Source organism: Colletotrichum godetiae (assembly GCF_030913485.1).
Source record: "Colletotrichum godetiae strain CBS 193.32 chromosome Unknown BDP55scaffold_90, whole genome shotgun sequence".
NCBI classification, from domain to species: Eukaryota; Fungi; Ascomycota; class Sordariomycetes; order Glomerellales; family Glomerellaceae; genus Colletotrichum; species Colletotrichum godetiae.
In genome coordinates this window covers 1-116915 of record NW_026851338.1, presented here as the reverse complement: position 1 = coordinate 116915, position 116915 = coordinate 1, and the positions used below count along the sequence as shown (strand labels likewise).

Here is a 116915-nt window from a genome sequence, read left to right as displayed (position 1 = left end):
GCCTTCTTGGCCAGGTTGAGTTTTCGACGGCGCAGCCTCTCCATTTGTCGTGCTCTTGTTGCACGAGCCGACGCCCGAGTCGTTCGCAGGATTACTTTGCACGGCTTTGCGCCACTGCTTTCATCATCGCAATCAGAAACAGTTGGGGCTAGGATGTGGGCAGAGTCTTGGGTAGGCAAGATCTCTTGCTCGGGCGTAGGTTCGCGACAGAGCTGTTCGGTGTCCATATTAACTCAGACTTGCTTCTCAACTTAAGTCTCTTAATCCTGCCTATGTGCTTTGTTGTAATACTTTCTCATGTCTAAAGGCACCGCGCCCTCTATATTTATCGTCCAGGTTTGCATGACGCCAATAGTGACGGAGCAGAAATTCAGAAAATGGATGGTCATCTACCGTAGCCGGCCGTTGTTCTCAAAATAGAACATTGTTGCTTTTATTAGATGACTCTAAGCGCTGGCCGCTAAGGGGGAACGTTTAGCAAAGACCAAGTTCTTGTTATATCTTAATCAACAACTGCAATCTGGCAAAAGAATCATGTTGCCAGATCAAAGCAAGGATGCAGACCAACCTCCGCTATCGTCAGAACTGCGCTCAGCAGACTTCTTACTACGTTTGTAGCAAGAATGGGTTTCGTGGTTGCTGTACAGTTGATCCATGTGATCTGTCCAGCTGTCCGGACTCCTACGCCCTTACGTCGTCTCTTTCGGCCTCATCAGTCACGTCGACTATTAGGGCCTCCTCTTCGATGATGCAGCCAACCTCTACTACCCCGAGCAGTTCAACCACTTCTGCAGTGACTTCCACGCTACCTGGCGCGACGCTGACGACCTCGGACGCCCATAGACCCGTTATAGAGGGTGTACCACTCTTCATAATCGTTTTGGCCATTGGAGTAGCCGTTCCTTTACTGGCTTTCGCATGCTTTCTTTGGCTGAGTTCGAGGGATCAGAAGGCTAATGACGAAGACGGCTCTGAGGACCAGTCTCGAGAAAATGCGGGTTCGCAATCATGTAGGAATCACTTCATTCTTCTCACGGCGATTCTAACCTTGTGTAGACGACCCTCCCCAGGCCCATATCTATCGTATGAGTGATATTGGCCTCACAGCTACAACACCCTTCACAACAGCGGTTGAAGCAGCAGTAGCTGAGTTGCCTGATAAAGAATGGTCTTCTGGGCCAAGCAAGGAAACTCCGTCTAGCGAGCCGGGATCGCTTTGTGCCAGACCAAATCTAGATGCAACGGCGGCCGAGGTGACGCAGCGCAAGTATGTAACGAGTTGGTCTTACTTCACTTAGCTGAGTTCTCTCGCAAGCGGGTTAAAGCAGGCTTGCCCCGCAAGGGTTTGGCTGTAAGATAGCGTAGGCTGCAGGAGTTTGTCGCGAATATAAAACTCCAACTTCCGCTCGTCCCGCTATACCCATTGTCTTTTCCTCTCTCGGCGACTCCGACTTGATAACATGAACGCTTCTGACACAATCATTGAGCCGGACCTTTCTTACTTTTGCGCATGGTGCTATAAGCCTCTGACAGACCTTGTTCTTCTCTCTGAGTGTGCTTGCGTGAGCGTCCCTTTATCCGCCAATCGCGTACACCGCTGCATAACTACTAATGGCAATCAAGGTAATCTGTTCGACATGCTGCAGGAATTATCAGGAGTATGGCTCGTCTGGCAGCGTGGTTTGTTCCAAATACAGCCATAACGTCAAAGGCTCTCAGGAGACTCGCGTGCTCTACAGCCTGGAATGCTTGATCTGTCACGACAATTGTGAGAGGCACCTCATTGCAATTCATTGTGGTAACCTCCACTGGTCTAGTTCAAAGAATGACACCTAATAGTTCTCAGGTCATATCTTCCACAGCGAATGTCTTCGTGATGCAGGACCTCAATTCGTCAACAAATGCCCATACTGCCAGGCATCGGTTTCAGGCAAGCAACGCCGTGTGAATCCAACTTATACAGCTGCACGTAAGATTGTCACGGCAGACGGGGAATTGCAGACCACCAGTGAGGATATATGGCAACTTAGGCGCGAAGAGAAACGCCGTCTTCTACGATTACAGCTAGAGGGAGTTCTTGAGCAGGAGAGAGAGTTGCGGAGGGACTACCATATATGGTGGACTCAAAGTCCTCAAACCAGGTCCTTGTGAATCGAAATCTGTTTCATTATCTCAAGGCCTTTAAGTTATGTTACAAATGTGTCATTTGTCATTCCAAGTGGAAGTGAAATGGTTAAGCAAGCTGATGAGGTGGGGTCTGAGATCACTTCCATCTGCCCCTCATTGCCCGGACCGTCAATGATCCGAACCGTGAGCCACCCCCGCGCCACCGATGCCCCGCCAGCGGGTCGGCAGAAACTGTGAACTTGACATTATGGTACATATCTCTCCATGCTTGCCGGGATCGCATCATCCTGTTGATACAGCAGAGGGTCAATCGGTAACTCAGGCGGCGATGCCGAGTACCTGGCAGGCATTTCTGGAACGGCTGATTCTGTGGGTTCGAGCGAAGACAGCTGCTCCCGGGCTACTGACCATGAAGCATCAGCGACATTTTCCATGCGCGGTCTTTTACTCTCCACTGGGCGCTCCATCAGTGCATCGGCCCGGTCCACATCCGATGCCTGCCGTTTATTCGTCTGTACCCGGAAAGGTGAGATGATTTCACCGAGTCCTTCATGAGGCTCCGCAGCATGCTGAACCCAACCACCATAGCCCACGATTTCTACGTCACGTCCTTGGCACTTGCAGCTAGGACAATGGAATGACGAAGCAAAAATTTTCTGCTTCCGAACATGGACTTGCATGAAGTGGTCCAAGAAACGACTGCTGGTGAAGCTCTCGCCGCATATGAGACAAACTCTTCGCTGATTGCTTGACGGAGGCTCTTCTTGTTCCCGCGTCCCGTGGGTCCACTTCATGTGCTGGCTCCAGTCTGCACGGTCTATTATCAGGACCTGCTGGCCGGAACGATGACACTCCGGGCAGCGGAACGGCTTATCGAACAAGCCGCCGGCCTTCTGGTGAACTTCCCGTGTGTGTTTCGTGAGGTTGTGTGTGCCAGATAGCCACGAGCGACAGATGAGGCATCGGACCATTTTCTGTTCATTTGGACTTCGAGATATCAGGTGCGGCGCGTTCTCCTCGCCATGACACCTTGTGACGTGACTGCTCCAGTCTGCCTCGTCTCGTACCTGATACTTTTGCCCAATCTGGTGACAAGATGGGCATGAAAACGGTTTGCTGAATTGGCGAGAATGTACAACCTTGTAGTGTCTCGTAAGGTTTGACCGTCGCGAGTAGTGTCGACTGCAGAGCAAGCATTTGCCTGTCTTTTCTATCTCGGTGTGGCCAGGTCTACCCTTTTTTGGCTGGCTCGTCGTCTTGAGAACTTGGGCAACTTGCGAGGAACCGGGGAGATCTCGATCAGCCAGGAATGCCAGCAGGTGATTGACAAATGTAGTAGAGTTGAACTTGATATCCGCGTCTTCGTCTCGTAGGTATGAGCCTATCTTCGCAGCGATGCCGCTGGTGAATCTCGACTGTTCGCTCTTCCTATGGGGATCTTCTGCGGGCGTCACCCGTAAGTCGGTAGTCGACAGGCCCTGTACTCTTCGTCGATCCGCTTCCTTGAAGTACTTGGCCCGCCGAACCTTCACAGTGAGGGCAGATAGCGCTTCGATGAGGTCCCAGACCCTGGCGCCCATCCTCTTTGCCTGAACACTGCCGGCGCCATGCAACGTGACCGCGGCTCGGTACTCTTTTCGGCGTTTTTGCACATCGTTCCGCTTTTCAAATACATCAAGGTCTCGTTCTGTTGGGTACAAGGGCGCCTTTTCGTCTCGTGTGAACGTAGCGTTGCGCAGTATCGTGTGAAGAGCGTCGCTCTGGCCTGCCAAGTCGCCGTACGCTACGCGGGCAAGATTCTCTCGGATGTGTCTAGGCTGGTAGCTTTTCTCGTAGACTCGTGACGTGTTTGACAAAATGTAGTTTCTCAAGGCTGGGGTAAGAGGTCCTATCATCCGTCAGCGACTTGATCATGGACATCGTGTGAGTGGAATGTAAAAGGTCTCACCGTCAAGTCGACCGCCAGCACCGACGCGCATTGCATACGGCCGGAGGCCTTCTCGGCAGCCCATAACGAAGAGCACACGCTGCCAGATTTTCCAGAAACATCCGTACTGTATCGGAATGATTGGTTCATCAAGAATCTCTTCCCTCCAGTGCAACCTGGCGTAATCTGCGTCTTCCAGATTAGGTCGTGCAAGCAAGCTCTCGAACGAGTCGAATGCAGGATCGAAGGCATCGTCGAAAAGCGCACGAGCGACGAGAGCGCGCAAGATGCAGACCTTCTCACAAGGTACAGAGAGGACGGTGAAAGAGATACTGTATTTGAGTGTCAGTCATTGCCCTGGGAAACATGATGAGGCACTCACATGTCGTCCTGGGAAGTCTGTGCTTTGTTGGCCTGCCGCTTGTTCTGTTCCACGTTGATTGTGGCCGTGAGAGCTGTTCGCTCATGGTCTTCGGGATCCCTGACAACGGCCATCTCGATGTCGCGATACTTGAAGTTCATCAGAGTTCCCAGCCTCCAGCCTCCGAGGCTATCCAAAAGGACAGTCGTGTGGACGGCTAGACGAGTAGCAGCGCTACAAGGGATATCACTCGCACGAGTCCATAGTGTATCGATGAACGTCAAGATGTCGTCGATCGTCGCTTCTTTTTTGACAAACGTCTGGCGCCGTTCAAGATTATACTTGTCCGCAAGGCCGCCCTCGATCCACTGTCACTTCATCCATTAGCACAGTACACAAAAGGGAGACAACGAGGAGGGGGTTACTCGCCTTTCGGATCTTACTCGCTGGCTTACTTGCAAACTCGTCCTTCTTGTGATACATGAGCTTCCATGCAGGATTAGCGGGGTCTTTCCATCGTTTCTCCTGCAGTACTCCTCGCTCAGCTGCACCGACGAGGTTGTCCCAGAGGTCAAGAACACTATTCGCTGACTTCACCAGCCGGACGTTGACGACTTCTTGTTTGCCTAGGGTCAAGCAAGGCCGTGCAGATCTCCTGACGTAGCTTTCGATGAATGCCTGGCAGACGCTATCGGCGAGCTTCGAGTCGAGACAGAAATCGATCATGACTTGTTCCGGGTCTTGCCCAGCATCCTCCGTCACGAACCTGTCACACGTGGACCGTCAGTGATTTCTTGCATTCTCGCGGAACTCGGCTTGAGCCCGCCTGTTTGAAGGTCACTCACTCAACCCAGGCCCGCCATGCCTTGTCCTGCGCAGACTGGGCTTTCTTGCTCAGCTTTCTGCGATCCGGAAGCGGGCTCTGCAGGTAGGCCGCTTGCATCTCCCGAAAGGCATTTCGCCTGGATTCCAGATCCTCTGGGAAAAGTTCGACTTCCTCGTGCGGCGCAGAGAACTCCTCGCAGAACATTTCGTACAATTCATCTTGGTCGCTGCCGGGTTCCGGGCCGGCGATGAGGGTCTCGCCGAAATCTGACGAAAGATCCGCCATGGCGCGCGAACGATAGAATATGGAGAAGGCTGTATATGCGATTGTGAACGAGTGGCTTCTGGAAAGCGAAAGTGAAAGACGGCCGGGCCTATTCGAAGAAAAGAAAGGGAGAGAGAGAGAGAGAGAGAAACAGAAACCACGGAGGGCGGACGAGCATGGTCGGGAAGGGGACAGAGAAGGCAAGCAGAGGACCAGCGGCCCAACGCGCAGCCGCCTTCCCCCCTCTCCCGAGCTTGGCCCATACCTCGTAGGATATGGAACATGACGAAGGGGCGACAACGCAAGAATTGGCAGCGAGGCGACGCCCAGAGGGCCGGGGGAGGAAGATGGCGGGGGCGTGAGAGACAGCCGATTTCGTCGGGGCGGGTGGGCGGATTGAAGTAGTTTACGGACGGAGGACGGTACGGGGACGCCAGGGGCGAGGCGCAGCCGGGCACCGTTTTTGTGGGCTGAGTCATCCGGGATCCCGCTCTTCTAGATGAGCCGGCCCTCATTGGCTTGTCTATGGGAGAGCGGACGGGATCCCGAATTTTCCAATGGGTATGGTCGTATGTGCTAGAATGGTCAAGGTGATGCATTTATATAGCAAGGCAAATGGGATGAGGTTAGATGCTTCACTGTAGACTCTGAACGGCTTTTGTGGCCAATACAGTGTAGAGCTTCAAAGTCGCTCATATGATTCGGCATCCATTGCTAGGTTACCTTGCTTAGACCGAAAATGTATTGAGAAACAGTGAAGAAGGTGATTGGGCTTTGGGGCTAGCGGTCCTGGCGGTGCCTTTATTTGGGCAATCAGTTCTTTTTCGTTTGGGATCAGCGTCTTACCGTTACGACTTACACACAATGGTGTGAAGTTGCCTGTGACCTACGGCTGATGATCTGTGTTATCTACGGTAAGTACCGTATGGGTGTGGCGAGCGTTTCCTGTCTCCAAATGATGATTGGCTCCACACGAATAAGAGTGTTCTGAATCATCTCGTTATTGGACTTCTCTTCAAGGTTTAAGTCCGTCTTTGGCGCTCTGGCTAGAGATCGTTTCTTCGCAGTCCTCTATTGATCTTCTCAACATGGCCGATAGGCTACATAGATGCCAATCTCTTTGGATTCAACAAATACCGATGGAAGAGTATCATTTGGTCGAGATGCTGTACCTTGCCCCTTTTCTTCGTGAGCATAGTAGAAGGATGCTAAGCGGCGTAAGCCAGTGTAATATATAGGTAGTTCAAACAAATGCAGTTACCATTTCTATTACCTAGGTCCTTCACACCAGGTCTTAAACGTCAAGGAGCGGATGATTTCGGTCTGATAGCCCCAGTCTACTTGCGAGTTTGTCCTCAGAGATGCCCTAGCCTCCGAAGCCTTCAGTCACCCCTTATGAGAGGCGTTGACTTAACCAAACACTAGACTTAGCTAGATATGCTTTGCATAAGGACTGGTAGAGCAGGTGGGGCAATGATCATTAAATGGTAGAAATAAAGGTTCATCTAGAGACAACAAGCACAACCTGCTCAATGCATTTACAAGTTATAACTATGTGAGAAAGTTTCGGTTACGAGGCGAATCTTTGGAAGGCCTGCCTGAGCCTACTAACTTGGGACAAGTTTTGGCGAATAAGACCTAAAGCTACGCCCTACTAAAGTCGAGCCAGGGGTATGGTGTGGTCAAGTCGTCAACTCGATAGGAATTCAGGGCCTGAGTGGTTCCACTCGCAGACTCGGCGCAAGCCTGGACAAACTCTAAAAGCCAGCAGATCCTCGGTTCAGCCCCGAATACTTGAGTCAAACAACGTTCAGAGTTCAAGAATGCAATTTATATCGAACTTCATCATGCCAAAGCAGCTTCCACCCCTAAGAACTTAGAGTTTGTGCCGACTCTGCCGGTTCGGCCGGGACACCTATAAATGCGCGTCGATTTCTCGACTTAGTGATCAATAGGTTCCATGTACGTACCAAGGTATTCATTCCTACTAATTCACATCCCAAATTTCCTCAATAAGTAATACTTGACATTATTATTCCCTCCCGAAAACTTAGCTCAAGATGCAATTCTCTACCCTCATCTCGGTCATTCTCCCTATGGCTCTAGTTGGCAAGGCGGCTGCCCAAAAGTCCTACTGTAGAGCCTTTGACAACACCAATGTAAGTTCAAGGTCTCCCCGGACACTTGCCTTCATGTCTAACGTTTCCAACAGCTGTCTAATGGTGCGTGCAGAGGCATCGAAGGAGTTTGTACGACGGCTTGCCCGCGTGAAGTAGGTTACCTGAGTGGAATCCCGAGCAAAATCGTTATTGAATAAGTGCTGACAAAAGCGGCTAGTGCGGAGCTGGTTTCGCGCTTCAAAGTGTAAACGAGGCCGAGGGCAAGTGCGGCTGCTTTTGCAAAAAGTAGAGAAGCATGCTTGATTACGACATAACATGAATATTGTTCTCGTCAATTAGCATGATATAGACATGCAGTACAGGCATAGCACAAGTGCACCATTGAATTTCCTCCTTCATCAAAGCTTCAACCGCGTCATAGCAAATCATCTCGTGCTTCCCCTAAGAGCTTCAAACCACAACGCCGTGCCGTCATGCTTCATAGTGAAGCACCAACATCGACCAAGACCTTGACTTGGTTATCCTTATCCGTAATCAAGGCTTTGATGCCATGCTCTACAAGATCGTCCAATGGGATCTTCCTTGTAATCATGGAAGCAGGCTTCAGAGCTCCTGCACGTCACACGGGTCAGTAGCAGTCAGCGTAAAGTGAGCGATGAGACTTCTTACCTGTTCTCAAGTTCTCGATCACGGCTTGGTAATCTGCCTTTTGATAGCCAAGAACAGATTTATACGAGCTCTCTCTCCACGTTACCCAGTTCGGGTTGAAGGGGATTTCCTTCTCCCAAATCGCAACATTGATGACTGTGCCCCGTGTCTTCACAGCCATGCACGCTGCTTTCACACTGTTGTAGATATGAGCAAGTGGTACGCTTGGAGGAAATTTGACGGATGACATACCTAGCCGGTACACCTGCGCAGTCAAGTGTGATATCAGCGCCAATACCGCCAGTAATCCTCATCACCTCCTCCATGACATCCTGACTTTTGGGGTCAATGATATGCGCTGCTCCAAACTCCTTTGCAAATCTCTGCCGGGCCGTGGCAATTTCGGCGACCATGATATTCGTAACCCCCTTCGCCTTCAAGCAAAGCACAGCAGCCAGCCCGATCGGACCGCCTCCCATCACCAAGACATTAGACTCGGACGTCACGGGAGCGGCAGAGACGGCATGCCAAGCAACCGAAAGCGGCTCCACCAAGGCGCCCAGCTCCAGAGGAATGCCCTCGGGCAAAGGGAAGACCTGATCCGCAGGTACAGACACTGCCTCGCTCAGGCCGCCACCCCCGCCGCTGAGTCCGATGAAGCCGCCGGTGTGGCACGCATTCTCGGCACCGGCTTTACAGGCAGCACACTTGCCGCAGTAAATCGTGGGCTGGACTGCGCAGGGGGCGCCGATTTTGAGGTGCTCCTGTTTGACATCTGCGCCGATTTCTTTGATGATGCCGGAAAATTCGTGGCCGAGCGTGACGGGAATCTGGTCGCCCGTGACGGGATGTCTAGAGGAGGGGCAGAAGTTAGGGCCGCCGAGGTATTCGTGAAGATCAGTCCCGCAGATACCGACGAATGCCGGGGCAATCTGGGGAAAGGCGAAATGCGTGTCAGTGTCAAGTCTGAGCTCCAAAAGCAATGTTACCGACCCTACATCTTCCCCGCGCGGGGTAGATGCCGGGCGGGCCATGTGCTGAGGAGGAAACACTGGGGAAATCTCACCTTGATCTGATTAGGGCCACATGGTGGCTCTGGGACCTGTTCGATCCTGATATCTTCCTTGCCGTAATATCTTGCAGCCCTCATGATTGTGCGTATACTAAGTAGATATCGTTGTCGAGCGTTGGAAAACGATTGCGCTTCCTGGTAATAAAAGGGGTGGGCGGGTTTTCAAGCCTGAAGATGGGGAGTCGTACTTATGTAGTTGAAGGCTGGACGAACGGAAGCCCGGTAAATGACGACGTACTGTACTTTCTCCTCTCGTGGCGTTACTTTGTCGTCCCAAAGTTCCCGGTCCCGAAAGTGTGTCGGTCTCACTGCGGAAATAATGTCAGTCGGGTCATCGTATGATCAACAACTGCATTGAGCGCTTTCTACTGCCCCGCACCGTCAGGCCACGTGCTTAGCGGCTACCATCAGGGATTCTTTCTTGTTTGAAGTCTTGTTGGGAGACTAGGCGCGCCGTGAGGAATACGATATCCGACTGATAAGTATGGATATGCTTCGATGCATCATGGCTGGCACAATGTTCCGTAGTTGACTCTATCTAACCATTCAATGTGGAGCAAGATCCTTGCCAATCGTGCCGACCTTAAAACAACCCTTGAAGGTGCAGCACCTTGGGTGGCATTGAACCCAGTCACTGAATGGGACACTAACTCATCTCAACACTCCACTTCATCTCTAAAAGCTCCGTGAAGGAACTGAAAATATACATTGTGTATCTCATACTGGGGATTGCTGAGTCTGAAGTCGACGCTGCAGTGGGTTCCCGGGAGAATCCCGTTCGAGCCACATCAGCTACTGACGAAGATCCAAAGTCACGATCAGGCCCATGTGTCACGGTGAAGTCTTGTCTAAATGTAAATTATGAAGCATGCTGTCCTTTCATTGAAGTCCATAGAGGTCTTAGGTCTACTTTGCTCGTTGTGACTTCGCCGCTGTGCTTCAAATCATGGGTATATTGACGCCTGCTCTTGGCCTACACCATCCCTTAGCCCGCCCCGCTGCGTAGGTACAGTAAGCTCAGGTGCGCAGTCTGCCCTATGGGACTAACCTCCAGCTCAGCTACCTAGCACTTAGCGCCCAAGTGTTTCCAAACTTATTTCTGTTTAGAGCAAGCTTGGAAATCTCCTTGACTGCAAATAATTAGCCTTTTTTTCGTGATAAAAATCCAAGCAACAGACAGTGCTTGGTGTCAGAACACTTACAGTCCTTCCAGGTCATGGGATCTTTCGTTTCATCAGCGGACTGCCTCCAGAGCCTCGCCATCCAGCTTGTCACCAACAGGTCCAGCTCCTTGTGATCCATTGGTAGTACAACATCCAACTGGGGCATACCCATCAGGTTCTTCTCCTTGTCCCGCTTGGCGACTGACTCAATAGCGACGACCTCTCCCTTCATGTTCTTCCAATGGATCTCATCTTGGTGCTTCATCCGGTGCACCGCGCTATCGCCGGCTCTGAAGTGATCCTTGACCTTCCACCCAGAAACGCCAGGCATCAGGTACACTTCCTTGTACGTTCTCTTGGAGCTCATCTGACCCGTAATGACTATGACATCGTGCAACTGCATTTTGCAGCTTTCGAGTCCCTTGAGCGGGTCCTGCGTGAAGTCGTAGATATGATCTAATCTTGTTCTCACTTTGTCGCTGCCGGATTCTGACGAGATTCGATAGACCACCCTCTGAACTCCGTACACCGACGATTTTGCGTCGGTCACGGCATTGCTTAATTCATAGAGCGCACGAGGTGGTGAGGTGTGGGCGAAAATTGTTGTTTTATCCAGGAACAACGTCGGTGTCTCTCCACAGCTGAGCTGCGTCCGTGTATCATTGACGGCATTATCATACGTCGGCGGGTCTACGTCAACATCGAGCATGGAAGCTTTTGCCGTCATTTTGGGTGACAAATATGACTTGCGATTGCTGGTTGGGTTGCTCGTTTCTCGCTAGGTACGGTACTGTGAGAGACTGAGAGACGAAGTGGGAGGTGAATGCTGTGTTGTTGTTGTTGTTGTTGTTGTTGTATTTAACGCCGTGGCGGCCGGGCTAGAGCCCTTACCGCAGACCTCCCGAAGGGTATATGGCGTGGAGGGCCGTGAGCCAAGGCTACCTACTCTACAGTACGTCGTCTCTTTACATCGTCCTCCAAATCATGCCTTGTGGCCACTACGCGTTCTGTCTGTCCCCGGTTCCCGCTGGTGCCCCAGTTTCATTCTTTCCCAAATCGTCCCTTGGAATCGGGAGGTTCTTTGTAGTCCGCACTCACATCTACGTAGGTGTGGATGCTGCTACCGCAGACAGATCTTCTGGAAGAAGTCCGTCACGCGGAGAAAGGCCTCGAAGCCTCGTGGGTCGGTGATTAATCTCTTGAAGTAGGCCTCGAGAGATCCCATAGGGCCTATGGGCTCGGGCATACTGCGAGAGTGGAGGGTCGGCCACCGTTGCCTCCTCGCCAGCGTTAGTCGACAGTAGACCAGGTGGTCCACGTCTTTCGCCTCTCCACAAGAGCACATCATTAGAGCGTCGTCGTGGTTGAAACGTCGGTGATATTGCTCGAAGTCCCCGTGACCCGATCGTGCCGCCAGCAGGTGATGTAACGTAGCCCGCGGCAAGGCCAGTTCAGGAGGGCTGGACAGAGCTGCCTCAAGCCCCAAGTCCGCGTACCGCGGCCTTCGCTCTTTATACCACCATCTCCTGTGCTGGCTTTGTAATTTTTCCCTTGCAAGCCGCTTGATGCCCGCTAGTGTTGCCATTTGACCCATCCGCGCCGGCAGTGTCGTTCCTTCTTTGGCCAGCCGGTCCGCGGCCTCGTTTCCTTCGATGCCCTGGTGTCCCGGGGACCAGTGCGTCCGTATATCAAATATCCTGGCCGCTTCTTGGATTTCGAGGAACGCGTCTTGTGACGAGTCCGGCGCCTTGCCGCGGATGCCTTGTATAACGCTGGTGTTGTCGATACATATGTGGATTGGATGACCGCGATTGGTGAGCAGAGCCCTTCTGAGGCCGGTTCGCGCCCCTTCGACCTCGGCGTCGAACACTTCTGCTAGTCCGAGTCGGCCGCACCCTTGTGCTATGCGTTTGGAGTCTCGGTAGATGACGAAGCCGTACCCCACGGCTCCGTTCGTCGCCCTGGAGCCGTCCGAGAAGACGATCATATGGCTTTCCGGTACTGTCTTTAGCCAGCGCTCGAAAGCTTTCGCAGCCTCTTCTTTGCATTGAACTACTATCTGATCCTGTGAGCTTGGCAGGTACTGTGATTGAAGGAACGCTGGTCTTCCGCATCTTGGCAGAAGTTCAGCCGTCCGTTGTAGTCTCGTCTGTTGCTGTCCCTGCTGGGAGAGCCGCGCGACTAGCGGGTGTCGGCGATCAATCCTCTGTAGTCGGACTGCGGCCCGTAAGCGGACGCCCTCTAAGGCGACTTTGGCTGACGGTAAGCCGGCGTCTCGGAGGAGGCTACTGGTTGGCGTTGTCCTCCAGACAGGCAGAACGGCCCTTGCTGCCGCTGTAATGACGCTGTCGATCTTCTGCACGAGCCCCTTTTGGCCTGTGTTGACGGGTCTTCCTTGGAGAGGCGGATTCGTGTCTGTCTCCGCTTGGCGTCTCGAAGCCGGCTTCGTGATACCTGCGTACCATGTTTCGGCGCCGAAGAGCGCGATCGGCAGTACGCAGGAGACGACGGCTTTTCGCACGGCGGCCGCTGGGAGTCCCCTCTTTGTGTTCGTAAGCTGTCTCAGATGTTGAGCTGCCCTCTTTGCTGCAGCTACTTTTGCGTCGACATGGTGCCGGAAGGACAGTCTCTTGTCGAACCAGACACCCAGCCAGCGTACAGGTTTCGTCGAGGCCTTGACCACCAAATCCCCCGCCCGGACCTCTGGCAGCTCCGCTGGCTGGCCGTGCTTCCTAGTAAAGTGGATGACCTCGCACTTGCTCGGGTCAAAGGAGACCTTGTTCTCCAAGCCCCATCTGAGAATGCCGGCTGCGCTTCGGTTGAGTATTGCGACGTTGCTCTCCAGGGAGGGGCTGATGGCCAGAGTGGCGATGTCGTCCGCGTACCCGAATCGCGCGTTCGGGTCGTCTTCAAGTATCTCTGCGATGTAGAGCAGAAAGGCAATGGGAGATAGTGGTGACCCCTGAGGCAGCCCGCATGACAGCGGGAAGTACTCCGTTGTGCTTTCTTCCAGTCGGACTCTAGCGGTGCGGTTGCAGCAGAAGCTAAAGATCAGTCTGGTCAGGCCATGTGGCCATCCCTGCTGACGCAGTCTAATGACGAGCCGGTTCCGAAGGACGGAGTCGAACGCCCCTTTTACGTCCATAGTCAGAAGTGTCGCCGTGAGTCCTTTTAGGAGGGCCATCTCGATGTCGTGGGTGAGGCAGGTCGTCAGATCGACGGCTGACCTGCCTTGTAGAGCCCCGATCTGTTGCGGACTGATGATGCGCTCGACAATCGCCAGGGACGCCATCCTTCTGGCTATCAGTCGCTCTAGTCCCTTGCCCAGGCACGAGAGGAGCGCGATCGGCCGCCAGGACCCGGGCTTGGAGGCATCCCTGCCGGCCTTCTGGATCATGACCACCTCAGCTCTGCGGAAGGGCAGAGGAAAGTGGCCGGCCCGCATACAGGACTGGAATAGCTGCCTGACCGGTTCCGAGATGACATCCCAGCATGCCTGGAGGAGGCGTGTTGTGATGCCGTCCACACCAGGGGTCGTTGTCTTTGTTAAGGTGGCCGTCTTCACTTCTTCTCCGCTAACATTGTCCTGCCAAGTAATCGCTCGCCTCGGGACGACGGGTACGTCAAACGGGTCACCCGGTGCGTCATCTTCCGCACTAAACCTGTCGAGAAGGGCTCCCCGAAGCGCTTGAGCCTTTTCGTTAGTATCCTCGATCGTCTGGTTGTCCACAACCAATGGGGGTGCTCTGGTCAGTAGGCTCGCCTTCCGCCAACCCATGATCTGGTACAGGTCCCGGTCTGAAGCGACTCCATCGATCTTTCCGGCCCAGTATGCTCGCTTAGCCTTCCTCACCGTGCTCAGGAACGCCTTTCGTTTCTCCATTAGATAAAGGTGCGCATCTTGCTCCGTCTCCCAGGCTTGTTGGTTGCGGGCAGCACGGTATGCTCTGTGGGCCTCTGCGCATTCCTCCGTCCACCAAGCCGCGCCTTTACCATGTTTTCCTCTCTTCTTGCCGACCGCCTCAATGGCTCGGGAGAAGAGCTCGACGATGTGACTTGCCTGCCCGTCCAGGTCTTCCGGAGTAGGTTGATCCCCCAGATTGGGCATCGCAGCTAGCCCCCCTTCGATCAGGTCTCTCAGCCGAGGCAGCGCCGAGTCGGGCACTGACAGTGGCCGTGGCTGCGGGTGGCCCTCTCCCTGTGACACTGGGCGTTTGAGTAGTGGTATGACGGCCACGATGGCCTCGTGGTCAGCTCCCGGGTGTAGCTGTGGGCTGACCTGCGCGTGCGCAAAAGGGATATTAGAGAAAGCCAGGTCCAGGACATGTCCGCAATCCTGGGTTGCCACCCCAACTTCGCTGATAAGAGAGAGATTGTGGCCGTCTGCCCAGCCTGCGATGTCATCTCCCCGGTTCCCGTTCCTCGTCCCGGGCTCCCAAGAGTAGTGATGCGCGTTGAAGTCACCCGCGATCAAAGCTCGCTCCGGGGGTTTGAGTTCTAGCAGTATCCCTGTTGTGCGGCTGTGGGGGTCGCGGGGTTGTCTGTACACGTTGACGATAGTCGTCGTTTTGTCGACCACCAGCCACAGTACGTCTCTCGTGTGGACAGGCCTCTGCTGCTCCACCGTCATCCCTATCCCTTTGCGTGTGTAGGTCAATACTCTTGGTCTGGTTCCTTCGCTGTCCCAGAAGTCGACCGGGACGAAAGAGTCGAAACCCGGGTGCGTGTTCAGTTGCACGTTTCCGTCCTTCCAGCCCGTCCAGGGTTCCTGGACGAGGACCACATCTATCTGAGCCTCCCAGCAGAGCTGCAGGAAAGCCGTGTGCGCCGGGGAGATCTTTCCGACGTTGCCCTGCGCAACGCGTAGCATCCGTGGGGTCGCCGCTCTCGGCTTACGTCTCCGAGTCGAGTTCGAGGTGGGTGTAGGCATTCGCGACGTTGTAGTTTGGCTTCTGTGCTGCCCGTTGGCTCCTGCTTGGCATGGGTAGCACGGGACGGTCGATGGAGGTGTTGTCGGGGGAGTCTTCGCCTTCGCCTTCGTCCGCCTCGTCTTCATCCATGCTGCTGCTGTCAGTGCTTCCGTCACCGAGGCAAACGATCGAGCTTGCGGAGGGCGTTCTCGTGCGCGCGCGCTTGGCGCCGGGTTGCTGGTTCTGGCTGGTGGAGGTAGGGACGCCTGCCGCCTCCTGGCTACTGTCGGATCGAGTAGCCTTGTACAGAGTGTCCGATGCTTTCTGGCCGGCCTTCCGGATCCGAGCCCGCTCCTTTCGACCGGGAAGGGAGACGACGCCGTTTACGGCCGAGGGCCTCGCTGGGCAGTCTGTGTGGCTGGCTTGGAAGGGGCCGCAGCAGTTGGCACATTGGGGCCTGGCCATGCAGGGTCCCGTTTCGTGTGAATCGGAAGGTCTTCCGCAGTTGCTGCAGATCGGTCGTCGTCCGCAGAACCGGTTGGAGTGGTAGCCCTGGCAGCCGGGGTCGTGTCGGATGAGCGTCCTTCGTTTCTTGACGGGCAGAGATCTGCCGCTTTGGTTGAAGAGCCTGAAGGGCGTGACCTCTGATGTGAATGATATGAGCCAAGATATTTCGTTCGTGACTGGGTTGGGCCCAAGGCGGGACGGTCGAGCAAGGACAGGCTTCTGTCCTGTCTGTGCGAAGACCTCATCTTCAACGAGTGTGGCTGGGTCCAGGACGTCCCCGCCAATGCTGTGTAGTTTTGTTGGGCATCGCGGCACAACGTAAGTGTACCACTTGATAGGCGTCTCGACCTGGTGGGCGCCGAGGCATTCCGCCAGCTTTGCCTTACTTGCAAGTAGTCTTTCCTGTATTTGCTTGTTTCGCGGCTTCAGAGAGTAACCTGTGCTGATATGGTAGACGTGGGGAAGGTCCGCTAGCCCCAGGCCAACGGCCTTACAGACGATCTGTCGTACGGCGAACGGTGCGATCTTCCGAGCGGCCGCTAAGCTTTCTTCCGGGACGCGGGCAAAGATGCGGAGGTCCTCCTTCGGCTGCGCCTGCGGCTGATCCTCGGCGGGGAGTGTGGCCTTCGGGCGGGCAGAGCTCTGGCAGCTCTGGCCGCTCCGGGTCGCCGCAGTGGTGTTGCCCGCCATCGGTGCGACGACAGCCGCCCAACTCCGGGCCGCTATTGGGCTTGTCTCGTGATTGATCAGTCTCTTGAGGGTTTGAATGACATAGGCAGTGGCTTCTTTCGCGATCTGCTTTCTAGAACCGTCAAAGCTGGCGACAACGCTGTCGACGGACCGTGCAATGGTCAGAAAGACGTCTTTCCGTGCCTCGTACTGTCTAGCTTCTTCTGCAAGGGCTGTCAAGACGGACCCTGTGGCAGATCCGCTCGGAGCAGATGCGGTAGAGGCTGCGGGCCCCTCGGCCGAGGTAGGGGCGTCGGTGGTGGCATCAAGCTGGCTTCCCGTTAGGCTGGGCCGGGTCGGCTGTGCCTCGACGTCGCGGCGTCGCTTAGCTCTTGAGGTGGGGTTCGGCTCCGGAGGTGTCCCGGAGCCTGGTTCGGGGTCGGCTTGGTCGGCCGACATCAGTCCGGTGCCCGACGGCGGCTGTGAGGCCATCGCGGATGCGGGCTCCGGCAAGGGGAGGTGAAGAGTTTTCGGCTGTTAGTAATTTGGTGGTAGGCTCACTCATTCACTAACAGCAGATGCCAAGAAAAATTAGGCGAGAGGGAAGTTGTGAATGCTGTGCAGTCGAAGGCTTCGTGTTGGGCACGCACCGGCGCGGGAACATCATCCTCAAATAAGGCTCCTTTTCACGCCTCGATTCTTACAATCGCCGTTGACCAACAGGTGGCTGAGCCGAGCACAGAATGAGGCCACGCCCTGCTCAGGTGTTCTCGCTTACTGCAGCCAAGGAAAATGGTGCGCCCTGTAATAAGGGATCTTTGTTCTGGAAGCTGACTAGGCACCTGAATTATGGGCTTCCAACTAGGACCAGATTTACAGGCCTTATAGGCCATTGGCTGTGTCTTTGCGAAGGATGTGCAACCTTGTCTCGGAGAACTTTCGACTGAGTCTTGGTTAGTAAGGCAGAGCAGCACAGCCACCTCTGAAGCGGTGCCGTGTGCTCCGATCAAAAGCTTGGGATAAGCCATCTTCGGCTCCAAGCGGAGTTATGTTACGTCACACGTCCTTCGCAGTGTTGTAGTTTAATCTCTTCTGGTCAGATGGCAACAGTCCTCCCTATTGAGAGACCTGGAGTTTTGCGCTGCGGGCCTATGCACTTTCCATCTACAAAGTCGTTGACAAGGGTTTGTGATCTTCATTAGCGCAAGTACGGAGAACTTCTTAGACAGCCAGGGGGCTTCCACACAACTACAGCTCATGGGTTTCGCCAATACTGTGGGAATATCCTGAGTAAATGGCTTATCTCTTCTTTTCTAGTGAGGATCTCGTTTATCCGGGCGCTCGTAGCTATGTAGAAGTGTTCAGTTCATGGTGCTGAGGATGAACAAAGTAGAAAGGTCTGGAGGGTGAGTTTAGCCTCTGACTTCCTCCATATTGACACTTTTGGGTGGCTGCTGGTTGGATGGTGGAACCAACCTGGGGACATAGCAGGACCTCCAAATATACGTCGCTCGAAGCACTTCTCATCAGAAGAAAAGGAAAAAGACAGGGTGCGGAAAAGAAATTGACTGTACTGTACCAAATGAAATATGAGAGATGCTCTTTCTTTTTAGCCCAGTTATCACAGTCGGCGAGAGAGTCGAGCCTCTAAGGAAGAAGCATAGACCACCTAGGTATGAGGTAACTGTGACGAAAGGCGACACACACTCACCTATCCAATCCATCCGTTCATCACCTCATAAACCCTGAACACATCGACTGTACTTCATCACATGGTCCAGCCAAGAAGAAATACCCGATGTTACCAATACTCATAAGGTCGCCGTCGCGATGCCTTCCTCAGACAGCAAAACGCGTCTCAACCGCGTCAAATAGTCTGAGCGCGTTGAAGTTCTCAGCGCGGCTGAGCATCGCCACACGGCTCGCTACAACTTCCGAGCCCACTACAACTACCAGCCAAGATACAGTACAAGCGACATCACCAGCTGATGTCGAGTCGCAACCGAAAAAGATGAAGAAGACAATAGCGGAGCTGGATGAGGAGCTACGATTGAAGCTGGAGGGCATTTCGGGTGACGGAGGCGCCTCTGGCGTTGAATACGAAGGCGGAAAGGCCGAGGGATTAAAAAGGGGTGTCAAAGCAAACATGTTCCGGGTCATTTGATCTCACTTTAAGCCTCCATGGCGACGATCAAGGATTTTCTGGAAGCACTGGACCTCGCGTCTTCCGCGTCGGGCGAGGAGTAGGGACTTGAACTGATGGTACTCCTACATGGCAGCAGTCCAGGTCGCTTGCAGGAAGATGAAAGATCAAGAATCTTCAAGTTTGATTCAGAAGCAATGCAAAGTCTGTCTGATTGTCACGTACCACAGATAGTTTATTGTCTTGACAGTAGGAGTAGATTGCGAAGCAATTACCGCCGTCATGGAGACTGCTCTGCAAAGAAACCCGAATTTCTTGTAGCAGGGGCCCAAATGGTATAATCCTACTTCTATGTGCCTGCTCAGCATTTACATATTACGCTGGATCCAGATTTGGCGTAGAAGCATTGCACAGGACCGGGACCTACATACGTAGCAAGTCTTCTCAAACAGCCCAACTCATCGCCCCTCAGTATCAGTTGACCCATCTTTAGCGTATCATGCTTTTTTCATAGACAAGAGCCAAGAAGATTGTGTTTCCTAGATATCGCTGGGAACAAATAGCTGCCCCTGGAAAATATACTTTGCAGTGCGTACGTATAAAGCCTAAGACCCTGAAAGTCGGCAGCTTTCCCCCTTGTCCCCCAGCTCTGGTCTCGATCGACATTGGGAGATGGCCCACAGGATGTTGGGTTTGGAGAGTGCTACGAGCCAATGCAGAAGGTTTCAACAGACAATTAAGGACTGGGCCTTCAATTCGGCTGACAGCAGTCGTACAGACACCTCCTGTCCCAGCCATACTTGGGTGGCAATGATTATCAAGGAATAAGCGCGCTTGGACATCCCCCTCTTCTGAGGTTGCTTTCGACACCAAGGCAACCATTGGTAGCATCGGGGACTGGTCACCAACCTGTTTCCAGTCGTTGCACCTCCCAAGCTTCTCATAGGTCCGTCCTCTGACTTCTCGAATGCGAGTGTTGAGCTGAGAATTACTGTCGATGGCGCTCACTGCCTCGTTGCCTTGGATGCCGAGATCATGCGCGGCGACGAAGGCGATGGCATTACCAGCTTCACGGTACGTGATATCTACTGCGCCAAATTTGCACTTGAGAGAATCTAAAGGATTGCTAGTAGGCAATATTCTCTTGGGCGTTGGTCTACATCTTCATGTCAGTATCACAGCCAAAAGTAGAACTGCTGTCAGGACTCAGAATTACCTGTGAGGAGTCCATCAAAATGAAAGCGCCCGTGTCAGGGCATCCAGATATGGAATAATCGCCCTTCTCCAGTGCTCGCCCAGTTGAGTAGTCGATTGGAACATGTACAACCAGAACCGCGTTTGTTCCGGTGTTGTAGATCCTTATCACTCTCCTGCGATCTCACCAATTGTCCGTTTCCAACAGACCTTTATTGATTGCGAAAGGACCAACACCCATCCGAATGTTCCCACAGATGGCGTCGTAAGATACTTTTGCTTCATCTAGACTGACCTGGGCAAATGTGTAATCAGCGTCTGCATCCGGTCTTTGCGAAGGCTGAACGATGGCGACTCCGGATGTCACGATGCGCCCGCCACCCATGCCGTCTATTTGGCCTGGATCGGTAGATCACATGACACGTATGAGAAGCTTGTCTCTGGTTGTCCCTACATGTGGAAGGCCTTTTGCGTGGAAGGAGAGAGCCTCGCTGGTGTCGCCCCGGATGAATGTGGCGAGGACACTGGGATTCTTCAGGAGTTCAACAACAGCCATCGCGTTCGCTTCAGATTAAGCTAATAATGATACAGTTTCAGTCAGTGAAATGTCAAAAGAGCTTTCTGATACATCTGAGGTATAAAGAGAGAAGCATGATGCCGTCAGATTGCTTGGGCTCATGTGCCTCTAACAATGGTCCGCCTGCGGCTGTCTAACCCAGACCGGAAGTGCTCTGGTGCTGCCGAGTCGCTACCGAAGTAATCACTGGAAAGCTAGGTATTTGCGCGCTTGATTGACGAGACAGTAGCCTCGGAAGGTGTCGTAATCTCGACCAGCCGCTGATGACAGAGGTTCTAGGTATCAATAGCAACAAATAGCGGCAACTATTGACAACCCTGTACCTCAGTTATGACACTCATTATGCAGTATGATCATCCTCGGGTCCTAGAAGTCATAATTACACCGATAAGTTAATTTTCGAAAGTCAAAGGTTTATTCCAAATCCATAAGATCAGGAAGTACATGTAACTTGTAGGTCCTGAAGTCCAAGGGAGTAAAGTTGCTCGATCATCCTATAGCAAATCCGTGTACATAACAAGTACCTAACTGATATTAAACAAACATTGAGGAAAGTGGAAATGCACTATAATGCTAAGATTTTCATCGGATTTCACTGCTGGATTTCGTATAAAAACACCGGCCCTCTAGCCCTCTCAGTAGAGCTTTCAGTAAGTTGGGTCTGAATCTACCTCAATAATCTCCACCTTGAAAAATTATAGCCCTTGATAAATGAGCAATGTTACTAGCCCCTCCTCCTACTAGCATTGATTCCCGAAAGCAATTAATGATTGGGAAGGTGTTCCTTTGTAAAGCTGCAACAGTCCGAAAGAGACTATCCGATAGGTTGATCGTACAGTTACAGGGTTTCAGCGACACGTGAACCGAGCCGAGGTCAAAGGGCACTTAAGATGGAAGTCAAACCTGGGGGGTCTCCGCACAAACCTCGACGGTCCTAGCTGTCAATGATGAGCACAAAGCTATAAACATCGCACACCCGCGTCTCTTTCGTTTCTTTCTTCGACACCAAAGCCCCGACGAGAATGCAAGTGTAGCATTATGGAGTCTGGATCTGGGTCGCTGCGTCAGAGGTCTGCGGCGCGGATCGCCGCACTCAGAGGTCAACTCGTGACGGGAACGCTACCGAGTCGGAATGGCACCCAAACATCCAACCCAACGACATCGAACCAAAGTCAGAATCCAGACAAAGATGGTTACCCAGCAAAGGTGCCAATTACATACTATCCACTCGAAACACAGAAGGCTTTCGCCTACAACGAGAACCGGATGAAGAGCAAGCTGTACGCCAAATATTGCAATAAAGATCTCTACCTCTACGCCGACATCCCGCAGTACATCCGCGAGCCAATGCCATTAGAGGGCATTCTCCCAATCACAGAGTCGCGCCGCCTGCTGGAACCCGGCTACCACGCCCACGAAAATGGATGGCGTTCCCTTCCTGACGGAACTGCGTACGTCACGTCACGGACTCGTTTCCCTGGATCGACAGGAGATATGATCCGCTGGTGGTTCTGGTGGCACAGCGTCGAGCCCGAGCGCTATGCCCTGTGGTTTCCGTACGACCACCTAGGTGCGCGGTCGACTTACGCGGACCGTTTGCATCGCACTGACCTCTCTCACACGCAAAAGTGGCTCGGCTCCACGCACCGTGTAACGGAGTTCATCGGTGCAACCAAGATGACCGTGAATATCCACTTTGTCGACCCGGCTCAGTACGGCCTGCCGTGGGAAGAGCTCAAAGCGGCGGGATACGAGGCCGCTGCTTGCGCGGAATTGCGCGATGGTTTGGTTTCGAACCTCAAAATCGGGGATTTTCTGCACCTCTGGCGCAAGACTGAAGATGGCCTCGAACTGAGAAGTCGGTACTGGCTGGGTGGGGGCATTCACTACAAGGTTTTGGGCATGAAGGTTGGGATCGACTATCTTGCTGGCGCGCTGGGTTTTAAGCATCGCATGGCTGGAGACAACATTGCCTATGAGCATTTCATCCATGATCAAACTGAGTTCACCAATTTGGCTTCTTTCTTGCCGGATCTATATGCGGATTATATGGACGGGAAGCTTTGACCAGAAGATAATACCTACTCGATAGCAACGATATCTACAAATTGACTTATACGCAAAGTTTTGCCAAGGTTGCATTGCATATTGTGTATTTCGAAATGCGAAGCTTAAATCACTGATCCCTTCCCGGCCGTCTGGTCTGAAATAAATTTGTCGTTCCAGACTTCAGACCAATATCTGACAAAGAAGTGCAACTCTTGGGCTATCGCTTCGTGCCACGCTTGTTAATCCTTTTCTACTGTCTTTAACACCGCTTGCAGGAAGGAGCTAAGCGAGTGGCAGGATACATGTTTATTCACTGCTACCTTGGATTTCGAGGTTCGGATAGCATACCTGTGTCAATACCGCCCTTCTATCTCTACTGGAGATATCTACATCGATTGGTTCGCGCTTTAGCAATTATGGTTGCACTTTTCCTTTTGCAAGATGCAGGTAGCCAAGCGCATCCAGAACTCGGAATTACAATCTTACCTGAAACTCAAGTGTATCTAATACTTGACAGACTTAACCGTATGAACCAAGCTTTGCAGGCAGATGCCAATATTTTCTCCCTTCTAAGTCCCTCTAAAATACCTTAGGTGTATTCATCATGTCTTATAAAGTCCAGCCAAATTCGTCTTCCCATGGGCAGCTCCAAAAAGAGAAACGCAACTCACGGCCTAAGCAGTGACAAGGTGGCATGAATGACGATCCGGATGATACCTCCGCATAGGGTGAGCCGTGACACAAGCTTGGAAAGATTGAGTAAATGTTAAGTCAACTTAGCTGCGCCAGCACCTGGGAGAGATGTGACTCAATTGACGATGTATGGGTAGGTACTGTTCTGTTGTCTTCTTATTACAGAGTCTTATCTGTCCTTTACATGGAAGCATTTGCCTTGCCCTACGACTCCTATGCTGTGGCCTTTCGGGCATTTGATGTCGACACGAGACCCCTTGAGCCAATTTCTGTATTTAAGATGTAATCCCGCACTGCAGCCGATCTCTGACCATCCAGGAAACTACGGATCAAATACATATATAATAAAGAGGATGCTGTTTATTCCTCTTGAAACATCGCTAAAAAAGAACGGTGCGTAAGGTGAAAGTGAAGTCGTCGTATGTTTTCGTGTGTTAGGACCGCAACGTCGTCTACCCCTGTTGACGATGTCGATCGTGGACCTTCGCATTTTGATTTAGGGGGTATGAGCTATATAAACTGCTCTGGAGGTTACATTCGACCCTTCAATTTCAACGAAAATAACTACAACATGCGGACCTGCGCAATTTTGTTATTGCAAGTCACTCAGTCAGTTGTGCATAACGGCCATCCTTGCCCCGTCCCCCCACATTCCGGGCCGTCGCGAACATCACAAAATTCCCGCTGTCGTCTGCATCCGTTGGGGTCTCTACCGGTGACCTGGCCAATCGGGTCGCTGTGAAATCAAGCATCGTCACCAGGAGCTAGGATTCGGGACCCCAGAAGATCGTCAGGGACTCCCCACCAGCCATGAAATAAACGCGTACGCACATTGGAAACAGACTAGAGTCATGATACTGTCACTCTATTTGACCTTTTCGGTGAAGGGATCATTTTGCCAAGCTTTTGTATAAGACTGCGATGTAGCCCAGCGTAAGTAGGTGTCGACAGCAGCACGAGCTATCATTCTTTCATCTTCAACATTCTCTACGTTTGCCATGTTTCCCAGCTTCCTTCAGTCAGTGCTCTTAGCATCGGGGTTTGTGTCGGCTACGCATGCCCTGAACCATCAGCTGATTGTGGGAACGTTCGGTACACCATACCTGTACACCTTGGAGTTTGAAGATGCTGCCCGCACTCTCACTTTGGCTGCAAACACGTCCGTCAACGTGAGCAGCTCATGGATCTCTTTAAGCGTAAGTACCCCAACCTCTTTTGACCAGCCAATGTCTCACGCATAGAATTAGCATGACAAGAAAGTCATCTATGGCAACGCATTCGAGGATACGGGCAGTAGCGTATATGTTAGCTACCCCCTCACCGATGATCTTCAAATTTCTCCGGGCAATACGGTGACGTCCCAAGGAGCGTGCAAGCAACTTTCGATCTTCGTCAGACCATCGCCCGTCTCTCCATACGCAGTTTATGGACAACCTTTTGGTGCTTGTGGAACCGTCATGTCAGTAGACTCAGATGGCCTTCTTGTCGAGGCGATCCAGGAATACAACTACTCTTCTTCATCTGGAGTTCATGGCACTGCTTTTGACCCAACAGGAGCTTTCATGTACTCGCTCGATGATACGGGCAACGTCATCTGGGTACACTCTGTCAACAACTCGACAGGAGAACTGACGTATGTCGCCAATGTCACCGCGCCGGTAGAAGGTGCAGACCCTAGACACGGCACTGTTCACCCCACGGGCAACTATCTATACGTCGTACACGAGGGAACGAACGAAGTGGGCGTTTACAAGATTGATGCCAGCACGGGCATTCCAACCTATGCTGATATCTCGTATCCTTTGAAACCTGATGGCGAGTCTCGCCTTTACATTCCCATATCTTTCAGAGCTTTACTGACCCTCCATACTCAGGCGCCAATGACACCAATTACTGGTCGGACGAGGTTGCTCTTTCATACAGCGCAAAGTATCTTTGGGCTACCTCGCGGGCACGTAATACCAACATCACCGGGTACATCTCGATCCTGGCTCTCAATGACGACGGATCCGTAAACAAGCAGAACTTCCTGACACCCACGACCTCTAGTGGAGGTAGCGCAAATGCTGTCACGCCGAGCGACTTTGGCGACCAATTCGTTGCTATTACTGATAGCTCTGCCGGTTTCGTGGAGATTTGGGAAATGGGCGATGATGGCGCTTCTGCTGATGTTGTGGCTCACTTGGACCTCAATGACGGAGGCTGCTGTGCGAATGCCGTTTGGCTTCCCTGAGTATTTTATGAACGGCACTAGTCTAGAGGACAACCTCTAAAGTTTCAACTTTCGGTTTAATCATCTCCGCATAGTCCGGATCGATATACCTGCTTGCTCTAACTGTTGTCCATGAGAAAAGAATAGACCGTTAATTTACCAGGGCAAATGAGTTCCATCATAATTCTGGAATGTCCCGCTGATATCTCTTGACGCAGTATCAATCCTGCCGACAATCCTGGAAACGCTCTCTTCCACTGTGATCGCTCCAAGGTCCTCAAGCTTCAAATCTGTCCCCTCAATCACGGAGTGGACCATGTCGGTAGCCACAGTGCCGGGATGAACGACGAAGCTCGTGAGCCACGTCTCTTCAAAATGCAATCTCCGAATGAACCAGTTTAACGCAGCTTTACTAGACCCGTAAGGGCTCAAAGCCGGTGGCAGATCTTCAAGGGACTCCATGCCGGAGATGGTCCCAATCATCGAGGTAACGGCAACAAAGACCGGACGACCACTATTGCTAGCTTTGAGTAGGGGTGCGGTTGCCTGGAACAACAGGAGAGGTCCAATTGTGTTGACAGCAAAGTGATCCTTGATTGCAGCAGTGGAGGTCTTTATGACGGGGCCACTCGAGTGAGCAATCCCGGCATTCGCGATAACAACGTCCAAAGCGTTGATATCGTGATCCCGCCTCAGAGCAGAGACAGCTTCCGCGGGGTCGGTTTCGATGGAAGAGTCGATTTTGACGATGATGAGCTTGGAGCCTTCGCCCTTGGGTAGGTCTTGAAGAGCTCTAGCCGATGAATTTGAAGGGTCTCGGACTGCGGCTATCACAGTTGACGATGGTCTAAGCAAGAGAGTGGCGATGAACCCAGACCCAATGCCACGACCGGCGCCGGTGACCAAGACTGTGGTAGGACTCATGTTGGATGATTACTGTCGAGACATGTGCTTGGATGGTGCTGGCGTTATTGAATGCTCAGAAGATTGTAGAGCCGCATGCTCCTCGTCACTGATGGTTTAAATAGTTGACTTTACGGGGATATTTTCAATGCCTTCCAGTCTCCGACTCGGACACACAATCTCTCCGGCCAAACAGAAGAATTCTGTCTACTTGTGGTGACCGTTGACATGGGATACAAAGATCGCAGTTGTCTAAACACAGATTTGAAATCAGAACAAATGACACTCGGTGATCGGCTGAACGTTGCGGTCGAATTGCAATTACTCATCACTACGCCCTAGTCGAGTTGACTGGAGCTTTGTCGCTAGGTCATGTCACAAGTTTGAATACTTCTCACCAGCCGTCGGGCAGATTATTTCCCCGATCGCTCTTCCTTCGGTTTCTTTCTTCGAAATATGGATGATCCCGTTCTAAACTTGAGATCTTTACTCCCTCTCAATTATTCTTTGCATTCATGTTTGTGCATGTCATTGAGGTCAATCACCGCCAACATCGGGACTATGGAAGACACAGCAGTGGCCGGTATTGCAAGCTAGTCCATTTCTTTTCCCACTTATGTTCTTGATCGCTAGCTGTGAGGACAGGTGCTCGACCGTTCTCGGCTGAAAACCTTCCGGCAAGTGCTTGCCACGTCAGTGGTATTGGCTCGCAACTTTTCAATTTGCATGAATTTGACACTCCTGCTGTGATATAACGACTTATACTCCCATGTAGATCTGACTCACCTAAGTTAAGTACCTCAAGCATAGATTTGTAGTGGTCCCCATTTCGTCTACCCGGTACGGTACTCATGTGAGATGAACTAGTCGAATTGATCATTCGGTGAGCTTCAGCAGATGAGCTGAATGCAGTTGGATATCGACCCTCCATCATGCAGGCAGATGTAAAGGGCAACTTTCAATACATGTCTGAATCGTAGGGGAACATTTCCAAATGCCGTTGGACGTGTAGTTGTTGAAGGCTCATGATGACTGAACTCATTGCCACCACGCTTAGCAGCCATCATCTCAAGTCTCAAGCACAAGACCTGAAAGACATAAGACTCTCATGACTGTGGGACATTGCTGTGAAAAATTGGATCGCTCATACCATTCACTCCATCTCGAAATTGTGTCTACCAACAATCTACTCTCCCTTAACCCAACCCTCCTTCTCATTCTGCTCCTTGCTACGTCGACTCCATTCTGGAGCTACATCGATGCCATCTTCTTCCTCCTTATTGCCCTGTTCCTTGGTCTTGTGAACCGTTGTTGGCTTGTGCTCAGCTGGTGAGTAAACGGTGTACAGAATCAACGGTGTCGGTCCCTTGTTCAAAAACTGGTGCTTAGTTCCTGCTGGAACAATTACCATATCGCCAGCCTTGACTTCTTGCTCCTTTCCGGCAACCTGCGCAAGGCCCTTGCCAGACGTAAAGGTAAGGATTTGATCCACGGTGTGAACCTGGTGCTTAGTAAGTTTCAAAAACATAACAAGATTAAAACGGGGGTGGCGTACCTCTTCACCAATGTCGCCGCCGACAGGAACAGTCATGAGAACCAGCTGGGAGTATAGACCCGTCCAGAGGACGCGACGGAATTCGCCAGAGGCGGATGGCAAGGCCGTGGTCATGTCGGGGAAATACTGCATTTCCTTCTTGGGAGGATCGCTCGATGGGGTGGGGAAATCAGCCATTTTGGTTGTCGAGAAGGCGTTCTTCACCTGAGATTTTCTTGATGTCAAAGGTCGGATTGGTGAACTGCTGCAGAGAGGCCGTACGATGCAGAAGAGTTTGGAAGAAAACATGTCTGATACATGTATCTGGCACGCTGAGAGACAGGAAGTCCTATTTTCCAATAAAAACCCCTGGATTGAAATGCTTCACGCTCTCAGGGATTAATACGATGATGATACTATGATTATTCGGGGATTGATACGTCATCGATCAATCAGACCCCGTAGCCACGCAAATCCCGCTGGTTCCCCGAATCGATGAGTAACTCGCAAGGGTCCACAAGCAACGTGGATTGAACCTTACTCGCTCACAATATTCTGGTTGCACACTCTGAAGTTATTCTAGATCATGATGCCTACGGTACCTTCGATCGGTTACTATTGACACCAGTAGGAAGTATACCGGATTTTGGCCCACTTCTCCGGGAAAGCGCCGGGGAACCCGGAGGTCGCCAGAGGTCGCCGGAGCTGGGTCCTTGCCTGCAGCACCGTGATTATTGCCTGATATGTAATACATCCCATTGATTTTCTCAACTCTTCTCAGTAGTACAGATGTTGGAGGTAAGTGAGGTGCATTTGAAGGCAACTTGGCGTACCTCGATCAAGATAAGGGTTCTGCGCGCTTCTAGTGCTGCCTCAAATTGTCGCATCGCATATCAAAGCGAATGAGTTTCGGATGATGCATTGACTTACTAATGCTACATATACTATCATTCTTCCCATCATCTTAGCCACCGCGGTCAAATCGTCCTGTTGGCTATGGATGGACATCACACTCGGCTGCATCAGGCCTTCATGTTGTAATTGATGTAACAGTTCCTGCTCCAGTCATCATGCCAGCCTTAGCTCTACGAAGGGTGCTGCGGGGGTGGTTGATCGACACTGTTCTAGGATCTAGTCTGTGGCTTTTAGCATAATATAAGAGCACTCGCGTATGCGCCATAGCCGCCGTCAAATCTCTAAACTAGGGTACGTGTACATCCTCGAGGTATGTCCCATGAAAGATCAAGTTCGTCGAATGAATGAAATATTGATAAATGCTGCTGCTCCTCCAGCGCCCCTTATCTCGATTGCGTCTAGAATTCGAGTATTCACACTGAGTCACTATTGTCGTGTGCCTCGGTGATGCATACATGTCATCCTGCAAGTGCGGAGCTGGCGATGAATCGGGCTTAGTAGCACATGGACAGCTGTGCCGATAGCCGCCCACGTGAGCAAGAAGCCTTCTCTTGCTGCCTGCTGACGGTGAAATTAGACCTTTAGATTTTGTTTTATGAAGGCCTAACTTAACCCCTTCATTGTACGGGGCGGCCTCAGCGCATTCAAAAAAAGCCTAACATCACGCTGCTCAGCGACTCATGGTGCCTTGCTGGGATTGCCATGGAAACCACGTTGAAAACCTTCCGGGGTAACTGCCACTGTGGCGCGAATCGATATCAGATCCAACTAGCAGACTATCCGTCCTTAGTGATATGCGACTGTTCGCTGTGCACAAAAAAGGGACACGTCTGGATTTACGATGCCGAGGACAGCTTAAAAGTCACAAAGGGATGTTCTCGCGAAACGTTAACAACTTACACCGGATCGGATTCCGAGGCCTTGAAGCATGAGGTACGTTCATCTCAATAGAAATAGCCACTTATGGTTCTCTTGGTGCTAGCTGATAAGGAGACGCCAGTTCTGCAATGTCTGCGGCACCGCCCTATTCGGAACACACACTTCTGGCGTTCAAGTTGGGAAGAAAGGCATAAACTTTCGGGTGATTGTCTCTGATTTGCAGGATGTATTCATCAAGGGAAGAAGCGTCGTGACTATTGGAGCCCCAGATGAGTACTTGCCGTATCCAGGCTCTCTGAGGTGAGTGTCGCCAACATAGAGGTCGCGCTGAACGAGGCTTAAAACCCAAGCTAGCTTCATTGAAAAGGCATCTACAACAGCACCGATTGAGTTCCGCGGTTCGCTGCCCGACGTTCCTGGAGATGACCTCACACTCTACACCGGAGGCTGCGACTGCGGTGCCATTCAGGTCGCGCTCATGAGCAAGTCGCCTTCTGAAGTTGAGACCAAAGAAGACAACTGCAGCATCTGCGTCCGTGTAAGTCTTGAGTCCATGCCTTGACCTATCGCCTCAGGTTTCGAGCTGTACCAACCTGCATTTTGGAATAGAATGGCTTTATTGGCGTGTATCCTCATCAGTCTCACGTGGGTATTGTCGGCAAAGACCACACGCAAGACTACCAATTTGGTCGCAAATTCAATGGGTCGCCCTTTTGTCGCACCTGTGGCGTACACTGCTTTGGCAACCTGTATGGGCCGCCAAAAGAGCTGGTGGCTAAACTCCCTGCGGCAAGACAGGAGTTTGTGCAAAAGCAACTCGAGGTTCAGCCGTTGAATGTTCGAGTTCTTGGAGGTATCGAGTGGCACAATGTCAATGTGACATGGAGCAATGACGGGACGGAAGGCTATGGCCTGTCTGATTGAGGGAATCACTTTTCTTGCGCCTTCATCATTGTTGTCTGTTTTTGATAGTTACCCCGTGGGGTTCATCCTTCATTTTGTATTAGATAATTTTAACTCATGGCCAACATCTTCAATCATAGCCGTGGATGTACGTGCAGTTCTAGGTAATGGGGATGAACCTGACTAAAGACGAGCGCTACCAGGCTTCAAATTCGTCTCACATCCTACATAGACTACACGTGCTTCCCACAACTCCTGCCACTTTAGCAAGCATTGTCGGGGCAGGCCAGACCTCCAGTGCCATATCGGTCACTGGAGACGTTGCCAAGTTGAAGGGCAGCGCCAATGACACCTCCCATACCCTCGCCAGCGATCATACCGGCGGCAATAGCGTAGCAGGCCTAGCCAATGGTTAGTTTCTGGTTCCAAGTAACAACTCAACATGGGTTAGCACTTACAATCTCGAAGGAAGCAGGCTTCCACCGGCGCCAGACAAAGGCAATGATGGCACCGACAAAGGCGGCGTTGACGAAGACAGGGCCGGGAATAACGAAAGACAGAGCGATGGCACCCCAGTTAGGAAGCCACTGCTGGTACTTCTCGCGGGGTCCAACCAGGTAGTAGTGGCGGAAGATGACCTGGAGAATGGAGAAGATACCAAGGCAAATGGCGAAGATGCCGGAAGAGCGAGGGATGGGAACGTTGGGGCTGGTGACAACCTCAGCAACGGCAGCCCAAGCACTGACGGAAGGAACCAGGAAGGGGCAGTGCTCGGCCTCCGCATCCGTGATGCAGGGGTAGGCTGTGGTGAACAGAACAAACAGACCGGGCGCAAGCCAGACGGAGACGAAGGTTCCAATAGCCTGGGCGATGAACTGCTTGTTGGGAGGAGTGCCGAGCAAGAAACCGGTACGGAAATCGGAAGTCAGAGCGGTAGCCACATCAGCAGCGCCGGCAGCAAGACCAGCAGAGATGAGGTTGATCTTTTGAGCGTGCTGAACGGTGTATCCGGCGCCGGTGGTGGTACCACCGATGACCAGCTGAGCAGCCTTCGCAGCAGCAGTAAGCGGCGTCTGATCAGTAACACCACCGATCTGAATGGCGAGGAAAGAGAAGAGGAAGGCGAGGACCAGGGCGAGGATGGTAACACCAACGTTGACCTGCCATTGCAGGCCCATGACGATGCAGGCCAAGATGATGGACGCGAAGAGACCGAGAACCCAGATCCAGGTCTTGACTTGCTGCTCGGGCGTGGCGGGGTCCTCGACAGCATCGGCCTCGCGCTTCTCTTCTGCCTCGGCATATTTTGCGAAGAATTCGATGCGCTTGCCCTTCTTCATCGCGGTCTCGTGGATTGAGAGGCAGATGGACTTCCAGCCGGCGGCAAAGCCGAAGTAGATGATCTTCCAGTGGACAAGAAGCTCACCCATGGAAGAGCACACCATGACCATGACACCGGGCCACTATGTATGATAAGATCAGCATTGATTTCAGATGTTGAATCTTGGGTATTAACTCACCAGCAGCCAGTATCGGGGGGATGGAGGGCCTTCACCAATATTCCTCAGGGAGGTGAAAGAGGTAAGACCGGACCAGTTGGGGTCCTCGGAGGCTTGGATGCCGATGCATTCTCCGTCTGTCGATGATTGTTAGTATTTGGAGTGGGTTGAGGGCGTCATGGTAACGGGGGTCTCACAATGAACCAGGACAGGGCCGATGACTCCCCAGGCAAGAACTGCTCCTCCCATCATTGAGCAGGCAGAGTTCATCCCAATAAGCATTCCAGAGCCAATGAAAGCCGTCGTCCACTCGAAGTACCTGATATCCATGGTCAGCCTTACATCACCACCATAATGACCACTAGCCTCAATTTTCACTCACCATCCCCACGATTCGATATTCATAGCAGAGCTGCTATAGTTTGACCAAATGTGAATCCATGACATGACTATCATTCTGTTAGATCAAGGTTGGTCTCGGAGATGAGAAGAGCGTAAACTCACTGTGCCAGTCGTAGAGGATTCCAATGGCGTAGTACGATGCTACGCGATGCACGATGCAAACTCCAAAGGCAATTCCCAAGGCTTTAAGCTTAATAGCGGCCTCGCGGGCGCCATTGACACCAGCGTGCATAGAACGAATAGTAAGCGCTGTTGCGGTCGATGTCGGGAACATGAGCTTGAGCTCGCGGGCAGTGCGGATGATGAAGAACTTGCGCAGCGGCGTGACGAAGAAGAGGCCGAAGAAGGAGCAGCAGAGCGTCAGGGTGAAGATCTTGCCAATGTCGCCGGCTGGGGTGCTAGGCATGAGATCGAGTCTGTACATGGCAGGGATACCTGCAACGAAGATGCCAGCAATACCTCCAGCACCGGTGGCAGCAGCCTAAGAATGTTAGTCTTTTCGGTTCACGTAGTCCCTGTGGATTGAGAGTATACTAACTTGAACAATAGAGTTCTCTTGAGGGCCAAAGGTTCCACCCAGGATTGGAACATTTGTTTGCGAAAGCATCTTCAAGATTCCGTAACCGAAAATTGCTATATCATCATCAGCTCCATCCTCACCGTATCGGCGAATGCTTTCGGTCATAACTTACCACCAAACATTGAGGCAACGAAAGTAAAGCCGGTTTTCTTCAAAGCAATTTGACGTCAGAATGATCTACATTGGCAGAGATACTCAAATTTCCACAAGTCACGATGGTGATGTTTCAACTCGCACTGGGCCGCGAAAAGCACCGGTTCATGTTCAGAGAAAGGGACGAACTTACCAAGCCAAGATACAAGTTGGATGCGTTCACCAAGGAACCCAAGATACAGCCCACAACAATGGCTCGAACGGTCAAGATGTTCTCCTCGTGGGGAATATTGGGGTCCATCGCTAACGGGCGGTAAAGATCCTCCTCCTTGTGCTCCTCGGTCTCGGGGACCTTCGTATCGACGATGGGTTCGGTCCATTCGCCGCCCATGGCGCCCTTCTCATCGGGGTGGACGGTGACGCTGCCGGTGTAGGAGGGACGGGGCTCGGCGCTGTCGACGCGGGCGGCCGGGGACACGGCCGAGGCCGGTGCCACTTTTTCTTCGGTCATGGCGGGCTTGTCTGATGCTCTTTCCACAGCTGGGCCTTTTGCTCAAGGAAGGGCAAAGCGAAGAGATGCAAAACACAAAACGCGGGCTGGAGGGGGGGAAACGATGGAAAGAGTTTGCGAGGGTTTGCCATCATTATATGTCTCGACACCTCGACAAACCTGCCGTCGCATTCGCTCTGTCTGACTATCCCTGCCCACATGAATCTACCTGGAGCGATATGCAAAACCTCTCCGACTGGTTGGACCGTTGGGGAGGTTCTCGCGTCGAGCACACAGTGGCACGAGCTTACTCCGTACAGCAAAAGAACCACCCCGGACGAGACAGCTTGGCTATCCCTGCTCTCCCGATGCACAAGGAGCAGGCCAGATAAGAAAGCGGTACGTTTGTTCAGCGGGGGTCTGCATGTCGCTCCGGCCAGGTCGAAATTCGTCTAGTCCGAGGGAGCAGGCAGGCGACATGCAGACCCGCGGCGCATGGTATTTGGCCACACCAGAAACGGGAGTCTGGGACGACGGTCAAGTCCAGTTGCAGTCGATCCGCGCTAGAGCTGCTGGACTACCAGTCTGCCCGCGGGACTCATTTCGCCCGCCTGGCACTTTTGATGTAAGCCGCAACTGTCCATCGATCCTGGAATAGGAAGGTCCTTGACATTGTTACTTATGATGCCCCAAACTTTAGGCAACCCGTCAACGATCCCGAGGACCAACAGTTCGGCTGACGGCCCACGCGAGGACCGTGACACCATTGGCTAACGAGGTTTATCAACTTTCTAGTGGCGTTCTAGAATAAAATGTCATCGCATTGTTGTCAACAGCTTCAATCTGACTGGGCAGTCGATCACCGAGGCTGGAGATAGATAGGCTTCCCCAAAGAAGGCCAGTGGTCCGTGGGCCCCTCATGTTTGGCCAGATGTTCCTGTGGGATATGAGGTAAGTTGATAACTCTAGTACACAAAGTGACACAGACTAGTCGTCGACGATGGCCACTAGACGCCACTAACGGCGTCTGAAAACGAAGGGACCCTCAAAAGTGCCAAGTCGTTAATAAGCTTGATTGAAGGGTTCCTCGTAAACTCAGCTACAAGGCGGGCGGGTTACATACCGCCCCCATCTCCTCTCCTACCTAGGTCCTTAGCCTTTGCGGATATGAAAACTTGGAATCGCAACCCAGATTGAACTTTTGAAGGAAGAGTTGCAAACATGATCTCGAGGCTCCCAATGACTGCGTCGTCAGTTACAACAATTAAGACAGCCTCGAGGTAGACACGAACTAATCTGTCTTCGAGTCGTCGATTTTCGCAGTGGACACCAAACCAACAACTACGGCACCATGCCCGTGGTCTTGGCGACATGAAGCCTGCTGCAGCTTCCCCAACAGGTGATTTAAAGTCTCTCTACCAAACTGATCGTTGGCGGTCCAGATTGTCGTGCCATTCGTCGGAGGACAACGAGACACGCTACAAAAGGACCTCCCCGATATTGGACCGCAGGGGTCCCGATTGGTAGACTCCCAATGGGGCTGCAGGCCCTGAGCGGGATGTGTGCCAGTTGAATTGGAGGAACCGTAATACGGATGCTTTGCCTTAGCCCCCTATTCAAATTCAACCTCGCCTAGCCTCAACCTTGGTGTGTGCGACCACAACTCTATCACAACCGCGGAAAGCCGCATGAAGCCGTTGAAATATCCCATCACTATCGTAGGAAAATGCCTAGAGTCTGTAAATCCTGACAGTGAAGAAAGTGGTGAGCTGTGAATCAAGTCGCAACCGACATCGGACAAAAGAACACAATGACACATGAGTAACCGCGTTTCTGTGTGCCAGGTCAAATAAGCCCATGTTCAGCACCATGCTAGAGCTGCTAGGCTGCTTCTACTCCCCGCAAAATGCTCTCCACAGGGGTCTGCCGTCTCCCGACTTAGCATTCCCAAGGACCACTGACAAGGGTGACAACATAATCTTCCATTCAACATCTTCCATGAGCTCCATGATCACGGTTCAAACTATCGCATTTAGCATACTCAGTGAACATCTGTCAAGTATTATCCAGGAAATCGTCCGAAGCTTCGTTTTGATAATGCATGCTACCATTGCTCTTGTGTGTCTATTTCTCCAAGCAACGTTTTTGCATTATGGGAACGGACATATTGACGACGTCAAAAGGGAAGGAGGATATGTTAGCGGGCAATCGTTGCTACCCACTTGACTCGGCTGGGCTCAACAACCGCTTAGGAATTAAGCGCTTTGGGAAGCCGATGCCATTTCCCATCGATTAACTACGGAGCAATTTAGCACTGCGGAGCCGCCAAGGCTGCAATTCATGAATTTGATAACGAAAACTCTTCACCGGATCACTTTCGAACGGAGGCATTGTGGCCATAGGACAGTCTCTGTTTTACAGACCAATGAGATGTTTGTGTCAATTCTCTCGGTCATCTACACCACAAATACCGACAAAACACCAACCCACGATGAGACTGCTCGAGATAAGCCTTGCGAGACAGAGGTTGCCGCGCCGCCCTCGAGAAAGGTAGCCAAGTTCCAGGCGTCTACCGTCCTGCCAAGCCAGGCACGTGCAGTGACATACGGTCTGTGTAAATAAAAAAAAAATTAGTTACTAAAAGAAGAAATGTAGACCGGTTTGCCTACGGATTGGCGAGTACTTCACCGTCTGTCAACAGCTCACGCGGCGTGCGGCGTATCTCACACCACTGACCTCCAACGTCGTTCAAAGTGCCATCCGGGATGGCTTGACGAGCTAGGATGAGGGTGTGAATGCCCAGAAGCTAGCGGGCCATGGCGCACAAACAGCTGCAGGATTCCGCCGCCCGCCGCTGGCCACCCAACCCACCAGGAACCCAGCTCTGAGCATCGTTGCGCTCTGCTGATGGTGGCCAGGCGCTGTGATGCAGTGAAGTCCTAAGCCGGTGTGCTATTGACACCCGCCGCACAAGGCGATGGCCAAGCCATCACGGTGACTTTGCCAATGCTTCCAAGCCGGGCTCAAAAGCTTTGGCATGCTGGCGTGGTCTTCGCAAAGCTTGACTGACCTCTTCCCCCTGATCGGTAGTGTCCGACAGGTCGAAGACATGTAGACCGCGCCCTTGACACATGGCTGAGATGTTAAAAGGACTTATGTTCTCAGTCCAACACCAAATAAGAAGCTGCAGAGAGCAGCCAAGATCCTTTTGCACGCCAGTTTACACACGAGAATTACAATCTGACTTGACAGCTCGCCGAATCCATTTCGAGTCTAGTCTCACCTGATCGACAATCACCTGGCAAAGTCCTAAGCCTGTCATTCTACACTCTATCGCCGCTCAAAGATGCGCGATTGAGCCGCCGGGGCGGGATCCGCGCGTTGCCTCCCGCGTCGAATCCTTTCTCGCGGTGCCCGACTTACTCAGACCACAAAATGAGAACTGGCACTGCCGTATCTAAAGTTCTGACACCCGCCCGACCAATTCGAGACAGAGTCACAGAGGTCAGCCAGGAAATCGCCCCAAATCCAGCCCCCGGACATTGACTCCCAAAAGGGTTTCGTGCCGTCCCTTTGAGCAGCCAACTCGTGGCCTCCGCAAACCACCCCTGGTTCCCCCCGCCACCCGTCCACTATCCAACCGCGCCCTCGAACGCGCCTGGAACCTTTGAAATCGGCTGGGGCCAGGGGATCTTTGCAGAGTGCCAAGGCTCTAAAACGGCGCACACGCGCCCGATCCGAGGCCTTTTCACGAAGCCTGTTTGGGCGAGCTCTTCTGTCCTGCTCATCAGATCTCGGCAATCCTTAACCCTTTGGAGCAATGAGGTTCTATAACTCCCTTGCGTGTGACTCGTTCGATGGCCTTACAGGTGTGTAGGTCCGGCGCCCGGCGCCACATGGCGACCTTCGGCCTGGCTATCAACCCAATTGCAGTCATAACTGCAAGCAAGCAAGAAAGCAAATAGCTTATCATAATTCCACTTAACCAATTGTCGCGCGATAAGACATCGCGATCGCCGTTGAGCGACTTAGAATCCGCTCCTTGGTTCGTCATTTTCGCGGGGTTGTGAAGACTTCTGCCAAACATGTTCAAAAATGATGTGGCAACAATCAGCTCAACAAGATCTCACACCACCCAGTGATAACGAGGTGGCTTCAGACAGTTGTCTAACCTCATAGCCTAGGCTATCCGATAGATGAGAGACATAATGCATCCACAGTTTTGGCCATCTTTTTTTATGTAGTTCCTAGTACCGACGATGCTCAAAGGCTTGAAGCACAGTTTTAGAAGCTTTTGCAACTGATCATCGACTTCATGGGTAAGGCCTTTTGGGCAAACCATGCAGTGCTTCTAATCAAGTTCAACACGGCTGACGGCCTGACTTCACACCACTTGAACGTCTTCAACAATTGCGTCACTCGACATCGACCAATTCCCATCCATCAAACCGTGTACATAAGCATCCCCGACCAGCGAGAACCTCTTGCCATCCTCTCTCGGCCTCATAACGTATGGGACTTTACCACCAGCAAGGACCCAAACTTCATCACCTACGCGAGACGATAGCTTTCCTAACCCTATATACCCTTCATCAGTAATAAACAGTCGTCTGTTCATGATAATAGGCGTCATCAAGGTATGGTATGCCCTGCCGAGTGGCCCTTGGAGCTGCGATGGATGTCCCACGTATGGATGTGCCAATACATAGTGAACGATCTGATGGACCTCGTCCAGGGATGGAATGAGCTCGCTATGGGCTTTTTGAAACTTGGATGAAAGGATAGAACCAAACTCGCGGCTCTCGTGTCGTTCCAAGCCATGTCCGTCCCTGTTGAGACACGTGGTCAAGTCAATCGTTAACCACTGCTTGAAGCCTTGTGCGTGTCTCGGGTCGGCTTCTGCTTCGGCGGCCGCCCCTGTAGGTGTCGTGGGAGTTTCGCCAAAGTCATATATCAAAGTCCGCCACAGAGCTTCAGCAGTATTCGTGGTACCTGCCGGGTACTTTTCTGGCAGATGAGGAATGCAAAGAGCAACTTACAATGAAAAGGGGCTAAACTTGCCATCATTGCGCGGGATGAATGCAATTTTGCCGGCCCTCTTCCCTCTGAAAGTAATGCAATGACCGCAGTGTCGCGGCGGAGGATCTGTAGGAATACCAGCAGAGGCTCTGAACTTTACTACGGAAGAAAGTAAGTGGCCTTGATCTCCTTTGATGGCAAAGTCTGGCACCCAAGAAGGCATTCCAGCTGTTTTGATAAACGTCCGATCTGTGACGAGCGAGAGCAGACTCAAACCACCGCTATTGCAAATCAAGAAGCGGGCAACTTGTGTAAAGACCTCGGCGGCAGACCGTGAGAAGTCAACGACTGGGAATCCGCTGACTTCTGCCGGGCATATCATCTTGGCCATGCCAAAGGTCGAGTACAGCCTGTCTACTGTCACAGTGCAGTCCTTTGCCGTGGCAAAAAAGAGCAATAATGACCATGTTTGAACCCACTCATCCCGGTTGTCAGCTCGTAGGCAGCTCGAGAAGACACTTCGAAGGGGAAATATCTCGGTCCAACCTCGAATGAGACGGGTTCCTCTCAATTCTGGAGCAAGCTTTTCGTTGTACATCGTCAGCTCTGATAGACCATTGCTCCAAGCCTGGACTATTCTTCTCAAATCCCAGGTATCAGCCCAGCTCAAGACATGGAAGTCGTTTCCAATAACGAAGACGGGGTTGCTGGCAACGACGGCCTCCTGCAAGGTCCAAGCTCGGAAGAACCATGACCTTGTTGTGAAGAACATGATATACGTGATCCAACAATCCTTCAGCGAGGCTTTCTCGGGTTTGAGCCCAAGGTCTTCCAGCAATCGTTCATCGCCCGGGCCGTAAGTCTGAAGCCATTGAAAGAATGCCTGTAACGAGGAGGACTTTTTCTGACGCTCTTTAATTGCCGGCAACAAGGTTCTATACATCCAGAACAGACCTTCAAGGTCTCGGTCGTGTTTCCCTAACCAGATGTACACCGCCGAGGACTTTGCATAGATCTCACCCATGAGTGGGATCTGGACAGCCTTTTCTTGAGGGTTCGTCTGGTCTATACAGATGGCGTCAATCCAGATAAGAGGTATATGTGCGTCGCGTTCTTCAGAGCGACTCGTCAAGCTCATGAGAAAATCGGATAGGTTCTCAGTCATCTTGTACTCGAAAAGCTGCGATCGGTCGACCCAGCTGCAGTCGCTGATAGCATTGTCGTCGCTGATCATGCGACGATAATCTCCGGGATTGACCAAGATGAGTTTCGCTTTAGCGACAATCTTCTCAGGTTTAGCACTATAGGGTCCCCATTGCTCTGTGGAAGTGACTGGATAGCCCCATGTGTAGGACAGAGCGACATAATTCGTGGTATCCTTATCAGTGTCGCAGAGTCTTACTTGGTGCAGCGTAGCAAAGATCTCGAGATTGTCCCTGTTGAACTTGAGAATCTGGACAACTCTGATGGAGCGCGACGTTCTCAGTGGTTCATGCGTAAGCGGCTTTAAGTTCATGAAGTGGCGGGTCGATCTTGGTGGTGACTGTGATCGATTCCGCCCACTAGACGCAGCCTTGGTGCTTGAAGCTGGCTTCCTTGACCTGAAGTATCGTCGGTCCATCGTCCTCCAACAAGGAACTCGTCAGCCGCTTCGTGCTGATCTGAGTCTTCTCGGTCGCCTTTGGTCCCATCTACTTATCGCACAGCTAAGATTCGTGCTGGTGTAAGGGAAGGTGATAGCTTTAGGCAGCAGGCTTCGGTTGTCGGCAGCAGCCATCCGGCTCCAGAAGTTTTGTCCAATCGTGGAGCTGACGAAGACGTAACCCCAGTACAGTCCCCATCACAACAAGCTGGCTCCATTGTCCCATCTCTTTTGGCAGATGAGTTTCCAGAAACAACTTTATGGGATAAAACACATTTCTTCTTGATATTGCTCCAAGGCTTCCGCCTAGAAATCAAATATCCTCCGTATGTGACAAACGTTGAGAAATCTCCGGCCATTGGTTTCGAGGAATTGTGCCTTAAACCATTCCATCACACCTAGCGTCGTGGATGAGTTCCTAGCTGGAGCACTCATCTTCATTTCCCATTAGACAATGCCGCTACTCACATTCTTGAATCGGCATCTGATGAGTGTAGCGATGATTTCAAGCACGTCACTTCCTTCAAGGTACTAGCAGTTCCGCCCCGCTTGAACACTACCAGTATTTAGCTCAGCCCTCCAGGGTATGATGGCTTCCTGTGTGGAAACCGAGCCCAAGTTTGACAACTTTATATGGAACATTATGTTCTAGACGCATTGTCTCACATCGTTCCTATTTCCGCTATCGAGAATAAGTTTTCCCCAACTCCAGTCTACGTCTCACGCGACTTGTCTTCGCCTCCCCTTCTCTTTTCCGAATACCTTCGGCCCCGAAAGACTAAAATGTTCTAGAGTGTCTGTCAAAGTATTGACAGAGCCCAATGTTGTAGTTGACTCATCTGATCCGCGGGAAGAGAACGAACCTTCCCTACCAGGCCGTCTTCTATGGTGCACAGGATGTCCACACCTGCGCCGACTTCTCAGCTTATCTATCTTTTCAGAAGATTGAGACATGGTATCCGCAAGCGATTCATCAAAGCTGACACTTCGGCCGAGCGTCCCGGTGCTTGGGGTGGATGATACCTCGGGTTCCTGATCTGCCGAAGCGCCGGGTTTTCCATGCCTCCTTCTTCTGTGAAACTTCTCTGCCGCTGCTTCAGCTGCTGTGAGATGTCTTGGTGGATGCCGGTCTAGCTTCCTTCGGGAGGATGATCTCTTTGCCTTAGATTCATCCGAAGGATCAGCTGGCTCAGAACCTCCTTCTTTCTTCGAGCCAGCGGCTTCAAGGTGCTCTGAAGACGCCAGAGCATTATTTCGAGTTACGTCCTTAGGCGGCGTCGCAGGCGGAGTATCAAATTCGATGCCTTCTAACTCTGGTCGCAGTGTAGTTGCTCGGCTCAGTGGCGTTTGAAAACTAAAGTTATCAGAGGAAAAGTTGATGAGATCCCCTACTTCTGCTTCCTCCTCCATAACTGGTTCGAGGTCTGGTGTCATACTTGGCGATTCGTCCGTCCTTTGCTCCACTGAAGAGTTGCTGCGTGCGCTAACAGAGGCATATCTTTGTAGAGCTCGTCGATATGTCTTGGTGTTGATCAGGTCGTAATCAAAGTCAAACTCCGTGGTGCTAATCACAGAGTCCCTGTTCCTCGGAACACCGACCACACTGCCTTCATCCAAGGAGTCGGGACTCGCTGGCCGGAAGTGAGGGACCTCTGGATAGTAAGCCGCAGGTTCTCGGACGTCCTGTTTTGCGGCATTCAAAGTTGACTGATTTTGAATCAACAACGTCTTGATGTCCTGGGTGGATCGACTGTGGTAACGTTAGCAGGCATAGACTATGCTGTAATGTCTGGATAGCGACTCACAGATTCAAAGTCTGTGTCAAGAGCGTCAACGTAGCCTTCTTGCGGTCTAATCGCCCAAGCAGCCGAGTCATTTCTCCATCTTTCCATAGAACTTTGATCTTTGTCTTCCAGTCAGTTCGGAGGAAGAGATCTTCATACTCTTTACTGATGGAAAGAAGCGTTGCATGGCACCCGTTGACGGCCACGGTAAAGACATCCTCCAATCCCAGCCGGTCAATGGCTTCAGGGTCCTGGAGCACGACACTTTCAACCTGTCGGAGCGCTATCTGTACCGCATGCACCTCCTCAGCAATGTCTGCGACGTTCTGCGGTGCGTCGTCGTATGCGTCAATGGTCTCCTTCACTTTCCAGGAGGCTTTCAGGACGGCACCTGCCAAAGAAGCTGCAGCAGTAACGATGGTTACAGGATCCATGATGATGAGTGGAAGAGTAAGGGCCCTGATCTACGGCTGATCTTCGAAAAGCAGGGTGCTGCTTTGGTTTTGTTCCCGTCCAGTGTCCGAACTTTGTTTCATCGGGCCGTGCATGTTGCGATGGAGATGCATTTTTGAAACGCCAGACGAAGTGGGAAAGCCGAGGTTGTTTAACATAAGCTTCATCGCACATGCATCATGCTGTGCTCCACGGCATTTTACTTGCATGTAAACAATGACCACAGAGATGAGTTGCTCATTAGTCGCGAATCGTGAATGTTTAATCAAGCCTCCTGTCGTGGACTCGTGATTGCATGTTAGCATCTGTAGCACTTCCACGTCGCATAAGCCGAGTGTCTAAAGCTCCTGGATAACTTGGCGAACCACAGAGGGCTTGATAATTTATTCTATAAGGAATTGAATCCAAGAGTACAGTTCAGGTATGGATGCTGAGTATCTGTGATTGAGCCAAAGGTCTTGATTAATCCTCACTGCTGAGCCTTGGCTGATGGCAACTTGAGAACTTCGGAGCGTATCCTCAGACGCACCGTCTAGACAATTGCGATACATGTACTTTGCTTTCATTAGAGTGTTGCATAGACTCTTGAAGTGAAAGGGAGTAAACGGTTTACACAGTCTCATCAGCGTCGAATTCTCGTCGCCAAGCCCAGGTGGCATTTCTCACGAAGTACGGATCTGCCGTTATGTTTTATCGCTGCTGTCAATCATTTGGGCAGTGGATGAAACGCGGCTGTGTTGCTGCCCTTCATTTCAAGTAATGCGCTGAAATGAGTGCCGAGACCTTCATTCTTCATTTGATGAGATGAGCCCCGGACGAACGAAAGCTACTGCTTCATGATGTCTCTCCGCACCCGCGCTGGTGTACCGTGTATTATTCGGTGAATGTCGCAAACATCCGTTGCAGCAAGGGGAAACACGTCACGCTAAACCAGATCAAGGCCTTACGAGGGACTTTCAGCTCGGTTTACGGAACCGAGCTAGCCAATCCATGATCCCGGCCGTTGCAGAGCTGAGTGAGCTGTGGTTACCATAGCCCCGCGGTGGCCCCCAATGGCCCCAGGACCCTTCAACACGTCCAGACACTGTGGCTGGCTATTCGACGCCGACTCATAGTTAATGTTGACCTCAATCTACGCCTCCGCCAACCCAAATGTTACGTATCCACGCATCGCGAAACGTAAGGGGCCGGTGAGATTTGGGGCCACCCGAATAAGAAGTGACGGCGAAGGAGCTTGGTGTGTCACCGTTGCGCGTGCTGGCGGAGCTCCCAAGAGACCCCAAGACCCCCTGGCCCGAGAGTCCGGTGGATGATCTCACAGGTTTGCGGATCAAGCCCAGGGTCGCCAGACTCCGGAGTCCAATAGAATATAGATGTTTTGCCCAGGCCGCCCAATAACCCCCCTGGGCGCATTCCCGTCGTTTACTTTCGTATTTGTCTTGGCGACTCACAATCCTCCAGGCAAAGGGACGACTCGAGATTGGATGGCAGGATGGGTAGGCCCTTGCACCGCCCCAATGCCCAGGCGAGCTGTGTCTCTTGGTGCCTCTTGGTAAGTTGGTAGCCTCTTGGTGTGTTGGTCTTCTGGCTTTTACACCGCGTCATTGTCCTTCTTGGAAGCATACCTCTCTGGCCTGGGCTGGCCCGGTACCAAGGTTTAGTCTTCTCCTTGTGTGCACCCTGACGGATGAAAACCCGGTGCCCTCTTGTTCTCTCGTTGGAACTTGGTCCCATGTCGCCAAGGCTGTCCATCAGGGCCATGAATCAGCGGGAATCCTAAGAACATGCTCGTAAGGAGTCCACATCTGCGCCAAGATGCACGAAAGGAGAACAGCAGTAGCATGGAAGCTGCTGTCATACTCTTCCCCAGATTTTCTCCCAGAATAACTTACTCTAGCTGCTTTCCGCATCTTCCGGTCCTACCTCTGAGCTATCGTACCTCTGAGCTTCTCCCTAGAGAATTCCGACTTTGTTGATCCCCTTCTTGTTGATTCTCGAGGTTGTTCTCGTCCACGCGCATCAGCTTACTGCCGCCCACTCTCAAAGCAGACTAAGTTGAACATTCATCACGCCCGACCCTCGAACCCCGGTGGCGGTAAAAGATCAGCTGGCCCCCGTTGAGCGAGTCCTCCAGGTATTGCGCCTTTTTCAACCCCAACCAAGCCGGCGGTTGCAATATAAACACTTTTCTGTGCATCTGTTCGATCTTGCGCCCCGGCCGTTGGTCCGCAAGTGTCAAAATCTGTGCCTCATCGTCCTCAGCGTCACTTGTACCGCCACGAACAACTGACCGCACATCTATCGCTCAAGTAGTCGCTCGTTTTACTATTTATATTATACCATCAAAGTCCAGAGAAGGGATTACACCAGCTTAATCACTCGCTCAAAATGCTGTCATCTCATTATCCTAGCGCAGTGCCACTGGCGCTATTGGCATTCTCCAGGGCTGCCGATGCGGCCTATTCAATAGATACTCGAGGTACGGACGAGGACACTTAAAACGCACCACAACATATGTCAATCTAGAGATTCTAACCAAGCCCTACTGCATAGATGATATTCTCACGACGGCCAGCACACTCGCATACGATCTCATGAAATTTTACGAAGGAAACAAGACAGGGGAAATTCCCGGGATCTTGCCAGGACCACCAGATGCAAACGAAGGCGATTACTATTGGTGGCAGGGCGGCGCCATGATGGGAACATTTGTCGACTACTGGTACTACACTGGCGACGAGAGTTACAACCACGTCGTCACCGAGGGAATGCTCCACCAAGTCGGAGAAGGCCGCGATTATATGCCACGGAACCACACCGCCTCTCTCGGCAACGATGACCAAGGATTTTGGGGCATGTCGGCGATGCTCGCGGCCGAGAACAAGTTTCCCGATCCACCAGAGGATAAACCGCAGTGGCTGGCGCTCGCACAAGCCGTGTGGACGACCCAAGCAAACCCGGAAAGACATGACGAGACGTGCGGCGGCGGTATGCGGTGGCAGGTTCCAAGAACTAACACGGGATACGACTACAAAAACACAATCTCGAACGGGTGCTTCTTTAATATCGGTGCTCGACTCGCTCGCTACACCGGAAACGATACGTATGTCCGTTACGCTGAAGAGACTTGGGACTGGCTGTGGGCGGTGAACTACATCGACCACGAGAACTGGCGAGTCTACGACGGTGCCCATGTGCCGAAAAACTGCACCGACGTCTTCAAGGCAACTTTTTCGTACAATATCGCCGTTTTGATGCAAGGCTGTGCCTTCCTAGCGAATCATGTAAGTCGCCTCCGTGACCCCCTATCACTCAAGATGCTGACCCTCGCAGACGGGAGAGCAAAAGTGGTTCGACCGCACCGAAGCCCTCGCAAACCGCGCCATCGAAGACTTCTTCGCCGACGGTGCCGCTTACGAGATCCCCTGCGAATTCGAGACAGGCCGCTGCTCCCAAGACATGCTGAGTTTCAAAGGCTATGTCCACCGCTGGATGACGGTCGTAACTCAACTCGTCCCCTCGACCCGTGATCTCATTCTCCCGGTCCTGCGCAACTCCACACTATCAGCCATCAAGCAGTGCACGGGCGGTGCTTCGGGTCGCGTCTGCGGATTCTACTGGAACAAAGGCGAATTTGTCGATCCGGCCGTTGATCAGACAACTGGTGCTGGCGAGGCGATGAACGTGCTGGCCGCGGTCCAGAGTCTGCTGGAAGTGGCTCCTCCTGCTACGAACACAACGGGCGGCACGTCAAAGGGCGATCCCAACGCTGGAATGAACTCAAATCCGTTCAAGGAGTTTGATCCTCTTACTACAGGTGACCGTGCTGGAGCTGGCATCTTGACTTTTGTGGTTCTCTCGAGCGCTATTGGTATTTGGGTGTGGATGTCGCTTGGGTACCAGGAATGGACTGAAGGAGAGAAGGGTAAAGAGAAAGTTCGTCCGATGAGTGAAAAGGTCGATGCTTCGCTAGAAAGTGTAGCACCAGCGAAAGTGGTCACCCAACAAGGCTAGGATTTCCTCAAGAACAAATTCCTGTGAGGAGCTGGGTAGAATCACAGCGAATAGTCTGTATGCCCTGAAGCTTGAGGCACGATGAATCTTTATCAGCAGCATAGGATGGCGTTAATTGTAGTCCATTGAGAAGAGCACTTCATATAATCATGTGCCTTTGACTTTTTATCTTGTCTATTCATTTTGCAAGCAAAGTCGTAATGGCGTTTTGTCAAAGTTTGGTCTCATTGGAAGTATTACAGCTTAGAACTGCCTCTATATTTACTAGTTTATCAACATCTCAGGCTTTTCAACCATCGTGGACAGGCCTTGAAGCTTATTAAGGCTGTCAACAGCGTAGCTATATAGGTTCATCGGGAAGTTCCACAAATGCAGTGTGAAATGTAAAATTAATCGTCATTAAGGTCATGGGTATCGCACTCTTAGATACGAAACAAACATTATCGTAGCATGTGCAGCATATTTCCTACTGCCATTTCAACGTCCTCTCGGCTTACATCCTTTCTGCCACTCATTTCGTGTGCGTAACATGGTCGGCAGTGTAAGCAGGCGCCATAGGAGCTACGCCACCATTGTTCGGCGCCACATACCCAGCCTGGCCCGGCTGAGCCATGTGCGCGTATCCGTAGCCCTGGTTCTGTCCTTGACCGTAACCTTGAGCATAACCATATCCAGTGTTGGTGTTGTTGTTTCCGTAGCCGGGGATGGGCGCAGGGGCGTCAGTGCCGATGCTGGAGCGTCCGTCGCCGCCGTAGTACTTGCCCATCTCTTGTTGGCGCCTCTTACTCTGGCTCTTGTGGCGGCGGAAGAGACAGATGCCGATAATTATTACGGCAATGAAGATGACTACACCGACGACAATGGCTGCGATGATGCCGCCTCCGATTACCCTAACGCCGCTTCTGGTTCTGCCGATGCGGGTTGAGGTTGTCACACGGGTGACGAGGTTTGCAGCATCACGAGCGACGTTTGTAGCTTCGACTTGGATGGCGGGCATATTGATGGATTTTCTCTTTGGATGTGAGTGAAGATATGTGAATTGAGGGTTCGATGACTTCTGATTCTGGCAGTGGCAGTTTCGGTTGATATAGCTGTCAGATTATTGTGATATTCTCATAGACAGGATGTTGATCAGAGTGGAGGAACACACTCAGCCTTTATCATTCGAACTTAAGGCACTAGACTTCTAGAACGTCATTCCATCCAAGTGCTGAAAGCCACAGGTAAGAGACAACATACCTAGACGATCACCGCCCTAGTGATCCTACATCACCGCCTCAGATCGTGCCAAACCAGCGCGATGCCAAATGACATCGGCTGTGGCACAGCATCGACTGTCCCATCCCAATTAGGCAATACGAGTGGCTGTCCGTCGCTGTCACGACTGGACAAAAGTAAATAGTGCCCGGCTGCCTGATTCCAAGTGGTTGTATGTGGTGGTAAAGTGGTAGCGGTCGCAGTAGCGCAACACCAGAGAGGCGGGATCGGCCGTTGATGTCATCGGTCTTACTGCCAAGGCGACGTAGTGAGATCAGCCACGGCGACGCTAGACTCTCGCCAGCAGACCATAGACCTGTATTTTCGCTCGGTCAATCGGTCTTCCGCGGGGGAGCAAGCATGAAGGGCGCACGCCGTTTCAAGGCGGTTCGAGAAGGTTGACGGGAGACCAAAGGTCATAGAAAAAAGGAAAATGGGGCCATTGTGCTGCGACCGCGATTGGAACCGGATGCGGTCGTGGTGATGCTTGAGGTCCGTCCGCACCAGCGCCGGTGAGGACCGGCTAACCTGTCCCCCGCTCGAGTGGCCAGCGCCCAGCGGGGACCCTGAGCATCGGTAACTTTTCGCAGGAACGGAGTAGATCTGGCGATTGGGCTGCCTCAAGAGATTGCATTTGTCTCTGGATTGTCCTTGCTTGATGTGCCACCTACAGTATGAACATGAAGATCAAGGTGCACGTGAAGTCGCATATTTCGTTCGAATGGAGTGATCAAATGAGTTAAATGAGCTCATGCATCATCTTCACTGAGAGCGGCCTAGGTAAAGGCCTCAGAGGTCAAATCACAGTAAGATACAGTCTTATAGCTTGGTTTCACGACTGTTACTTCTCATCGTACGGATAAACAGCAGCTCAAACTCACGTAGCTCACTGCCGATGATGAAATAATGAGAGCCCACTCAAGACTCTCTCGAGATTTTAAATGATGCTTTTGTCGTGCTTGAAATAAATGACTCGCTGGATTGACGGTGGATTTGTACGTAAGAATTTCCAGGGTATTGACGACGGTGACCCCCAACGGCGGACAGTCGCCGGCGACCATATTCGATTCTTGGCCTCCATTCCACCATAAAGAGTCTGATAATGATCAGAATTTTCTTCATGAAGCATGGACGCGGAATCGTCGAATGTTCCCGTCGGCCATTCTAAGTGAGCAAGCTTTGAGGATGGCTTGTGACTAGACGTACATATGCCGAGGCCGTGATGGATCGATCTTCCAAGTTCTAGTGGACCTCTTCTGAAAACTCGCACACAAACACCAGACGAACCACACTCGATCAAGGTTGATCGCAAGCTCCGATGTACCGCCGCAAGTGGCCCTTCTCACCATCATCACCCCTCACTAATATCGGGAAATCCCTGCAGCTCGCGGGGGTTGGGCTGGCTGGTCCAGATGGAGATGATCTGATAAGATAAAAAGTTATTGCTCACCACACTCATGTACGCAGCATTCTGCCGCCAATCCATTCGTGTTACAACTACACCCTTGTCTTCTCTTTCGAGCAGCCAGCAGCCTACTAGGGCCCCCCAAATCTCGCGAAAAAATTGCTGCAGAACTGCAGAAAATCGCTCGCTCGCTTGAAGGAGGGGCGGGCGGAAACGTGATAACGAACATTGTATCCCGCCAGCCACAACTCTATCCCGAATCCAAGCGAAGCTGGACGCCCGTCAACGGAAGTAAGGCACGATCCAGGACCCTCTCTATCTCACAGTCTCACCTCAGTCATCGCTCCTCTATCCGTATCTTTCTCACACGGTCTTGCTTTTTGCTGCTGCTGCCGACACCCCGGTTGCTCTCTGCAGACCGGAGTTGAGTTAGCCTACGACGATCCGATCCAGTCCAGATGCCGCCCTTGGTCCCCCCTACGCGACGCTCGCGCAACGGCTGCATCGACTGCCGCAAGGCAAAGGTCAAGTGCGATGAGATTCGCCCCTCGTGCGGAACTTGCGCGCGGCGTAGGCTCGCGTGCCAGGGATACAAGACGCAGCCTGGCTCTGCCCAACATGCCCGGCACTCACCCTCGTCTCTGCTCGCTGCCGGTGCTGGTGCCAGTAATACCGCCGCTGCGGGAGCAAAAAATCCAGTGCCAGGATCTGCATCAAATTCTCCGGACCAGTTCTCCGTAGCCGTCTCTGCCGGGTCTACAACCAGCAGTCCAACGACGCCGGCGTCGCAGAGCTCATTAGCAACTTCAAATCGGCAGACGCTGGCTCTAGACACGCGCACTTTTTCTCTGCTTCCTCCGGGGTCGGTGCCTGTCGCGGACCAGCCGTATCTTGAAGTGTACTTCAACAGACACCCCTTTGAGCTGCTGATAGGTCACGAGTTCGTGTGCGAGATGAACGCCAACATCGTGATGATGCTGCAGCAGGATCCGGTGGTGATTGCTGACACGATCTCGGCCATTGGCTATTCATATGACGTCGGCAGCTCATCCGCGGCACTGTTACCGGTGTTGAACCGGAGGGCAAAGATCCTCGCCAACTTGAGGAATATGAAGCCCTCGACTCACTACTTTGAAGAGGCGCTCTTCCTGCTTCTCGGACTGTGTGCAATGGAAGTGAGTTCATGTCCCCCTTTCTCCTCTTTCTCCTGCGTGGGTCAATTTTCATCGCTTTTGCTCGGGACTGGAACTTGAACCCGTGGACCTTGCATTAGATGGATGGATGGGCCACTGCACCCCAGTGACCCGGATCGCATTGCTCACAGGGTCTAGCTCGTCACTCTGGCACAACCGGGACACCATGCAACCATACCCACAGTCCTATCAAATGTAGCCTCTCTTATCAGCCACCACGTTTCTACGGGAGGCGACGTATCTTCCGTGGCGAGATACTACCTCCGGGCACTGGCGAGGCAAGATCTCGTTGTCTCTCTGATCCAGCTTCGCCGTCCTAGGGTTCCCAGCTACGTCTGGCTAGAAAATGAACCGGCTAAGCCTGACCGTCTGCTTGGGTATACCGTTACCCTCATGCCGTTACTAGAAGAGCTCTGCACTCTGGCCGAAGAGGTCCGCGACCAGATCCTTCAGTCCGCCTTCCAAGATAGCCTCTTGGGGGGTGGCAGCGCAACATCGCCAACAAGTACAGAGGAAAGGGGCTCCTCGTCTCCGCCAGTCTGCATCGACAGCTGGCTCGACGCGGGCTACTCCAACACCGCCCTACGCGCCGACTCCCTCCGCTTGCGCCTCGAGTCCTGGAAGCCCACAATCTCAGACAGCCTGTCCTTCCGCTCGGCGCGCAAGTTCCGCGCCCAAGCCGCCTGTTACCGCGCGGGCGCGCTCCTCTACCTGCACCGGCTCTTCTACCTCCCCGGGTCCACGGCGGACGCGGACGGCGAGGCGTTGAGCAGGGCCCACGATGTGATGCTGTACACGAGCGGGCCGCCCTCCGAGTCCAAGATGCTCCTGTGGCCCGTCTTCATGGCCGCGTGCGAAATGCTGGATGTGGACGACCGAGCTGCCGTGCTCGACGTCTTTGACGCGATTGGCACACACCGCAAGACGGTGACGGTCGAGCGGACGCGAATGTTTGTCGAGGAACGGGTTTGGAAGGCGAGGGATCAAGGGAGGGAGTGGAATTGGATGATTTTAGCGCAAGAGTTTCTGGGGGAGTGTCTGCCGATCTGATTTGATTTCCATCAACTGAGAGGTTGGCCGGCGTGTGGGTGAGGTAATTAAACAGCTCACCCTGGGTTCGGGTTCGGGTTGTGGCGGCGGCGGGCGGCATTCATCATGAGCCGGGCCTTTCTCTCTCTCTCTCTCTCCACCTCATAAGCATGATTTCTTGAAACAAAAAGGGTGCATTAGGTCAGCTTGCGAAATTGTCCCGACGGGACATGTTGACGTTGAAATAGGCTTCACTGCAAGCGCATCCAGTTGTTCGTGGATCGGGTCCCACGCGGCCTAGTCCTTCACGGTTAACCCGTTGTCTCGGATTCATAAGCTGTGAACCTGGCTGACCACGTTGCGGCGCAGGTTTTGGCTATCTTTGCTATCATGCCAGGCTATCTTGATAAAGCACGACAAGACGTCCGTCACAGTTCTGAAGCCTTGGGCATGGTGGATGAACCAATCATTACGCACGACTGTTGGCACACTTGGCATTCTCGCATATGTCTCGCAAGCCTTCTTAGCCAGCGCCAAGAGCGGATATCTGATGGACCAGCCTGTTGCTACCACCGGCCGTCTTTTCCTCAAGTGGCTTTTTTTCCATCTCAAAATTCAAGCTACGACTCTTCCAGTGTCTCCTTACAAAAATGGACAGATCAGGTGCGGGGTCCAATGTGACCTCGGAGACAATCGGCGTCACCTTTAGTGGCAGCTGGTGGAAAGTGTGAAAAGTCTCTTGCTGATCCCTGGGGGTGGTCTTCAGGGATCTATGAATCTGATAAGGTCGAGCTGCAGATGGACTCGCACCACTCGATCAATCTGATAAGCCGATGGGATGGAGGGTGGACTATCCCGTGTGGGGGGGATGCGGTGTTTTTAATACCGACATAAGAGCCACATTTGCCTTTAAGACCGAAGTCTTCAGCAGAGTTGCAAAATTTGCACCAGCTACCGGGACGTTTCTCGAGCTTCAACTCTGTTCTCGGTTCCTCAACGAACTTTTGAGAGATTGACGACAGTTGTTTGTTCAGGATATCTATCCAACAGACTCCCATCGCTTGTCAGAAAACGGGTGGGGATAGGCTTTCGACCCAAGACCCGTCATCGACTACGTCAGCCACAATGGCGAAAAGACTGCTCGAGAGATTCCGGGTCCGAGACGACCACGAGCACGGATACGAGACGACAAAATGGATCAATCCTGATATCGCACCACTGCCTCCCAACAGAAGAACGTGGGGAATGTGGGCATTCTTGGGGTTTGGATCCATCTCCAAGTAAGTCTGGTAAAAGCTGCATTAGCTTAATCTACAGCTTACTGACCATGCTTTCTTAGTCTTTGCATCTCAGCATGGACTGGCGCGGCTTCTTTGCTATCGCTGGGTCTCACGATCCCGCAGACCATCGGTCTGATGATTCTAGCTAGAGCCCTGATTTGTCTGCTCGTTATCGGTAACGGATGGATGGGATCAGAATGGCACATTGGCTTCACTGTGTCTCAGAGGTAAGCGCCAAAAAATATCACCATGTTTTCCTCCGTGAAGTAAGGCACGCGAAACTTACAAAAAGCCTGTAGAATTATTCTGGGTATGAACGGTGCCTACATTGGCCAATTGATCCGAATTATGCTCTCGATCGTCTGGTACGGCTCTCAAGCCTGGTTGGGGGGTCTCTGCGTGTCTGCTATGCTGAGCAGTTGGAGCTACAACTTCTTGATGATGGAGAACACACTACCAGAGAGTGCGCACATGGTTACGAGAGACCTCGTTGGATTCGTCATCTTCCACTTGATCTCAGTTCCATTCCTGGTGAGAAAATCGAGCTCAAGCTCATGCTCCACACGCCTCTTAACACTAACACCATTCTCGTAGCTCATCAGAATTGAGAAAGCCAAGATCCCCGTCATCACAGCCAACCTAATCGTCTTCGTCACAATGATGGGCATCACAATCTGGGCCTGCACCACCGGTGGTACAGGTCCCCTCTTCGAGTCCGGCGCAAAGCAGCCCTCCCTCCTCACAAAGGAATGGGCCTGGGTCTACGGCATCATCGCCTCCGTTGGCAACATCTCGGCCGGCATCCTTAACCAGTCAGACTTTACGCGTTTCGCCCGCAAGCAAGGCATCCAAGTTCCTGGCATCATCTTCTCCCTCTTTATCCCGGGGATGATCGTCCCTATTTTCGCCATTCTCACCGCCTCGGCCTCCATGGAGATCTGGCAGCTCGAGGAGCCTATGTGGAACCCGTTGACTGTCATCACGCAGTGGATGATGGACGACTACAGCTCCAAGGCCCGTGCCGGCGCCTTCTTCTGCAGTCTGGGCTTCGTTCTTGGTCAGATTGCGGAGAACATCCTCGGTAACGGATATGCTGCTGGCATGGATCTCGCGGGTCTGCTTCCTACCTGGATCACTATCAAGCGTGGCGCGCTCCTGGCCGCGGCTTTGTCTTGGGCCGTTCAGCCGTGGGAGTTCTACAACACTGCTAGCACATTCGTGTCTGTGGCGGCTAGTTTCTCCGTCTTCATGGGCCCGTTGACCGGCATCATGATGACCGACTACTTTGTCATCCGCCGACAAAAGATTGAGATCAGTCAGCTGTACACCGGCTCTAAGGAGGGTGCCTACTGGTATACCTACGGCTTCAACTGGAGAGCGTTTGTCGCTTGGGTTGTCTGCTTCGTCCCGGCCATGCCTGGAATGGTTGCGGCTGTCAACCCCAACGTCAAGATCAACGATGGGCTCTACAAGTACTACCTTGGCAACTACATTTTCGGTTTCCTGGAGGCTGGAGCGCTCTATGCTCTCCTGACCTTTGCCTTCAAGCCACAGAGGCTGGGTTGCCAGGATGATTTTGATCTTTATGGCACGTTCGAGGACGACGTCGCGATCAGCAAGGGCATGGCGCCTTTCGAGAGACCCAAGGGAGTTGATGGACCCATCGAAGGAAGATCAGTGCGCCTCCAAGATGACGACTCTAAGGACAAGCCTGGGCCCTCGAGCGCTGTTTGAAAACTTTGATACCCAAACCTACATTTACATGTAGGGAAGAGGGAATGTGCTGTTGAGACTCCAGCAGTTGTTGCAAGTCGTGTAGAAGGTGGATTACAGATAAATGAAGCTTGCATCAAGAAGCCTCTGGGCAATAAGAGATATTACTTGACTAAACTCTGCACCTAAACCTCCCTATTCCCAATATTTTGCTACCACCTTTGCAAGGCGTGCTACCCCGGAGCTGATTTCTTCTTTCTGTAATGGCCGATGTTAGTGATTTCCAATATCCTGAGTATGTTGAACAGACTTACCGTCGGCGTTGCAAAAGAAAACCGGAAGTGCGCGGTGCGCGGATCAGCACCCCGGGCCGCGGAAGTCATCTGGTCAGGCCCTTGCCACGCGTGATAGTACGATCCCGGAGTAAGAAGCACAAGTTCTGTCGCCCACGCCTGCCACAGCTCGTTGGCAAAGTCCTGCTCTGGATCTTTGCTCTTTGCGGCACCTTCAATTTCCATGAAGCGGCCGACGCCATCAAAGTAGAACTTACACCAGACGAACATGCCAGCCCCAGGATCAACAAAGCTGAACACAGGTCTCACCTTGCCATCATGGGAACTCTTGACGCACACTACAAGACCCTGCGCTTCGGGTATGGGCGACTTCTCTGCAGGTAAAAGATCAAAGTGGGTGGTGAATGCGTCCAACAACCAGTCTCGTCTGGTACGGTACTGGAATTGCAGATTTTGAAGCCAAGTCAGGTAGCCGTCAACGCCCCACTTTTGAAGCAGACCAAGGACAAATGCTTGACTGAGGCCGGCTGGGTCCTGTGTCTCAACTTCTGTTGCGCGCAGAAGACGCTCCGTGAAGACTGGGTTGGCGACAAAGTACCCTAGACGCAGGCCGGGGAAGAGGGTCTTCGAGAAGGAGTCGAGACGGATGACTCTGCCTTGGGTATCCATGGAGAGAAACGTGGGTACGAGGGTGTTGAGGAACTCTGGGATGGGTTTTGGTGTGAAGGATGCTTCAACAGAAGTCCCGTAGCCTGGGTATTGGAGGAAGTAGTAAGGATCATCTTCAACGATAATAATGTCTACTATCTGTTAGCAGCTTTCCTGCATGGACACGAGCAGCTCAAACATACCAAACTCAACGCAGATGTCGTAGATTTCTCTTCGTCTTTGTGTTGAGATGGTGATTCCAGTCGGATTCGATCCGACCGAGACAAGATAGAGTCTATCGCTCATTAGCAACTCGCATGATCCATGGCATCGGGGCTGACGAAAGACTTACACCCTGGGTCTTCGTGCCCCTCTTCCCCGCTCATCCCAATTCAACAGAAGAGTTCTGAGATTCTTTGCCATGATTCCCGCCGCATCAGCAGCAACGGGTACAGCTTTGATGCCCATGGGGATCCAGAGAGCCTGCGCTGAAGGGTACGTGAACTCCTCCACGATGACAAAGTCGTTATCTTCGCAGAGTAATCCCACTACCTTCGCCCATGCATTGGTATTGCCGGGGTGAAGGAGGCATTCATACTCGCAGGGAGGCGAATGTACCCTTTCAGTTAGCTCCTTTGCGAGAGCTATCAGCTGTCGATTGCCAGCCCCAGAACCTGCTGACTGTCAACATCGCGATTTAGGAGCGAGCATATTGACTGAGGGTGAGGCAGTCGAAGCAGAAATACGTACCATATTGAAGGAATTGGGTTAAATCCAGATCTCCTGTCGACAAGCCACGCCCGAACTTCAAACTCAGTCCATCTACTTTCTCCTGGTCGACAGAATGTCGGTCTGCTGTAAGTGGAGCTGCTGGGGACAAACAGTCGAACTTGGCTTGTTCAAGCGGAAAGAGAGATGGATGAGGTAATCCTACATGTATCAACGTCAGATGTTGTCCCATTCCATCCGTTTTCGGGCTCGATAACTTACCTCCTGCGAAGCTCACCATACCATCATACGCCATGAATTTGATGATGTCTTTCAACGGTGAGGGATGGCGGGCTTTGCTCTTGGTATTGATGTGATGGGACAGATCCACCATAGGTGACTTGCAACTATGACCAAGACTGCCCATATTTTCGGCTCTCTGCGTTTTCAGAAGAATGGCGGAGGATGAATGATTCTACAGCGCTTGGAAAAAGGACAACCCGATCGTTAATGCCAACTGGAATACTACCTTACCCAGGCCATTGACGAGAGTGTGAGAATTCATGATTTCTTTGCGCTCTTCGCCGATGAGTGCGCTGTCTTATCTAAGCTTCTCTGAACTCCCGACATCAATTGGTCTAGTCACTAATCTTACACTACAATGAACCATATTAGTCGGCTCCTCGGCCGGAGATCCGACTGAAGCTTAGAGCGATAAGTTATCAGTCGAGTGCCCGCGGGGGAGAAAATCAGTCGTTATCGGCCCCACATCGGAACGGATCTCGGAGCCCCGCCGGAAGCCAGTTCTGGCGCCGAAACCCTCGCGAGTGCTGGCGATGGCATATTCATCAACCAGTTGTGACATCGAATCTTGGTCAAGTCACCCGTACTCACACATTGAAGCCGTAGAAGAGCCATCGCATCATGGGTAACACTATCTCATACCAAGAAACGCCAGTCGAGCTCAAACTGGGCGACCGAGGAACCATTCGAGGGCTCCAGTTCGACGACAAGTCGCGCCGCTTCACCGGCGTCCCTTACGCCCTGCCACCAACTGGCGAGTACCGATGGCGGAAACCTCGACCATTGCCCGCATCATTCTCCTACACCGACTATAACGGAAGCGCATATGACGCGACAAACTTTAAGTCCGTATGCCCTCAGAAGGCCTTCCACGTAGTCAAGCCCGACGGCGGAGGAAATACCTACGGCGAAGACTGCTTGTTTGTCAACATCTGGACGCCGGTTCCAAAAAAGGGCGAGGAAAATAAGAAATGGCCGGTGCAGCTCTGGATTCACGGCGGGTGGTTCCAGATGGGCGATCCATCGCAGGAGCCGGGGATGGATGCAACAGAGCTGATCACCACGGGTGGCCTCAATGCAATCGTTGTGGCTATTGGATACCGCCTCAACGTCTTTGGATTTCTGGCAGGAAATGATCTCTTGCAGGAGAGCAACGGTGAAGCGGGAGGAAACTTTGGTCTTTGGGATCAACGGGTGGCCGCAGAGTGGGTGCGAGACAATATTGCCCATTTCGGAGGAGACCCGGGAAATGTCACGCTTGCTGGCCGGAGCGCTGGAGCATACAGCGCCGAGGCTCAAATGCTCTACGACTTCCGGAAGACTGGCAGCAACTCATCTTTATACAAACGTATTTTCATGGACTCAAACGCGATTCCAGCACAGCCAAAATCTCTTGACGATGTCCAAGACCAATTCGACGAGCTTTGTGCATACTTCAAGATCGACGCCACCATTTCTGGAGGGGAGAAACTCTCGATTCTGCGGGGAAAGGGTGAGGAAGAGCTTTTAGAGGCCATCCCCAAGTTGAAAAACCACACTTTCCGGCCCGTTACGGACGATGTCTTCGTACACTCGGGTATGATTGAGTACCTCCAGGGCAAGGAATTCGCAGATGAGTTCAAGCGCAGAGGGTATAGGTTGCTCATCGGTGAGGTTTGGAACGAGGAGACTCTCTATTCTTCGTACAATGCACCTACAGAGGCGACGCTCGAAGCTCTGCGCTTACAAGTTTCGAACTACTACGCTCCGGACGTCACAAATCGCGCAATCTCACAGTACAAGCTGCCAGAATCAGACAAGTTGCAAGACTGGCAAACAACCTTTGGTAAGAACGTCCCTATTCAAGGCAACCAATTTGCTCCAGTGCCAGTCACTCACTCATATGCCACAGGATCAATTGTCTCGGACGGACAGGTGCGCGCTCCGTCTAGGGCACTTGCGAAAGCGCTAGTCGACAACGGTGTCGATATTCGAGACGTGTGGCGGTACCAGATCGCCTACAGACTGTCCTTCATTGATGAGAAGGTGGCGCCGGCATCGTTCGGGGTGGCGCATGCCATGGACAGGCCAATCTGGAAGTGAGTCTGATTTTCTCCCTTTTCTTATTCGAAGCAGTCACATACCAGTTACGCGCGCTTGCTGACACGTTCATCTAGCTTTTCAATCACCCATGGTCCGACCCCGACCGAAAGACAATTGATGGAAGACTGGATTCAAATCTTGGTCAACTTTGTGAACGATACTGAGGCTTACGAGTACGGGACAAAGAGCGTTGAGGAGATGAAGGTCTTGACCCCGGAGGGCACGATTGAAGTCCGGCCCGATGAGAGGTGGAATGAGCTGGTGAAGTTGGGGAATATCTTTGCTAGCAAGTGAGCCGCTCCAGGATCCGAAGGTACCAGTCGCTCAATTTGAAGATCATTGTAATGTCATCTGCAGGCATGAGAGGATTGAATGTTTGAGGCGCATGCTGTCACACCAGAGAAATGGTGGCTGGACTCGCTGGAGCCTGGAGGCCAGTGATTTATTTGACCCCTCATGCTTATGCTAGGCCAAGAATAGCGCTCTGCGCTCATAGTGCCTTCGAGGTAGAATCAAGAATTTAGCTCGTCGTCTCAGGGCTGACGGACATGGGGTCGGATCCTTTTATGCTTACTTCAATCCACACCCGACACCACCCAAAGTGAGACCGATCTCACTCTAGACGCCCAATTACCTCATGTACGGATAGTCAGGGGCCTCGACTCTGAGATTTGTCAGTCCAGCTGTCTGGCGTCTTAGAGGGTGCGTCTGGTCAACAATATGTACTTATGCTGTCGCACATTCAAGCCTTCAAGCGTCATTTCCTTGTTCAACATCTCAAAACATCACCCGCGATGCTTCACTCACTGCGATGGTCGGCATGGGGTCCAGAATACTGGGCCTTGGTTGGCGGCATCGTCTCTTTCGCCGCAATGGTGGTGCTCCTCGCCCGCTTTGACGGCAAACCAATTTTCACATGGAATGGAGTGACTCTCAACACCGTAGTCTCGATCTTGTCGGTAACTATGAAGGCTGCTGTCGCATTCGTTCTCTCGGAGTGCCTAGCCCAGTGGAAATGGATTCTCTTCACCCGCGAAGACCGACCCCTCATCGATTTTGATCGCATCGACGCTGCCACTCGCGGGCCCCTCGGCAGCTTGCGGATTCTATCCCGAACGAGAGGCGCGTGAGTCTACTCCGAACATTTTCTACCATCTGATAAAAGGGCTGCTAACTGGGTTTTGGCACCAGCTACGCCGTCCAACTTGGTGCGATCCTGACGCTCCTTGCCGTCGGTCTTGATCCCCTCGCCCAGCAGATTATCCAAGTTCGAGAAGATGTCGTCTATACGAGAAGCACTCAGACAGACAAGGGTCCGCTGGCACTTAATTCCGGCACGAGTACATATTCTATAGGCACAGCGCAAGTCACATCATCGTCGAGGCAAAATTCGACCATCAAGGAGAGGTGGGTTTCTACGGATACACCGCTATCCATGCAAGGGGCGATATTGAACGGCCTCTCCAAATCACCTTGGGAAATTCAGCAGGAGGCTTTGATCCAGTGCCCCACGAGCAACTGCACATGGGACCAGTTTACTAGTCTAGGGATATGCCATAGGTGCAACGACCTCACATCGGACCTGAAGCAAGTCGGTGGTTTCGGACAAGCCATAATCGCTTTGGCGAACACCACATTGGCTGGTTATACAGTCCCAGGTACAGCATTTGTCCTTCCTAATGGTCACTTCATTGCCAATATCGATGGCTGCCCTCCCTATAACGGGCGTTACGCGGACTGCGAAAACGAACAGCCATTAGGCGTCTACTCGGATGACAAGTACACCACCACGTCCTACGGAACTGGAATTCCAAACAAGACCAACTCCATGAAGGATATCGATACGCTCTTGTGGTCGATGAGCATTATCCACCCAGACATGGAGGCACTCAACAAGTCGTCCGCGTTCACTCCCGGCGAGTCGAAGAGGGGCTCCACGGCCGGACTGAAGCTTTGGCCGGACATACCGATGCAAGCCACAGAGTGCGCACTTTACTACTGCGTTAAGAGGATCGATTCATCAGTCGAAGGCAACCAAATCAAGGAAAACGTCTCGGAAGCACTCGACTCCAGACGAGATCCAGACTCGTGGATACGCTCTCCAGAATACGAGGATGGCCAACCAGAAAACGTCATTTCGAAAGAAGCAAACGGCACGCTCGAGTTCGACAGATATTGGTCTGCTGTTCCTTACACAGAGCTGAGACTTGAATTCCCCAACAACAAAAGCGAGAGCTACTACAGAATCTCCGAAGACTCTGTCAAGTCGATGAGCGCGCACATGCAAGAGCTGTTTCGCACCAATGTGTCAGGCACTCTGGACCAGAGAGAGGAGATTGAGAGGCTATTGGGATCCGAAGCGGTCGGCTTCAATGGTGCATCATTCGGTCCTTATGAGAAGTTATCAATGAAGGCTACGCCGCCTGCATTAGACGGGCTCTGGACCTGGACAAGGCACAACATCACTAGCACATTCTATACCCTTGCGACAAGTATGACCAATGAGATGCGGAGGAATTACGCACCAGGTCAAAGTCAGAACAGCGGAATAGATACGGACCGCTTTCAAGATGGTTCGTTGGGTAAGTATGGCAAGGTGGGCAAGTCCACGGTGCTGTACCACATCGAGTGGCCGTGGATTGCCCTCCACGGCGTGATGCTGGTCTCCGCGACTGCATTCTTATTTGCGACGCTCGGCAACTCTAGCAGTCGAGGCAACGTGCCATTATGGAAGAGCAGTTCCTTGGCTGCCATCAGGCATGGTCGTGATGTTGGCGGTGTTCTCAGTCGCAGCACCACCATGGGCGAGATGGAAGACACTGCAAGGAAGGTCCGTGTGAATTTGCGTCGAGAAGAGAGCGAAGAGACTAAGTCTTGCATTGATCGTACAACTGGCTCAAGCCCGTCTGAACAATGATATTACTACTCTGTTAGAAATTGTTCGAGCTGTTGCTCGGATTACCCTGATGATATCTTGACATCCGACAAGCTGTGGTTCTCCGGGCCGACTAATACTTGTACCTGAAGTGAATATTCTCTCTGTCCGTCATATCGGCCTCCGCGTTCAACTTTCCAAGACGCTCACCCTCCTCTTTCGAAATCCCTTGTTCGCGTACAAGCTTATCCCGCCTATTGTTCTCCCAAATATCTCGGATCACAGGTCAGCTTCTACATTTGGTTATCAAAGCTTTTGGCCAGCACTTACAATAGAAACGCCATGTAGCCATGCTGCAGAACTCCACGCAGTAGAGAACAGCACACGCAGTGAGGCCGCGGATGTACTTGGGAGCATCGGATGCCACAAACATTTGGGCACCTACCGCGTTGCCAACACAGTAGGCAACGAACAGGACTGTGGATGTTACAGTCTTTTTGGTTCTTCCGGCTACATTGGACGGCAAGAATGTCCAAATCACTATATCTCGTCAGTACATGTGCGTCATATGACAGGACGAATATGATGAGATGCGAGGTACTTACTGAGACCTGGTAAAGAACCAAAGACCTGAAGGATATACATTCCCCATCTCGTCCATTTCATAGAGTCAGAGGGAAGAAAAGCTAGAGCCATCATGCCACTGAAAGCTGGCACAAGAGAAAACATCATCATCAAGACTAGACAAAGCCAAAGGTCAGTTGGGTCAAGGCTCAAAACCTCGTTATCGTAGGCTTACATCTAAGGTTCGGCTTCTTCAATGTTACAAACCCCACTAACAAGAACCAGACGATACTGACGCAATAGTAAGGCGTGGAACCCTTCAACAGCGTCTCCAACGGTGTGAACCCAAACGACTTCCAGATCAGCTTTGAAAAAGTCGTATTCGCTCCGTTCGGCAAGGCGTTGATAATGGTGACGAAGAAGAAGAAGTATGTCTGGGGATCTGAAAGTAATAGTATTAGTTTCCGTTGATATGTTCCCGGCCCTTTTGTCTCTGGGGTACGAGAAACACTTACCCTTGAATGTCGACCACACCTGGTCCCACTTGAACTCAGATCTTTTTTGACGGTCCGAACCGGTCTGATTGACGATGACGCGGGCCATGGCGGCTTTCTTCTCGTCTTCATTGAGCCACCGGACTTCGCGGGGCGTACCGAGGATAAACCAGGCAAGAATCCCGCACGCAATGGTCAAGCTGCCGAGGAACAGCGAGATTCCCTTCCACTAAGGAAACTCTGTTAGTATTTCACTTATAGGCAGGACCGGTGCTTGACTTACTGCAGCCAAGCCGCCCGGGTCTTTCTGGGCGTGCAGTCCGATTCCATACATGCAAAGTCCGGTGATGATGTTCATTCCGGCGTTGGATGTTCCCCAAATCAGAGACCTCAGGGTATGTTCCTGGGAAGTGTACCATGCTCCAGTGATGAGCATGAAAGTCGGCGAGATCGTGCACTCGAGAGCGCCCTGCAGCGTGCGAAGAATCATGAGGTGCGCGAAGTTCTTAGCAAAAGCGATGCAAAGAACAACTACACCCCACAAAACCATCACAACCGATAGGAACTTGCCAGTGTGGCTCTTCTGTATCAACCAGTTTCCTGGGAACTCGCAGACGAGGTAGGAGAGGTAGAAGATTGTGCTCAACCAATTGAACTGTTCGCCCACAAGGCCAGTGTCTTCTCGCAGACCAAAGACAGCTTGGACGCTGAGGGACGTCTTGTCAGCTTGTTGCGTGCCGTAGCACACCCACATCAGAGGGAGCAGCCATATATCGATCTTGAAACGAAGCTTTCGGAAGTAGCTATCGGAGTATTCGGTCGCATCTTCAATGGTGCCTTCGAGGACGTCGTCTGGCTTGCTCGTCTCGTCAACTTCGGGCAACTTCTTGATATCGGTTGCGGAAGCCATGTTGGATCCGGAAGTTGATGGAAGTGAGTTCAAGGAGCGGCTAACAAAATCCGGAAAGGAAGGTTCGTAGACAATTCCGTTCAGATGTCCACTTCGAGACCAACATTAGGGTCCACTCAACTACGAGAGAAAAGCATTGTTTATATCTATTACTATTTTCAAGAGCGGTCAATCGGTACTGATGCTCCGCTGGTGTTATCAAAGTGACTCCTGGTTCTTTGAGCCCCTAGTTCCGTTCTAAGGTCTTTCGGCCGGATCTCTTCCGGACAACTCCCACTGGGTGCGGTAGCCGCGATACCGGAGATAACGGCCCAGACCAGATTCCTGGTCACAACAGCCATTCGTCGACAAGGATGGCCACGTTGCACAGAGCTAGTTATCTGCTTGGCAACTGACTTGTGATTGTGAGCAAATGGCGGCCCGGGATCCGGCCGAGCTTACATGTGCTCAATGTTAACGATCTAGCTTGGGGTGCAAACAAATGATGTAGGGACCTACCTACATGTAACCATGCAATTTTTATTGAACTATGCTTTCTATCAAATAACACGATAAGGCTAGACTACCTCAGTGAAGGGCTACATTCGCACGAACTCTCCCAAGGTTCTGGCAACAGCGCACGAAGTACCTCGCCGCAAGATGGCCAACCAAATCCAGTCCCCCGTCGTGGATGCATCAGGAAAGACAAGGCTACGTGAGTCTTTGGAGCGTGCGAGAAAAGGTCAAGGGCCCAGTGTTGGCCAATGGCTGGAGTTTCCAGGCTACTCCCTGGCGAGAACAGTAGCACCGTTGGGTGAGGATGTGAGTGAATGATTACCTTACATCATGCGCCATGTGTATTGACTAAAGTGTGCGATTCAGTGGGTTCTGATAGATACAGAGCATGGTAACATCGATGATAGTCAGATGTATCTCCAAGTCGGTGCGATCTCATCCTCCGGAGTTTCTCCAATTGTGCGAATTCCAGCTTCAGAGCACTGGATGATGAAAAGAGCTTTGGACTGTGGAGCGCATGCGATCATGGTCCCAATGTGCGAGACCAAGGTACATTTCTTCAGCCGTATAGCAGACATCTTTAAGCTCACAGCATACTCAGGAGCAAGCTGAAGCCATCGTTTGTGCTTGCAAGTATCCCTCCTCGCGCTGGCCACAAGGTCTTCGAGGCGCAGGGGCTATGTTTGCTCCCGCAGCTTTCAACCAAACAGGCCGAGAGTATCTTCTTACCGCCAATGAGAACGTCATGGTGTGTGTACAAATCGAGAGCCGAAAGGCCGTAGAGAATGTCGAGGAGATCGCGTCCGTTGATGGTATCGACATGTTGTTTATCGGCCCCAACGACCTTGCTTCATCGATGGGATACGTGGCATTTGACCACGCCTCAATATCCGAAGTTCAGGAAGCATCAGCCCGCGTGCTTGAAGCTGGACTTAACGCTGGCAAATATGTCGGTCATTTTGCACTCAGTGCTGAAGCTGCGGCGGCGAAATTTGAGCAAGGTTTCCACTTTGTTAATTGCGGAGCCGATATCGTTGCCATCACAGCTTGGATGTCTAGGGAAATGGCCAAGCTTAAGGGCTTGGTGTCGATTATGGGAAAGGACACGACCGACGCCAAACAAACGGCTGATGGAGACATGGGTACCACAAAATCAGAGGATGATATACATCCTATTGAGGCTAATATTAGCTATAGCTAGTCAATAAATCACAATTATGAAAAGGCCGTTTGGTTGTCCAACACCCATTTTACTCCATCGACAACGATCTCCGGCTGTGTCATCTGCACAAAATGCCCACTCTCTTTTGCAAACACAATCTCACTCTTCCTGGAGAGCTTCAAAAACTCCCTCATGAGCCTCTCAGTCTTCGCATCAACGCCCTCAATCATATCCCTAACATGTTTTCTCTCCTCCTTCGTCCCATTCCCCTTCGCGACGCCTGCAGCATACAGCCCGCTCCAGTCCCTACTTCGCGTCCCTGCAATCACATACACTGGCTTATCTCTAAGAAGTGGCTGCTTCTTAGACAAGCTCTTACTCCTCAGTATCTCAAAACTCGGTGCATATCCCTCAGTATCCTCTCGCCGCGCAATCAGCTTATGCTTCTCAGTGGCCTCCTCCGCGATGAAAGCGTCCCACTCCTCCTTCGTGAGCTTATGCGACGTCGTCAGCCCCCAGCCGTCGTATGTCTTAACTCCTGCGGCAATCTTTGTCCAGAGAATGGGGTCGTTGACATCTAGCACGAGCGGTGCCGTCTCGTGGTTCGCGTCTACAAGGACCAGACCCGCCACCTGGCTGATGCCCTTGAGGGCGAAGTACTCGTGCGTGATTACGCCAGCCCATGAGTGCCCGACAAGAATGAGAGGGTTCGGAATGGGTGCGCGTTCGATCAGGAGGGCGAGTTCTTGAGCGATGTTCTCAGCTGTTGGCGGGTTGGGTGAGGGGTCCGAGTTGCGGTTGCCGGAACGGTCGTACGTGTAGCTCCGCAGCAGGGAGGGGCCGAGGAGCCGGACGACGGCTTGCCAATTAAGAGCATCGCTAGCTACGCCGGACACAAAAAGTACGACGGGATCGGCTGGGCTGCTGGAATCTGGGCCGTGGGCGTATAGAGCTAGAGAGTGGGTGCCAATATTGACGAGGCGGCCGTTTGGGGGGAGAGTTGAGGCCATTACTAGAAACTTGATGTGTGGCGTTTGAGTGTTTTGTATGATCCCGACGACTCACGGTCTTGTTGTAGCTTTAAAGATCACGCTGGGCCAACTAGAAAAATACAGCTCGGTGTGTTTGAAGAGCGCAAACCGATGAAAATGATATTGGAGATGTTGAAATAGTGATGGAATGGCTTTGTAATGTCACCACTCAGCGCCCTTCTCAATACATGTGAAGCCGCGCTGTGCCGCACGGCCCACTAATGCTTACATTTGTAAAGTCGTGCTTATTCCGCCTCACATGAGTGACCGGCTCACCCTGTTAGACATCCACACAAGAGGTCGCGCAATCTTGCGCCAGTAGTCAAACAGGCCAGACGTCTAGCGTCATGCTTGAACGACCTATCGTAGATTCATCCGGCCCACGAAGCAAATAGCATAGGATCCATACATCCATCATGCTGAATCGTCCCCGAGCCAGCAGTGCTAGGATCCCAGGTTCCGCTGGCAATATCTACCAGAGAGGATGATACAGCTTCGACATCAGCAAAGGATCTTTTGTTGGTCTTGCGGGCGTCTCCCGGCGAAAGTCTGCTTTCATTGTCACGATTGGCGGGTGAGTCTCCAGCAATCTCGCTGCGGCGTCGGACTAGCAGCTGCTCAATGATTTCTCTACTTCTTTTGGCCCCAGACCACCGAGGCTCTAGGTCTTTGAGAGATTGGGCGCACTTCTTTGCATCCTCCAAAAGGGCTGCATTACTGCGATCAAGAGGCACTCGGAGACTGCAATTCAAGCCTTGTAAGCAATTGCGACTGATGTAACGGGAATGACTGTTGTAGGCCGTCACTTACAGGATGATACCCGACAGCGTCAGATAGTGGACGCAGATAGCCAGATGGTGTGAAGATGGCACCAAGTCTCGAACCATATCAGCGACATAGACGCAACCTTGTGCAGCATTAACGCATTGGTCGATGGCCCCTGAGACGTCCACTTCGTTTCGTACTGCAGACTCTCTCGGATAGTTCAAGAAATATCTGTAGTCCATCAACAATGTAATCTGATAATCAACGGGAGCTAGTTGCACCTACCGGTACAGGTTTATAAGAGATCCTGCGTGGAGGAAAAAGGTAATGACACAATGAACCATGGATATGTCGCCATGTTTCTTGTTCTTTCTGTTGGCCGAGAACTGAATCTCGCCCGGTAAGCTCTCCAGCCACTTTCGAAGAGCCTGATCATGAGCATCGACCCGAGCCAAGAATCTGTGAGTTTTGTCTGCGTCTGCAGAGGCAATCTTCCGTAGTTTCAGTGGAGAACTGAACCCTTGTATCCTGCCTGCGAGCCGGCAGAGTCTGGCAAATGCTAAGAAGCCGCTCATGGGGCTCATTGTGGCTTCTTCATCGATAGCCCTTGGAATCTTGATTCCGGACACAATATCTTCATCTTTTACGTCTGATGGTAGCTCACAGTGGCAGTCTTCGTCTTGAACAGCTAGAGGGCGGCCAAGGCAAATTGAAGTTATTCTGCAAAGAGTCGTGGATCTCTTGTCAGTCACGGACGTCTTTAGGGCGGAACAAGAGCCACCGTACCTGTCCAGTGTGTATACACACCACCACACTCTCCGAGAATGCTCCTGAAGGGCAAATTCCTTGAAGCTCAGCCCAGCAGGTGACGAGCCATTTCCTATAGTCATCTTTCCAATTACTTTAGCAAGCCTCCAATGGACAACGAAAGAGCATCTTACAGAATGACCACTGACATGCAGCCCCATGTCAATAGCCCCCCTCACGGCTTGTCCGGCTAGATTCCAACTCTGAGAAAGAGTGTTCCACCCTGCCGAGCACATGGACAAAAGTCCAAGACATTGCACCTTCTCGATGGAGGACTCTCCGGTTGATGCAGATAATATAAGAAGGGATCTTTGATAAAATTCAATACCCGGCAATCCACTTTCCAAGTTAGACGGCAGAAGCCCGGATGCACACGCGCACACAGCGAAGAACACCATAAGAAACCTGCCTCTCTTAGGTGAAGAGGAGTCCGTGCCAGATCTCAGGAGCTTCTGATAACGGTTCATGAAGTGAGGTTTGATAAGAATAGGAAACGTATAGTGCAGCTTGTCAAAGTAGAGGCTCACAAGCAGGTCAGAGACGTACTGTGGCGGGCGAGGTAGGCTTTCCGGACCAGGGATATACGGGAGCGGAGGCCAGAGTCTCCCGGGAACAAATGAAGGTATCTCGAGGTCTGGTAGGTTTGGCGTTTCGTGACTAGTTCCGGTAGAAGAAGGAGTGTTCGTGATCAAATTCGGCAGCAGGCTTTTCGCTGCCTCGACAATGAGATTGTTCGCTGCTCCGCCGACAAAGCTAAGGTTTACAACAATAAGTTTCCACATTTGGAAAAGGAAGCCCTTCAAGTGCAGCATACCGTGGAAGGCCGTAGGAATCTCGTACCAAGGCACCTGCTTGGCCGAGATCCTCGGCACTTGATTCAGCCAACCTCAAGGTATCGACAACAGTGCTAGAGTCATCATCGTCGTCGTCTTCGCTGTTGGATGATGACGTTCCAATCTCCTCATCTATCGCTCTCGTGTTATCTTCCAATTCAGCACTGCCCGCGTACATATCAAGGTCTGTATCCGCCGCTAAGTCCTGCCGAGCAGGAAGCGTGGTGGCTTGAGATACCAACGTAGCAAATCCTGGAAGAGATTTGAGGATCTCAGCTACTTTGATACATTCGGAGGGCTGATTTTGGCTTGTTGAAGCAGGTGACTGTTGGTTGAGAACGCCGATAGACTGTGATAGCCGTCCGGTCAGCACTTCTAGCCGTTGGCAGAGTGTGTCCATCTGTTGGCATCGTGCTTCAAAGGATGTCACATAGCTACTCCTCTGTAAGCCTTCTGTGTATGTAGGTAGGTTCGAGTAGACAAGGCAGGTATCTCTTACTAACGGCTGGCAGAGGCATTGTCCTTGGTCCCGGGGAACTCGCATGCCTGGTCACGCGAGCTACAATTGTGACAAGGCTGTTTTCCGTCGCATTTGATCTTCAAGTTTGTTTGTCAGCCTCCACTCAATACTTAACGTCGTTTCATGTTTCAGTATTACGAAGCAGACCTTTTTGCGGCGGCAAGCAAGACAAGCCTGCCAAACCCGGCCGGCGGCCGAATCCGCGATGGGTGGGCCTTCAAGCTCAGTGCCGCCTACGTCTTCTCGGGCGGACATTGCAGATTCGGTCAAACTTTTGAAGCTGTAGTTTGACTTTACTAGTATAAAGATACGAAACTTTTTGGAAAGTCTTGAGACTTATCAGCATTGAGAAAGAGCCAAAAAGCACAGCGATCGGAGAGCGACCGGAGTGCGACCGGAGAGCCTTATCTGCGTCTAAAATAGCGCCGGCTCCACATTACCCCATGTTCCCACCTTCTCTTTCAAATCATAGGCGACAATAGGTCAAGATTGGCAACTGTGGTTCAGGTGCAATAAACTCATGAAAAGATAAAAGAAAGCTGTTGGTGGTGACATAGATGGCGCTGAAGGGGTCTTTGTGGAATCACTTGCGTAGTGTATTCTGTAAACTGCCCGAATGCATATACATACGTGGGATGGATCACCGAGTAACTTCATGGTACCTTTGGCCTAGACAGGTACGCTTAAGGGCTTACCTAGCCCCTCCCACTGTCTGGTTTTCTGCGGTGTCAGGAAGGACTTTAGTTTCATCCCACTCCTTTAAGACGTCAGGTGCAATCTTACAATAGCAGTAATCCTATGTACATGCAAGGTATAATCAGGAGTGACCTCTTCTTCCCCCGATAGCTTTGAGCGGGATAAACACACCAAAATGATACCCACATCTCCCAAAACAACCTCTAAAATCAAGTCTACATAAGCTTCACCCGATTATCATACACGTCCATCACTCCCTCCCAATTTCTCTGATCTTTGCAGCGAGTGGTATCCCCAACCATTGAAACCACGCTGCCAAGTCAATAGCACTAACATGCGACATGAAAGCTTAATGGAACACACTCGATGAATGGTGTGCTTAGAGAACTTTAATGCCCAAACCGAAATTTGAAGTCAGAGCAGCGCGAGTACCGATTTTGTTCTGAATCGTCAGATGAGACTGCGAAGCGCAATCTTAGCTCGTTCCTTTAATGGAGACTTGGGCTGGTTCAAAGAGCTGGATCTTGATGGCGTTGGTGAAGGCCTCATCGGCTGTAGCCTAGATGATGAAGCTTGGGCCGCATCTTCTGCTTGAGATATGCTGCCCAATATGAGTTGCTCGACTTTGTCTGTGGTCCAAGGTTTCGTGTCCACGACGTCTTCCCTGAATGACAGCTTTAGCAGACATTCGTCAGATAAGTACCTAAGTTTATATGACTCACACTGTTCCTAGCTCGTCATCTAGTCTCTTTAGGCGTTGTAAGGCCTTTTTGTTGTCTCCAAAGGAAACAAACTGTATGCTAAACCATCTAGGCTCATGCTTGCCTAAGTGTTTCCTCAGTTCACCGACAAATTTAGTGATCTTATTTTCGACGTCATTGCTCAAATTTGAACCCTCCCATAGACCATCGGTCAGAACTATCAGCGTCTGCTTTTTTCTGTAGTCTTTGTAGTTGTCAAAAATTCGAGACAGTGTCATTGCCATGTCGGTTCTGTTGCAGTGGTCAATGGTTTTGCCCACGAAGCTTAAGGAATGCTCGAACCTTGTAAGCATTTTCTTTCCTTTAGCTCGAAGAACGTTCTTGTCGGATTCTAAGGTAAATCTCGAATCCAAGCCGTCCTTGTCCAATGTACCAATCATCATCGCCAAGGTTAGGACTGTTGTTGTGACATCGTTCCAATGATCCTTCATGCTAGCCGCATTATCAACGACAAATACCTGTAGAAAAATCATTAAATGGTACTCGACGTGACACAATAGGTGTTTAAGCCTTACTATATCTCTATTCGAGATGTACTGAGAGATGTATTTGTCTTCTTGACGCGGGTTGACAAGCGACCCCAGGAGACCCCAACTCTCAGATCATGATTTATAGCGCTTGTCGTACTCCTGAACCATAGCGATTTCTTCACGCCTAAAGCTGGGTGGGAGGATTGCAGGCAATCTTGAGTCATCTCCATTGCCCCAAGAGTCTTTCCTGGTTGTTGGCAATGTTGTTAGAGAATCAGGGGATAGGTAAGAGTTCGAACCACTCAGCGATCTTGAGGATGAAATTTTAGTCTGCGTCGCGTGTTTCCGGCCCAAAGGCATGAGTTCAGGCTGCGTAGAACTCAGGTGGTCTCCTGTCTGTTGTGAGGCGGCTTCTTCTGGCTCCACTACTTGTGGGATCGTTGGTAATGTTGGACTCATCCTTCCGTCCTTCACTGAAATGACCGAGCTACGGCGGCGGCGATCTTCTCGATCTCCCCGATCGTCTCTCAGTGATTTTGATCTCGAAGGGTCCACAGATTCCACTGCCTTAGGTTGCATTCCATCATATTTCCGGTCGTCGGGGGCATTTCCGCTAATAGTAGTCGCGATCAGAGATGTCGACGGGGTCTTCGATGTTCGCGGGGATATCGTGGTAAAAGTCGTTACCAGGGATTAGCGCGGGAGTCCACGGTGTAGGACACTAGGGCCAACCTTCGTCGAACAGCACGTTGTGATAGGCGATAGGAGACTGCGCGTTCAGTCGGAAGATCTTGCGTACTTCTTCTTCGTCGGTAGTCTACAAAAACGTTAATGACATTGACATGATCGATGACGCTGGACAGGCGGTGGCGACCCTCAACCTGTGCCTCGGCTGAGAACAAGTAGAGGAAGCATAGAAGTATAGCTAATGTCATTTCCAATCATACCAAGTAGCAGGCAGATTAAAGAATCAAGGTTTTTATTCGACTAAATAATTATTTATTCCGTTTAATTTCCTACTTATATATATAACTTCCTTACAGTTTCATATATTATAAGCAACTAATTTATGAAGTATATTTAATATATTTCGATTTCCTCTACTATATTATAAATTTTATAGACAAAATGTTTTTCCTTAACAAGGGACAATCATTATAATTTCTTATGAATATTAAGGAGATTTTACCGCGATTTCTCCGGTACTATAGTAAAAGACCTTAAAATAAATCCCGTAAGAATTCATTAGGAATTCTTAGTAAAAGGCTACTAGATATTACGGAGATTTCACCGAGGTTTCCCTATGAAATCTCAAAGTATTTCTTAGAGATTTTACCGCGAAGGCATAGTGAAATCTTAAAGAGGATATCTCAATATTATTACTATTTCACCGCATATAAAGTGTACCAATTGGTAGTACAATACTTCTAGCATCTGGCTGGCCTGGTTGTTCTCCTGGTCGGATAGATCCAGGCTTTAAGTTTTGCAATCCTAATGGTTCCATGGCATTCGCTCTCCCGGATGAGCTCCCCGAACTTTCTAATTCTACTAATTTAGGGAAACTGAGACCCGTCTTAATTACTTCCTCCAAGTTAGTGGTTTTTCCACGGAGAATCTTGTTAACCCGCTTAGATTTCCGAACACGATGACTTGGAGCTATAGGAGATATTCCTTTGGGCAATGTCGGTATGAGCTGGCATCTATAGCTTTCTTGTCGTCGAGAGATAATTGTGATAGGGATTCTGCGCTCGATGGGGCGTCTTTGTCGAACTTTAATAAGGCTTTAAGTATTTCCTCTGACTTTTCTTTTAAGGCTCCGCATTGAATTTCTTTCTGATACATGTCTTCGGCCTCGAATACGATCTTTTTTAGCTTACTGCAAAGCTCTTTGGACCGAAGCCTCTCTTTCGGGTCTTCGATAAGTATGTGCTTTTCGACTAGGTCGAGTACTGCGCAGGAAACAGTGTCGGCTCTGCTTGATGAGTTCCGTAAGTAGGTATGCCACTCTAGGACTTTAGGAAGCACTTTGAAGCCATTTTGAAAGGCGTTATTGTAGGCTGGGGCCCGATATTCTAGACTTTGCCTACGATGTAGCTCTTGGATTGCGTATTTTTGTAGGGTATTGTAGTTTTCGTAGGATTGTGAACCGAGAATAACCTAGGTAGCTATAGCTGAAAAAACACATTCGAAAGACTACGTGTCAATCGTTTGTAGATGAAGAGTGGGTTTCTTTTCTCTATACGCTTTGTCTCGCTCTGGAGAACCTGTGGTACGGAATCAGCGATGATTAAGCATGCGTCATAAATATCATGGTGCATCGTCTCACCATAAGCCAGTGTTCCACCTAGCATGTGTGCAGCATCAGGCCCTGAGTTTTCATTCTTCTTGAACTTCGTAAAACCGAAGTCAGCAAGCTTGAAAACATTTCCAACCCGCAGAATATTGTCAAGCTTGATGTCGCCATGCCATCTGTATGCGGATGGCGTTAATGAGGTGACTTTGTTAGATTGGAAGAGCCCCTAGTGAGGTCTCCTCTTGTTTTGTGTATGAAAATGACCTACCCTGAGAAGATTTGCATATTGCCGTCGGCTCCTTCAGACTTGAGCTCGTGTATCCGCTGCAAGGTCTCAGCCACCTGAAAGATGCTCTTCCAAAATGCAATGAACTCTCCATTCAGCACGGGTGGGTATTTCGCTGCCAAATACTCGTCCAGATCAAACTCTCCGAACTCAAGCATGATGCTGTGAGTCTGACGGTTAGTCTCTTCGAATAACACGTGTATTCTCCAAGGTATTTGACAACTCCAAGTGCTTCTGGGTCCAGCGTGCTGTTAAACCCTCTGGAAGCTTCGCCCTCTATCTTGTATATGTCATTGTACTCTGGGTCAAAGGTTTTGACAGCGAATTCGTAGTACTAAACTCTCATTAGATGCCATCACATATGGATATTCCGATGTAGAAGGTGCACAAACATTTCCAAAGTCTGGGTCGGGAGTTTCTGACCGTTTCAATGCCGCCTTGAACCCAAAGTCGCCTACGAGATCGTCTTGGGTCTTGAAGTGCCGCACATTCGCTGTTCCACCTTTCTCGTTGATTGCTTTTGAAGAAAACACAGGAAGGATGTGGTTCTCTTCGATGTGTGCCTCCGTCATCTGAAGGATATTCATGGCGGGACAAAAAGCCCACCTTCGATTATCGAAGTCTCTCGTCACAGCTTCGAATCCCCCCTTCTTGTACTTTTCAGGCGGGCCTATGAAGACCTCCTTGAGTCTGTCGATGATGCGGTCGTAATTCAGTGTTTCCGCAAGGCTGTCGTCCTTGATAAACTTTGCAAAATCCAGAATCATGTGCCCACATCCCATCTGGACCAAGATCGCAAAGAGAATTGGGTGATGGCTGATTTCATCGATGCTCATTTTTTGTGGGAAAATATGCTTAGTGAAATATGGTTTCGAGTCAGAGTAAAGACATACATGAAACGACACTTCGGGTCTTTCCTCGTTGCATTGATCTCAATGCCTCCGCTTTGAGGACTATCGCTGCGTGTTTCGTTTACCCCGAGCCACGATGTCAGGATTTGGGGCGAGTGGATGTTGCGCTTGTCCAAGTCTACAAATTATTCACTATTACTGGAATTCAATTATTCTTGCGTCATGTTGACTTACTCTGCCCTGAACCATTGTTATTCTTGAGATCCCTGAAATGTACATCAACTCTATCCACTCTTGACTGGCAAAGGTTCTCTGCTGCTGCATCAAATCGTTTGGCGAATACCGCTAACGCACTTGGATAGGTGTTGATTCCTTTACGGACCGAATTTCGGGGGAACTCGTTTCGATCAATGAACGACTTCTGAAATTCCAGAGGCAAGGCGTTGCTTGAATTCATTCTGATGACTTTAGGTAGTTGAGACTCTGAGAACAAAAAAGGAAGGACTACCTGTGCTAGGAAATTGCTTTCTAGGGATGGTAGTAGGAGGTCGTTTTATCGAAAGCTGCAAGTGACAACTGTGTGACCGGGTATGTTATTGTCCTGTGGCATATGTTTGCACGAGTGCCATTGCTGCGACAAAGATCGGAGATGCGTGACACAGCCTTGAGAAGGAGGTGCCGACTTTGTATTTCGAAATGTATGTACTCGGTACCTGTTGCTAAGAAAGGTTTCCACTTCTGCTTGAAATTGACCAAGTATCCCTTTGCCTCACATATCTAAGCTGGTCAGGCTTTTCCCTTCCTTGCGCCCGGCTGGCGAGGCGCCCATGGAGCACGCGGTGCTCCCGACAGCCCAGCCGTCGGATAAGGGACTCGCTCTTAGTACAATGAGTGGCCACCATCATCTTTGGGAAGGTAACTGTGCTACCTCGCTTGCATTCAGCCCCTTTGAAAGCTGTCAGCAGAATCAAAGACCAAGATTCGCCACGAGCCTCACTATCTCGCTTCTAGCAATCTGTGCTTGGGGCGAAATCACGCAATCACACTCGACCACATAATATCACATCCGTCGGGTTTACTATCTGCCAAGCCTCAGAAAGATACCAAGGCAGCTTTCAGCCTGCATGTGACATCCCCCTTTTCTTCCTACCGCAGTGTATCAACTCCTACAGGCAGCTATTTCTGAGCTCATCGTATCACATTGCAGTAAGGTGAATGTATCTAGGTTTAAGAAAGCCCTTCCTCGCTCGAGACTGAATCCCGGCGTTTTTTGGTTGCTCCCTGATTTGCATCTCTCAAGGAGGCGATTTGTGATTTATCTTCCTATCATAACGAAAATATCATCAGACTGAGAATCAGTAAAGACAACTGACAGAGTGAATGAATATAAAGGCCTATAGGTCCATGTACTCACGGGGGTGAGCTTTTCTGGCGCGAAAAAAACCCATTTATCTCGGACCTGCGAGTTGTCATGAAGCGTCAGCTTGTAAATACACAACCCGCTTGATTAAATGGGACCTTTAGCTCCGTGAAAACGTACCCGGGCCACTTGGATTCCAAAAAAGATCTCAGCACATTCCAGGTGAGTCCCTCGTAACATGGGTAGAATTCTTGTTGGAGTTCGCCGGGATTTGAGGCTCTGGTAGCGTGGTAAGTGAAGGTCTCGGGCCTCCTCAGAAGCTGACCCCTGTGTGTTTTGTTTGTTTGATTGGAGTCGAGTGTTCGCCTTCGGTTCGGTCCGCGCTGTTCGGGGGGGTGTTGCGGATCCGACATAGCTACTATCGATTATTTGCCGGTTTGCGTGCGAATGCCTTCATCGAAGTAGGTGCCGCTAAAAGTTTTGCTATGTATAAAGCAAGGGGATTAATTTTCAGAGTTTAGTTCAATTCTTTCGTGAGGCTGACAGCGTGGCTATGAGCTCTGAGGGTGCTGGCCGTCTGGTATTTATTCTTCCGGTCAGGCACTCTACCTGGCAAGATTAACTCTGCTAACCTAACTTTGACCGAAATACTGGGGCATGTTCAGAGTAAGCTGCAATTGTCCGCATGACTCACCTTAACTAAGGTGATGGTGACAGCGTAAAGGTGTAGATCGACGACGTGCAGTGTGTTACCACACCTGCATCCGAGTGAGGTATTTTCTACCTCCGATTCCATAAGGAAAGGTAAGACGATGCTGGCTGATCGAAGTCTTGGAATTGATGACAATATGAGCAGCAGGCTCCAAAACCTACGACAAGACTATTGTGCAATTGGAAACAAGGCAAGCAGATTGTCATGCGGTCTAGACCATAAACCTTATGATACGTCAAAGTCCGGACCGCGCCATGCGCCATATTATGCGGCGGCATTGGTAGCCCCCTCAATAGCACACACGCACCTCTTCCATCCGTCCAACTACAGCTGCAGAATGGAGTTCCACATGAACATGGATGGCTCGAGATACATTAGGCTTCATGGCGTACTGCCTGAGCCATAGCCTACTACCAGGTGACGGTGCTACGGTCATGTGCAACTACTTATCATGAGCTTCTGACGACTTGGCCTAGGGCTTTTCTCCAAGGCTGCGACCTGCGAGAGGTCTCCTGCGCCGCCGTCCCCAGAAGGTCAGGAATGCAACATCCACGTCATACGAGATCAGGCTAGAATGAGTGTCATTCGCTATCCGTTTTGTACTTCTCTCGCACCGGTTTGATGAGGCTCTAGATATTGCGGCTTACATGGCAGATTCAAAAGATGTGTCCGAGACCAAGAAGTTCAGTATCACCGCTGACCTATCTGGGCAATATGAAAGGGGTGGAAATGGAAGCTAGTCCTCCCCCAAATGGCCTTTTTGTCAAAGATCTGAAGGAATGACGCAACCCATTCGGAAATGGTCAGTCCAAATCCCTTCTACAGCCTATCACTGCGACAATACAACCACGACCCTTCACAATGGGGGCAAACACTTTATCAGGTGCAACAGACTTCACCTTGTTAACATGGCTTTTCTTTTCTTGTTAATCTCCATACCCATGACAGCTGAGACGGGCTTATATTATTCCAGGCCATCGTCAGTAGAAATGTTTCTCACGACATAGCTTAGTACTATGCGAAACTGACAGATGTATGTTCGGGAATTCTAACATACGATCAAGAAGCACGGCTATCAATACATGTATCCTCTTTGAGATTTCTCGGCGATGACAGTTGTTTTTAAAAGAAATAATCCTTTTCTTGGAAGAAGAGAGATGGTGTTGGGGTTTTTGGAAAGCTGTGTCGTCGTGGTCTCCGAATCTACAGTTTTCATGAGAAATTCAAGAACACTGAGCTAATTCCGTCTACATAATTTAGATTTCTATCTCAACATCAGGACTAATGAGCTACTTACGACGGACAGACGTCTCGGAGCCTTTATCATGTACATATTGTGCATCATCTAGACCCGATGATCTCTGTTAGTGAGTGGCCTATCGATACCACATGCCATCGTGTCTTACGTGCACATTATACGAGCCACTTCCAAACTTGTCGCGCAAGAAGGATGTCAGCTTTGCGGGATTGATATCTCTGGCAGAGATATCCTGGGATTGAGGGACCCCATCAAGTGTTCCATCATCACCATTTAACGTAGTGAGGTGGGGTGATCTCGTGTGTTGGGACATGACAAGCTTTTCGACGCGATGTAAGAACTTCTCAGGAAAGCAAATTATTTGAAAATGCGGCTGGAATTTTCCATGGCTTTGAACGAGCCAGTCTTCGAAGGGCTGGACCGTGAGATATAACTTGGAGGTACCTGCCCAGAGTAATCCGTAGGCCATGTGCAGGTTCGTCTCCGTCATCCGCCGCAGCTGTCCGCCCCCATGCCCGGGGCCATACATATTCAGGCAAGTGTAAAAATATGCGAACTTGAGAAATCCCTTTGCCAGACTCGATCTGCCTTGGACACCCTTGAAACGAATGCCGGGCCCGTTGGATGGCCCTGCTGTGCATCATTGGTGGAAGCCAAATGCGCAGGAGCGCTACGATGGCGCCTAAACAAGCCAGATCAAAGAAACACTTGTGTCGCTTTTTCCACTTTTCCTCAGCGGTTGGTAAGGCTCTAGGATTGGTGGCCAAGCTGACAGGTACACAGGGTGCCAGGTTGGGAATATCTATTTTCAGAACGAGGCGTTCTGGAGGTAGGGTGGACTAGACAGCAGGCTTGGCAGCCAACCGACATAATCGCTATGGCATTCAGGGGCTTAAGATAGGGCGCCCTCCTTTCAAGGCCTTTTGTTCTCATTCAGCTATGTTTTTCACACCGAAACGACTCTGTTTGGTTTCTTGCAGCCTGTTATCATGGACATAACGAATAACTTCGGATCACCGTCATCGGCTCCGGGCCTGGATACGACGAGCCGTGATGGCTGTGCCCAAGACACAACCCAGGCTCAACGGTCAAAAAGTTCAAATGACTTAACAACTCCACATTCTCAACTGCGGAAGGTTTTCAGTAGCGAATCGATGGCCATCAACAGGAGCGCAGCGATGTACAACGACTCTGCCGAAATTAACCTATCGCAGCACCAATTGCAAAATTGCTCATGGCCAGAAAAGTCAACAAGAGATAACAAAGATTTTGATGGGTCTCTGATCAACGACGGATATCCATCTGAAATTATGGCCGAGCAAATAAGGGGGCTTGGATTAGGCAATGGCACCCAAGAGCTTCGCTCAGTTCCTACCATTATGGAAGAGAGTATTTCAGAATTGGTGGTGAGTCAATTTGATTACTTCAGCACTTTTAGATCAACAACTAAGTAAGGTGTTGAATAGGATAATCCGTCCTCTGTCGACACAAGAGGGTCTATCCCCATTCCTAACGCTGCTCTTGCCTCAATCACCGGAAATGGTCTGCCCTCAAGGTCGGCACTGTCTACTCCCAGCTTGCCCTTAGAACCTAGCGAAGTCATGGACCGTGGAGATCAGATGTATACAAAAGCTATGAGTCAAGGGTTACTTCCTCCATCGCCAACACAAGAGGAGTTCATGACCGAATCATTCGAAGACCGTCTGTTCATGTCTTTCGCAACAAACCCTCAAAATCAAAGACAGTTCCTGCCAAATGGACAACTGAATAGCCTTATCAACAAAGCATCTGTAATACGAGAGCTAAGGAAAAAGATACCCCGGATAAAGAAGTACAATATGGACAGATACGCAAGCTTGATCTGTGAAAATTCCAATCCGGCCAGGGGACTTCCCGAGCCAGCGTCTGGCAGGTCTTACCAAAAGATTTTCGCAATATTGGTGTTAATCAACATGGTGCCCGCCATCGCAGGATTCCTGGAGGAAGGGATTTGCGACGCAGATTTGCCTCTCGTGAAGGCCGCTGAGAAAGGTGGGATATTCGATCTGCGAGTTGAAACAAGACGCGACTGTCAATTGAAAGCGTTCAAGTCCTGGACCCGAGTAAACATCAGAAACTTCGAAGAGTATCAATGGACAATTCTCCCACCATTCTTCACCAAGGGCGAGAGAAAGAACGTAAAGCATTATGTCCTTGAACCACATATTGTCCTTCCATTCACCTCTACCACCCATACTGATGAGATGGGGTCGACCGAGATGCGTCGAGGCGGTTTTAGTCAAGTTTTCAAAGCCGAAATTCATCCAGACCATCATGACTTCAGCGATCCAGCTTTAAAACCAAGGGTGGGTCTCTCAAATTCCTCTTAACCCACTTAAGGTTGTTTGAACCTGACAACTACAGCTGCGGCAAAACACCTTCGCCGTGAAATGTCTCAACTCGCCAAATAAGACACTGTTCCAAAAGGAAGTTCGAGTGCTGAAGAAGTTCAGTGGAGAATCGCATCCGCACCTCATTTCACTCTTGGCCACTTATGAACAGTCAAATCGCTTCTACCTGATATTCCCTTGGGCTGAGTCCGATCTGATGAAGTACTGGAAAGTGCTGAATCCCAAACCTTCGAGTGGTCCAGGAACAGTATCATGGATGGCTGAGCAATGTAGGGGTATATCTGATGGCCTCGTAAGAATCCATCAATACAACTCCTCCGATCTTCTAGACAAGGCTGTGCAGCCCAATAGTCAACTTCTGTCTCCACCAGATGCATTCAATCGAGACGATCATGAGAGCGCTCAACGACAGTATGGCCGACACGGAGACATTAAGCCCGAAAACGTACTTTGGTTCCGTGACACACGTCAAGGTGTTCTGAGGATCTCGGATTTTGGCCTCGCAGAGTTAAACAGCCGACTCAGTCGTTCAAATCAACACGGAAGCCAAGTGCCGAATTCCCCGACCTATCGACCACCAGAATGTGATCTACGTCGGCGCATCATTAGACAGTCTTATGATATTTGGTCCCTCGGTTGCTTGTTTCTTGAATTCATTACTTGGTCTCTCGGCGGTAGAGAGTTATTATTTGAATTTGCCCGAAAACGAAGCTCGCCTGACCCGTACTTATCAGGCATTGAGTCAGATACATTTTTTCAAATCGACAACCCTGAAGCGAAGGATTCGACTGCAGCTTCAGTGAAGCAAGCTGTAATCGAGGTGAGTCCACTAAGCTTCTTCATCGGTACTTTTCCTCTCTGCTTGTGATTGTATTTCTAACGAAACGTCGCACCCCCTTAGTTTGTGGACCACCGACTACACTCTCACCCTGCATGTAGCGAATACCTACATCACTTTCTCAACATTATCATGTACGGGATGCTGGTAGTAGAACCGGAGGATCCTAAATCTGGAGACAGGCGGATTACCTGTATCGAAGTCCTGCAAAGACTCTCTGAATGGCGATCAATGTGCGTCACGTCTGCCAGGTTTTGTTCGGAGCCTTCTGGTAGACCTTTGGACAATCATAGCTGGAGTCACTCTCCTGCTAGGGTCAACTCGAGTGAAGGCTTCTCGAGTCATCAGAGCCGAGCTGGCCATGGCTTCAAGGCTCTACAGAAACGATCAAGCACGAAAAAAGGCTCTAGGTCATGAGCAAGTCAGTATTCTTTTGGCTATAATTTCGAGTACACTAGTGCGCCAAATGATTGGCTTGCCTAGTATGGAATCCGATGGTTTAATATGCATTTTCCATGTCTAATCTGAGAAAATTCAGGGCTCGTTCCTGCTCAGTGCTCACAGTGACCTGGTGGCCAACCCATCAAGGCGCACGATGCGGACTGAAATTTTGCCAAGGCAAAATCTGTGTGAGCAGCATTCCCAGCAGGCTGGGAGACGATCTATCATTTTATAATGCCGCTAAAGCCCTCCCCTCGGGGAGGACTGCAGTATTCGGCGGTTCCAACCCGCCAACATCAAATTGAGACACGTGCTGCAGTCATCGCGCGGATTCATCCACCAATAGAATATATCCGGTTCCCAGTTGCTGACTGCATTCTATCCTACGTGCTGCAGGCTGTAATGCGTCTTTTTAAAGCACGTCAATATTTCCCCTCAAAGCAGCAGGCTCGCCATGCATTGCCACCTTCATGACATCGGCTGTTCAGTTGATTGGCAGGAGCCTTATCACTTCGGACAGGCACACAGCAGCCATTCCTTGGCTGAATCAATATTTGGAGGTATTCGATCGGGTTGTGGGCTCATTGGCTCGCGATCATCACCAAATGTGACCATCCTCATCGTTACGTCCAAGATACCTTCGTTCGCATCGCTTGATATTCTTTGTGTTTCCCTCCCCGCCATGTCCGTCTCAACTTGGGCCCCTATCCCTGCTCTCTCTCTCTCTCTCTCTCTCTCTCTCTCTCTCTCTGAGCCCCTTTCCTGCTCTGGCTTTGACTATCCGTGCTACCCAACATGTCTCGCGACAGCGCATTAATGGACGGATCTCTGTTGTCCTTAGGAGACCAACTTTGCCAGCGCTTTGTCCACAGCAAATTTGACGATCGTAGTTTACCCTTCTTGCCGGAAGGATCTATTGAGAGCCTCGTCACCGAGAGCGCGATTTCCACCGAGCTGTTCGACGAAGACGATGTTCCCCAGACACCAGAAAAAGCACTAATACGTTTCGTCAAAGAAAAAGCAAAGAAAGTCTTCGCAATCACAGTTTGCAGCGGAATTAGCGGAGCTGAGCTCCTGACGACTATGAGGTTCTTCAAGAGTATTAGTTTTACCGACAATGACCTACCGATCAAGAACCCCGAAACGCCTGGCCAAGGCTCCCTGTCATGGACTTTTTACTTCCCATTCGACCAAATGCGAGAGAAACCCATCTTCAAAATTTGGAATGGCTGGAAGATCAGTGGATTTTACACCCAACAATGGAGGTTTCTAGCACCAGTGTTTTCTAAAACCAGGTTTCAGCACTACCTCTCTCCCGACTCTATTTTCCCGTTCACTTGGGTCAACAACATTGTCAAAGGGGGCATGTTTAGCCAAGTGTACGAGGTCGAAATCCATCCACGACACCAAGAGCACCCAGAAATGACAGTAAGAGCTTGCTTTCGGACGTTTATGTATGATACAACTGAAGACTCATGCGTTCACCAGATAGATGGTCATCCAGCCCACGTCGCCATCAAAGAGATTCTTGTCAACAATGATCTGCGCCAAGAGATCGAGAAGAACTACGAAGATGAACGGAAAGCGCTCTCCGAAATCACTGATCTTCGACACAACCATATCATTCAACGGATTGCGGCTATCGAGCGCGGAGAAAAGCGATATTTCATGTTTCAATGGGCTGACGGCGGCAATCTCAGAGAGTTTTGGAAAGAACAAAACCGGCCAACTCTCACATCAGACCTGGTGAAGCAAGCGATCACTCAGCTTTGGGGGCTCGCCGATGCTCTGCATGCCTTGCATAACTACAAGGATCAAGGCAATTACCGACACGGGGATTTGAAGCCGGAGAATATTCTCCGATTTAAAGACAAGACTTGTGTTGGCATCCTCAAAATTGCAGACATGGGTCTTGCGAAGCACCACAACGATGCCACTGCAGTACGGAAGAAGGCCACCAGTGCAAAGTATGGTACGGTCCGATATGAGCCGCCTGAAGTTGTCACCAACCGCCTCGACAAGGCGCGGTCCAGACTTTACGATATTTGGTCCATGGGCTGTATCATGCTCGAGTGCATGATTTGGCTCATGTATGGCTGTAAGGCATTGGATAATTTCGACGACAGTCTGAATGATGGATACGATTCCAGCTTCTTTAAAATTAAGGAAGTCGACGGAGCGCCAGTGGCAGAAGTTCATCCCACTGTCGTGAAATGGATGGACTTGATGGCCGCCGACCGGCAGTGTGGTAAAGACTCGGCACTCGGCGATCTACTCGACCTCGTCAGAAACCGATTGCTCGTTGTTCCTTTGCGGATCCAAGCGCCGACGAGAATCCTCAACGGAACTGAGGGAATACCATCCATTGAGGAAAACTTGAACAGACATATATCCGTGACCAGCGCCAGCCAAAACACGCCCGAGATCGGCCCCTACCGCGCTGATGCCAGAGCTATGCGATCTGGATTGGAAAGGATTCTTCGAAAAGCAGATTCCAACCAGATCTATCTCTGTAGATCACAGGATCGACAAAATCTTCACGGCCCTGCATTGATCCCACAAAGATCGCACTCCAATAGCTTACTATCGCCAGTGGCTGCTGAAACGTCCAGAGGGAACAACCCTTTTCTCGGCACTCTACAAGAGCAACGTGTAAGTACCCTAGTCACTAACATGTACTTAATGACTAACTCTAATACAGTCTGTATGTATCTTTCATCGACATTGATTCTTATACTAACTCTTACATTGCAGCATGACGTGAGTAGTTGATGGCGATGATACCTGGAGATGGCAGTGAAGCTGACTTCGGATGTTGAGTATGTGAGTTGAGTACTCTGGTTCCCCTTTAGCAATGCATGACATGACGCATTTCACTGACAGTTGTGAATGACTTCAAGGAGGTGAGTTGAATGAGAGTTCAATGTCATTTCCATGCCAAACGTTGGTTTACTAATGTGCTTTTAACTCGATGCAGCACGTAAGTCACGTCTGAACCCGATGTCCAACCCTTTCCCCAAGACTGTTCTAATGCTACCTAATCGCTGAACTGACTGAGCAGTAAAGGCAGTAAGTGAGACGTTCTCTACCTATCTCAGAACTTTCGGCTCTTGGCTGACTGTCGTCAGCTTAGCGACCACTGGCGATTTAGCAGAGACAATGGCTTCGCCAGAACGTACATGACGAAAGTCCGAGACAAAATGCCGAACGACCTGTTCCTACCCCAAGCTCAGAAGCTCTGTCAACATTGCGAGAGACTAGACATCCTCGCAACTGGATTTTATCTGTCTGATACAGTCTCAGATCTGCAAAAAAGAGCGAGCGCATGTGATTTCTGCAATTTACTTTCAGAAGTCTGCAAAACGTTGCGAAAGTCGGGCTCTTTCCAATTGAACCGTGAAGGTTCTACTTTAAAAATGGCTGGTATCACCGATCCCATTTTGAGTATTTTCCATGATCTAGGTACGCGGAAGCTCTCATTTCTTGCTAAGTTTCTCTTCTAAATCCCCGATTGACAAGTGATATCAGATTCAACATCATCCCACTATGACAGCATCGGACTTCAGCTTGGATTCCCGAGACTTGCCCCGGGCGGCCATGAGTTGCACTTCGAAGTTTTACGACATTGGCTCCAGAGCTGCGATCTGGGTGGGAGTCATAGCAACTGCCTGCAAGCCCTTGAAGTCAATCTTCCAACGAGGCTTCTTGACGTCTCTGGCTCGCAGATTCGTCTGTGGGAAACGAACGGGGCTCGCGGAAAGTACCTGGCTTTGTCCCATCCCTGGGGAGAACCCGCGAAACATCGACATTTCTGCACCTACACAAACAATATTGAGAAGCACAGGAACGGGATCAACTTTGAAGACTTACCTGCTACTTTCAAAGACGCCGTTATCACAACGAGAGAGCTTGGCTTTCAGCATCTGTGGATAGACTCGATCTGCATCATACAGGGGCCCGACGGAGACTTCACGGAAGAATCAAAACATATGGAGGATGTGTTCAGCTTCGCATACTGTGTCCTTGCAGCAAGTCGCGCCACCGGGCAAGAGGATGGTTTTCTCGGACCTCGACCCGACAGAGACTACGTCACTTTCAATCGAAGCAACAGTGGCAAATATCATGTCTGTCGGCAGATTGATGACTTTGAAGGCGACGTGATTGAGGGAAAACTCTGCCAACGAGGATGGGTTCTGCAGGAGCGAGCACTGGCTCACCGGTCGATTTACTTCACCGAAAGACAGACGTACTGGGAGTGCGGCCAAGGAGTACGCTGCGAGACAATGACGAAGCTGGATAAGTAAGTTGATTCACGAGGCACGCCCGTGTATGACAAGACCCTGGCTCATTCTAACAATTCATGTTCATAGCAACGTTGCCGCGTTCCTCGGTGATCCACGATTCCCTACAATCGCCATGAACTCGCCGAGAGGCGCCAAGATCCATCTCTACCAAGACTTGTACAAGCAGTACTCGCGTCTACAATTCTCTAGAAATGAAGACAGGCCGTTCGGTATAGCTGGTCTTGAGAAGAGGCTCATACAAAGCTTCAAGACCCACGGTGGCTATGGTGTTTTCGACGATGGTGGTGGATTACTACGACGGAGCCTTCTTTGGCAGAGAGGATCTGATTCGATCCTCTACAGGATCATCTTCCCAGCCGAAAGAGACCTCGAAGTTCCTACATGGTCTTGGATGGCATACAAAGGAGGCATAGACTATCTGGAGCCTCCTTTCGATGGCGTGGACTGGGAAAAAAGTGAGATCCAGTCGCCATGGGCTAACAAGTCACCGGATGGGTTCTACCATACTTCAGACAAGAGCCTGGGCATCAGCCTCAGCGCTGTTGCTCGTGAGTTCTCTCAGCTCGACACCAATCACTCGGCGAGCAAACTCATCTTTGACAATCCGGCCAAAAGTGATGGCCAACTAGCAAACGTGAGAGTGATTGTTGTGGGAAGGTCTAGAAGTAAGACACAAGATTCTGAGCGGAGGTGTTATGTTTTGGTCGTCACTCCAAAGGCTATGAAACATTCTGCTGGAATGATGGTATATGAACGTACGGGAGTGGGTTATATGCCTGACAGTTGCATTTCGCAGAACGGAACTCCAGTCAAGATACAGTAGCGGATAGAAATTTGCATCTTTACGTCTTACCCACATATATTTTCGATCGATGACTAGAGTTTCAATGTCAAAAGACTTCCAAACGTCGTCTGACAACAATTGCAATCCCTCGTTGACCCAAGGAATGGTCGTTCAAGATATGGGAAAAGTGTTCGCTCTCACCGGTACCTCGCCGAGCAGGTGAGCATGGTGTGTGTCGGTGACTGCGGGGTAGCGGGGTACACACCGAAGTCGAGCCGCACTTTGACTCGCAAAAGCAGGTGCACCCCTCACCCCCGCCATTGACTCACGCTTTTCGGAACTTTTGCCCAGACAGCTCTGTGTCATCGAACAATTCTAGTCACCTCAAGAGGCGTATAGAAGACAACTGACCAGTTGCCACGACCTCGACTTCTTTCTGACTCTCGTCAATCGACACTCTACAACACCCATCGAGACCACGCGACACAATGGCATCCTCACCCGAAGCCCCGACCGCCGCCATCCCCGCTGAAGCTGTCGGCGACGCGCCCGCAGCCTCGGGCGGCCAGAAAGTCGACCCCTGGAACGTGTCTGGAGAAGTGGGTTTACAAATAGTGGTGTATAAGTAAGAAGGACGTAGGCTGACTCGAGGGAATAGGTCGGCACAGATGGCAAGGTCAAGGCCATTGACTACAAGGTAAGAATGATATTCCTCTGTGAAAAAGGAGCTCGAGCTGACCGTCAACTGCTGTACAGAAAATCGTCGACGAGTTCGGAACGAAGCTGATCGACGATGCCCTTCTCGAGCGCTTCGAGCGCGTCACTGGTCACAGGCCTCATCACTTCCTCCGTCGCCAGATTGTCTTCTCCCACCGCGACCTTGACCTCATTCTCGATCGTGTCGAGAAGAAGCAGCCTTTCTTCATTTACACTGGTACGTTGCCTCGAAGATGTTTCAAATTCTCAAGGACAACATGGAAAGCAGGATGGATCAGGATGATGGCTGACGAGACTTTGTGAAGGCCGTGGACCGAGTTCCGACAGCATGCACGTTGGACATGCTATCCCTTTCCAGTTGACGAAATGGCTGTCAGACGTGCTTGATGCACCCCTAGTGGTACGTTGTTCTTAGGTTAGCCCCTTTCTAAAATCGATCGCTAACTCTAGCCTAGATCATGATGACCGATGGTAAGAAGAACTGCTGAAGAAATCTTCTAGAACTCCTTACTGACTAAAAGCCATAGACGAGAAGTTTCTCTTCTCCGAGAAGAGAACGGTCGAGGAGGTTCAGCACTACACAAGAGAAAACGCCAAGGACATGTAAGGCATCTAGTATCATCCGCAAGTATGCGTTCTGATATCCCGCAGCATTGCAATTGGCTTCAACCCCGAGCGGACCTTCATTTTCTCCGACTATGACTACATGGGCGGCAATTTCTACAAGTAAGTTTCAAGTTGTATGCGGCGGAGCAGAGATCAAAGGCTTACTCTTTATAGGAACGTTACCCGTGTAGCCAAGAGAATCACCCTCAACACAGCCAAGGCCGTCTTCGGCTTCGATGACAGCTCCAACATTGGCAAGGTTCACTTTGCCAGTATCCAAGCCAGTTCCTCATTTGGCAACTCATTCCCACACATCTTTGGCGAAGACGAGGCGAAGACTTCTCAGATTCCTTGCCTCATTCCCTGTGCCATTGACCAGGGTCCGTCTTTCCCTGCCCCCGTTAAGTCTAGAAAGGAGAAGAGACTAACATCAAGACAGACCCCTATTTCCGCGTGACAAGAGACTGTGCCGCCGGCCTGCGCTATGCCAAGCCATCTCTCATTCACTCCCGTTTCCTCGATGCTCTTCAGGGCCCTGGCTCCAAGATGTCGGCGTCAATTGATTCAAGTGCCATATTCCTGAACGACACACCCAAGCAGATCCAGAATAAGATGAACAAGTATGCTTTCAGCGGTGGCAAGGTTACCGCCGAGGAGCAGCGTGCTGAGGGAGCCGACCCGGATGGTAAGACCAGACTCTGGCCGTACTTTTGTGTGCGTAGTAGCTAACATCGATGCCCAGTCGACGTCAGCTACCAATACCTGCGCTTCTTCCTTGAGGATGACGAGGAGCTCGCCAAGATCCATGAGGACTACCGCACAGGAAAGATGCTCACTGGCGAGATCAAGAAGAGGTGCTCCGAGGAATTGGCCAAGTACTGCACGGCCTTCCAGGAGAGGAGAGCCAAGGTGGACGAGGAGACTGTCAACCTGTTCTTCTCTCGTCGGCCGTTGTCCTGGGGCCTCGCCGAGAACCTCAAGTCAATTCCCATCCGTGAGGCTACCACTGACGGCCCCACAGAGGGTGCTGACGGCAAGATGACGAAGAACCAGCTCAAGAAGCTGGAGAAGCAGCGCCAAATTGACGAGAAGAAGGCCGCCAAAGCAAAGGAGAAGGAGGCCGCCAAGGCTGCTGCTTAGAGGCTAAAGAGTGGTGAGTAGGAAAATAAATATACCCAAGATCTATTGCCTGCGAGAGATGCTTCAAATCCTTTGATATGCGGATGTACTATTATAAGGTCCAGTGGGTGATCTTTGCAGGAGTTGAAGATTCGGTCGGCAGGTTCTCGTCTGACAACACCTACTCAGTTGGCAAGATTTACTATATCAACATACTGATTCCCATCTACACTGTCCCGTGCTTATAAACAAGATATGCGTAACCCCCTCAGTACATCGCCCAACCACCACTCGCACTAATAATCTGCCCACTAACCCACGAACTCTCAGGACTAGCAAGCCACGTCACAATCCTCGCAACCTCCTCCACCGTCCCCGTCCGATTCTCTACCGGCGTCTGCCTCTTCTGCATCTCCACCAGCTCCTTGGGGATCTTATCCAACATATCACTCTGCACCGGCCCCGGCGCAACACAATTCACAGTCGTTCCGTTCTTCCCCAACTCCCGCGCCCACACACGAGTCAGCCCCTCCAACGCCGCCTTTGAAGAGCAGTAGAGTCCCAACCCGGGAAAGCCTTGTCGCCCGCCCACGGAGCCGATGTTAATGATGCGTGCGCCGGTAGGGGCAAGGCGCGGGAGAAGGGCTTGGGTTAGGAGGAGAGGCGCGCGGACGTTGAGGTCGTAGACTTTTGCGAAGTCGGCGGGGGAGATGGTGCCTAGCGGTGCGTTGAGTTCTGTTCCGGCGTTATTGATTAGGATGTCGACGTGGGCTTCGGGGCCGAGCCAAGCGTCTAGGGCGGAGAGGACTGTTGCTGGGGCGGTTTCTGAGGAGAGGTCTGCTTTGCAGGCTACGGCGGAGGGTTCGTGTGGGAGGGATGTGATTTCTATGATGAGGGAGTCGACTTTAGGAGCGCTTGTGTCGGAGGTGTAGAGGAGCATTATCTGTTTGTTGATAGGCGGTTGGAGGGGGCAGGATGAGAGATGAGGGGATATTTGCTTACGAATGCGCCTTTGCGTGCGAGGTCTAGGGCCATGCCTGCGCCAAGACCGCGGGATGCTCCTGTGACGATCGCTGTCTTTCCTTTAAGTGGTGTCATTTTGGATATTGTTGATTGTCGTGTTGATGAAATTATGGTGTATCGTTGTCGACGAAGCCGTGATTAGGAGATGGATTTCCAGTTTCGAGTGAGGAACAACGATGCTTCACATGAGATTTATCAATGATCACCTTATTCGCGGCTAAATCTTAGAAGACGGCTGTCTCATACGTGCAGTCCCGTCTTACACGCAGTGTAAGTCGGTATCACGGGCCGTGGTCGTCGTATATCGGCGATCGGGGCACCGCACAGCCGACATTGCTTAACGCCGATCGGGCCCTAATGATTCCCCCGCCGCAAGACCATCGGCGAAGAAGGAGAAGGATCGCCGCCCCTGACAAAATCTCACTGATGGCGCTCGCCCAGCTAGGTAGCTGACTATAGTGACATATTAACATACCTTCCCATGTCATTTCCTGTGGCCTTTCCTGTGGCCTGGAAACTTTCTGATGGTATCCTGATCTTGTCTGCCGGAATTGGGAAGAGTTGGCGTTTCTGCGACTGGTAGGATTCTTCTCGTCTAACAGCTTGCGCTGTCTTGGAGTATCCGGTTTACGATGTGGCGAGCACGGCGAGGGCCTGAAATGTCTTTCAACTATTTTTTTCTGGTCCTGTCGAGAGACGTACTCTGCAGGACATAAGATGTATTACTATCTTAGCCCGAGGGAGCTGAACATGCGACATGGTGCTGATGACCATGGCAACATCGCTGATTGCCTATGCTGTGTATCACAGGATGCTATCTGTACCTAAGCAAACTGACCATGGTAGGTGGCCCAGGTCAACTTGAGCATGGTTACAGAAGAGAGGCGGTGATGGATCATTACAGGCTCATTGACCCTGATTGAAGTTCATCGAATAGCCACCAGTCTTCTCATCCTTGACCATCTGGAAGTTGTTTGTACTTAGGCCAAATGGCTTAAGAATGCCGTTACCCAGCTATCGTTAAATGGTCAGCCATCGAAAGAGCTCAAGGAATCATCTTAGGGGTTGGCGAGACTCACATCTTTGAGCTTCCCCCACATCTCCGCCGTCTCCGCCTCCTGCGCAGCCTTGGTCCTAGGCGGCAACATACGCAACTGCGTTTGCACAATCTTGCGATCCGCCGGCGCGAGGTTGCTCATCTTGGAGAGCGTCTTGTAATCCTCCTCAGCACCCGCAAGATTCTGCCATCCGCCCTCCTCACTCCGCGCCCTCGCTCTGCGCATCAATGCCTTGGCTCTAATACGCACGACATCGTCCTTCCTCTTCCGACGCGCGACCTCCTCTGCGTCATCCGTGTTCGTTACTGGCGCGGGTGCAGCGGTGCTAGCGCCAGTGCTGACAATCTCCTCTTCCACGCCCTCCTCCTCCTCTGCTTTTGCCTTCTCGCGGCGTTCCTGCTCTAGCGCGGCTTCCTTTTCGATGCGGTCTAGGCCGTCGAGAGCAGATGAAGCGGATGAGATTGCGTCTTTCCATTGCTCTAGCTTCAGGTGACAGGCTGAGATGTTTGAGCGTAGGACGGCGAGGTCGTAATCCAGGTAGTTTGGGCAGACGGAGACGGCTTCGTCGTACTTGGCGATGGCTTCATCGTATTTTGAGGAGGTGAAGAGGGCGTTTGCTTCGGTTTTGTGAGTGTTGGCCTCAGCCAGGAGGGACTGTGGATATGTTAGATACTCTTTCTCGTATGACTTTCGAAGGGGCCATTCAGGATGATTGAGAAGAATACTTGACTCATGGTTGCGAGGCTATGAGTCTGAGAACCCTGGCACTTGCCAATATTGTCTAATGATGTGTTCGATCGATTATTGAAACGAGCAGTCATTTTGGAAAGTCATAATAAAACGAGCGAGGCCAAAGGAACGTTTTGCAGCTTACCGCCTCCTCTTCAGGAGAGAACTTCTCCTGAACCTCCTCTGGCTCATCGTTGACCGACTTGTCCTTGCCCTTACCCTGAGGGTTCTTTTCTGTCTCCTTCGAGGCCATGATGAAGGCAGTAATGGGTGGATAGACTCGTGTGTAATCGTTGGACGCAAATCTCAAGTTGGGTCAAGGTGTGCAAGCAAGGCGCCCAAGAATGTCGTCACTGTCTCGTCCCCACGTGGATTGGTGGAGTGGGACGTTGAGGCTGTTCACATGTTTTTTGGGTGGTGGAAGCCACACCTCTTAGCCCACCTCGCTACGGATACAGCGCTTTAGGGGTCTTCCAGCGGCTGGCCTCACTGGGATCCAATCGATTCACCATGAGGGAGTTGGCACCGTATGCGCCATCGCTTGAACTGTGGCCTGTGGGAGAAGCTATTTTTGTTCCAATGTGTAAATCGGTAAATAGAAGAAAGAATACCTGGAGAGGGAGAATTATTTTGATCTTCCATTCTTTCATAGAGCATCTCGTTAATAGCTGACTTTCCCTTTGTATTCGCTACGGCGACTTTCGTGGTTTTCAGCCTGACTTCTCGGTACTGAGTACAGTTTTACTAGAAATATTGGAAAGAAAGGCACGGTGTACAAGGATACTTGGCGACCCCACTTCCCCATCTGGTCGCCATTTCATTCGGGAAAGAGCTGAGCGACCCCTCCATCGGTGCCTTCCGCTTCCGTTTTCACCCCGCCGTTGTTCCTGAGCGCCCCTGCCGTTTGACGTTGGCTTCCTGCCCATTGTTCCTTCCGTCCCTCAATTCACTTTGTTGACTCAGGTCTTTCCGAGAAAGGACAAAAGGCCCTTTCCCTTTTGCTAAAAACTTCTTTACCGTGACCTCCCCTCCACAAACTTTCTTCGCGATACCCCAACTGAGGATTTATTTTCTTCAGAGCTCTTCCACTTCTTCCTCCTCCACCCTCTACCACTCCTCCTTCGATACTCACCACGAAGATATAGAATCGCTACCTCTCCCTCCCCTCTTACCTCTACTTATCACAACCGTCACACTACCTCTATATCTCCCTCACCATCACAATGGCCCCTCGCACCGAGTAAGTTCTTTCTCGTCTCACCACCGCCGGTAAGCTAATTGAGTGACCTTGCTGCAGGTTCCCTCCCGTCCGGGCTTGCCTGTTCGACATGGACGGCCTCCTCCTCGACACCGAAGACCTCTACACCGCCTGCATCAACATCATCCTCGAGCAGTACGGCCGCCCTCTCCTTCCCTGGAACATCAAGGCGAAGCTCCAGGGCCGCCCCGGTCCCGATGCCACTCGCATCTTCCACGAGTGGGCTCAGCTCCCCATTGCCCACGAGGAGTACCACCAGAAGCTCTCTGCTCTCCAGCGCCAGATCTTCCCCTCGACCAAGCCTCTCCCCGGCATCCCCCAGCTCCTCCAAAACCTTGGTCGCACCCGCTACTTCGACCACAAGCCCGAGGCTGCTGACGGCAAGACCGCCCAGCGCGTCCACATTGCCCTAGCCACCTCTTCCCACGAGGCCAACTTCAAGCTCAAGTCTGACCACCTGACTGAGCTCTTCTCCGTCTTCCCCTCCCAACGTCGTGTCTTGGGCGATGACACCCGCATTGGTGCTGGCCGCGGCAAGCCCAACCCCGACATCTTCCTTCTGGCCCTCAAGACCATCAACGAGTCTCTTCCCGAGGGTGAGAAGCCCATTACCCCCGAGGAGTGCCTCGTCTTCGAGGACTCCGTTCCCGGTGTCGAGGCTGGCCGCCGCGCCGGCATGCGCGTCATCTGGTGCCCCCACAAGATGCTCCTCAAGGAGTACGCCGGCCGCGAGAAGGAGGTCCTCGCTGGCCGCACCGGCGAGGCTGGCCAGGTAGACATGCACCAGGTCGGCGAAATTGACGATGGCTGGGCTGAGTACCTGCCCACCCTCGAGAACTTCCCCTACGAGAAGTTCGGCATGACCATCCCTCCCGTCGAGGTCGACAACGAGCCCTTCATGAAGGAGAACGTCAGCGGCAGCGTCGTCGCCAACACTAACGGCTCCGCTTAGTACACTACTTTCAGCAACCGAGAGACTTTTGGAATGTAGTTTGGCATAATTCATAGCTGAACACCGCAGACTTTGAGTTCTTTTCTTTTTGTTGAGCAATTTTACACGAAGGAACGGCGATAGATGGGACAAATGGATTTCACGACGATTGGACGAATGGGTCAACAGATTTTGGGCACGTCAGTAGAAGATGAGTCTGGAAAGAATGGGAAGGAGAGAGAAAATGACTTTTTTCATAGAAAGTTCTTGGTGTCAAGACACAGAGCGCTTGACATTTGCTTTTTGAGCATTGGCATTGCGATAGATTCCCTCCCGCGTTTAGACAGGACACGGACATCCCCCCTTTCTCATCCGAACAAAACAGATACCAGTTAATGCAGATAACGATCAAAGACGGTTCCTTGCCTCCAAAGTACTTTGTGTGACGAACCGAAAGAAAGGTGAACAAGGAAGCAAAACATGTGCCCAAGATAGAATAATAGTGAATATCTCATGGTATCGGTGCCCTTTGCAGAGCAATCTGGGGTCTCTCAACCATTGGAGCCTCTCAAAATGCTGGAGCGAATCTCAGCAAAACCATATATCCCCCCTTGTCTCTGTGAAGTGCCGGAACGCCACATGTCCCCTTGTCCATTTACAATTCCTTTCAACGGGTCCGCGGTCCAATGGACCCCCTTCTCCAACGCAATGCTTTGCCGGCCGTCCTGTAAAGCCGTGGTTTCCTCCTCTCCCGGTTATAGCCTTTGTATAAAAAGATGATGCAGTAAAAGAAGAGAAGAAAATACCAGAAAGTGAAAAAGATGATAAAGGGAGTCATAATCATAAGATAGGTAGGTAGGTAGGTAGGTAGGCAAACCAGTGCCAGCCCTCTTTTTGGTTTCGGCAATCCACGATGTTGAATGTCTGAAGAGCAAATATCCGCCTCCAGTTTTCTTGAAGAATATTATATATATAAATCCTGCCCCTTTCACGATGTCTTGGAAAGGATCAGGGTTGGAACGAAGTGATAGAATGAAAAAAAAAAGACAGGCAAACTTGGAAACGAGTTGAAAGAAGCGAAAGAAAGGTCATCATGGGAAACTCTGGTAACCGTACGAGTCGTTCCGGTTAGGCGGCTTCCACCAATCTTTGTAGGGAGCATTCGGCAAACTAAAGTCCGCATACGAGAGCGGGTTAACAAGAGCCTTCATCGGCGCCGAAGCAGCAGCGCTCGAAGCCAACGGCGCGCTCGACGTCGCCATGGCCGGCGGGTTACCCGGCGGACCGGGTCTCCCACCACCACCGCCACCACCATAACTCCCAACAGAACCTCTATGCTCCGCCGGGCCGAGAGAAGCGTGCGACGGCGCAGGCGAAGGCCAGCCCCACGCCTTCTTAAGCTCGCCATGGATGCTTCCCAGGCGCCAGCCGCTCTCGGCGTGGATCTTGTCGAGTATCTCGAGGACCTCTTCCTGCTCGCGCGGGTCGGTGAGGACGGCGGAGGCGATGGCGAGGGAGCGGATCGCGACGGAGGCGACGCCGCGGTCTTTTGTGTGGGCTACGATGCCGCAGACTTGGTGGGCGTGGTGGAGCTGGAGGGCGCGCATTTCTTCTGAGGCGCGGCCTGGTTCCATTGGGTTTGTTTGGGCGAGGAGGCATTGAGCTGTGTGGTAGAAGAGGCGGCCGATGATGGCGGCGCGTTTGATGAGCCTATTTGGGTTATTAGATACGAGGACATGGCTTGAGGAGCTAGAAAGCGGGAGAGAGAGAGAGACTTACCAGACGTTGGGAAAGGCGGATTTGGAGTTTGTCTGCGAGGGGTAGAGGTATCCGAACGGGTGCATCGTCCTCGGGCAGGTGTTATTCCACTTGTCGCAGAGCTTCTTAAGATCCTGCCACTGCTGCAGCCGGTTCCCCAGGCGGATCTGCTCGTCGTGCGGGCTCGGCTCCTGGAACCGCGGGATCGTGGCGCGGAAGTTTGCAATCTTGGCCACAATGTACAGGATCCGATGGACCCAGACCTCCTCCTGTCCAAACCCGTCCCCGGATCTCGATGCTGCTGTCGCCGCTGCGGCACTAGCCTCGCTCGTAAAGCTCATATCGAGCCCCCACTGGTCCGGATCCCACGACGTCTGCCAGTTGAAGGCCAAGCACGAGAGAACCTCCATGCCGATGTTGAGCCAGAAGCACGCGGCGCCGATGCCGGAGGACCGGGCGTCCCATTTACACTCGCGGATCAGGGCGCGGGCGCCGGCGATGTGATTCATGCGCTGGGCGGGCTTCTCGGACATGATTTCGCAGACGTTGAGGACGACGGCCGTGGTTGCGCACTCGCCCGTGTTGCGGTCCGGGTTCTGCAGGCTGCGGAGGAGCTGGGTGGTCGCGGTGTCGTAGTAGAATAGCGCCTTGTCGTCCTCGTAGGCCGGGTTGACGAGGGTGAGGTGCTTGACGCCGCAGGCGAGGAAGGCGTTGAGGAGCATGGGCGACTTGAGAGCGTGGTAGGGGATCAGACGGGAAAAGTGCTTCTCCTTGTCGAGCGAGTCCATCCAGACGCCGACCTCTTCGACAAAGACTTGCATGTAGAGGATCTCCTCGGGGGAGTTGAGGTACTCCCTCTCGCCGGCGGATGCCTTTTCGCTCGGTGGGGGGGTCATCATGCCGTCTGGGGCGAGGGGGTTCGCGGCGGCGGCGCTGCTGCGGTAGCTGGGCGGCGGGGCGGTGGGTTGCGGGACGATGGAGGCCGCGCTCGAGGCGTCGCTGTCGCGGTGGTGGCCGTGGGCGCGGCTGTTGGGGCCGGGTGCGTCGCGGTAGGAGGCGAAGTGCTCGTGGAGGCTGTAGGGGTGGTGAGGTGCCGGGTGAGCCGAGTTCTGGGGTGTGAGGTAGGCGGACTCGCTCTCGCGGCGCGGGTAGGCTGATGTCTCGATGGGTCCTCGGTGAGGAGGTTCGCGATAGTACGGGTGGTGGCTGTATGTTGGGGGCGGCGGCGGTGGGGGAGGTGGGTGGTGAAGGAGGTGAGTCCTCGGTGAGACGGAGGCGTCTGGGCCGCTTGCTCTTGCGTGTGGGAGGAGGTGAGATTGATGCCGGAGGGTCGGCTCTAGATGACCTAGATGCCGTGGCGGAGGTGCGACGGCGGCCTTCTTATCAAGATGAGCGTACCGGCCAAGGCCTCCGACGTACTCTGAGGCGATGAGTCTCGACTCGTCTTGGAATTGAACTGTGAACTCGTTAGCATTTAGTGTCGCAATACTTTAAGCCTGATGATCATCTTCCCGCGTTCTCCCCAAGCAAAATGAGCAGTGCAGATGGGAAGAAATGAGAAGCTGATGAAAATGAGGGCATTCACAACTCACCTGACCACTCAACAGTGGGTGGCATGTACGGCGGTTGCTTGACCTGCACGTCTATAAAATTAAGCCTCACGCCGCGTTTGCATTCTCGACTACTTTTTCGACAATTTAGACAGTCTGGTAACCCTTCGTCGCATTTTAGATGCCGTTCCCTACACGTTAGACAGCCCGTCCGTACTCGTTTTGATTTGGTGGCGGTCGCGGCGGCGGCGGCGGCGGATTTCTCTGGGGATTTGGACTTGACGAGGAGGTCGCGCGACGGGGTGAGAGAGTGGATGCTCGCGCTGCGGCGGGGCGGAATGTGGGAACTGGGCAAATTCATGGTTGCGTTGTGGTGGTGATAGCTTTGCTGGTGGTGGTGATGCTGCTGGTTAAGATAGTTTGACTGGTGGTGATGTTGATGATGATTACCGAGATACGAAGATGCCGATTCCGAATTGGAGGCGGCGTCGGCGTCGGGGCCGAGGGTAAAGTCTGGTGTAAAGTCGGAGGAGAAGCCGAAAGAGAGGGAGGAGACCTGGTCCTCGTCGACGTCGTTGTCGCCTCCCAAATGGTAAGGATCGTGGACGAAGTCGAGGGGCGGATGCTCAAAGGGATTCAGCACCGCCGAACCGAGGCCAAAGCCTGGCACGAGGACGCCTGCAGAGGCGTCGTATGCCTCCAGGGCTACTCGAAAGATCCGTCTCTGGCGAGTAGAGACGGATGGGGGTTTTGCGATGCGCGGGCCGGTTCAGTGATTGCTCGGGACACCTGGTTGTGGTGAAATTGGGTTGCGACTGGTAGGTTCTCGTGGGCAATAAACCTTTGGTGGAGGTTTGAGGTTGAGGCTGTTGGCGATGTTGCTATCGACGTGTGTTGTGAGAGAATGCGCTGATGAGCGTTGTTGGATGAGATTATTCGGCCTCTCACGATGAGAGTGAAAAGAGGCGCGTAGGCGGGGGAAAGTGAGTGAGAGCGCTGCAGGAGCTCTTCTCTCTCTCTCTCTCTCTCTCTCTCTCTCTATGCGTCTCTCAAGTGTACGGAGCCGAAATGGGGGCTGCTAGGAAGAGGCAGCCTATCGCGGGGAAGGGAGAGGAGTCGCCGGTTATCGAGTTTGCTATCTCGGGACGGAGTACTGCGCTGTCGGTCGTGATGGTGGTGAGATTGACAGCGATCGAGGTCGAACGGGATGTCGGCTATGCGGCGCGCGCGCGATACAGCAACGTTGAGAGAGAGAGTCGGGTAAGATGTGAGGTGAGACTGTGTGGGTGAATGAGTCGATTTGAGTCGAGTTGAGTTGAGAGTGTGAGAGAAAGCGGAGAATGGAGTGCGATTTGTGAGAGTGAAAAGTCGAGATGTAAAAGTCACAAGCTGCTAGTCGCCTCCTGGGATGGAACGGGATTGACTTGACTAGCGTAAAAGATGGTGAAGTGTGAAGAGTGGTCCCCTTTCCCTCTGTCTCTCACTCTCTCCCCTATGTGTGTGTGTGTGTGCTGTGTGCTCTGTGCTCTTTCTCTTTCTCTTTCTCTTTCAGGCCAGGCCGTTACGTTGGGTAATACCTTACGGTGTGTGGTAAGGTATGGTGTGTGTGTGTGTGTGTGTGTGTGTGTGGACGGCACAGGTGGAGGGAAGGGTGAGACTTAGTCTGTTCTCGTGCCGCTAGGTCGTTTACATATGCAGGAATCCCGGGCGATGGGTGGGCGGACTGTGGACAGTCTGGGGCGAGGCGCTGTACCGAGTAGGCAGTGCGTGGGTGTTGGAGGGACTTGGAGTCTTGGAGTGGGCGCAACAGAGTTCTCGTTTCTCTTTGCCGGTGTGGTGTCGTCTTGTATCCGATGCTGCGATCTACCCGGTCCTGTCCGGCCTTGGATCTATTTCTTGAAGGATTGTGGGGAGTCGAGAGTGTAGGGGAGGCTTGTATCGTGATGCAATGTCGCTGATGATTCCTATCAGAGGGCAGGACAACGAGGCAGAGGGGAGGAGGACGAGAACGACAACGACATGAGAACCCGGGCGGCGGAAGATGGAGAAAAGGTAGGTAGCGTCGAAGAGTTGAAATCTCTCGGCAAAGGAGCGGGATCAAGCGGGATGGGTTTCCCAAGTGAGAGGGACCTCAGGTCGGGATCGGGGGTGCCAGGACTCCAGGAGCCATGAGACAGGGGGGTGTGGCCCTTGGGGTCTTGCTCCCTCCCTGGGTTATGGTTGTGAGAGAGTGTTCTAGCCAAGACAATCAAGTCTTGGGATGGAGAAAAGTCGCGAAAAGCCGCGAGTACGTTGATTTGTCGCAGATGGCGCAAACTTGGTCGTAGAAGAAAAGGCTTGGTCAAGCAAAGACTGCATATATGATGCTTCTTGGCTTCAAAGCATCTCTCAACTGGCTCTTGGCTGTGTGTTGAGATTCGTTCCGTCTAGTGTCAAGTCGACGGATGGGAAGAGTCGAGTCTTGGTTCAGAAGAAAAAAATGAATAGAGAGGTGCTGCGGGAGAAGAGCGTTGACAGGCCGGCTATGCTATGTTTAGGTAGGTAGTAAGTAGGGCAGAGTGGGTAATCGAAGCCGAAGAGAGATTGAGTGACGCCGGTTCTCGGGCGAGTGGGCAGGCCGGCAGCCAGATAGAGGCACAATAGCAGAGAAGGGAGTCGGTCAGTGACCGATGGATGATGGATGGACGTTGGAATTGAGTGAGCCCAGAACTCTTCTCTCTGTCTCTTCCCCCTTTCACATCAGGTACGGTAATCACGGAGTACTCTCTCGCAACAGGTCGAGCTTGGGTCCCTCTCTTGCAGGAACGGGGGCGTGGATAAGGTGATTAGAGCAGCAAGAAAACAAGTCACCTACCCTTGACTGAGAGGTACCTGAGAGTGTGGGCGCAAAGGCAGGGAGGCTGAGACTGAAGATTTCCGAGGGGGCGGGATGAGAGACTGAGGGAAGGGGAGCAGATACAGCGGAAGAGTGCGAGATTCAGTGACACAGTGACAACTTGAGGCGAAGGAGGGCGGTGCGAGCGAGGGCAGATGGGGTGACTGGTGGGTGTGTCCCCGGACGAAGAAAGGAGAAAAGTGAACTGGGCAGACCAGCAGACAGTTGAGGAAGAGAGACATGGCCGCGTAGGACGTGTGTGATGGACGCACCACACGGGCGTGTCTTGATCCCACCACACCAACCACAACCACAACCAAGCGTTCCCTCCTCTCGCTTGATTTAGCACTTTTTGTGTGGGATCTTCTAAAACCGGAGCGGTCCCTTGGTTCCACTTTTTAAGATGGAAGAAGCGTTTGCCGATGGTGACAGTCACAGAAAGTCTGTGGTCATAGGTCCGTACCTGTTTTGATAGCGACGATCACGATGGCATTAGAAAGTCGGGATCGAATAGGTGTTGACGTCGTGTGTGTGTGTGCATGTGTGCGTGTGTCGTGGTGCGAGTGATTGCCAAAGAAGAAACATCTGTACAGAAAGAGAAGATAGATCAACTCTCTTTCGCAACACGGCCGTGGTCCGACGTGCTCCATCGTCCAACCTGGCCTGAGCTCGGGATATCCGCCTTTCGGCGCCGTTTAGCCGTTCCGATCAAGTGTTTTGCTGCTCGACACGTTGCTAAACAGCTGAAAGAGACTCTGCCGGGCTGATGAACAAGAGAGGCAAGACAGATACCCAACAGCTCGAGATCAGCTCCCTCTCCCTGTCCTCTTCCATCTCATACGCCATGCAGTTTCTCCAAGACCTGCCAATGTTGCACACTCAAAGCGACGACCATCCAGCTGAGTTGTCCGTACCTAGATGCCACTGAAGAATGACGGGGGTCATCACCCAGATCAACTCGCGATCCTTGTTCCGAGACCCGCGTCTCTCGGACCATGCAGCAGAAGCACACACACACGCACACACACAGCCACAGCACACGGCTCCTTCACCCAATCATCCTCCCTCATCTCCCTCATGCACTTCCCCCTCCCACATGCCCGTACCTTGCGCGGGACTGGTGTTGCAGATCCGCCTTTCCGGGGTTCCAGGTGCCGCTAGAATGATTAGAATGATGGTCGAAGGGCTGGAAGAGTGCAGCCAAACAGCACATGGGCAGCCAGCTTCCCACACCATTCCAGTGCCTTAACCTGAATCCCGTTGGTGAAGTGAGTGAGTGAGTGACTTGGACCCTGTCGTCCACAATTTGTTCCGTCCCAGTTGCTTCCTTTTTTGTTTCTCTTGTTCCATTCTGGTTCTCAAATCATTCTTATTTTCGCCGTCGGAGAATATTCGACATCTCCAACGGGAAATAGGATGACGAGCTTCCGAAGTGCGAAGAGCAGATGATCCTCTCTCTCGCGCGCGCTCAGGGATACTCCTGAGCCAGGACGGGCGCCCCCCCCCCCCTCATCCGTGATTCTCTCGAGCTTCTCTGTCACTGCCAGAGGATTGCTTCGGCTTCTCTTGCTTCCCAGAATGCCGAGACCATCCATTGGCAGCCTGCCCAGAATTTCCAACGTCAGCCATCGTCAGTGCGTGGTATGGCGTCTTTGTATCATCGTCCCTCGAGGCCAACCGTCACGGCGTTACCAAGGCAAAGAAAAGGCTTGGCCGTGGATTCTTTTGGAATTATTGACCCATCATGAGCCAGTCTCTCCATCAAGGGCCACGCAACAGCAACTATAACCCCGTCCCCCAAACCCCTGGCATGATTGGCAATCGTTACGGGACGAGTTGCAGTTGCATCCGCTTGATGATGCTTCCGCCTGATTCTCAGCAGCGCCCAGCACCGCCTCATGTTGCGATTTCTGTTTCCACGCTGCGTAGTGAGTGTGGGGACTCGGCAAAGGGGGACTCGCCAGCAGCTGGCGTATGTTGGTCGCGGAACGTCGTATTCTGTGTCTGGTTGTTTTGACGTCCACCATCATGCCAGATGCTCTCGATTATCTCATGTTCGCTTCTTTCTGCCCTCCAGGATTGCCTGCCTGCCCAGCCCAGTGCCTCAGTGGACCACCCCCAACATCATCCCCGCCACCGGCCGAGTTGTTTTGCTCCAGGCCGCTCGGGACGGTTTGATCGCCATGCCCCGGCGCAACCTCATTCTCCCTTGCCCCGGGTACGTCGATCCCATAGGCGGTGCCGGCCGCGCGAAAGATGACAACCGCAGCCTATCCGTACCTTTGCTGCGCAATTGGCTGGAAGAGCCGTATACCTTCTATACCGGACTTATCGTACTGGCAACTATAGCCAGAACCTCAACAAGGTTGTCGAACAGAATTAGCAAGACCGAGCGAAGTCGAAAACATCAGCCGAAGGAAGCGAGTCGGGCACGTCACGGTAGTAGGGCGAGTAGAGCCGAAGAGGGAAGACTGTCTCGCGACCCTCCCAGTCATGATTTCAATAGCATGGAAACCCTCCAACCGTATTCGCCCATCTCACCTTAACAGTGTCAGTAGTTGCGAATATAGGCTCGAGCAAGCAAGGTTCGTTCCTTGAGAGGGGGTTGATTCGGGGAAGCTTTTGCCCATGTTTCGTTTGGCCTTTTACACCACGTCCAAAATGTCCCAACCACAGGCTTGCCATCCTTCTCTCCCAGAATAAACACAGTTCAGAGTTAGGTTGCCTTTGCCACCGGGTCTCGTTGCCCCTTCTGAGTTTCCGGTAGCCTCCAAGATCATAGAATTAAGGTGTGTCGACTTAAAAGCATCGAAGCGTCTTGACCCTTCCCTCACATAAGAACTTTCGTCCGTTCTCTTTCTTCTGGGACTCTTCTGTCAGAGTAACCACCGGGCATGGGACGTTTGTCACGTTCATAGTCTCCCTCCTGCCTTTTTCTCCCGCCGGCTGCGCAGTTTGCCGAGCACTGCGTACCGGTCCAAGAGCCAACTTGCTGCCCTGCACATAAAATGCCAAGAGACTCAATGTTGCTGTATTCTGCCAAGCGCACCCCCGTGCGGCGGATTACGAAACTTGCCCACCAGACGAACCAAAGTGAAACAAAAGTACCAGAGAAGGCCTGTCCCAATCAGGTGATGGATAGGATAGGCTTCTTTTTTCCGTCCGTCATGTAAGCCGAGCGCTTAACACCAACGAGATGGGACAAGGTACAGAAGAGTGTCAGAAATGCAGCATATTCTAGGTTTTTTCTGGTTCCTGAGCGAACCTCGCAGCAACAGTAAGAGTAGCAGCCAGAAGCGAGTCTTCGTCCGATGATCCGGATCAGAATTCATGACAGAATTCGAAAGCGAATGCGGGTGCGCGTTGTCGAAAGCTCGATACAAGCCACCACATTATCTTGAACTCACTCAGCGGCTCGGGAATACAAGGTTGCGTAGTTGTTGATTTTCCCGGCCGTGGAAAGCAAGTATGTGGAGGAACAAGCAGCAGCAACATTAGCATCAGCAGCTAGCGTTATGCCACTCTCCCATCCACCCGTGACAATTGTTCTCTTCCAGCTTGAACGGGACCTGGTTGCGATACAATCACGGTATATCCGTACTCCCCCGTCGTCATGCCTTGCTTCCCGTCGCCGCCGGTCCCCCACAACCTCCAAGGAGGCTACACTACCAAACCCCAAGGGCCAAGAGTAGGGGCCCTCTCTTCCGGAACAAGACAGCGAGGCTCATCTTTCTCAAGCGGGAAGGGATAAGCTTCTCGGGAAGTTTTTGCCTTGTCCTTTCGCGGGTAGGCATTCCTGGGGAAGGCTCCTGACTCCTTCACCGTAACGGTCAAGGGCTGGTTGGCTGTGACGGACGTCCCGGCTCCGGGCGGGGGGGGGTTCGTGGGGCCTTTGCGACTACTTGATACAATGAATACTTACCGCTGTGGCAAAGAAGAGCCCGCCAAGTCTCTTGGTGATATTCAGATTTGCAACTCCTGTCTTTTGTATTCGTCATCTGCAGCCGACGCCCAGGCTGATCGGGACACCTTGGCGGAAGGGGTGGAAGGGGTGGAAGATGAGCCCAGATGCTGCATCTCGAGTCGTCTTGTCACTTTTGTGGCACCTTGGCTGCTGCTGTAACTCTTTCTACGGCAACGTCGTGAGACTTGGCAAGTCACCAAGCATTTGCATTTGCTTTGCGCCGTTGGCATCGAGTCCTTGGGAAGCTGTGTCACAGCCAGGTGTTTAATCGGCCGGGAGATTGGGCTCCCCTCCCTACCCTCCCTCCTTCCACCCACCGCAGGCCCAACCTGCAGCAAGCCGAGCCTCGATCTCCTGCGTCTCTTTTTTTCGTCTGAAGTTACCCGGTACTAGCGCACAGCAGTGCTCTGCAGAATGGAAGAATCGGGGAAGAGGGGGAGGGGGAGGAAAAACAAAGGTGCAAGGCGAAAGAGAAATCTGCTACATCTGAGCCGAGATGCCAAGAAAGTGTCTCCAGGCGTGAAACAGGAGATTTGACAAATCGGTATCAAGACCTGGAGAAATCAATAAGGAAGTGATGGAGCCGAGGCATTCTGTTCACTTTGAAAGAATCCGGAGAAAGAGGAAGAAAGGACAGAGAGTCTAATTGAAATTGGAGCAAGAGTAGATAGGTGCAAGAACGGGAGTGAAGGAGAAAGGAGGAAAGTCGGCACGACCTAGAGAAAGTATCGTCGATTTAATCGGGCATCAGATCGCGGGACCGAGTCAATCGTGCCCAAAGGAAGATGGGAAAAGTTCGACGACAATCTGGCATGCTCGTGTTGTACAAGAGTTCTCTGGTGTCATATTGTACGAGGCACTGACCTGGCCATTTGTCTTTGTGTAGCATTCAAGATTGGCTCTCTTGTTTTTGCCTGAGAATAGCACGTGTAACTCCATCGCCAGCTGATAAGAGGTAGAGATGGGAAAGAAGATGTGCCAGAGATGATGGGGAAAGGGGGAGTGTGAGAGCATGGGAGACCAGGGAGGAGGGCCGTGACAGCGGGAAGTTTGGAGAGGTTATTCAGTGGATATCCGCTGCGAAATCCCCGACGCGGGTGCACACCGAAGCTTCACCTTGATTAGATCGGCTCCCGCATCGGTAAGGCCTCGGTCTGCGGGTTCCGGAAACTCCCACACGGAAACCATCAAGGTTCGCGGTGGATACAGCCTCCAAGGCCGCTTATGTCATTCTATCACGTGCGGAAGCCCCACACAAGCTCCCAGAGCTCTTTACCTTGCCTGTCTCACCGAACTCACCGATAACACCGAGACCGCCGCCTCCATCTCCACCAGACCTCCGTCGTCCCCAAAAATCCGCTGCAGAAACCATCACAGCTTTGGATGACTCTACAAAGCCATTGCGCCTCCACAATGGCCGCAATCTCCTTTCTTCCTCCCTAAGACAGTTCATCTTCTATTTCTCATCAATCCACACAATCTCAAATCGTCCAAAATGCTCGCCCGCACCCTCCGCGCCGCGGGCGCAAGCACAACCCGTTCCGGCGCTCTACAACAGCTCCGGACAGCATGCTCCTCCTCGTCCTCCTCCCCGTCCCGCGGCCCCGAAACCCTCCCCTCAAGTCCAATCCGCGTCTTCCGTACCGTCTCCGCCCTCCGCCACTGGCGCCGCCCCCACGTCCTAAACTACCGCTCCGTTGGCCTCGTCCCGACAATGGGCGCCCTCCACGAGGGCCACCTCTCCCTCATCCGCGCCGCCGCCCGCGAAAACCACCACGTTGTCGTATCAATCTACGTCAACCCAGCACAATTCGGCATCGCAGAAGACCTGGCGTCCTACCCAGTAACCTGGGCGCGCGACTCGGAGATCCTGCGGAACCTCGACCGCGAGCTAGCCGGCGACGGGGATATGCTCGGCCGCGTCAGCGCCGTGTTCGCGCCGACGACGGGGGAGATGTATCCCTCCGGCTTTCCGGGGCAAGAAGTCGGAAGCAAGGGAAGCTTCGTGACGATCACGCCTGTGGGCGAGGTCCTCGAGGGCGCGAGCAGACCTACCTTCTTCAGGGGCGTCGCGACGGTGTGCATGAAGCTGTTCAACATTGTCCAGCCGGAGCGCGTATACTTTGGACAAAAGGATGTTCAGCAGACAGTCGTCATCCGTCGCATGGTGGAAGATTTCATGCTCCCCATGGACGTCGTCATCGGCGAGACGACACGCGCGGACGACGGCCTGGCTCTGAGCTCGCGTAACGTCTACCTCGGCGAGCGTAGACGCAAGGTCGCGACGGTGCTGAACCGTGCGCTGAAAGCAGCGGAGGAAAAGCACCAGCAGGGCGGCGCGCTGGATCGGGAGACGATCCTCGGGGCCGCGAACCAAGTTACGGCTGATGTTCTGGCGGAGCAGTCGAAGCTGGCGCCCAAGGATAGGGTCATGTTTGAGGTGGACTACATCTCGCTGGCCGACCCTGACACCATGCAGGAGATTAACACTGTTGTGCCGACAAAGGGCGGAATTTTGAGCGGTGCTGTAAAGATGCTGCCGGTGGAAGAGCCGCAGCCCGGCGAGGACCTTGGTCATAACGACGGTCCTGCAGTGCGCCTTATTGACAACATCATTCTGAAGCCTAGCACCCAGTAAGGAGCGACTCGGGGAGTTGGATTTTGGTCAGGAATTAAAGACGAGTGATATCACTATCTTGCCGCATAATGCTATATAGAATTCTTATAATTTCCAAGAATGCCATGCTTTGCAATTAACAAATACATCGTAAGATCATCACGCTTCACACGTTTACAAGTAATACATCATCTACAGGTGCGCGCGGTTTTCCAGGGACCTGCGCCTCCTTTGCTCCTTCACGCTTTTCTTCAGCTGGCGCGCGTCTTCGATACTCAGCAGAGGCGATACCCCCTTGCCGTCAATGTTTCTAGCAGCGTCAAACAGTTTGCTTCCCAGCAAGTCTGTCAGACGAAGTACCCGTGTGCTTACAGTCGCACCATCACGACGGTTCTTGCCCTCACGACGACTGGACGCAATCTTCTCGGTAAAGTCCCAGAGCCGGCCAGAGGCGTTGAGGCTGCCGGTCTCCGGATCGCGGGAGGGGCGCCATTCTGGGTCGAGACGCAGGCGTGGAGGAACCTTGGGGTCCTTTGATTTCACAACCTGAAGTATACCTTCCTCTTCAAATCGCTGGTAGGCATTCTTCAATGTCTCCTTGTTGACGGCCTCGAAGTAGCTCAGGTCGCCCTGGTGGTACAGTGTTTTGCCGAGCTGGGGAGTGTCAGTCACATATGCCATAATGAATATCCATCTTAGTCCACTTACTACTTGTGCACTGCCCTGGGCTTTTGCAACCTCGATCCAGATATCATCCTTCTGGCCCAGAGGTGGCGACAAGCCCATGAGCGAGACAGCTGCAAGCCAGCTGGCCTCGATGAACGGCCAGATGAGGAAACAATAAAAGTCGTAATTCTCCCGACCAACGACTCGTTCGTGATCTGAAAGACCGACCACAATGACCTTACCCTGGTCGTCGCGGTGCAGTTTCAGCACCTTGTCTGCCTCCAGGTCTCGCAGCGTCTTTTCCAAGTTGGCAGCTAGGCCTTCGCTGGGGAAGATGAATTCCCCACGGAACAGTGACGAGAGGAATTGGATCTGGTCTTGCAGCTCTTGGAAGGAGATATCCTGCATGGCCGGGCCACCGCCCTGCTTCACCTTCATGTACATGGCGGCGCTAACAATAGCCTCCGAAATGAACAGATGAATCGTCATGTTGCGGTAGAACGACAACTGGAAGCGATCAACGGCATAATATGTAGGCTCTGGAAGGTCCTTTACGACGCCGACCAGCTCCTTGCCCAGAACATCAAGACCGCGCTCGATAATGTCAGAGAGCGGTGCAGCTCCAAAGTGGGCGACTCTGCCGCCCTTTGCACGAACACGATCGGTGAGCCACAGAACGCGGCGCTCGAGTTCCGTCTTGCCTACGCCTCTGCCTCTCAGAGTGAGTAAGACTGTTCCGATCAAGGCTGTAGGCATGACGACGGAGACATCATTAATGTCTGACAAGACCTTGTAGCCCAGAATGCGCAGAAGCTTCTGTCGGATAGCGGTGTTTTCGGGGTTCTTTGTGTCCATGTTGAGGCCGGTAGGTAATCTTTCCAGTCTGGTGAGCTGCTCATTTATGAAACCGCGTAAGCTCCATGGCTCATGGAATCTGACATCGACTCTGCCAAGTCTCAGGGACAAGACTGAAGAACCCCCGGAAAGGAAGTCTGCCAAGTTTTCCTTCTTCTTAGGCACACCCAGTAGCTCTGTGACGTAGCCCTCAGTCTCGATGACCTTGTCATATTGCGTGCTCACTGGGCAGATGATGGCGTCCTCCACACGACCAGACAGGATACTGTCCAAGATGAAACTGAGAATACCAAACTTGGGAGGCAACAGCTTTCCTGTCCTTGACCGACCACCCTCAATGAAACACTCAAAGTTGTAACCACCTTGTAGCAGGGTGTCGATATAGGTTTGCACCAGAGTTGTGTACAAAATGTCGTCGCCGAATGCTCTCCGAATCCACATGGCACCAGCGTGCTGCAAGAAGCTTCCTACAAGAGGGAAGTTCAAGTTGTCGCCAGCTACGACGACGGGCAAGCCGAGTCCAAGGCGGTAGCAGATGAGCTGCAGGGAGACATAGTCGACGTGTGATCGATGGCAGGGGAGGAATATGATGCTCTGCTTCTTCTTCTCGGCCTCTTCAGCGACCTTCCTCAGCCTCAGAACCTCCTCACTAGAGACGTGGATGCCTTGGTTATAGGCTCGCAACGTCAACTGTGTGACGAGATAGTATGCGCTTCGGATAAAGGTCTTGCTCTCAAACTTGCAGATCATGTCGTCCGTCATCTTGTCTGCCACCTCTTGGATACCCGACTCGATGACTGCTCGTCTACGCGCGCGCTTCATAACAAAGTCCTTGTCTTGCTGGTTCAACAGCCCTTCCTTTTCTTCGACAGCAACACGCTTCTCAGCAAGATCTGCAATGCGCGACTGCAACAGGGGCGCCGACAGTACAGCTTCCTTCATCTTATCGCTGAAGCCGGAGTAGAAGATGGGCTGGCCGATGGCATTATCGTAGGCGCGCCAGCCGGTACCGGAGACGTAAAGAGAGACTTCGCGGAGGAACCTAATGAAGGGAAAGCGAATTAGTCTTGTTCCTGGATCGGCATTGAGGCTGAGACCGGTGGGTAGGCGGCTCGGCGCGCAGGTGGTACATACTGTAGCGGTTCCTGGCGGAAGCGTGCCATGTGCTTCATCAGAGCCTCCTCCTTTTCGTCATCGCGTGGTTGGGAGGGCTTGATGTAGCCGCTAGGTTGAAGAGTGATTTGGTCGCCGAGGATCTTCAGATCCGGCGCAGAATCGTCGTTCTTCGCCATTGTTGGGCGAGGGTCCGGGAATGTGGTGTGAGTCTGGTCAGTTCGTGACGTCTTCGAGGTGTTCGTGGGGTATCGAGTGAAGCAAAGTAGGAGTAGGAAGAGCACGCGTGGAAATTGTAGATCTTTGAACCTCGGCCCGTCCGTCCGTGGTTCTTGATAACTGTGCTAGGTCGTTCTGGGTTGCTCCGAAACAGTCCGTCAAAGGTCCCTTGCCATCGCCGACAGTAGAAGAACACGGCGGAGGATGTAAACTGCCGTACTTGTGTCTTGGGTCCCCCGATCAAAGTCGCAAGATGGCGTTGGAGAAGTGACGGACTGTTGAGACTTGGAGAAAAGGGGATTGGCTCACTTGGGTGTGTTGTGAGTTGTGTGGTGTGGAAGATGCGCCGGAGAGCCTCCAAGTCGCATTGTCATTGCCCGCCGGGTTTCTGGGGGAATTCTGGGTGGACCGTTGAGGTCAAGTGCCACCTGCACGCTTCTGTTAAGCCGAGCTCCTTCTCCAGTGGCATTTAGCGGCTTCGGCATGTGAACAAACACTAACTATCCATGTTTGCTGCTGCAGGAGCCACCCTGCTTGTTCCTGCCTGCCACCAATTGGAGATGGGTACGTACCCACCAACAATCTGGAGGCACTAACATTTAATTTTCCATCTTTCCTGCGTCAACCTTGACTCTTTCATTGCGACCAGCAAGTAGCAATATCGCGAGGACACTCTGCGCCAGCACAGCTACACGGCGACTCAACACTATCACACCATCGCCGCAGGATTTTGCATTCTATCAGACTTGGCTCCACAGCATGGCTCCCTCAAATCAGCCCATCACACAGGTTCTCCTCGCCCGGGCACACTCTCCCGACAGCGCCAACCGTCTCTTTTCCGAGAAAATCCAGTACCGACCGCTCTACCTCAGACCAAGCTCGCCACCGCCGCCATCAAATGCTCGAGAGGCCCGTCGCAAGGCCCGCGAAGAATCAAAAAGGAAACAGAAGCTCAAGCCGAAACCTCTCTCGGCCCGCGAAAGACACAGGCGGGGCCTCTACGAAGTACCCCGCGAGGGCCAAAAATACTCCATCTTCGAACCCCTCCACCGCCTTTGGCTGGGCTATATTGAGGAAATACTAGGCTCGGAGCTATACACAGGCGGCGCCTCTGCGTCGGCAAAACTAAGTGCGGCCGAGTTTCACGGTGCTGCGGTTGAAGTATCGCGCAGCTCCTGCCCAAGCAGGGTTGGCATCAAGGGCATCGTTATTAAAGACGGCAAATTCGCATTCGAGATCATCACGCCAATGAACTATGTCAAGATTGTACCAAAAGAGGGAACATGGTTCAAATTTGAAATACCCGTCAAGGAGCCGGATACAGAGTCAAACCCACAAGGCTCCCCGCGGCGATTCGTTTTCGAGGTTCTTGGTGACCAATTCCTGATGCGCGGGGCGGATCGAGCAAACAAAAAGTTCAAGCCTCACTACCTAAAAAACATATGAGGCGTCTACTCAGCGCAGCACGCAGTAAGGCATGCGCTAGGCATGTCTCGCAGGCTTGCAAATGGTCAAAAGAAAAGGCCAACAGTTGCACACGCGATAATCATGAATCAATGTATTGCACTACAGTGCGATGACGGACCTGTGAGAAGAGGACGAGAGCAGTGGAAGAGAAACGAGGTGGGAAGGAAGATGGGGGGGATTATTCCAGGGAGCAAAAAGTTTCCAGTGCGCTGTAGAAGATGCAAAAGAAATTGGGGTGCACTCTGTGGTGTGGAGTCTAACCACTGAAACTCCCCGAGGTGGGCTCGAACCACCAACCTCCAGATTAACAGTCTGACGCGCTAGCCAATTGTGCCATCGGGGATGAGATGCTTGCTTATGAGCGGTTTGGCCGGTTTCATGACTAAGTAGGGGGCAGGGGTTTGGGCCCCTCTGCAAAAGGCGCCCGCGACTGAGCGAGGGCCAATCGCGACCAGGACGGCCGCGATGTCGTATCAGGCCTTTTTTCGAAGGCGCGATCGCAAGCAGGCGTTCGCGATTTGACTTTCGGTTGATTCTGATGCATTCTCCGGCGTCTCTGCCTTGCCCGACCTATATGAGAGCGTCTTTTCGGTGAGACTGCATTCACCAAAACGCCCTGTTTGGTATGCCGTTGTTCCATTTCTCTCGTCGTTCTCTGTATCCATTGTTCAGTTTATTCTGGTTCAGAATTGGAACTCAGGCGTGTATTTGACCATCTGGAGATAACCATACCATGAGAGCAGCCGATGATGGCGGGCAATGCCCAGTGATCGCGTTCGTGGGGGCGACGTTGACTTGCACAAAAGTTTCACAGGTGGCATCCTGCCACTTACATCAAACGACAATCATCAGAGCCCCTGATGGCAAAAGAAAAGACATAGAAGTGACGAACTCGCGAGATGGAACCGTGGCACGTCACAGGAAGAGCGCCAGGTTACATAATGGCGGCTACCCGCCTTTGCTAAGAAGAAACGCGACGCGTGCGACCGCAAGCCGATGACATCAGGACTCTGGCAAACTGCTTCAGTCGCGCATTCCGCCTCGAAGCTGTTTGCTCACCGCGGCAACCAGTGCTTTCCAAAGCCTTCTTCTTCTCCCAACTCTCCCTCCTTTTCCCACTCCAACCGACACACTATACACTTTCAATTGACCTCTTCTGAATCTTGTTCTCCTTCAAGGAAAGAAATCCATACAAACCATCTCACTCCACATCTTGCCTCCACCACCAACCTACACCATGGTCACTACGAGAACAAGATCGCGTGCCAACAGTGCTGCCGACGCCAATGGCCACGCAGACTCTTCCGCCGCGGCAGGCGAGAAGCGCGGCATCGAAAAGGATGCTGCCAATGGATCTCCCGATGCCAAGCGTGCGAAGAAGTCGGATGATGATGATGCCACCCGCCAGACCACCATTGACGAAGCTTTTGAGAAGAAGGATGACTCAGAGTCTAAGAAGGCTGAAGGCAAAGCCGAAGCAAAGGAAGAGTCCACCGACACGGAGATGAAGGACGGCGAAGATGAAGCCCCCACTAACGGCTCGACGAAGCCAGAGGAGCCAACCAAGGAAGAAGAGGCTGCAATGGCAGAAAAGGTGGAAGAGGTAGAGCAGGCGGAAAAGGTAGACGAAGAGCAAAAGAAGAAAGAAGCTCCCAAGGAGGATAAACCAGATACAAGCGCAGCAGACGGAGAAACTGCAGAGAAGACAGGCGAAAAGGACAAAATCCCCTCCACCATTCTCGAAAAGGGCATCATCTACTTCTTCTTCCGCGCCCGCGTCAACACCGACGGCGCCGAAGAAGTAGACGACATCGCCCGCAGCTACATGATCCTCCGCCCCCTCGCCACAGACTCCAAGCTGGGCGACGGCCCCATCGGCGACGCGGGCAACACGCGCCTGCTCGCCCTCCCCAAAAAGGTCTTCCCTGAGACGGACCGCGACAAATTCATGGTCTTTGTCGAACAGGCGGGCGCTTCGTTTGCCGAGCTCAAGGAGCAGTTCTTGTCTGGTGCTGATAATCAGACTAAATCCGGGGTATCGCATGCGCCTGCTGCCACGCCGGCTGGGGAGGGCGTTTATGTGATTACTAATACTGGAAGCGACAGCCATCTTGCGTATATGCTTACCCTGCCGTCTGACCTGGGCGAGGTGCAGAAGGAGCTTGGGCTCAAGGAGAAGGGCAGCTTCATCTTGAGCACGAAGAACCCTTATAAAAAGGGCCCTGCGAACGCTAGTCTCGACCAGACGCCCGATTTCCCAGAGAGGTATGCGACATCATCATGATCCCCTTTTTTTCGGTTGGTTCAGAGTGCTAACAGTATGACCTCTAGCATTAAGGACGACTTCCGCGACCTGCGGTGGACAAATACCAAGCCCGAGCACCTCGACTACCCCTATGCCCAGTTCCTCTTCATCGGCCAGTCTGGCATCGAGAATGCCGTCGAGCCAAAGTCAAAGGACGTCAAGGCGGGCAAGGAGAACCCAGAGGACGTCCTCCAGGAGATTGGAGACGAGGACGAAAAGCGCATGAAGCACCTCTCTGGCGACGACTCGGCTTCCATCTTTGCTGATTTACAGGCGCGGGTCAAGGATTACCCAAAGCTGCAGACTACCTTTTAAAGAAGGGGAATAATCATGAGGTATTGGCAAATAAGTAGTGGTCATTGCTATTGTTATGCTGGCAGGGCGCAAGGGAAAATAGGGGAAATGTATCTGATCGAAGAGAGAAAAAGGCTATAATGGAGCAACAAACATGAAATAAGTAATAAAGACCATATTGTCGTGATTAAGATCAAATGACAACTTTGACCTCTATCATACTAGCACCATGTGTCCGGGAGAGCAAGAGAGATTGAAGCATGATTCAAAGTGAAGAACGTCATCTTCAAAAAAAAAGTAAAAAAAAAAGATATCATTCATATGCCCACATTAAAACAGTAAGCACGAGAGCCAAAATGGCCGTTTTTGGTATTAATACATTAATTCACGTTATTCATAGGGGTGTTTTCCAAAGTCCATCTGCATTCCTCCCTTCTTCGTCACTCCATCTTATCCTGATGGGAAAAAACCCAAAACAACAACCGCCCCGATTCATTAGGTGTAGATACTCTCGGTGATCTGGTTCACCTGGAGTCCCTTCTCCGCCATCTCGGCGTCCCGCAAAAAGTCGAGCGGGAACCAGACAAGGTGGCCCTTGATCTGGTCAATCTTTTGCCGCGCGTCCGCCGCGGGCATGAACTGGTCGAAAATGTGGCCTGCCCTGACGCCCTTTGGCGGCAGGTATCTGTCGTAGTCATCAAAGGTTTTGACTAGAAGGATAACGTCAGCTTGAACACACTCCAAAAGAAAGAGAACAGAGAAAACTTACTGTGGTCATCGGGATCAGCGTGGAACAGGTGACGGTACAAATCCGTGTTCCGCGTAGCATTACCCGTCCACATCTCCCAAAGTTCGTCGTTCATGGGATCCTCAACAAACTTCCACGTATCGTCGCGGTCCCACGGGTCGTTCTCCGCGACGCCCGGCGGACGCGCGTTGGGGTCGTCGGAACCATCCAGCTCCTGCGCGGGCAGGAGGCCAAGGTGCTCGCGCCACAGGTACCGGCGCAGCGAGGTGGCATGCCACCCGGCCTCGTACGGCTGCCCGTCCATGGTGCTCGGCACGCGTTTCGTATCCTCCATGACGATACTCAGCTCGCTGTCGTGGTATCCCAGCTGGCTGCGGTCGTTGAGGTTGCTGGAGCCGCAGACGACGATGCGGTCGTCGACGATCAACAGCTTGGAGTGGATATACAACTCCTCCTGGATCCAGTTGCGGATCTCCGTCTCCGGGTCCTCGTCCTCCCACGGCTCGTCTTCGATGGATCCAGAATTAGCCATGGCGTGCTGCGCGACCGAGGTCTTGTTGTTGAGTTGCGTGTCGCCGAGGCTGGCTTCGAAGCGCTTCTTGGCGTCGATTGCGTTTTGGGCCTCGTCGGTCTTGCCGCCGCCGACTTGCTCGGCTTTGCCGCCCATGTGTTCGTCGCGTTCCTTCTCGGTGGGGTCGTTGATGCCGTGGATGCCTGTGCCCATGACTTCTTCGGCTTGCGCGCGCTGTACTTCGGCGTATTTGACGCCCGTGTCCTTTTCTCTCTTCTCAACGGCGGATGTGCGGTTGAGACGGTCGTAGGATCGCAGGTTGAAGAAGAAGATGTGGTTTCTGGGGTCGATGCCCTCCTTCTTGACCTGCTCGAAGATGGAGTGCTCGCCGCGGCAGATTGACTTGTACTGGTAATCCATGATGGCACGGGTACCCGTGGCCGCATCATCTCGGAGGTCACCGGCGAAACCGGGGATGGCAGGGATGAGGACGATGACGCGGAACTTGCGGCCCTCCTTGCCAGCCCTCACGACGGCGTCGACAATGGCACGGCCGATCCTGTTGTGGATCGGTGCCTGCTGGTCGCCGGTAGCGGTGATGAAGAACTGATTCTCAATGTAGACAAAGTGCTCGGCTTTGCCGATAATCTCACAGTAGGCGTTCTGGATCGAGTGGTCGGTCAGGATACCGCTGGACCAGTCGGCGCTGGACCGCACGATCTGGGCGTGCATGGTGCCCTTGTTCTCCAGGTTTGACAGGCTTCGCTCGTCCAGAGGGTGGGTGAGGTACTCTCCGACGGGATGCTTGGGCCGTTGGACTCCCACGAGGTCCTCGTCTTCGGCCAGGCGGCCGCGCAGCTGGATCCAGTCGAAGCGCTCGTCGCGCTTGTACTTGTCGCGCTTGACAAAGTTCCAGCGCAGGACAAAGTGCTCGGCAATGTCATAGACGGCGGGACCGACGACGCCCATGGATACGTCGTGCCAAGGCATGCGACCGTACTCGGCCTTGCTCAGCTCGTTCTGCTTCCAGTCCTGAACGTTTTGGAAATCCATGATTCTGTTGTTGTTGAAATCCTGTCCGGGCCAGACCTCGTTCTGGACGCCCTCGGGATGCGCGTCGGCGAGAGGGTGGGTGTGGCTGTCCCACCGACCGAAGCACAGATCCAAACCTCCGATGAAGGCCATGGCATAGTCAATGACGATGAACTTTTCATGATGGGCCCAGTAAAAGGTCATGTCGGCGCCGTTGGACAGGACATTGTGATCGGGGTGGCGCATGATCTTGATGTTGCCGTAGCCGGGTGAGCCCTCGGGACACAGAGCCTGCAGCGCGTGCTTTGTGTGGGCGGAGTTGCACGTCAAGGCAGCCTCGACTTCGCGGTAGACAATGATGTGAATCTGGACACCGGCCTCGGCGCGGCGCTTCAGAACCTGGTCCAGTCTCCATTCTTTGTTGTGGTGAGGGGGGCGACGCAGGAACAGCTCGGGGGACAACCACCAGTCGCAAATATAGATGGTTTCCTTGGCAGCCTCGAGAGCCTCGGAGACGGCCCAAAAGTAGTCGCGGCCGTCGACATACCACTTGATCAGGTTGCCATCGCGCTCTGGGAAGAAGGACTTGAAGCGGTGCTCCTCTCCGATCTTTGTCCGCTTGTCGTCGGTGGCCTTTTCGTGCTCCTCGTCGTGGCGATGGTTGGCGTTGAACTGGGGCGCATGTCAGTTGTGCTGGTCGCTACGAGTAGTTTTCCCATGCGCGATGAGCTTCAATAAGAAGGGGGAGGGGAGCATGTCGTCTTACTAGGTTGGCCAGCTTGCCAATCTGGTGCTTCTTGTGCACCAAGTGAACTTTTGCGTCATGGAGATGGGTGCCCTCAAGCTTGTCCTCTAGCTCGCGGAATGGCTTCTTCAGCTTATCCATGAAGCCGCCACCGCTGCCGCTCTCCTCCTTCTTGTGGCCATGGTCGCTGGTGGTCATGAGCCCCATGATTACGGTGAGGGGGACGTTGAACGAAGGGGTTATGTAAATTGAAGATGTGCGCAAGCTCTCAAAGTTGGTATCTCTAGGTCATGAAGTCGTGGGGAACGAGGAAAGTCGAAGTTGATGGGTGTGGCTGGTGTGGAGGGGTATCATAGGTTGCGCGGGGTATAC

At 52.0% G+C, this 116915-nt stretch overlaps 43 protein-coding genes and 1 non-coding gene across 44 annotated transcripts; 21 read left to right on the top strand and 23 right to left on the bottom strand.

The window, feature by feature from the left end:
- The first annotated feature begins 314 nt into the window (after positions 1-314).
- On the top strand, positions 315-1784 carry BDP55DRAFT_685442 (uncharacterized protein). The gene is made up of 2 exons (XM_060576446.1): positions 315-1010; positions 1057-1784. Exons 1-2 carry the CDS (start codon positions 557-559, stop codon positions 1296-1298), a joined length of 696 nt encoding a protein of 231 aa, XP_060422331.1. The 5' UTR covers positions 315-556; the 3' UTR covers positions 1299-1784.
- On the top strand, positions 1438-2381 carry BDP55DRAFT_436196 (uncharacterized protein). Its single transcript, XM_060567561.1, has 2 exons — positions 1438-1798; positions 1847-2381. The coding sequence occupies exons 1-2, from the start codon at positions 1612-1614 to the stop codon at positions 2149-2151; spliced, it is 492 nt and encodes a 163-aa protein (XP_060422330.1). The 5' UTR covers positions 1438-1611; the 3' UTR covers positions 2152-2381.
- BDP55DRAFT_623481 (uncharacterized protein) lies at positions 2373-5987 on the bottom strand (the record flags this gene model as incomplete). Its single annotated transcript, XM_060571388.1, has 6 exons — positions 5261-5987; positions 4845-5181; positions 4437-4783; positions 4076-4386; positions 3475-4015; positions 2373-3171 (listed from the first exon to the last, which is right to left on the bottom strand). Exons 1-6 carry the CDS (start codon positions 5524-5526, stop codon positions 2373-2375), a joined length of 2601 nt encoding a protein of 866 aa, XP_060422329.1. The 5' UTR covers positions 5527-5987.
- A 1578-nt stretch (positions 5988-7565) lies between these two features.
- On the top strand, positions 7566-7914 carry BDP55DRAFT_734842 (uncharacterized protein; the record flags this gene model as incomplete). The annotated part of the gene is made up of 3 exons (XM_060580254.1): positions 7566-7664; positions 7718-7777; positions 7843-7914. The coding sequence occupies 3 exons, from the start codon at positions 7566-7568 to the stop codon at positions 7912-7914; spliced, it is 231 nt and encodes a 76-aa protein (XP_060422328.1).
- Positions 7915-8103: 189 nt separating this feature from the next.
- On the bottom strand, positions 8104-9423 carry BDP55DRAFT_567061 (chaperonin 10-like protein; the record flags this gene model as incomplete). Its single annotated transcript, XM_060570556.1, has 4 exons — positions 8104-8237; positions 8295-8470; positions 8526-9205; positions 9340-9423. 4 exons carry the CDS (start codon positions 9421-9423, stop codon positions 8104-8106), a joined length of 1074 nt encoding a protein of 357 aa, XP_060422327.1.
- Positions 9424-10186: 763 nt separating this feature from the next.
- BDP55DRAFT_685417 (uncharacterized protein) lies at positions 10187-11420 on the bottom strand. The gene is made up of 2 exons (XM_060576445.1): positions 10548-11420; positions 10187-10475 (listed from the first exon to the last, which is right to left on the bottom strand). Exons 1-2 carry the CDS (start codon positions 11233-11235, stop codon positions 10405-10407), a joined length of 759 nt encoding a protein of 252 aa, XP_060422326.1. The 5' UTR covers positions 11236-11420; the 3' UTR covers positions 10187-10404.
- Positions 11421-18386: 6966 nt separating this feature from the next.
- On the top strand, positions 18387-18758 carry BDP55DRAFT_567067 (uncharacterized protein; the record flags this gene model as incomplete). The annotated part of the gene is made up of 1 exon (XM_060570557.1): positions 18387-18758. A coding segment is annotated over one exon (372 nt), but the record flags the coding sequence as incomplete, so codon positions are not given.
- Positions 18759-18992: 234 nt separating this feature from the next.
- BDP55DRAFT_761558 (PrpF protein) lies at positions 18993-20485 on the bottom strand. The gene is given in 3 exon segments (XM_060580869.1): positions 18993-19880; positions 19954-20107; positions 20120-20485. 3 exon segments carry the CDS (start codon positions 20314-20316, stop codon positions 19227-19229), a joined length of 1005 nt encoding a protein of 334 aa, XP_060422324.1. The 5' UTR covers positions 20317-20485; the 3' UTR covers positions 18993-19226.
- Positions 20486-21441: 956 nt separating this feature from the next.
- On the top strand, positions 21442-22625 carry BDP55DRAFT_623470 (PhlG protein). Its single transcript, XM_060571387.1, has one exon. The coding sequence runs from the start codon at positions 21547-21549 to the stop codon at positions 22573-22575; it is 1029 nt and encodes a 342-aa protein (XP_060422323.1). The 5' UTR covers positions 21442-21546; the 3' UTR covers positions 22576-22625.
- A 1574-nt stretch (positions 22626-24199) lies between these two features.
- BDP55DRAFT_623467 (Lactonase, 7-bladed beta-propeller-domain-containing protein) lies at positions 24200-25483 on the top strand (the record flags this gene model as incomplete). The annotated part of the gene is made up of 3 exons (XM_060571386.1): positions 24200-24446; positions 24498-25069; positions 25102-25483. The coding sequence occupies exons 1-3, from the start codon at positions 24249-24251 to the stop codon at positions 25481-25483; spliced, it is 1152 nt and encodes a 383-aa protein (XP_060422322.1). The 5' UTR covers positions 24200-24248.
- Positions 25484-25618: 135 nt separating this feature from the next.
- On the bottom strand, positions 25619-26606 carry BDP55DRAFT_773925 (short-chain dehydrogenase; the record flags this gene model as incomplete). Its single annotated transcript, XM_060581191.1, has 1 exon — positions 25619-26606. Exon 1 carries the CDS (start codon positions 26384-26386, stop codon positions 25619-25621), a length of 768 nt encoding a protein of 255 aa, XP_060422321.1. The 5' UTR covers positions 26387-26606.
- A 640-nt stretch (positions 26607-27246) lies between these two features.
- Positions 27247-28288, bottom strand: BDP55DRAFT_623461 (RmlC-like cupin domain-containing protein). Its single transcript, XM_060571385.1, has 2 exons — positions 27921-28288; positions 27247-27866 (listed from the first exon to the last, which is right to left on the bottom strand). The coding sequence occupies exons 1-2, from the start codon at positions 28206-28208 to the stop codon at positions 27552-27554; spliced, it is 603 nt and encodes a 200-aa protein (XP_060422320.1). The 5' UTR covers positions 28209-28288; the 3' UTR covers positions 27247-27551.
- A 1109-nt stretch (positions 28289-29397) lies between these two features.
- On the top strand, positions 29398-30670 carry BDP55DRAFT_623457 (glutathione-dependent formaldehyde-activating enzyme). The gene is made up of 4 exons (XM_060571384.1): positions 29398-29747; positions 29815-29993; positions 30048-30231; positions 30303-30670. Exons 1-4 carry the CDS (start codon positions 29517-29519, stop codon positions 30615-30617), a joined length of 909 nt encoding a protein of 302 aa, XP_060422319.1. The 5' UTR covers positions 29398-29516; the 3' UTR covers positions 30618-30670.
- Positions 30671-33761, bottom strand: BDP55DRAFT_685388 (oligopeptide transporter). Its single transcript, XM_060576444.1, has 9 exons — positions 33364-33761; positions 33190-33226; positions 33036-33130; positions 32600-32978; positions 32478-32544; positions 32293-32414; positions 32117-32232; positions 31055-32059; positions 30671-30997 (listed from the first exon to the last, which is right to left on the bottom strand). The coding sequence occupies exons 1-9, from the start codon at positions 33679-33681 to the stop codon at positions 30860-30862; spliced, it is 2277 nt and encodes a 758-aa protein (XP_060422318.1). The 5' UTR covers positions 33682-33761; the 3' UTR covers positions 30671-30859.
- A 4283-nt stretch (positions 33762-38044) lies between these two features.
- Positions 38045-40584, bottom strand: BDP55DRAFT_721341 (heterokaryon incompatibility protein-domain-containing protein; the record flags this gene model as incomplete). Its single annotated transcript, XM_060578509.1, has 3 exons — positions 38840-40584; positions 38700-38805; positions 38045-38652 (listed from the first exon to the last, which is right to left on the bottom strand). Exons 1-3 carry the CDS (start codon positions 40298-40300, stop codon positions 38045-38047), a joined length of 2175 nt encoding a protein of 724 aa, XP_060422317.1. The 5' UTR covers positions 40301-40584.
- A 127-nt stretch (positions 40585-40711) lies between these two features.
- On the bottom strand, positions 40712-42683 carry BDP55DRAFT_708721 (uncharacterized protein). The gene is made up of 2 exons (XM_060578108.1): positions 42127-42683; positions 40712-42071 (listed from the first exon to the last, which is right to left on the bottom strand). Exons 1-2 carry the CDS (start codon positions 42537-42539, stop codon positions 41042-41044), a joined length of 1443 nt encoding a protein of 480 aa, XP_060422316.1. The 5' UTR covers positions 42540-42683; the 3' UTR covers positions 40712-41041.
- A 2469-nt stretch (positions 42684-45152) lies between these two features.
- BDP55DRAFT_698921 (family 76 glycosyl hydrolase) lies at positions 45153-46572 on the top strand (the record flags this gene model as incomplete). The annotated part of the gene is made up of 2 exons (XM_060577841.1): positions 45153-45842; positions 45892-46572. 2 exons carry the CDS (start codon positions 45153-45155, stop codon positions 46570-46572), a joined length of 1371 nt encoding a protein of 456 aa, XP_060422315.1.
- A 511-nt stretch (positions 46573-47083) lies between these two features.
- On the bottom strand, positions 47084-47569 carry BDP55DRAFT_734828 (uncharacterized protein; the record flags this gene model as incomplete). The annotated part of the gene is made up of 1 exon (XM_060580253.1): positions 47084-47569. The coding sequence occupies one exon, from the start codon at positions 47567-47569 to the stop codon at positions 47084-47086; it is 486 nt and encodes a 161-aa protein (XP_060422314.1).
- A 2126-nt stretch (positions 47570-49695) lies between these two features.
- BDP55DRAFT_537248 (uncharacterized protein) lies at positions 49696-51144 on the top strand (the record flags this gene model as incomplete). Its single annotated transcript, XM_060567892.1, has 3 exons — positions 49696-49932; positions 50026-50409; positions 50566-51144. Coding segments are annotated over 3 exons (1200 nt in total), but the record flags the coding sequence as incomplete, so codon positions are not given.
- Positions 51145-52373: 1229 nt separating this feature from the next.
- Positions 52374-54546, top strand: BDP55DRAFT_435670 (NCS1 nucleoside transporter). The gene is made up of 4 exons (XM_060567560.1): positions 52374-52736; positions 52796-52963; positions 53036-53267; positions 53331-54546. The coding sequence occupies exons 1-4, from the start codon at positions 52582-52584 to the stop codon at positions 54468-54470; spliced, it is 1695 nt and encodes a 564-aa protein (XP_060422312.1). The 5' UTR covers positions 52374-52581; the 3' UTR covers positions 54471-54546.
- Positions 54547-54644: 98 nt separating this feature from the next.
- Positions 54645-56492, bottom strand: BDP55DRAFT_698918 (pyridoxal phosphate-dependent transferase; the record flags this gene model as incomplete). Its single annotated transcript, XM_060577840.1, has 6 exons — positions 54645-54707; positions 54764-55542; positions 55594-55685; positions 55743-56064; positions 56141-56320; positions 56381-56492. The coding sequence occupies 6 exons, from the start codon at positions 56490-56492 to the stop codon at positions 54645-54647; spliced, it is 1548 nt and encodes a 515-aa protein (XP_060422311.1).
- Positions 56493-56963: 471 nt separating this feature from the next.
- On the top strand, positions 56964-58983 carry BDP55DRAFT_435634 (Alpha/Beta hydrolase protein). Its single transcript, XM_060567559.1, has 2 exons — positions 56964-58479; positions 58558-58983. The coding sequence occupies exons 1-2, from the start codon at positions 57023-57025 to the stop codon at positions 58775-58777; spliced, it is 1677 nt and encodes a 558-aa protein (XP_060422310.1). The 5' UTR covers positions 56964-57022; the 3' UTR covers positions 58778-58983.
- Positions 58984-59277: 294 nt separating this feature from the next.
- Positions 59278-61400, top strand: BDP55DRAFT_566999 (uncharacterized protein; the record flags this gene model as incomplete). The annotated part of the gene is made up of 2 exons (XM_060570554.1): positions 59278-59609; positions 59675-61400. 2 exons carry the CDS (start codon positions 59278-59280, stop codon positions 61398-61400), a joined length of 2058 nt encoding a protein of 685 aa, XP_060422309.1.
- Positions 61401-61491: 91 nt separating this feature from the next.
- BDP55DRAFT_734822 (major facilitator superfamily domain-containing protein) lies at positions 61492-63326 on the bottom strand (the record flags this gene model as incomplete). The annotated part of the gene is made up of 6 exons (XM_060580252.1): positions 61492-61631; positions 61689-61898; positions 61964-62098; positions 62158-62364; positions 62438-62645; positions 62700-63326. The coding sequence occupies 6 exons, from the start codon at positions 63324-63326 to the stop codon at positions 61492-61494; spliced, it is 1527 nt and encodes a 508-aa protein (XP_060422308.1).
- A 639-nt stretch (positions 63327-63965) lies between these two features.
- BDP55DRAFT_698915 (2-dehydro-3-deoxyglucarate aldolase) lies at positions 63966-65022 on the top strand (the record flags this gene model as incomplete). Its single annotated transcript, XM_060577839.1, has 3 exons — positions 63966-64127; positions 64188-64370; positions 64423-65022. 3 exons carry the CDS (start codon positions 63966-63968, stop codon positions 65020-65022), a joined length of 945 nt encoding a protein of 314 aa, XP_060422307.1.
- A 14-nt stretch (positions 65023-65036) lies between these two features.
- On the bottom strand, positions 65037-65993 carry BDP55DRAFT_567077 (Alpha/Beta hydrolase protein; the record flags this gene model as incomplete). Its single annotated transcript, XM_060570558.1, has 1 exon — positions 65037-65993. The coding sequence occupies one exon, from the start codon at positions 65991-65993 to the stop codon at positions 65037-65039; it is 957 nt and encodes a 318-aa protein (XP_060422306.1).
- A 196-nt stretch (positions 65994-66189) lies between these two features.
- BDP55DRAFT_435601 (fungal-specific transcription factor domain-containing protein) lies at positions 66190-69275 on the bottom strand. The gene is made up of 8 exons (XM_060567558.1): positions 69087-69275; positions 68919-69016; positions 68401-68853; positions 67721-68339; positions 67566-67669; positions 67065-67499; positions 66825-67010; positions 66190-66755 (listed from the first exon to the last, which is right to left on the bottom strand). The coding sequence occupies exons 1-8, from the start codon at positions 69192-69194 to the stop codon at positions 66386-66388; spliced, it is 2373 nt and encodes a 790-aa protein (XP_060422305.1). The 5' UTR covers positions 69195-69275; the 3' UTR covers positions 66190-66385.
- Positions 69276-73059: 3784 nt separating this feature from the next.
- On the bottom strand, positions 73060-74281 carry BDP55DRAFT_734819 (uncharacterized protein; the record flags this gene model as incomplete). Its single annotated transcript, XM_060580251.1, has 5 exons — positions 73060-73130; positions 73193-73335; positions 73428-73607; positions 73745-73779; positions 73838-74281. The coding sequence occupies 5 exons, from the start codon at positions 74279-74281 to the stop codon at positions 73060-73062; spliced, it is 873 nt and encodes a 290-aa protein (XP_060422304.1).
- Positions 74282-77443: 3162 nt separating this feature from the next.
- On the bottom strand, positions 77444-78095 carry BDP55DRAFT_638636 (uncharacterized protein; the record flags this gene model as incomplete). Its single annotated transcript, XM_060573141.1, has 3 exons — positions 77444-77571; positions 77666-77729; positions 77775-78095. The coding sequence occupies 3 exons, from the start codon at positions 78093-78095 to the stop codon at positions 77444-77446; spliced, it is 513 nt and encodes a 170-aa protein (XP_060422303.1).
- Positions 78096-78426: 331 nt separating this feature from the next.
- On the bottom strand, positions 78427-79162 carry BDP55DRAFT_685353 (uncharacterized protein). Its single transcript, XM_060576443.1, has 2 exons — positions 79093-79162; positions 78427-79032 (listed from the first exon to the last, which is right to left on the bottom strand). The coding sequence occupies exons 1-2, from the start codon at positions 79131-79133 to the stop codon at positions 78750-78752; spliced, it is 324 nt and encodes a 107-aa protein (XP_060422302.1). The 5' UTR covers positions 79134-79162; the 3' UTR covers positions 78427-78749.
- A 197-nt stretch (positions 79163-79359) lies between these two features.
- Positions 79360-81007, top strand: BDP55DRAFT_531666 (kinase-like domain-containing protein; the record flags this gene model as incomplete). Its single annotated transcript, XM_060567847.1, has 3 exons — positions 79360-79971; positions 80030-80836; positions 80918-81007. Coding segments are annotated over 3 exons (1509 nt in total), but the record flags the coding sequence as incomplete, so codon positions are not given.
- Positions 81008-82090: 1083 nt separating this feature from the next.
- BDP55DRAFT_566998 (uncharacterized protein) lies at positions 82091-86422 on the top strand (the record flags this gene model as incomplete). Its single annotated transcript, XM_060570553.1, has 5 exons — positions 82091-82723; positions 82784-83901; positions 84468-84785; positions 84849-85595; positions 85666-86422. The coding sequence occupies 5 exons, from the start codon at positions 82091-82093 to the stop codon at positions 86420-86422; spliced, it is 3573 nt and encodes a 1190-aa protein (XP_060422300.1).
- A 449-nt stretch (positions 86423-86871) lies between these two features.
- On the top strand, positions 86872-88846 carry BDP55DRAFT_734816 (tryptophanyl-tRNA synthetase; the record flags this gene model as incomplete). The annotated part of the gene is made up of 10 exons (XM_060580250.1): positions 86872-86982; positions 87042-87080; positions 87140-87317; positions 87406-87500; positions 87556-87571; positions 87628-87703; positions 87752-87826; positions 87881-88086; positions 88146-88391; positions 88449-88846. The coding sequence occupies 10 exons, from the start codon at positions 86872-86874 to the stop codon at positions 88844-88846; spliced, it is 1440 nt and encodes a 479-aa protein (XP_060422299.1).
- A 247-nt stretch (positions 88847-89093) lies between these two features.
- On the bottom strand, positions 89094-89923 carry BDP55DRAFT_638633 (uncharacterized protein; the record flags this gene model as incomplete). The annotated part of the gene is made up of 2 exons (XM_060573140.1): positions 89094-89768; positions 89828-89923. 2 exons carry the CDS (start codon positions 89921-89923, stop codon positions 89094-89096), a joined length of 771 nt encoding a protein of 256 aa, XP_060422298.1.
- A 622-nt stretch (positions 89924-90545) lies between these two features.
- On the bottom strand, positions 90546-91984 carry BDP55DRAFT_435332 (uncharacterized protein). The gene is made up of 3 exons (XM_060567557.1): positions 91781-91984; positions 90928-91560; positions 90546-90862 (listed from the first exon to the last, which is right to left on the bottom strand). The coding sequence occupies exons 1-3, from the start codon at positions 91886-91888 to the stop codon at positions 90755-90757; spliced, it is 849 nt and encodes a 282-aa protein (XP_060422297.1). The 5' UTR covers positions 91889-91984; the 3' UTR covers positions 90546-90754.
- An 874-nt stretch (positions 91985-92858) lies between these two features.
- Positions 92859-93845, top strand: BDP55DRAFT_698909 (haloacid dehalogenase-like hydrolase; the record flags this gene model as incomplete). Its single annotated transcript, XM_060577838.1, has 2 exons — positions 92859-92875; positions 92933-93845. The coding sequence occupies 2 exons, from the start codon at positions 92859-92861 to the stop codon at positions 93843-93845; spliced, it is 930 nt and encodes a 309-aa protein (XP_060422296.1).
- Positions 93846-94915: 1070 nt separating this feature from the next.
- On the bottom strand, positions 94916-97493 carry BDP55DRAFT_567023 (uncharacterized protein; the record flags this gene model as incomplete). Its single annotated transcript, XM_060570555.1, has 3 exons — positions 94916-95534; positions 95604-97038; positions 97175-97493. 3 exons carry the CDS (start codon positions 97491-97493, stop codon positions 94916-94918), a joined length of 2373 nt encoding a protein of 790 aa, XP_060422295.1.
- A 4184-nt stretch (positions 97494-101677) lies between these two features.
- On the top strand, positions 101678-102784 carry BDP55DRAFT_435243 (uncharacterized protein). The gene has a single exon (XM_060567556.1). The coding sequence runs from the start codon at positions 101906-101908 to the stop codon at positions 102551-102553; it is 648 nt and encodes a 215-aa protein (XP_060422294.1). The 5' UTR covers positions 101678-101905; the 3' UTR covers positions 102554-102784.
- Positions 102785-105279: 2495 nt separating this feature from the next.
- On the top strand, positions 105280-106690 carry BDP55DRAFT_685328 (uncharacterized protein). The gene has a single exon (XM_060576442.1). It carries the CDS (start codon positions 105467-105469, stop codon positions 106607-106609), a length of 1143 nt encoding a protein of 380 aa, XP_060422293.1. The 5' UTR covers positions 105280-105466; the 3' UTR covers positions 106610-106690.
- Positions 106691-106694: 4 nt separating this feature from the next.
- On the bottom strand, positions 106695-109573 carry BDP55DRAFT_435230 (acyltransferase). The gene is made up of 2 exons (XM_060567555.1): positions 109244-109573; positions 106695-109151 (listed from the first exon to the last, which is right to left on the bottom strand). Exons 1-2 carry the CDS (start codon positions 109399-109401, stop codon positions 106781-106783), a joined length of 2529 nt encoding a protein of 842 aa, XP_060422292.1. The 5' UTR covers positions 109402-109573; the 3' UTR covers positions 106695-106780.
- A 627-nt stretch (positions 109574-110200) lies between these two features.
- BDP55DRAFT_734809 (Rof/RNase P-like protein) lies at positions 110201-110887 on the top strand (the record flags this gene model as incomplete). Its single annotated transcript, XM_060580249.1, has 1 exon — positions 110201-110887. One exon carries the CDS (start codon positions 110201-110203, stop codon positions 110885-110887), a length of 687 nt encoding a protein of 228 aa, XP_060422291.1.
- Positions 110888-111177: 290 nt separating this feature from the next.
- BDP55DRAFT_t323 lies at positions 111178-111251 on the bottom strand. The gene has a single exon. It is a non-coding gene; the product is annotated as a tRNA-Asn (tRNA).
- Positions 111252-112145: 894 nt separating this feature from the next.
- Positions 112146-113528, top strand: BDP55DRAFT_566989 (uncharacterized protein; the record flags this gene model as incomplete). The annotated part of the gene is made up of 2 exons (XM_060570552.1): positions 112146-113173; positions 113240-113528. 2 exons carry the CDS (start codon positions 112146-112148, stop codon positions 113526-113528), a joined length of 1317 nt encoding a protein of 438 aa, XP_060422290.1.
- A 277-nt stretch (positions 113529-113805) lies between these two features.
- Positions 113806-116915, bottom strand: BDP55DRAFT_685322 (uncharacterized protein). The gene is made up of 3 exons (XM_060576441.1): positions 116565-116915; positions 114277-116470; positions 113806-114217 (listed from the first exon to the last, which is right to left on the bottom strand). Exons 1-3 carry the CDS (start codon positions 116748-116750, stop codon positions 114003-114005), a joined length of 2595 nt encoding a protein of 864 aa, XP_060422289.1. The 5' UTR covers positions 116751-116915; the 3' UTR covers positions 113806-114002.

What these genes read in the sequence shown, in the direction of transcription:
- BDP55DRAFT_435601 (XM_060567558.1), bottom strand. Translation starts at nt 69,194, where the DNA reads ATGTCCGCCCGAGAAGACGTAGGCGGCACTGAGCTTGAAGGCCCACCC. An exon ending in GATTCCTACGGCCTTCCACG is followed by an intron (nt 68,340 to 68,400) that starts GTATGCTGCACT and finishes TGTAAACCTTAG; the next exon opens with CTTTGTCGGCGGAGCAGCGA. An exon ending in TGTGTATACACACTGGACAG is followed by an intron (nt 67,500 to 67,565) that starts GTACGGTGGCTC and finishes GACTCTTTGCAG; the next exon opens with AATAACTTCAATTTGCCTTG.
- BDP55DRAFT_435230 (XM_060567555.1), bottom strand. Translation starts at nt 109,401, where the DNA reads ATGGCGAAGAACGACGATTCTGCGCCGGATCTGAAGATCCTCGGCGAC. An exon ending in TTCCGCCAGGAACCGCTACA is followed by an intron (nt 109,152 to 109,243) that starts GTATGTACCACC and finishes TCCCTTCATTAG; the next exon opens with GTTCCTCCGCGAAGTCTCTC.
- BDP55DRAFT_685417 (XM_060576445.1), bottom strand. Translation starts at nt 11,235, where the DNA reads ATGACGGCAAAAGCTTCCATGCTCGATGTTGACGTAGACCCGCCGACG. An exon ending in TCCCATGACCTGGAAGGACT is followed by an intron (nt 10,476 to 10,547) that starts GTAAGTGTTCTG and finishes AATTATTTGCAG; the next exon opens with TCAAGGAGATTTCCAAGCTT.
- BDP55DRAFT_435634 (XM_060567559.1), top strand. Translation starts at nt 57,023, where the DNA reads ATGGGTAACACTATCTCATACCAAGAAACGCCAGTCGAGCTCAAACTG. An exon ending in ATGGACAGGCCAATCTGGAA is followed by an intron (nt 58,480 to 58,557) that starts GTGAGTCTGATT and finishes ACGTTCATCTAG; the next exon opens with CTTTTCAATCACCCATGGTC.
- BDP55DRAFT_435670 (XM_060567560.1), top strand. Translation starts at nt 52,582, where the DNA reads ATGGCGAAAAGACTGCTCGAGAGATTCCGGGTCCGAGACGACCACGAG. An exon ending in GGGTTTGGATCCATCTCCAA is followed by an intron (nt 52,737 to 52,795) that starts GTAAGTCTGGTA and finishes ATGCTTTCTTAG; the next exon opens with TCTTTGCATCTCAGCATGGA. An exon ending in TGATCTCAGTTCCATTCCTG is followed by an intron (nt 53,268 to 53,330) that starts GTGAGAAAATCG and finishes CCATTCTCGTAG; the next exon opens with CTCATCAGAATTGAGAAAGC.
- BDP55DRAFT_685442 (XM_060576446.1), top strand. Translation starts at nt 557, where the DNA reads ATGCAGACCAACCTCCGCTATCGTCAGAACTGCGCTCAGCAGACTTCT. An exon ending in AAATGCGGGTTCGCAATCAT is followed by an intron (nt 1,011 to 1,056) that starts GTAGGAATCACT and finishes AACCTTGTGTAG; the next exon opens with ACGACCCTCCCCAGGCCCAT.
- BDP55DRAFT_435243 (XM_060567556.1), top strand. Translation starts at nt 101,906, where the DNA reads ATGTTGCGATTTCTGTTTCCACGCTGCGTAGTGAGTGTGGGGACTCGG.
- BDP55DRAFT_685322 (XM_060576441.1), bottom strand. Translation starts at nt 116,750, where the DNA reads ATGGGGCTCATGACCACCAGCGACCATGGCCACAAGAAGGAGGAGAGC. An exon ending in TTGGCAAGCTGGCCAACCTA is followed by an intron (nt 116,471 to 116,564) that starts GTAAGACGACAT and finishes CATGCGCCCCAG; the next exon opens with TTCAACGCCAACCATCGCCA. An exon ending in CGCTGATCCCGATGACCACA is followed by an intron (nt 114,218 to 114,276) that starts GTAAGTTTTCTC and finishes TTATCCTTCTAG; the next exon opens with TCAAAACCTTTGATGACTAC.
- BDP55DRAFT_623470 (XM_060571387.1), top strand. Translation starts at nt 21,547, where the DNA reads ATGGAGTCTGGATCTGGGTCGCTGCGTCAGAGGTCTGCGGCGCGGATC.
- BDP55DRAFT_436196 (XM_060567561.1), top strand. Translation starts at nt 1,612, where the DNA reads ATGGCAATCAAGGTAATCTGTTCGACATGCTGCAGGAATTATCAGGAG. An exon ending in CCTCATTGCAATTCATTGTG is followed by an intron (nt 1,799 to 1,846) that starts GTAACCTCCACT and finishes AATAGTTCTCAG; the next exon opens with GTCATATCTTCCACAGCGAA.
- BDP55DRAFT_685328 (XM_060576442.1), top strand. Translation starts at nt 105,467, where the DNA reads ATGCTCGCCCGCACCCTCCGCGCCGCGGGCGCAAGCACAACCCGTTCC.
- BDP55DRAFT_435332 (XM_060567557.1), bottom strand. Translation starts at nt 91,888, where the DNA reads ATGGCCTCGAAGGAGACAGAAAAGAACCCTCAGGGTAAGGGCAAGGAC. An exon ending in TCTCTCCTGAAGAGGAGGCG is followed by an intron (nt 91,561 to 91,780) that starts GTAAGCTGCAAA and finishes ACATATCCACAG; the next exon opens with TCCCTCCTGGCTGAGGCCAA. An exon ending in TGTGGGGGAAGCTCAAAGAT is followed by an intron (nt 90,863 to 90,927) that starts GTGAGTCTCGCC and finishes ATTTAACGATAG; the next exon opens with CTGGGTAACGGCATTCTTAA.
- BDP55DRAFT_623457 (XM_060571384.1), top strand. Translation starts at nt 29,517, where the DNA reads ATGGAAACCACGTTGAAAACCTTCCGGGGTAACTGCCACTGTGGCGCG. An exon ending in CCGAGGCCTTGAAGCATGAG is followed by an intron (nt 29,748 to 29,814) that starts GTACGTTCATCT and finishes AGGAGACGCCAG; the next exon opens with TTCTGCAATGTCTGCGGCAC. An exon ending in ACTGCAGCATCTGCGTCCGT is followed by an intron (nt 30,232 to 30,302) that starts GTAAGTCTTGAG and finishes ATTTTGGAATAG; the next exon opens with AATGGCTTTATTGGCGTGTA.
- BDP55DRAFT_623461 (XM_060571385.1), bottom strand. Translation starts at nt 28,208, where the DNA reads ATGTTTTCTTCCAAACTCTTCTGCATCGTACGGCCTCTCTGCAGCAGT. An exon ending in GCGGCGACATTGGTGAAGAG is followed by an intron (nt 27,867 to 27,920) that starts GTACGCCACCCC and finishes ACTAAGCACCAG; the next exon opens with GTTCACACCGTGGATCAAAT.
- BDP55DRAFT_708721 (XM_060578108.1), bottom strand. Translation starts at nt 42,539, where the DNA reads ATGGATCCTGTAACCATCGTTACTGCTGCAGCTTCTTTGGCAGGTGCC. An exon ending in TTGACACAGACTTTGAATCT is followed by an intron (nt 42,072 to 42,126) that starts GTGAGTCGCTAT and finishes ACGTTACCACAG; the next exon opens with TCGATCCACCCAGGACATCA.
- BDP55DRAFT_685388 (XM_060576444.1), bottom strand. Translation starts at nt 33,681, where the DNA reads ATGACCGAAGAAAAAGTGGCACCGGCCTCGGCCGTGTCCCCGGCCGCC. An exon ending in CCAACTTGTATCTTGGCTTG is followed by an intron (nt 33,227 to 33,363) that starts GTAAGTTCGTCC and finishes ATTGCTTTGAAG; the next exon opens with AAAACCGGCTTTACTTTCGT. An exon ending in AATCCTCTACGACTGGCACA is followed by an intron (nt 32,545 to 32,599) that starts GTGAGTTTACGC and finishes ACAGAATGATAG; the next exon opens with TCATGTCATGGATTCACATT.
- BDP55DRAFT_761558 (XM_060580869.1), bottom strand. Translation starts at nt 20,316, where the DNA reads ATGGGTGGCGGGCGCATCGTGACATCCGGAGTCGCCATCGTTCAGCCT. An exon ending in TTTTGATGGACTCCTCACAG is followed by an intron (nt 19,881 to 19,953) that starts GTAATTCTGAGT and finishes CCAACGCCCAAG; the next exon opens with AGAATATTGCCTACTAGCAA.
- BDP55DRAFT_685353 (XM_060576443.1), bottom strand. Translation starts at nt 79,133, where the DNA reads ATGGGGATAGACCCTCTTGTGTCGACAGAGGACGGATTATC. An exon ending in TCGACAGAGGACGGATTATC is followed by an intron (nt 79,033 to 79,092) that starts CTATTCAACACC and finishes AAATTGACTCAC; the next exon opens with CACCAATTCTGAAATACTCT.